The 140,539-nt window shown below is 40.2% G+C and overlaps 11 protein-coding genes and 1 non-coding gene across 14 annotated transcripts; 9 read left to right on the top strand and 3 right to left on the bottom strand.

Annotated features, from left to right (window-relative positions):
- Positions 1-2,058: 2,058 nt before the first annotated feature.
- LOC103367337 (uncharacterized) lies at positions 2,059-7,782 on the bottom strand. Its single transcript, XM_008295339.1, has 6 exons — positions 7,706-7,782; positions 7,213-7,557; positions 6,776-7,120; positions 4,852-4,968; positions 4,193-4,257; positions 2,059-2,561 (listed from the first exon to the last, which is right to left on the bottom strand). The coding sequence occupies exons 1-6, from the start codon at positions 7,737-7,739 to the stop codon at positions 2,433-2,435; spliced, it is 1,035 nt and encodes a 344-aa protein (XP_008293561.1). The 5' UTR covers positions 7,740-7,782; the 3' UTR covers positions 2,059-2,432.
- Positions 7,783-17,613: 9,831 nt separating this feature from the next.
- LOC103367397 (integrin alpha-6-like) lies at positions 17,614-29,781 on the top strand. The gene is made up of 25 exons (XM_008295414.1): positions 17,614-17,789; positions 17,868-17,989; positions 18,553-18,632; positions 18,733-19,003; positions 19,806-19,925; positions 20,955-21,168; positions 21,919-22,115; positions 22,256-22,344; positions 22,426-22,547; positions 23,092-23,181; positions 23,264-23,328; positions 23,656-23,795; positions 24,672-24,818; positions 25,506-25,627; positions 25,706-25,862; positions 26,070-26,153; positions 26,230-26,309; positions 26,404-26,478; positions 26,684-26,786; positions 26,878-27,054; positions 27,148-27,249; positions 27,462-27,572; positions 28,789-28,893; positions 29,109-29,234; positions 29,695-29,781. Exons 1-25 carry the CDS (start codon positions 17,614-17,616, stop codon positions 29,779-29,781), a joined length of 3,162 nt encoding a protein of 1,053 aa, XP_008293636.1.
- A 2,874-nt stretch (positions 29,782-32,655) lies between these two features.
- gpc2 (glypican 2) lies at positions 32,656-46,656 on the bottom strand. Its single transcript, XM_008295327.1, has 11 exons — positions 46,479-46,656; positions 44,538-44,696; positions 42,710-42,844; positions 41,158-41,333; positions 40,979-41,059; positions 40,058-40,223; positions 39,121-39,251; positions 37,345-37,491; positions 35,328-35,464; positions 34,161-34,333; positions 32,656-32,933 (listed from the first exon to the last, which is right to left on the bottom strand). The coding sequence occupies exons 1-11, from the start codon at positions 46,654-46,656 to the stop codon at positions 32,656-32,658; spliced, it is 1,761 nt and encodes a 586-aa protein (XP_008293549.1).
- A 4,816-nt stretch (positions 46,657-51,472) lies between these two features.
- Positions 51,473-73,085, top strand: stag3 (STAG3 cohesin complex component). Its single transcript, XM_008295400.1, has 31 exons — positions 51,473-51,501; positions 51,940-52,033; positions 52,235-52,468; positions 53,292-53,388; positions 53,682-53,758; positions 54,182-54,386; positions 55,042-55,193; positions 56,652-56,849; positions 57,229-57,327; positions 57,877-57,956; positions 58,644-58,751; positions 59,111-59,207; positions 59,491-59,593; positions 59,775-59,878; positions 60,163-60,255; positions 60,350-60,442; positions 60,985-61,185; positions 62,261-62,328; positions 62,422-62,509; positions 62,890-62,970; positions 64,962-65,054; positions 65,803-66,019; positions 66,522-66,655; positions 67,046-67,147; positions 68,650-68,783; positions 69,080-69,202; positions 69,714-69,892; positions 71,987-72,182; positions 72,403-72,504; positions 72,643-72,730; positions 73,035-73,085. The coding sequence occupies exons 1-31, from the start codon at positions 51,473-51,475 to the stop codon at positions 73,083-73,085; spliced, it is 3,720 nt and encodes a 1,239-aa protein (XP_008293622.1).
- A 2,581-nt stretch (positions 73,086-75,666) lies between these two features.
- On the top strand, positions 75,667-84,852 carry mcm7 (minichromosome maintenance complex component 7). The gene is made up of 15 exons (XM_008295315.1): positions 75,667-75,856; positions 78,257-78,336; positions 79,060-79,224; positions 79,358-79,482; positions 79,567-79,747; positions 79,834-79,971; positions 80,076-80,225; positions 80,399-80,513; positions 80,624-80,755; positions 81,121-81,204; positions 81,508-81,719; positions 81,824-82,089; positions 82,290-82,458; positions 83,551-83,660; positions 84,229-84,852. Exons 1-15 carry the CDS (start codon positions 75,826-75,828, stop codon positions 84,452-84,454), a joined length of 2,184 nt encoding a protein of 727 aa, XP_008293537.1. The 5' UTR covers positions 75,667-75,825; the 3' UTR covers positions 84,455-84,852.
- Positions 84,853-86,293: 1,441 nt separating this feature from the next.
- On the top strand, positions 86,294-88,501 carry and4 (actinodin4). The gene is made up of 4 exons (XM_008295389.1): positions 86,294-86,348; positions 86,641-86,685; positions 86,796-86,956; positions 87,698-88,501. The coding sequence occupies exons 1-4, from the start codon at positions 86,294-86,296 to the stop codon at positions 88,499-88,501; spliced, it is 1,065 nt and encodes a 354-aa protein (XP_008293611.1).
- A 694-nt stretch (positions 88,502-89,195) lies between these two features.
- cops6 (COP9 signalosome subunit 6) lies at positions 89,196-94,723 on the bottom strand. Of its 2 annotated transcripts, none has more exons than XM_008295296.1 (10): positions 94,638-94,723; positions 92,957-93,082; positions 92,707-92,838; positions 92,063-92,151; positions 91,710-91,772; positions 91,565-91,630; positions 91,355-91,469; positions 90,615-90,707; positions 90,308-90,408; positions 89,196-89,675 (listed from the first exon to the last, which is right to left on the bottom strand). In XM_008295296.1, exons 1-10 carry the CDS (start codon positions 94,678-94,680, stop codon positions 89,535-89,537), a joined length of 969 nt encoding a protein of 322 aa, XP_008293518.1. In that variant the 5' UTR covers positions 94,681-94,723; the 3' UTR covers positions 89,196-89,534. The 2 variants fall into 2 exon arrangements, with proteins under 2 accessions (XP_008293518.1, XP_008293526.1); XM_008295304.1 differs by having other exon boundaries at positions 91,565-91,612; positions 94,638-94,722.
- Positions 94,724-94,963: 240 nt separating this feature from the next.
- On the top strand, positions 94,964-99,423 carry LOC103367296 (F-box/LRR-repeat protein 12). Its single transcript, XM_008295282.1, has 3 exons — positions 94,964-95,103; positions 95,234-95,309; positions 96,846-99,423. Exons 1-3 carry the CDS (start codon positions 95,003-95,005, stop codon positions 97,893-97,895), a joined length of 1,227 nt encoding a protein of 408 aa, XP_008293504.1. The 5' UTR covers positions 94,964-95,002; the 3' UTR covers positions 97,896-99,423.
- A 634-nt stretch (positions 99,424-100,057) lies between these two features.
- On the top strand, positions 100,058-105,772 carry aurkb (aurora kinase B). 2 transcript variants are annotated; one of them, XM_008295263.1, is made up of 9 exons: positions 100,058-100,153; positions 101,494-101,532; positions 101,800-101,881; positions 101,963-102,008; positions 102,106-102,294; positions 103,590-103,728; positions 103,883-104,031; positions 104,148-104,322; positions 105,045-105,772. In XM_008295263.1, the coding sequence occupies exons 1-9, from the start codon at positions 100,148-100,150 to the stop codon at positions 105,216-105,218; spliced, it is 999 nt and encodes a 332-aa protein (XP_008293485.1). In that variant the 5' UTR covers positions 100,058-100,147; the 3' UTR covers positions 105,219-105,772. The 2 variants fall into 2 exon arrangements, with proteins under 2 accessions (XP_008293485.1, XP_008293493.1); XM_008295271.1 differs by lacking the exon at positions 101,494-101,532.
- A 312-nt stretch (positions 105,773-106,084) lies between these two features.
- On the top strand, positions 106,085-106,166 carry trnal-aag (transfer RNA leucine (anticodon AAG)). The gene has a single exon. It is a non-coding gene; the product is annotated as a tRNA-Leu (tRNA).
- A 1,554-nt stretch (positions 106,167-107,720) lies between these two features.
- Positions 107,721-123,543, top strand: bod1l1 (biorientation of chromosomes in cell division 1-like 1). Its single transcript, XM_008295254.1, has 30 exons — positions 107,721-107,945; positions 108,974-109,098; positions 109,222-109,412; positions 109,748-110,242; positions 110,689-110,838; positions 110,999-111,165; positions 111,326-111,422; positions 111,902-112,028; positions 112,132-112,192; positions 112,297-114,139; positions 114,241-114,311; positions 114,501-114,630; positions 114,763-114,867; positions 114,950-114,993; positions 115,108-115,171; positions 115,251-115,300; positions 115,430-115,505; positions 115,766-115,824; positions 115,936-116,011; positions 116,710-116,759; positions 116,958-117,111; positions 117,906-117,985; positions 118,181-118,277; positions 118,835-118,887; positions 119,029-119,104; positions 119,317-119,396; positions 119,528-119,624; positions 119,795-119,939; positions 120,275-120,346; positions 122,496-123,543. Exons 1-30 carry the CDS (start codon positions 107,829-107,831, stop codon positions 122,620-122,622), a joined length of 5,079 nt encoding a protein of 1,692 aa, XP_008293476.1. The 5' UTR covers positions 107,721-107,828; the 3' UTR covers positions 122,623-123,543.
- Positions 123,544-134,839: 11,296 nt separating this feature from the next.
- On the top strand, positions 134,840-136,387 carry nkx3-2 (NK3 homeobox 2). Its single transcript, XM_008295243.1, has 2 exons — positions 134,840-135,212; positions 135,963-136,387. The coding sequence occupies exons 1-2, from the start codon at positions 134,840-134,842 to the stop codon at positions 136,385-136,387; spliced, it is 798 nt and encodes a 265-aa protein (XP_008293465.1).
- Positions 136,388-140,539: the final 4,152 nt, after the last annotated feature.

Raw genomic sequence — 140,539 nt, 5'->3', positions numbered from 1 at the left:
TTTTGTATTTCTTTGTTTTCTAGCTCTTCACAAACGACATGATCAGAAGTGATGGTACTGGTGATAGCAATAATCTGCTTGACCATTTCTGGGATTGTAACTATTTTAATCTGTTACTGAACTCCAAGAGCAGCACGAGAACAGTTCACAATGAAGTGTTGTTTGAGTTTAGCGTTTAACATTGCTGTAGTTTTAGTGTAAAAGTTTTAACCATTAGGCCTAATTTAATCTTTGTGAATAAATAATATCAATTCTTATGCACATGTTTCTTGTATTTTGTCATACATTGTGCTTGTTCTATGTGCACCCATTTACATTTGGCCTATACCATGTCAGTAATTGAAAGGAAAAATATTAAATTGATATTACGTTTGTTCAGTCAGCTGTGGATCCTAATTGAATGCCAGACTAAGGACATAATCTTGTTTTTAATCATTGTTAGGAATACCATTCACTTCGTCACAAGCAAGACAAGACAACTTAGACCAACTAGTGTTTGATACCAAATTGCATTATTTATGTTTTTTTCATTATTATGATTTCCAGCAGCTCAATATAACTGTATGATCATGTAAATATGCAAATAACGTGTATGCACACAGACACACACCCATACTCTCTTGCACATCATAACAACACACACACACACTCACTCACACTCTTGCACAATGTACACCGCACTTTGGCATCAAAATAATAAATGCTGCCCAGGTACTGTGGATACTTTGAAGCCCAGACTGAGGTGAGCAAATGAGACAAAGCTGGATAATGTAGCTACATTGAATGATGGAAAGGAGGGCTGAAATCCATTATGGAAGGAGTGAAGGGAACACCAGGCGGTCCAGTAGGATGACTGGGTGTGACACTGTTTATGGCAGCTTCGTGGAAGAAGCAGATAAGCTTTGCAATGGTGGGGTTTACATGCGGAAACGTGGCAGAAAATAGAGGCACAAGCATAGGGTCCATCACTGCAAGAGAAGCCAAGGTTCTGTAGTTTTCCAGCTGATGGAAGAAGACTGTTTTCAAGAGTAGCCTTGTACATGACCTGGTTCATTCACCATTCACACAAATGCATTTGCCCTGTTCAACCCCAGATTATCCCTGATCCACCCCCATGTTTTACTGTAAGAACCAGACAATCTGGTCTGTAGGCTTCTCCAGGATTCCTCCTAACCAGTAAGTTGGCTGGAGTGGGCATCAACTGAAAATTGGATCCATCACTGTAGAGAACCTTAGCCCAATCACCAGCAGTCCAATCCTTGTGATCCCCAGCAAAGAATATCGGGGCTTTCCTCTGCCTTTTATTGATGGAGGGCTTCTTCTGTGTCTTATGTGACTTCAGACCAGCTTCAAGAAGTCGGTTTCAAACTGTCCTTACCGAACAAGTCACATTTCTCGACAATGCCCACATTATTATGTAATCAGTTGCATTTTTTGTCGCTTTCATTGTATTATGCAGGTAATATACCTTTATTGGTACCAGGCATTAAAATAAACAAGAAATTGAAAAAACAAGGGTGGTCTAAGAATTTTTTCCATGATTGTATGTCAGTAATCACCCATTGTTGGACTGAATGCTGTCTATTTGAACATTTTATTAGATCACCCAACCCTAAGCACAAGATCTAAATTATTAGCTACGTTTTCCTTGTTGCCACTTAGTTGTCATATAGTTACTGTTTGAGGACACCTCAAACTTGAATTTAGCATCACCTCTTGATCACTGCTAAAATTTAGCTTCACAAACTTGGAACAGGGAAAATAAAAGCAGAACCCATGACTACTGTCACCAACACCCTACCTTAGGTAACCCCACAGGTTACCTGGGCTCCGCTTCCACTGAAGTTCCTGAATAATTCCATCTAGATAAAAATTCAACCGACATGTCATCCAGCTAAAAGTCTTTAGTTTAAATAAAACACTGAAGTCCAGTTATTCTAGCGTACACATGATGAAGCTGAAGTAAAAAGTGTAAATCTTTCACTGGTGCACTGATTGTCCTCATCCTACACATAAATGAATATTCACCAGAGTGCCTAATACAATATGAAGAACAAGGTACATGTATTTTCTCTTTAATGACAGGGAAATATTTTCTTGCATAATATATATGTATTTCAGTTTATGAATGGATAATAAAATCTGATCAGATCAATCAATCCGATAAGATGTAACAGTGGTAAAAATATTTAAACAATAGTAAAATCATACTATTTTTTCATTTCAATTTAAACAACCAGCATGAAAAAATGCATTATGTACTATCTCTATCCAAATCTATGTCATATGGCTATTCACAACAACATCACAGCAAAAATACGTCTATGCAATACATTTTCTATCACGTTTTATCTTATTTTATTTACCTCAATAGGATTAACATGCTGCATGTACATATTATGCTGATGTTCATTCTTCTTGGCGACTGAGCTTCACAGGTATTCTCTCGTGTCAGAGTACATACAGTCCTCTGCTAACTCCCTCGTATTCTTCTTCCATCTTTTAGTTTTTCTTGATGAGAAATCCAGTGCAGCATAGTTCACTCCGACCTCATCACCATCCTTCAAATGAATAATAGTAGAGATTTGAGTTGCAATATTATCACCAATTAATTTAATTTAATTTAATTTAAACATGTTTCCAATATACATTAAATGCTATGTCCTCTAGTGTGCAATAAGTAGGTAAAAGGCAAGAAAAAATTGTAAATGTAAAATGATGGCTATATGTTTGGGAGTAACATAATAAGGACATTAATGCATGTATATGGCAAGTCGTAAAAATGCTAATATCAAAATGACAAAAAGTCCCCTAGCGGCTGGAGTCTTTGTGACTCGTGTCTGCTGTTGTGAAAGAGCAACAAAGTGTGAGGACTAATAGTACACGCATCTAATGCCTGTCTTCAGGGCAAGAAACAAAAGAAATCTGTATCTTTGTGCCCCAAAACATAACAAATCAACATCTTAAGCACGTCAGTAGAAAGAGAATTAGACTTTACTTTTAGGTTGTTGAAGACTTTTCACCACCCCGCTAAGACACTACCTCACATCTAAGTGACTGATGGGGAGTTCCAGATTTGCCTATCGTCACCCCCAAATCACATAACAATGGCTTGTTAATGAGCTACGACTCAAGTGCCTCATGGTGTATATGGCAGTGTAACGGCCAGGTCAGGGCTGACTCATGATGAATGGTGGTGAAACTTTCTGGGGAAAGATCTCAAGAGTGCATTATGAGTGCCTGGTAGGTGGTGTTGTAAACCCTCTTTACTGTTTAGAGGTGGTTGTTCCAGTTTAACATAGATTTCCTCTATCACTTCTCTCTCAAACCATCTGCCTTCTCTGTCCTTAATGTGAACATTGTTGTCTTCAGAAAACTATCCCTTGTGCTTGAGATGCACATAGACAGCTGAGTCTTGTTCTGAGGAAATTGATTTTCTGTGTTTTTCAGTGTTTTGTTGACCCATAGATATACTCCAACCTTCCTTGTGAACGTTTTCTGTTTCTTTCTAACTGACTTCTTCCATTAATCCCGGCAGAAAAAAAAAAAAATCATCATGGCAGTTAGAAGACGTAGTTACTTGAACATGAACAGTGTTGTTTTGTTCTCTGTGCTTAAATCACTGATGGTGTTACAAGACCACTTCCTGTTTCAGACCAACAGTGATTGCGGTTGTTTCTACACCACTTGGTTTTTATTGTAATCTTAATGATGAAGGGCCCTTAACACTAATAAAGTAATGTTTTAACACTAAACAACAATAGTTCCTGAGCCCCAGCAAACCTGTTTTTCTGCCTGGCTCTAGGAAAACCTGTACCGATGTACCACTGTACAGATGTGAACATTTAACTGTGTCGCTATGGAAAGAACTAACAACCTAATTTTAAGGGTGTGTTGGATAGATGACAGCTGTGATTGGTTACAGCACCAGAATCAGTTCAGGGGTCATTCTTTGATTTTCACTCTCTGTTCCTGTACCTCCCTGTATTTTACCAGAAGCTAACTCATCATCCAATTGTTAGGAGATGTGATGCCTCTTACACAAAATGCACAGCATGTCAGTTCTGTGTTTCAATCCAAAAAATCAGCATTCCCTGTGTCATCCACAGTATTTCTCCAATGTATAATAGTCACATATGGTATGGTGATTTAAGTCTAGTCATGCATTTGATCATATTTGAGGTATATTTACCACATTGTTCGGTTGAGCCGAGGCTGATGTGTCCAGTTCAGCATGATTGGAAGCTGGTACTTCTCCTGTTCATAAAAATAAGACGTTAATTTCAATAATCTCAGTGACTGTCATTTTATTTTAACATTTGTGCACTCAGAACTTTCTTAAAAACACTATACTAATACTAACTAGTGCCTCGTATTACTCTTAAAGCCACCTGTTTCTGTTCTCAGCTCTGCCATTGTAGTCTATCCTCCGTAATGCTGAGCATGTTGCGCTTTCTAAGAGGTTCTTCTGCTAAAGAGTTGTAAATGTTGGTGTTTTGAGTTCCTGTAGTGTTTCTGTTAGTTCCAGCCAGTCTGGTTGGTCACTTCTGACCTCTCTCTTCAGCAAGGTATTTCTGTCCTTAAGCTCAATAAACTGATATGACGGAAATCCCATTAGATCAGCAGTTTTATATTCAAATCCGTGTGTTTGACACCAGCAACACGCCACATTCAGTCACTGAACTCATCGTGTGCACTATGCTCTTTGGTGTGAACATTAGCTGAAACCCTTGATGTATATCTGCATGATTTCAAAGATTGCACTGCTGCCACATGACCTACAGATTGGATAAATGCATAAATAAGTGTGCAGGTGATCTTGACTGTGTGTTGTATGCATAATAAACCTACCTTTGCAATGTTTGCAAACTTGCTTTTTTTTTCTGGTGAAAATCAGGGCACAGTTCACAAGCAGTGAGGAGGCCAGTAATGTCCCGGTCACGATGACAAGTGGAAACAGTTCTTGTTCTGTAATTAGAAAACATTCCAAAGAGACACTTAATATCTTCATTGCTTTTAATTCATTACTAACTGTTGTCAGCATCTGCAAAATTGACTGCGAGCCTGGTCATTAAGTAAGTTTTATAAAGATAGTTTTCATTGATTATAGCTGTTCGATCTCTAAAGGCCTATTCTTGCTTTTCGCATCCGTGTGCACAGACTGATGCAGGCTTTGAAAGCAGCTAGGGGATGGTGCATGCAGTTAAAAAAAGTGCAAATCATAGGTACCTTTCAGGAGCCTTAAGAAATAAACTCAGACATTGTTCTAAGAAAATTGTTAAGAGCAAAACCATTTTGGACCGCAAACAACCTTGACTAAGAGTTGTGCTTTTTGAGCCACCGAAGCCGCATGATACTCAGCTGATGGCTGAATCATCAAAAAAGATGCATCCCTTCATGTTTTGTTTAGTAACACCATCATTTTGAAAATTTTAATTTGTCCCTAACTGTGGTTTATGACTAAGAATGACTGAACACAAACACACTAAACACCAGCATGTTAGTATTTAGTTTGAAACATCAGTATGCTACAGCTTCAGAGGCTTGAAGCAGGACGGTTCAGTTTATCCTCCACAGACCTTAGACACTGAAACAAATCTCACACAGTTAATGTGTTTAAACTATTCTTTTCCACCTCAATTTTAAAAGAATACATACATTAAATCAATAATTGAGTCATAATAGGGCTGCAAGGTGGCGCAGTTGGTAGCACTGTTGCCTCGCAGCAACAAGGTCACCGGTTCGCGTCCCGGTGGGGGCACCGGGATCTTTCTGTGTGGAGTTTGCATGTTCTCCCCGTGCAGCGTGGGTTCTCTCCGGGTTCTCCGGCTTCCTCCCACACAGTCCAAAAACATGTTGAGGTTAATTGGTGATTCTAAATTGTCTGTAGGTGTGAACGTGAGTGTGCTTGGTTGTCTGTCTCTAAGTGTAGCCCTGTGATAGACTGGTGACCTGTCCAGGGTGTCCCCTGCCTTCGCCCTAAGTCAGCTGGGATAGACTCCAGCCCCTCCCGCGACCCTTGTGAGGATTAAGCGGTGTATAGATGATGGATGGATGGATTGAGTCATAATTGATCAGGGGATTTTAAAAAACTGTCATTATCAAAAACGTTGCAATTCTGCTGAAGTCAACCTTGCTTTTGTATATTATTTCAAAAATAATATACCACAGAGGTGATACAATAGGAATTCAGGTCTCACTAATGCGTCAAAAGATTGTGGATTCAGTGCTAATTTATTGTTAAAGTATAGTTTGTTTCATATTCCATTTAGATTGTATAGTCCACGAAGGTCACATGTTAACAACATCACACAACAAAAATGATTGTAGAAACTGCACAAGAGAACATGAATAGAAGCAGAGGCCTCGGTGTGACAAAGGGCAGTGCAGGAAATGTCAAGAAAACGAATGCAAAAGAACACAGAAAGAACAAAGAGAGGAAGGATGGCGGAGGCAGCAGAGACGAGACCTCCTTATGTAACCTGCAAACTGCATACACTAGTTCACTGGTTTCCAGCCGTTATGATTTCTGGCCCTTTCAAACAATACAAGGTTGAATTACAGCCTTGATTTACAGGTTATATAGAATACTTGTAACTTTAAACACTTGGCTCAAATCTTAGGAATCCATTTTTGAAGGCCTGAAGAGATTTTTATAAAACGTAGTAAAGGACTGAGATGTTTATACTTGGTGATCATCTTATATCCTCTCATATTTACAGAAGTTAGAAATCAGAATACATCTATTATAGTTTAAAAACTTTTAAAAACATACTTGTCTCCACTTGAGTTCCTTCACCAAACAGGATCTGTCCACACGTGGCCACAGCACAGTAGTAAGTTCCAGCATCTGAGGACTCTCTTATGGTTTTGGACAGACGGTAGTCGCAGCTCCTTCCCTCCTGTCCATCACTGCAGGTACTGTCAGTGTAAATGATGCCCGGATTGGATTCTGATCCAGCTCTGAACCAGTGCACACGGCGTTCACCTGGACACCGACTCTTGTTTTCTTCCTTCTTGTAGACAAGTGAACACCTCAGAGTCACAGAATTTCCCAGCTGGACCGACTCCACATCTGGACTTTGTTTCACGTAGACCGATTTCTTCTGGTTTTTAGGATCTGTGTGATTCACATGAAATGAAAAAAAAGAACTATAGTTGTTTTGTTGATGACACAGATATAGAAAATTAAATAAAATGAATATGGTTTACCATTCACAGCCAAAAGTGTGCCATTGAAAAACACCATTGATATTGAAGATCCTCCTTGACAGAGGTATGTTGCTTCATCTTCTTTTCTTACATTTCTTATGGTCAGAAAATACACATCACGCAGTTTTGTGAAATTGAATCTTGAGCTGTTAAAGGGATATTCAAGTGTTGTTCTGTCCAAATATCCTACAGCAACCCTTTGAAACATATTTCCAAAATTCAGCTTGTGCCAGAACAAAAACCTGGGTTGATCCCCAGAGACTGAACATGTCAGAGTCACGTTATCTCCAAGGTCAGCGACAGTCAACGAGATCCGGTGAGAAAACTCATGGCTTTGAATCAGAGCTGAAGAAACAGACAATAGCAGAAGTTACAACATGACAGAACAAAACATTTTTTTAAAAGTCAAAACTAAATCTAAAAATTGTACACACATAGTTAAAAAACTGTTTACAGCTGTTCTGGTCTTACAATACACAAGAAGTAAACTCACACAGAAAAATCAAACCAACGCATCTTGCGATCATTGTGGCACATCACACTACTGTTGCACAACTGTTGTCTGAAATGGAAGATTTAGTCACAAGGTGCTCAAAGGATTTACAAAGAGGAAACTGTAGCGATTGGCTGAAACACAGAAAATATGCTTCCTGTGCAATTTTTTACACCACTGGCCCATTTTCACTGTATCTGAGCTGTACTGTCATTTTATTTTATTTTTTCACTGATCAATAAGGATTCTGAAGCAACATTTAAACAATATATGACATATGATTTACTTTACTCTATGTATGTAATTACACAGCAAAGTTTTATATTTGTGAAAAAAACACAATTGCATTAAAGAAAATGTGTTTTACAACTTTATGTTTTAGGTTCTTTGTGATGTCTAGAAGCACATGGTGATGAGCAAGTTTTAGATCCAACACCACTCAATCAGTAACAACAGATGTCTGCTTTCATTATGTCTTATCAAGGCAAAACAATTAATTAATTGCATATTTTTGCAACTTTAAAGAACAATTTTATATCAAAGACAGCAAAGGAATAAATTTAAAATCAAGATAGATTGAAATGAAGGTTTGGTTGGTGTTCCTATCAATTTCACCTTCCTATATCAGTGATTATTTAATTTTATGGCCAAAATACCACCTGATTTGGATGTTGTACAATTATCAATTATCAGGTAATGAACAGGCTGATAACGTCTAAATTGGGTAACCCTAACCCTAGATATTTATGTGTTTTGCGAGTTGCATTCACAAATGCAGATGGCCAATAAAGTAGTTTGTCATCTCTTGTCTCTCACAGTTTTGAGGAAGCAGTTTACTTACTCTGCCCCGTATTGGACAGTTGCTTTCTGATGTAGCCACCGTGCTACGCGTGACAGAGGCGTCGCAGAGTTTGTTCGAATAATAAGTTTGCTCTCTGTTTTTTTTTTTTCTTTAATTAACTTGGTATGTTTTGCTGAAGCTGTGTCAGCACAATAATTAGGTATGAAATTAAATAACAAAAGTGCAGACAGTTTTAATTAACAGTTACAACTACCGAGAAAATAAACACAGCTGCAACCAAAACTGGAAAACTACTTATAACTGAGTGAATCAGGTGGATGATGACTGAAAAATGGGGGGGGGGGGTTCATTTTCAGTTTCACACAGAGGAGAATCCACCATATATGTCGGTCTCCATTTAAGTAAATTCATGGAAGTTGGAAAGGTTTTATTAAAATACAATATATATATTTAGTCTTCCATATGCTAAAGCCCTGACCTGTAACCTATGTAGTCTGTGTGTTTATTTTTAGTTAAATAGACTTTATATCTTTATATCAAGATTTTAAACTGCACTCACCCTTACAACCATCCTGTTGGTTTGTGGAGAACTGGTCACCTCTGATCAGCGTCTCTACTCATCAATCTACACTCATCTTATAGAGCGGTGTAGTAAACAGCTCTGCCATCCTGTGTTTTCGTGTCTGTGGGGATCCAAATGATTATAAGCCGAGACTATTCGCATGAATCTGAGCTTTTCTCAGCTTACCCTTCGTGCTTCTGGTCCCCTCCTGTAACTCCATGTCTCATTCACACTGAAAAACTGCTGATCGCTGTCCCACCACGTGCCCCGATAGTGAAAGGATTTTGTATTATTGTTCCAAAACCCCCTGGATGAATAAGGTTTGTTTTTGAATTTCGTCTTGTTGGCCGTTATCTCGGTGTGAATTTGTGAAATTATTTATTATCATTATTACTAGACATGCCAAAATGTCCACTTTGGGGAAAATATAGAAGCTGCATCACATGTTGTCGAAATACCAATTTATGCTTGTAGAATTGTATCACAAAGACGGTTTCTGTTGAGGATTCCTTTTGAAACTGTGAGAAATGAGCACAAGCATGTGTGATACCCGTTCTTCCTCAGACCAAGAAGCACGTCAGGTAGCCGACCGTGTGCTTTGATGATGAAAGCTTGTTGTAAGCATGCCTATCGGTGGGTCTCACCACTTCAGAGCACACATCACTCTTCTCATCTCAGGAACTAAGACAGAGACCAGATGCTGCCTACATGTTACACAACAGAGCTGACTTGAGAAATAAAAATCATAGCACTGGTGTATAGTGTTTAACCTGGTATTTGCAATGTCCTTGTCATGATTTACCGTGGAAGTGCCGATCAGAGAGTTTACTCTGATCTGGAATTCCAAATTACACTTACAATTGAGTGTCTAAAGAAATTGGTAATTAAGTTTTGAGTAGTTAATTTTTAATTTTTAATTAAAAAAAAAAATGCATAAGGCAGCACTTTTAACATGTTGGCACTTGAGTGAAAATAGAACACTCTCTAGTTGTTACTGTGGGTATACAAGCAAAATCTGTTTGGTGACTCTCTGAAACCAGCAAAAAATATGACATACAGACAAGATAAATATGAAGAAGTAGCTTCTTTTATCTATATTCAATATATAAAGAGCACTTGGATGAGGAAGGTAAATGGTAACAGTGCAAGCAGTGCAATGTAAAAGGTCATGCACAATGAATTAGATGGTTTTTGCTGCATAAATGCAGCATAAAAACAAGTCAGAAGCAGGTAGAGGTAGCATCCTTTATGTAAATAAAAACATTTTTAAAAATCTTGTGCAAAGCAGGTAGACTATAACAGTGCAGATGAAATTAGAATGCACAACATACTTACTTTAATACAATGTGTTTGGATGACTTCATATTGTAAATGTTATATGCATTTTATGTGATAAAGCGCTGAAGTGCTTTAGCAGCAGTGGAGGCGTGAGAACTTTTATTATTAACAGCCACTGTATGGGAGGATGTGTGTGTCAGTGTATCCGTCTGGGGGAGGGGGTGGTGGACGCTACAGCTCTGTCTGCCCTTTAATCACACAAACTATTTCTATATTGCTTAAATTGTCAAAGGATCACAAACACTCGTGTGTGGTTCACTTGGAGTGTTCCTTGTAATGTTTGTATGCAATAACAGCACAAACAGCACGCAAAGTGAACCTGCTCATGGACGGAAATTGTTTCTTTCAGACATGAGAACAACACGTAACTCAGATGCAACTGATCGCAGGTCTTTTTTCACAGTGAAGCTCTGTGGTGTTTGTACGTCACTGCCTGCGAAGAGAAGCCACACGTGGTAGCTGAGCCGTGACACGAAGGCTGTGGCTGCCCATTTCTCTGCTTCTGACAAACCGCCAAGCATGCTTACTCAGAATGTACATGACTTTGGGCATCAACAGGATATGTAGCTAGTGCACAAGAAGCATCCGCAGGTTAAATTTAGCAGAAACTGTTAAGATGACAGTCTTCCTGGATATGGACTTGTTTAGTGCAAAACAGTGTACCAAAATAGCCACCGATATTTAACCACTTAGCAACCATATCTGTTTTTAGTAGTGAGTTGTAAACCAGCTCGTTGCCTTGTTCAGTTTTAAAATCCTTTTACTTAAGGTCATGAAGTCATCTCGTACCGTTATATATGTAACACTGAAGGTTTACATGATCAAAGTTGTAAATTTCAAATACAGCTTTGCAGACCGCCACGTTTGACTTGTGCGTAACCGAGTAGATAAAGGAGGAGACATGAAAAACAAACAACCAAAAAACTTTAAAAAAAAACAATCTTCAAACCAATCAACCACACATCTGATTGAAGTGAACACACTTTGACTTCTATTTCTGTAACTCAGGTTTATTTCTATAGTCCAATACCACAAACTTCACTCAAGTGGCTTCAAAGTTTGTACAGAATATAACACCTGCAGCCCATTGACTTTTAGTTCTTATAACGGATGAACTCCATGACACAGGAAAATACCCACAATGCCATGGCTACCCTTTCTGAGACATTAAAATGGGCTCTCATGTTGATACAGGAAAAATGGTGGATGAAAGGAAGCTGGCGTCAAAAGAAAAATGAATTCACTTTCTGACACGTCCAGCTTATCTGTCGTCTTGTCAGCATCTCGGCCCTTTTCTGCGTCAGAGCTCTCTCTTTTGTATTTGTTCTTTCCATGTTTTTGCTTCTCTTTTGCATTTTTGATCATCTCTGTTCTGCTCCTTGTGCTTTTGGTTTTTCTCAATTATTGTATTTTTTAGCAGCTTTGATCAATGCTCACTTTTTTATTTCATTTTATTCCAGTCGTCTGTGTCGGCATTTTTTTTTTTCCACTTATAGAAAAGATTGTAACTTGGCTTGACCTCGGACAAGTCTGACACGAGAACGCCCCAGTTTATTATTTTTAAAGAGCACACCACAGCCACCAAGCAGCAGCTACCACAGCCTGCTATGTGGGGCGTTTAGGGAGCATCAGTGAATCATAGTGTCTATCGATAAGAAAATGTTCAGCAAGTCATATGTTTTGTGTGTGAGCAGGTGGGAGGAGCAACAAAATGAGAAAGTGGGTCGTACTGGTGCTACCAGTGAAAAAGTTAGTCTAGAGCTCTGAATAGTGTTTTGTTTTTTTTTCATTATTCATGTTGTGTGTTTTGAGTTTGTACAGATCCTGTAAATACTGATGAAAGTTTGATGAATGGTTTTGAAATTTAGTTCTGGTAAGTCTTAAAAATGTTAAATTAGATTTTGATTAGCATTCCTGTGAATAGTTGTGCCTGGTGTTACTCTTATTCTCATTTAAATTGAAAGGTCATTTGCAGACTGGAACCCCCCCACCACCACCACCACCACCACCAAAAATTTTCACCAGCCTCCACTGCTTTTTAATCATGTTTAAGAAAGGTGTTACATAAATAAAGTTTATTATTTTCTATTATTAAAAACAGGCCTTTGAGGGACAATTCAATAAGTTCAGCACCTTTTACAAACGTGGTTGGAACCACTCACTAAGCAGCACTTCCCCTTTACAAAGATGAAGAGAACAGCGTCCCCGATTACTGCAACAGAAACCCTCGAAGCACAACTGTGTGTCTGTACGTTGTTACTGCAGAAACAATAATGCAGTTTTATGCCACTCGTTTCACTGGAAAAGGCTGCAAAAGGTGTTAGGACCGCTGCCCTGAAACTAAAACTGACAAACAAGACAGAAAAAAAGGACCCCATGTGGATTCACACCTCATATCGACCACACGACCACACTACTTTTTCCATCCATCACTGTTTGCGTCTCACGCTGCGTGTGAAACGTCAACCGAAGGCTCTAGTGAGAGTTATTACATGTCTTCCATTAAATGACTCAGCCTAAACAGACATATAGATAAAAGCAGCCATGTAGACCTCAAAATCCAGGATTTCGTTAACATCCACTGCAGGTAGACATGAAGCTGAACAGAGTCGATGGGATGCAGCAGAAAGTGTGAGTCAAACTCAAGCTAACAACTAAACCAACTTATGCGTCATAAGTCTGAGCCCACTCACTCCCCTGTGCTAAACCCATTTGTCATTTAGTTTCAATATAAATAACTTAGTTGGGTTGTCTTTTGCGGTGTGACTTTTTTTTTGTACTTTCCAGAATTAAAACACCTGTAAGACCACAACTAGTGTTCTTATAGCTACTACAGATCATGACTGTGGTAACTGGCTGCTTTCTAATAAAGGCACAACTGATTTAATCTAACTAAAATATTCATCTGGTTGTTGTTCAGTTGAGAACAGCCCAGTCCCAACATGTTGAAGCGGCAGTGACACGTACTCTGATGCCACCTAGTGAGAAGTTGTTAATAACCTGTGTTGCAATGTCTCAGTGTTTTTGCATAGAAGTTGCTATTGTTTGCTGTGTTGCATGTAAATTCTCCTTTTTACTGTAACCTTCATGTTTTCTATAAGTGTGCAGCAGCGTTAATGGTTCATTTCAAAGCCTGGTCCACCTTAAATCTGATTAGGCTGAATAGGCAGCAGGTGTGGCTCCTCTGTTTACCAGGTGATAATAAAGATACTGCTGCTCTTCACTTGGGTGTGTCGAGAGGTTTATGTATTTATGGAGAAACTCATGGTAAAAAAAAAAAAAAGAAAACCCTGTGTACACGTGGTGAAAAAGTCAAACTCTGACTACTTGCAACTGCATTTGACACTAGTTATTTGATGTTGTAGATTTGTTTGTGTCTTTGTGGTGGTCTGTTAATTGCACTTACATGTTGGCTAATGGGTCCAAGAAGCATTATAAATGCAAACTGGATGTTGCATGTTTGGAAAAGTGCCCATACAGGTTCACTGCTGATGCCTGAAGAGACGATCTGACAAACTGGCCAGAGAGCAGAGTTCGGTTGTTCCTTTATTAAGAGTACACACTGTTGCCCATAAAGTTGGAATGATTTTTGTTATCAGACACATTCCTCCTTTTATTCCTATTTATACACATCAATAATCACTTTGACCAGGTGCAATGATTACATACTGAATCCCAGTTACCAGGTGAAACTAATTCTGACTTTGGGATCTGACCGAGGAGTAGGACGTCCTGCCCATTGACACCATCAACAAGCTGGTGGACAGTACGCCACCATGTCTTAAAGCATTGATCTGTGTCAGGGGTGGCCATACTTAGTGACTGAGTGGCAATTGAAAGAATAATTTTAGACATTCTAATGCATGAATTTCCCTCGAATGTGTGTTTCCTGTTAAAGGGACCAACGTTGAAAAACTGAAACAAAACCCTTAATCTGTTTGTGAAATACCCCCAATTTTGTTTAAGCCTGAATACACCGTTTGCAAAAGTTAATTGTGGTTTAATTTTTATTGACATGTTTTGTATGTTTATTGTGATATGAATACAGTTTTGCAAAGATATACACTTTATCAAGAATAAATCGCATTGTCACAATCATTCCATAAGAAGAGGTAAAAAAAATATTTTATTCTAACTTTATGGGTGACAGTGTGTGTGTGTGCGTGTGTGTGTGTGTGTGTGTGCGTGTGTATGTGTGTGTGTAATTGCATTGATATACATATATGTGTGTATATATGTATGTTTGTATGTATACATATGTATGTAGTGGGAGCATCTGTGGTATTTCCAGATAGCTCTTGAACTCACCATCCCAGAACTAGGTAGACTCCTCCCATGGCCCCGCCCCTGATTGAGGGTATTGAAAGCACCTGTTACATCATGGCTGCCCTTTTGTCTCTGCTTGAGTGCCACATGGGCTCCTTTGTGACTCTGAGGAAGGTGTTGTAGTCAAGATTGTTTGAAAGGTTTTGACTGTTTCAAAGTTTATGAATTCATATGCACATGATGATAACGTGCATTTGTTTGACAGTCTTGTTGCCTCATATTGGTGTCTGCTTGGCTGAGGTTTGCGATGCCAAGGTGCCTTGGCATAATGTGGATGTTGCCGATTCCCCTCAAGTCTACATAACAAAGACAGTTATACCAAGGCGTGCCTTATTTTGTGCAGCAGTTAACAAGAGTGTGACAGTTAAAGGTAAATTGTTATTGCATGTTATAAACACATTATAACCCTATTATTAACATGTAATGTGTTTTTGTTGTGTTGTAGGGTTTTATCGACTGCTGTTTTACCTTTGTCTTAGTTTTGTCTTAGTTTGGCTGTGTTAGCCTTATTTTGTATTTTAGACCGAGCCAACTGGTTTTGTTACAATCGTTATCTTTAGCGAACTGGGTTGCTGACTGGTAGTGGAGGTTAGTCGTTCTAGTGTGTGTGTTTCTTTTCCTTTACAGGTTGTAGTGGTAAGAGCACTGACTGACTTTCATTCTCTCTGCACCCATTCTTGTACCAACTTCTTTAAATTTCGCTGAGGTTTGCAGTTTCGCTTCCCAGGACATGACCCAGAAGCACACATAAAAGCCTCACACAAACTTGCAGGCCCAAGCTTTTTAGAAAATCACACGCTGGCCCCACCAGGCTCTAGTGTCAGACAATATTTTTCCATTCTAGTTGTTGTATTTTACAATTTTTATGGGTTGTGGTTTACAGGCTTGCACAGGATTATTCCACCTTGTACATGAGTGTAATTTAATCATAATTTTTCCAGTTTTTCATCATTTGTTCAGTTTAAATTCCCACTGCAGTTTCTTTTTAAAATAATTTTATTGTTAAATAGAATTAAATTAATAAAATAAATATTTTTGTGCATTTTCATTGGTTCAATTTGTTTTTTATTGGTTTTAGGTTACTTTTTCTGCAGGCACGCCAGAAATCCAGCAACCAATAAATCATCCCATCAATTATTCAATAAGTATAGTTTCTTCTGATTTGAACTATGTCTGTCTTCTCAGCTAACAAACTCGTATGATTATGGTGGTGGTTTAAATTTAACTTTGGTGTTGTCTGGGTGTTTTTTTAAACTGGTACAGCTCCACCCAGCTCCCTTCTTTTCTCCTACACCCCCTTTGTGTAACCCAGCTGCATGTATACAGGGAGGCAAAATCAAGCTAGGTCTAAGGATTAGCTGTGGAACTTTACTCTAGGCAGGAGAAACTGCCCCACACTGCTCTCCATACAAAACTAAGTGTCCCCCCAGGTGTGGCTGCTGCACTCAGTCATAGACGCCTTTGTTGTGGTGATCTTTTGCATTTTTGCTGCATTTTGGTACCAGTGGCTTCAATCAACTATTTATTAGGCTAATGTATGTAGATGTAAAGGATGCTGCTCATCAGCACACTGGATAAAGCCATCGTCCACCTGTGCTCCAGCGCCAGACGATTGCCTACCCCCCGAGTGCGTCTCCTCCGTCCAGCCATTTGGGTTTCCCACACCAGCCTTCACACCGACCACACGGACCTCACCTCTCCCCTCACGAGCACCTACACGAGACACCACCCTTGCTCCTGGGTTTTCCTGCTGTGCTCTGGACCCTGGATCCCTCACCTGCCTCCTGGTGCCCCTCTCATTCTCCTGGATTCCCAAAGTCACAGGAACATCAAGCTGCTTGGAGATGGTCTTATGGCCTTTACTTTTAACATGCTTGTCTGCAATTTTCTTTCTAATCTCCTGGGACAACTCTCTCCTTCACTTCCTCTGGTCCATGTATAATGTGGAACACACCATATCACCAAACAGCACAGTGACTACTTGTAATCCTATAAATAGGCCCACTGACTGATTACAAGTTTATGGACACCTGTGATGTTAATTAGAGGACACACCTTGATTGAACATGTCCCTATGGTCACATTATTTTCAGTCTTTTCAAGGGGTACCATCATTTTTGTCCAGGCCTGTTTCATACGTGTATTTTTTTTTAATAATTCTGTTAAACCGCAATTCAAAAGCAATGTCTGATTTTCATTGCTTAATTTTCATAGAATTTTTATTTATTATCACTTTTGTCAGATTCAAGTTATTTGTGTGACCACTGTGTTTTTCTTTCATTAACCGAGGGGTACCAACTATTTTGTTCACGTGTGTAGACATGCGGCTGTTACACCAAAGAAATAACGTGACACTTCTGCTTATCTCTGTCTAAACCACTGAGACCTTTTTACTATTTAATGGGCGATGAGAGAAAAATGTCATTTTACAATGAGTCAAGTTATGAGATCACGTGTGCCCAGTAAATCTATCAGAGGAGTAAGAAGCACACATTCTCAGATCTACAGCTACATTTACTCCTTTGAATTGCTTTCTGCAGAGCCAGTGAAAGGAACATGAGCTCCTCTAACAGTTTTTTAATGTTGGCACACTCCCAGCGGACAAGACCATAATTCAGCAGGTGTGTCTCTTGTTTGGCTTTCATGAGGCCCGAAATTGGTTAATATTAACTGAGTTTATCAGCCATAAAGTTGAACAGTGCAGCTTTGTTACTGTCAAGATAAATTTCTTGTAACCACGCCTTGTTTGTCTGAGTCCACAGTGAACCACTCAGCGGCTGCTCAGACAAATCTCTTTTCTATGACGATTTACACTCCCTCTGTGCTCTCTAAGAGCGCACCGTGAGGACAAGCAGGTTATACACTTTTAAGCATAAACCCATGGCAAAGCAACGACTCTTTGTGTGTCTGTGGATTGTCTGGCGTTTTCACAGCCTTCACGTTGCAGCTTTCAACCTGGACATCCAGAATGTACAGCAGAGAAAAGGAGATCCAGGCAGCCTGTTCGGATTTTCTGTTGCTTTCCACCAGCAGCTGAATCCTGCCAGAAGGAACCTGTGAGTGAAAGTGATCGATGTTTAAGTTTGAATTAAAGTTTTGTCTCACTGTGTGTTTTTTTTTTTTTCTTCCATCAGGTTGCTGGTAGGAGCGCCACGTGCCAAACATCAGAGTGGATTGAACGTTACAGGCGTTGTTTACCAGTGTGATCTGGCTTCAACATCTGAACGCTGCCAGCCAATTGAGTTTGATCATGAAGGTTTGTTTACCTACTTGACGTTTTATTAGTCCTCTTTGTGTGTTTAATGGGTGGTAATCATTTAAATACGTTTTAAATTGAGTATATTCCCACTGTCTGAATTTTCCGTTCTCATAGTCTTTTAAATAAGTGTTATTTCACAGAAATGTAAAAGCTTGAGGCAAAAATGAGCACAGATGTGTGCTAAAGCTCTTATTTTTTCTTTCCTTTCCCATTATTCATCTCACAGAACCTCAGATTTATGACTTCCAGTAGTGAGCCCTCTAGAATGGGAATCAGTAGACTGAACTACGAAACTGTTTGTAAAGTAGCTACAATTAGTTTCAACAAGCTACAACAATAAAATGCTGTTTAGGCCCTGATACATTACCAATACTCTAACATGAGCTTTAATAATTATCAGTCACCTGGGATTATTTCACATTTTACAGATTAAGTTCGGTACATTTAGTTTTGGAGGTTTTTAAAGTATTTTTCCAAAGTCATCTGAGTAGAAGTGTTTCTGAATATTATTATACAACTGTTGTAGCAACAGAGTGAGTTCATCTTGTTGATGTTTTTAGAGTTCCTCAATAGTAAAGGAATAAACAACCAGTGGATGGGAGTTAGAGTCGTAAGCCAAGGTCCTGGTAAGAATGTAATGGTGAGGAAAACACTCCATCTTTTAAATAATTTTTTTTTTTTTTTTTAAAGAAAAGAAAAAAGTCCACAGCTTTTGTAAGTCTATCATCCTTCCTTTTTAGTCTTGTGCTCATCGGTACCAGCAGTGGAGCCCGAGTCCCAGCCTTCAGGACCCTCAGCTGCTGACGGGTCAGTGCTACCTCTTAGGGGACGATCTGCAGGTCGGGAAGGAAAACAGGAGGTGGCGAAGGGTTGTTTGTGACAATGAACACTTAATAAGACGACAAAAGGACCACGAGTGGTTTGCGTACTGCCAACAGGGTCACGGAGCATCTTTTGCAAAAGATAACAGATCTCTAATATTTGGAGCACCCGGAGCTTATCAGTGGACAGGTAAAGAAAAAAAAGCTGCCAAAATGAAACATACAGACATATACAATTAATGAATAACTCTTTAGGTTTAGATTTTGGTCTTTTCTGCATTTTGAGGAATAAACAAATTCAACGTTTTAAATGGCATTTTTATTTTGTGAAACTGCTCTTTTACATGTTAAATCTTAAAAGACAATTCTGGCAATGTTATGTCACCAGCATTGTCCCATGACAGGACTAAAGCCCAGCAATGCATCTGTCTGTCTCTTGTTCTCTGACTTTGACATAGAAGATGTATGTGCATCTTTACAGCCAAGTCATAAGTCTGTTTTATGTTTTTTTAAAGCTATAAAATTCCCTTAAACATCTGACTTCTGCAGCTTTGAATAAACAGTATTCAAGCAGGAATATTTATTTGTTTTGTTGTGAGTATTTACAGCTGTGGATGAATGCATACTGTGTCCTACTGTGTGGCTACACAGACAATACTTGTTAGCAGAGTCAATGTATTCATAGTTTTGATATTTTGCCGAATATTTTTAGTTTATTTTGATTTGTTGCCAAATTAAAAGAAAAAAAATCATCAATCTTATTCTTTTACATGTTTGATATGACACGTGATGGTGATAGTAAGTACAATGCTAAATCTGCACTGTTGTAATCAGTCTATAAATTCTTCTAATTCCTGTTTTTGTGCTCATTTTTTCATCACTTTGACATGATGGCATTCATTATCATCCCTTTTAAATGTTAAAACCATAAGTTATGCATGTTTTCCGACCTGATGTGTTTCCTGTTGTTTCTCACATGATGCTGCTCTAAGGAATTGTACGAATGGAGCTCTTGGACAACTTGGACATATTCAGTGAAAGCCCTCGTGAGACCGGAGATATAGACCAGTTTAACCTGAAGCTCATCCCTCTCCAGAGAAACAGCTACCTGGGTCAGTTTCTTGTCTGGTCGGAGTCGGCTATGACTTTTGTTGTTTCATCTTGTTTCAGTAAATCTATTGGCTAATTAACTCTCTTATCCGTGGTGAGAAGCAGAGAGAACTGTGAAATGCCTGTGCAGTATACAAAAGTTGTGCCATAAATGGGGGAGGGGGGGAAGAAGCTAAAAGAAAAGTTTCTCTGATTATTTTACAAACTGAAAAAAAAAAAAAATGCAATCAACAATCTGCAAGTGTCCACAGGGGTTACGACACTGAACAAATACTGTTTCTACATACTGCAGATATTTGAGTTTCTATGTTTTTCTCCTACCTGCTCTGTGTGAACGCTGCCTGCAGTTCATCCAGTTCTGCCATAAAAGTCCCTAAACTTTTATTATGACTGTTGGTTACAACTGACTGAGACAAGCCTCCCTGGTTGTGCTGAGAAGCCCAGATTTTTTTCATATATGGTTTGAGGAAAATAGATTACTTTTTAGCAAATTTTGAAATGACACTTAGAATTAAGTGATTTTAATGTAATATCAGAATTAAAATCTTACATTTTGTTGATTTTTCCTGACGGGAAATCACATCACACATGATTTACTGCAGGGGTCTCGAACTCCGGTCCTCGAGGGCCGCAATCCTGCAAGTTTTAGATGTTTCCCTCTTCCAACACACCTGATTCAAATGATCAGGATCGTTATCAGGCTTCTGCAGAGCTTGATGATGAGCTGATCATTTGAATCAGGTGTGTTGGAAGAAGGAAACTTCTAAAACTTGCAGGATTGCAGCCCTCGAGGACCGGAGTTCGAGACCCCTGGTTTACTGAGTCTTTCTGTTTGTAATTTCTGGCTCTGAGAAACAAAATTTTTTTAAAATGCTGACATTCAAATCCACCAGTGGGTTTTAGGGTTCAGAGGGTTAAGTCATAAATATTCATGATAAACAATAATTAATGAATTAATGAATTAATTAACAATAGGAAGAATTAAAATGAAGATGTGCTTTTCTCATTATGTTTGATATCATGTCGTCCAGGATTCTCTGTCGACTCTGGACTCGCCCTCATCAAGAAAGGGGAGCTGACGATCGTCTCCGGAGCACCTCGAGGAGGCTACAGCGGCCAGGTGGCATTTCTGAAGGCGGACCCAAAGGCTCAGAGAAATCTGTCGGTGGAGCTGGTTCTCTCCGAGCCAGGCCTGGCCTCCTCCTTTGGATACGATGTGGCAGTGGTGGACCTCAACGGTGACGGGTAGGTTCAGTGTAGAGCCATCAAACGTGGCTCAAGTAGGTAAACTTGGGTACATCGGTTAGTCTGTTACTGTTTAGATGATATTTATGGTTGCCAGAGGATGTTTCCTTGTGTGACCTTTTATCAGCACAGACATTAAAAAACTGCCTTCAACAAGGTTTTGCTTCAAGTCAGTAATGCAGAGTCAGATTTCCTAGAAAGTTGCTGTAGATTCAATGATTCTTGTCTGTGTATTTATAAAGTTGTGATGACTTTCTGTTTAGTACATTTATTTGTTTTCATTTGCTCTCGAAAACATCCAAATCCAATGGCAGACTGATGGAAGAATTGCTGACCACATTTATGTCCTCCAAAAAATATCAACATGTTGAGCACTTCAGTTTTGTTCAAGCATCTGAGAGCAAGTTTGTAGTTTGAGCCATGAGCTTTCCTTCTGTGTGATGATTTTAGATTTTTAGCCATATTACTAAAGCCCTAATAACATTAACTCAAACTAAACATAATCTAAGATTAATGATGTCACCGAGTCTTTTTTCATGGACTCTTTTCACATGGAATGAACTTTGCCTCCCTCATGGAGCCACCATGCCCAGTAGCAGGGGTTTGTCATGCTGAATGTGACTTTTACATAAAGGTACACAGCCTGCATTATATAATATGAAGTTATCAGTTGCATCCATGTTTATTATGTTGATATTAACCATTGTTGCTGTTTAGTTTTTAACTTTTGATCTTTTTTTGTATGTGCAGATGGGAGGACCTTGCTGTTGGTGCACCGCAGTACTATGTTAAGGATGGCGTGGTTGGAGGAGCAGTCTATCTTTATATCAACAACGAGGGAAAAAACTGGGACAAGATTGTTCCGATCAAACTTGTTGGACAAAAAGATTCCATGTTTGGTCTCGCAGTGGAAAATATAGGAGACGTTGATCAAGATGGTTACGAAGGTTGTGACATTTTAATATCTTACTTTTAAAAATTTTTAAAAAGGCGTATTTGCATTGTATTTATTTGAATTAGGTCACTGTTTAAAGTGCTAAAGAGCTGCATCTGATTTCTGTGTGAACTTTATCTCATTGATGTGCAGATATTGCTGTGGGTGCTCCATATGACGGCTCCGGTCGGGTTTTCCTTTACTATGGTTCTTCTGGTCGTATTAGCACAAAACCAGCACAGGTGAGTTTCACATCGGTGGTTGGAAATATTTGGGCTGCAAACACAGACCTTGAAATTACATTTTCTTTTTCTTTTCTTCAGGTACTCTCATCCAAAACAGCAAATCTGTTTGGATATTCTCTGAGCGGGAAACTGGACGTGGATGACAATCAGTACCCTGATCTGGCTGTCGGATCTCTCTCAGATTCTGTTTTTGTTTTCAGGTAATCTTATAGTTACAGCATAAACTTTTAAATCTTACAAAAAATACAGATATGGCAGGGGACACCCTGGACAGGTCACCAGTCTATCACAGGGCTACACTTGGAGACAAACAACCAAGCACACTCACATTCACACCTTCGGACAATTTAGAATCACCAATTAACCTCAACATGTTTTTGGACCTTGTGGGAGGAAGCCGGAGAACCAGAGAGAACCCACGCTGCATGAACATGCAAACTCCACGCAGAAAGGTCCCGGGCATTTTAACCGGGACACGAACCAGGGACCTTGATGGTGTTAACCACCGAGCCACCCTAACACAAACTACGTCATGTCAAATATTGACCCCTGTAATCTCTCTTTTTTTTTTTTTTTTTTTAATTACACATTTTTTGGTTTCGTTTTTAAGAATTATTCAGTAACGGCCTTGTTTTCTTGACTTTTTCATTTAATCTTTGTTTTTATATTAGATATACATCACTGCATGTTGTTTGTTGTTACTGTCTCGTGTTTTTACCGGCCATTATATTTCCTGTGTTACAGAGCGAGGCCAGTAGTCAGTGTCAGCGTCTCTTTCAAGATAACACCAAATCAAATAGACTTTACAAAGGAAGAGTGTCATGTACGGACATGGTAAGATGTGCAAAACCACGAAAAAGAAAATGATCTGTCTGCGAGCTTATTGGCTTTTAATCTAACATGTCTTTATGTCAAGTTATTTTTCAGGTAAGGTGTGCTTCAGCTACACGGCACACAGAGCGTCGTTCAACTCTAAACTGAGTAAGTTCAATTCAGTACTCATCATGCTAAGTCTAAATTTATGTTTCTCTCCTTTATATTTAATGTAACGTGTACTTTTAAAAGTATACTTGTGGAGCTGAAAGTGGTCTTTTATAATAGCCTGTGGAGGAGCTAGATTTTCATTGACAAAACAGGATTCTGCCCGACTAGATTATTAAAGATGTCACAGTCAAAACATGCATTAAAATTATAATGAAAACACATGAGGTTAGGTTTTTTTGCAGTCATTTTGCCAGTATATTAATGGCAGCCAGGAGTATTCAGTCTGTTGGTAGTACTGATAAATTTGTACTATGTACTTCACAGTGCTCAACTACAAGTTTGAGGCTGATTCTATGAGCACAAAATCGAGCCCCAGAGTCAGGTTTCTGGGTTCATCTCAAGGGGAACTGGAGCTGCCAGGACAAGGGAGAAAAACCTGTGAAGACACTAAGCTCCGACTTCTGGTACTGTTTCAGTATGTTAGCAGATGTATTGCCCCTTAAAGAGACATACTTATGCACAGCTTTCAGGTCAAGCAGAAGCAGAAAGGGCTGCACAATATATCATCCCAACAGCAACATCACAATGTGACTTAGAAAATCAATTTGTCATGTTGATTTTTTTTTTTTTGTGCCAATCAGTGGACCAATGCCTGAAGTGCCATAACTTGAAAAATAATGTAGTCAGAGAAATTTTATGCTACTGATGTGTACATATGGTCACTGATGGTACAATCCTGCTTTGATAGAACAACACAAACCAGTTATATGATGGTGTAAATTTGCTCAAAAAATGTCCATGTTTCTTTTCTATTCCGATATTCCATCGACTATAAAACCTGAATTTTTCACTATAAGAAACAGATTTTTTTTTTTTCTGTAATTGTCATCAATATGAGTTTTAAAAATGTAGAGTATGGTGCTAGTCAGAGGCATGTTTTATGAGAAAAGAAAAGAAAAAAATGTGGGTTTTTTTGCATTTAGGGCCAATATTTGAACAGGCATTGAGCAGGTATGATGATGAAAACATTCCAAAAGTGTCCCAACTGGAAGAGTTGTGTTTTACTGTTACTGGGCTAAAAGAAAAATCATGTTTTCCAACTTATAGTGCTTCAAATAGTTTTCTGAAAAATGGCACCATACGTAATCACATGTATATAGCAGACATATATATATATTTGTACTTGACTTTGATTTCTTTATCAAGACCTGTTTTTAGTTAATTATAACCTCATTAGCAAATAGTCACATGCAAACATCGTGTTGGGAAAACTGATAGCAATAATACATGCTTTTACGGTTGGTAAAACACTGACCCTTTTTTTTTCTATTGTGTTTTAGCGGGACATCAAGGACAAGTTGCACAGCATCCCCGTCTCTGTCTCTGTGTCTCTGAGGAGCTCCAGTCAGACAACCAGGACGAGTGTAGAGCTGCCCAGCCTTACTCCTGTCCTCAACCTCCACCAGCAGAAAACTACAGTCTCAGAGGTACAAATGTGTGCGTTTATGGTGGAAATCCAAACCCTGCTGAGTTTGTAAGGATTTACAAAATGATTTGCAAAGTAAAATCTAGATCTTTTTGTGACAATGCCCAAACCCTTAAACCCCATTGAACAGTTCTGTTTTTTAATTACTTATCAGTATGTCAATACAGGAAAATACAATCAAACTCTTTGGGAAAGCTAGATTTAAAAATTGAAGGTAATGGAGAGAATATGTAATGTTTTTTCCAAAGCGCATCAAGTTCTAAAAGACATGGTAGCATCAGATATTTGAAAAGAAACTGCTGAAAAATATATTACTGCCAAAGAGCTGTAGTGTACAGAGCATAAGAGGAGCACCAAAAAAGAAGCAAATAAGAAACATGACAACAAACACATAAAAGTTGACTTGAATACGTTAAAAAATGAAAAAGCCTGAAGAGTTCTGGGAATCTGTTTTATTGAGGAAACACTGGAAAAGCTTGGACATGTGGATTCGTGTAATATTTGGCAAAAGAAGGCCTCTGAATGATTTTGATTGCAACTGTAAGGATATGTGACATTAACTGTCTGTATACGGCTCTTATTGAAACTGTGTGAATCAAACACTTTAGAAATCTTTTTGGGACAGACATGATTGAAAATGTTGAGTAAGATTTTCTTCTCTCTCTCTCTTTTTTTTTTTTTTTTACAGATTAAATTAATAAACACGGGCTGTGGCAGCGACAACATTTGCCAAAGTAACCTTCAGTTGCAGTACAGGTTCTGTTCCAAAAAAACACTAAATGGTCAAGATGTTTTCGAATCACTGGCCAGGTAAAGAAAAATCTCTAAGTGGAAACTAACCCCTTAGCCCAAACTGTACACTCATCTGGAGTTCTGTCACATCTCCAGTCAGGATGGAGTTGCAGTCATCACTCCGTCTGATGAAGACATCGCTCTGGAGATCACTGTGACCAACACAGACGGAGATGATGCACACCAGAGTCATGTAGTCATTGTGCTCCCAGATACATTACATTACTCATCTGTTGTCCACGGCGGAGAAGCAGTGAGTACAGAAACACAGCAGGAACAGCAGCATGGTTTCTCTTTTTACGATAAAATATCATCTAATAACAAAACTCTGGTAGTAAAAAGTTCAGATATTAGGACAACAAGTTGTTCAGTGTTCATCAAAACTGCAAGATGTCTCTTTTGGGATTTTTGTGTGTTTATATGTAACACTTGTGTTGTGTGTTTCTGTATGTGTCCACAGGAAATGCAAAAAAGTCACACAGCCAATAACAAAGAAACAATAATAGACCGTGAACTGGGGAATCCGTTTCAAAGAGACGCTAAAGTGAGTATCACGCTTCAGCTTCCTCCACATGGGGGTTCATACTTTCATTGTATGACGATTGTTTTGTTCCCCTCAGGTTACCTTTTATGTCATACTCACAACTTCTGGCATCTCGCTGAGTACAAAAGATGTCAATGTCACCCTGCAGCTTGAAACGTAAGTATGTTGACCAGAGTGGAAAGTGGGACCAGCTGTTAATCTGTGGGCTGTAAATGATTAGGAATAATGACGTTGTGTTATTGTGATGTAGGACAAGTGTGCAGACTATACAGCCAGTTCAGGCATTAGCCAAAGTGGTTTTTGAGCTGGAGTTGCAAGTATATGGGTACGTACTGCTCATTTTTTCCCTTCTTCTGGAATTATTGTTTGTTTTCTTGCCATTTCAACACAGATAACACTTGGTTTTATGGTTTTGTTTTTCTAAAAATACATTACAATAAATCTGACTACTTAAAAATGCATAAAAATATTTTTTTTTAATGATGAAAATGACTAACAATACAATATAATGATCTGTGTTTCTTTATCAGGCTAGCCAGGCCTTCCCAAGTGTCACTTGGTGAAAATGTGTTGGGTGAAAGTGCCATAAAATCGCTGGATCAAATAGGAACTTCAGTTCAATTTGAATTCAGGGTGAGATGATACTTGCTGCTATCGAACTATAAAATGCATTAATTTGCTTAAATGCATTTTTTTTCACCCCTATATATTGTTTCTTGAGCAGATAACAAATTTGGGCAGACCGCTAAAATCTTTCGCAAATGCATCACTGAACATCTATTGGCCAAAGGAGAACTCTGTAGGAAAGTGGCTTCTGTACTTGACTCACATCAGCAGTGAAGGTGTGCAGTCTGTCCCCTGCTCACCTGTGAACGAGGTCAATCCTCTTAAAGATTTAAAGGTAACTAAGAGCTCCACCTTTTTTGTTGCCACTGCTCAAAACTTAAGCTATGAGTGTAGAAGTACTCCTAACCTAATCGTGTCTGATGTGAAGGGTTGGCGCGCTCCAGCAAGGAAAAGACGTGAAGCTGAACACGAAGCTCTCTCTACAGATGAATTCACATTTCTTCCATCAAGAAGAAAATACAAAACACTGGTGAGAAATCATTTTTATTAGGGAGCTGGGGGATTTATTCGTAGAAAAGGCTGTAGAAAAATTTAGTTTTCGTTTACTGATGTGAAGCCGAGCTGTTTCTGATGCACAAATGATATGTCATGGAAGTTAGAAGTGTTAAGTGGAACACATCACCTCCTTGTCTCTCAATTTGTTAGAAGTCAAATCTCTCATTGGTGCGTTGTCTTTGATAGACCTGCTCAGATGGACTCCAGTGTGTGGAGATACGCTGCCCTCTGCTGGGCCTGGACAGCTCTGCACTACTGGTTCTGCATTCCCGCCTGTGGAACGCAACTATGGCGGAGGTTTGTCATTTCTTGTTTTAAAAAAATGCTGTTTTCTCATCTGAAATCCACCTCTTTTCTTGCTTCAAAATTCCCACAGCTTATATTTGTATATTACTGACAACACATGAAATGACACAACTGATCTTTTAAATCTCTGCCTCAGCTTTAAGAAGCTTTACATTGACTTTGAGCTCATGGTTGAGCTGTTCAGCAGCTTTACTGTTTGGGTTCATTCTCACTGCTCTCATAGTTTTGCTCAAAGCTACAGCAGCCGACTGTTTTCAGCAGCAAAGCTCTAGAGACTACACAATCTGTCCAGCACCAAACAGCAGACAGACAAAATTAGCCACCAGCTGAACAAAATGGAGCATTTAGCAGCTATAGGGCCAAATAGTTCCCTCAGGAGGTGGTAGGTCCCAAAGCAGAGTTTTTTTCTATAATTACTTTGCTTGTCTTGCACACACAAGGACACATATGTTCTCCAGTGTTATACACATTGAAGCTAATGTACCAGAAAACCCAACACACCAACAAAACCAGTTAAAAAAACAAAAAAACACGAATAAACAAAGAAAAATCAGCTTTGCAAGTGTGTCATGTGCAAGGATATGGATTTATGTTCTGTCATAGATTTGCAAGTGCAGTAGTGACTTACATTTAAATATAACTTCAAAGTTCACAGGGCACATTTAATCCCTTAAGCCCTTGGTTATTTATTTTATTTTTTTTTAGATTTTCAGTCCATCTAAAAATAAAAACATTCCCAATTCAGTCAGCTGCAGCTGCAAAACCATAAAAATGAACTACCAAAATAAAACATCCTTGGGCTCTATGGTTAAGAGACATTCATCAGCCCCATCACCAGACCCAAGTGGGATTTGAAAAATAAAAATGTACCTTTTTACTTCTGCCTAATCTAAATTGGAGTAAATAACAGCCATAAACCAATGAGTCAGCACACACTGTTACTGAACATGTTCTAAAAATTTCCCACTGCAATTTAATGCAACAGAAATGAAGCGTAACAAATGTTGTATCCAGTTCTGGGTTTCAAGGGGTTTAGAGTTTGTGAGTTCATAAGTCGTTTCTAGCTGCCATCATGTAGCCAAAACATCTGTTGCTGCAGGCTAAGGTTCTTATTTCCAAGAAATCTTTTGAGTTTTAGCTTTGGTTGTGTTGTTTGTGTCAGTAGAGGCCTTCCACCACTCACTCATTTAGTTTTCCTCCTACTTAGGATTACAGCTCTTTGAACTACCTCAATATTGTCGTGGATGCTCATCTGAGTCTGACCAACTCTCCAGAGAATATTGGACTTAAGAATGAGACACCTGGGACAAAGGTAAAGCATCAATGTTGAAAATATATTTAGTTAAATTACTCAATGAAGTATTTCGCTCTAGATTTTGACGATGGTTTTAATTCAGTGTAACATCAGGTACCATCATACTGTATGTTACAGTGTAGCATCAACTAGTCTTCCTAAACTCCTGCATCTGAAAGTATATTGATGATATTGAATCTGCACATGGTTTTTTTGTTTTGTTTTGTCCACAGGTAATACTGACGGTGTTCCTTGAGAGAAAGATAAAATTCTTGGTCAAAGTTGCGTGGTGGATAATCTTCCTGACGGTCATTGCATTGCTGCTGCTGTTGGCGTTTTTTGGCTTCTTGTTGTGGAAGGTAACGACAACAAAAAGGGGGTGTGGGAAGATGTTTGTTTCTAACATGATGCTGCTATTTTCATGTATTTACAGGCCAAAAAGTCCTTCATTTTGCTGATCAAATTTCTGCTAAAATCTTATGCAGTCTTGATATTACATGGCACTGAATAGAACATCCAGCTTCAGAAATATAAAGTTAAAATAGTCAAAAGTTCCAAATTAACCTCCCCTGTATTTTCAACATAATCTTCCTGAAGTATTTGTTTTTGACTGTTCATAAGAAGAAGTACTCTGCTGTTCAACTTAGGAAGTTATTGTGAGGTGATGCAGTTTTGAATCATGTGACATTTAGACATGTATGCTGTATGTATTAAACATGGACTGTGTTTCTGGTAATTTCTTACTATGCTTTCTCAATTTATTTCATGTGCTGCCTCAGTAAATGTAGTTTTGAGTCTCTTTCCTCTTGTCCTTGTCAGCGTGATTGCATCAGCAGCCTCACTCATCTGAACAAGCTTCCACATAATGGACATCCAAACACAGACACGGCTCCCCTTAAAGCCTAAAGGTGGAAACAATGGACATCCTGCTGCCTCAGAGGTTTGAGATGCACATCTTGAACTGGTGATGTTGTGGCTTCAGCTGTAGCCAGCTACTCTCCTGTTTTATTATCCACTATTCGTGCAGACTTACATGATAATACATTGTTTTGAAGATTTGATGCAGAGCTTTAATTATTCTGGTATATTTTAACTCAAGTAAAATCTAAGGCACAACTGAGATGTTGACTTTTCTAGTTACTGTATTTTTTTTGCTACTTTTGTCAAAATAAAAGACACATCAAGATACCTTTCTTCAGTTTTTTAATGAAGCAGAAAATATCACTTGTTTGATACCAAAAAACCATTACAACAACATGAAAAAAGTTGTGCTATACTTTCACCATGAAGGAATGTGTGAGTAGTGGGAATGGATGAGAGGTCGGACTAAATAACAAGTTTCCTGAAATTCAATGGAAGTATTGCAGCCGCCACCGACTCATCTGACTGCTGATCATCGAAAGCGCATATGATTGAAACACTGTTGCTTTTGAAATACTGTGAAACACTTGAATTCATTGGTGTGTGTGCAATATAACACTGTGTGTAGTGAAGTCTTGAACAAGGTTCCTACGGTCTTCAAGGCTTTCATTCCAAACATAACCACGTCTGACTGCTGGCATTAGTCACTAATCGGTAGTAATATCGTAGAAGGTAGTCTTTCACTGAGCATTTGAGCAAAGAGTGCCATTAAAAACTTTTTTTTTTTGGACAAAAATGGATATGTTTTTGAATGAAACCCTCTTCTAGCATTTCTTTGTATTGTGCAGATATATTAGCCCATTTTACAAGAAGTGTCATTCAAAGTGGCATTTAATAATTCCTTATTTAACAGAAGTGTCTTTTCGCAGCATCTATACATTCTTTTATATTCTCAGTGTCTGTTCTCCTATATACTGACCTAAATCGTCTGTTCAACATTTTGGGAAATGTTAACTGTTAACTGTCGAGGAGCTGAAACTAGTCTGAGCAGCTGCTTAGTTTAACCTGAGACTTGAGAAACTACTTGTCTGGTTCTGTTCAGAGGTAACAGCATGACAAAACACAAATGCTATCTCTTAATTAGCACAATTTTTAATAAAATACACCCAAATTTTTCGAGTCATACAGGGGTTATGTGCTAAACTATTTCTTGGCCATAAGAGTTTCAGCTGGTTCACACAACAATTGCTTTCAGCCAAGAAAAAGTGGGACAAAACCTGAGTAAAATGACAAATTGTTGTTTTTACACATCAGTTTTTTTCTACATTTTAAATAAACAAATTAAATCATGTTAATTTGTGCATTCTAAAAGGTGCTGACATGCAAATTGTGTTACCTTCAGACAGAGCCAATCGAGCTAATTCCAGTCTTTGTGCTTTGTGCTAAGCTAATCAGCTGCTGGATGCATCGTTATATTTTCTTTAATCAATCTTCTAATTCTCTGCAGTCCTCAGCAAGGAAGCATGTTTTACAAAATGTTTAATTAATCCTTTAAAGTCAGTCTTTCCCTTTACATGATGACAACTCCTCAAAGCTTGTTCATTTTTTTTTCTTGAATTTTCTTTGATCTCATCTTCATCAAAATGCATTCAGCAAAAGAAACTTAAGGGCCAGTGTCTCCAAGTTCTTAACTTCATTTGTCTTTCTGTAACTATTCAACCCAATGTTTCATCAAATCGTGAGCTCACCCAGTTTCCATCATCTGTTGTGGCTTTTAGAAAAAATTAGTAGAAAAGAGCACAATTAAAAACATCCCAACGTCTTCTCAACATGAACTGTAACTTGAAAGCAGAACATATAACAAACAACATATCACACAAACACACGCATTCACACACAATGCTCATTAACAATCTCTGGTTAAGACGAAAGACACCTGGGGGGAAAACAAAAAACTACTGATAGTATTCTTTTGCTATCGGTGTGACAATAATATTATAAAATGATTGCTTACCAAAAGTAATTATAAATACAACTTGACTTTTTTTCTTCATTTTTTTAACCAGAGAAAGTTAAAGACAAAACTTCTTTTAGAAGATCAAACACTCAACCTTTGCCTTAAAAATATAATAAGAAGAACAAAATATATTACAAATAAATTAACCAACAATATATTACATATAAGCAACCCAAATTTGCTTGAGCTTTTACATTCAAAATCAGTCCCTTGTTTGGTTTCAAGAGTCATACTTTTGTCGTTTTTTAAGATTTCTAAGCCAAAACAGGGAAACTTAATTAAGCAAGTAAATAAAATCTTACTACTTATACAAGAATTAAAAAAAAAAAAAGAACAAAATGAAGCACGTCCAAACCGAAACTGAATCAAACTAATTAACTGAATTTCATGAGAGAGGCAGCAAACAAATGCACTCCGATCAAATCAACTGCTCACTGAAACAACACAGTAATTACTGGCACGACTAATCTCTACCTCGCAGACCACCAAACCACCAGCTCCATCACCCAACAAGCTGCTAGTTCACTTGATGTTAAAAAAAAAACCACGTGGTTCTTTGTTCCCCTCCAGACAGCACATCATTCAGCGTCAGACTCCAATCTGTCAAACATCTCACAAATGGCACTAAAAAAAATGGCAGTTCTTATTAGGTTTTGTTTGTAATTATCAATGCCTGGTGATATCATTTTTTTATTATTACTTGGGGAGTAGGAAAAATAATCACCTATTTATTTAGTGCTGTAAACAGGTTTTTGATTATTGCTAAATTAGCCTGTTTTGTTGTTTTTCTGCTGGTGTAACCAAATGGAATGGTGTTTTGTTTAGTTTTTTCTTCTTCATAATGTGCTTAAGACTCCAGCATGACAGAAAAATTCCCTTCACCTCCAGACTGTAATAACCAGCTATCTCCACATGGGGGCAACAGTGACCAAGAAGGGCAGAGACAACAAAGGAACTAGAGGGAAGGAGAGCAGACTGGCTGCAGATCGGACCCGTCCGTGGCCGTTGTTTCTGTTCCACTTGGACCCGTTTCTGTCTCGGCTTCGAGGAGGCTTTGCGGGGTTGGTTGCGGGGTTTCGTGGGGGTTTGCTGTAGGGTGGAGAGTAAGGCCCATAACCTGGCCAGTCATCATTGTACCTTTCTCCATGATCCCCGCCCCCAGAGCCACTGCCCTCCTCACCTGAAACAAGGAAAAAAAATGTAACTGATGTACGAAGTGAAAATAAGAAAATGCCAATGCTACATATTAATATACACCAATCAGCTGCAACATTAAAACCATCTTAATAAAATTGTCTAGGACCCCCACGTACTGCCAGAGCAGCTCTTACCCCTCAAGACATGAATTCTACAAGACCTCTGAAGGTCTCCCGTGGTATCAGGCACCATGACTTATGCTGCAGATACTTTAATTTCTAGTTTCTAGTTAAGTTGCCAGGTGCAGCCTTCTTGGATTGGACTTGTTTGAAGGCCAGCTCATGGTCATGTTCCTCAAACCATTCCTGTACATTGTTTTTGCAGTGTGTGTTATCCTGCCGAAAGAGGTCAGTGTCATCACTGAGTATTGTTGCCATGAAGGGGCAGCAATATTTAGGTACTGCAGCAGTGTTTAGGTAGTTGCATGCACAAGGTTTCACAGCAGAACATTGCCTCCATCAACTTGCCTTCTTTCCATCCTGCTGACATCTCATATCCAGGTCAACAACACATGTGCAACGAGGGAATCCACTTGATGTCAAAGAAAACATGAATAATCAGACCAGGTCAACTTCTTTCATCGCTCGGTTCCGACACTCACGTGCCCGTTGTAGGTGATATCGGCGGTATACAGGATTCGGTATGGACACTGTTAACAGTCTGCAGCTATTCATCCCCATACACAGGAAGCTGTGATGCACTGTGTTTTTCTGACACCTTTCTCTCACTGCCAGCATTCAGGTTTTCAGCAATTTGTGCTGCAGTAGCTCTTCAGAGAGATCAGACCACACAGGCCAAATTTTTCTCCTTACAACATCAGTGAGGCTTGGGCACACATGAACCTGTCACCAGTTCACCAGTTGTCATTCCTTGGACCACTCTTGGTACGCATTAACCACTGCAAACGGTAAACACCTAACAAGACCTGTCTGGAGATGCTCTGACCCAGTCGTCTAGTCACCACAGTTTGGTCCTTGTCAAAGTCACTCAGATCCTTACGTTGCCCATTTTTCCTGTCTCCAACACATCAGCTGTCTAATATATCTCATCCCTGGACATGAGTCACTGTAAGAAGATAATGTTATTTACTGCACCCGTCAGTGGTTTTACTGTTGTGGCTGATCGATGTGTATTGATAAAAATCACACATGGTCAAAAATTCCCTTTTGGATACACACATGTATACATTTTGACTGTCAGGAATACTCACTGTCCACAAAGTCTGTGTCCTGTCCGCTCTGAGCATGCCTCAGTTTGTTGGTCACCACCCTCAGCTCCATGATCAGCTGCCTGGTCCTCACATCTGGACGGGCGATGTCCACCTCCACCTCAGGGTTGTTGATCTGGCTGACCAGCCCGTCACCTGTCACATCCGGCAGGTACCTGAACGTGCATGTATTGAAGAATTCACATATTTTCATAGCTACCATCATCTCTGCAATAACTGGCTGTGCTCATAAGGGAAAGAAACTTATTGCCTGCTGTGGAATCACAGCAATATAACACAAGGACTGTAGTTTATTAATCTCAAAGCGCACAGTCATAGCTTTCTGTAGTGTAAATAAATCTCTGTATTTAACTGTGTGCTGTTTCCAGGCACGCTTGTTCTAGAGATAGTCGAGTCTGAAATATCTCATGTGCAATCTGATGGATTGCCATGACATTTTGCACACACTCGTGGCCCCCTGAGAAGGAATCCTAATGACTCTAGTGATTGCCTGACTTTTCCTTTAACACCGCCATAGAGTTGGCATTTTGTCTTAGCAGCTATTGGATGGTTTTATCTGAAATTTTGTACCACTTGTAATAGCTTCTGGTAACACCATCAGGTTAAAATGTTCACAATGTTTTCTTAACACTACAAACTGAAACGGCTAGAGGGCATTTTCACGACTCATCTATAATAAACCTAAGGTCTAAAAAGTTGCTTTGGGTTATTCAATTAATGTAAGTCTCTCCATTATATATATATTTTTTAGCAAAGAATAATGATGAGTAATGTGATATGTTATTATTTTTGTTTAATTAAAGCCGGGTACAATTTGATACCTGCACGTGTCTGGCTGCTGTCCCACTTTGTGATTAAAGCTGTTAAGGTGGGTGTACTTTTACATCAGCTGTTGCCAAATGCAGCTGGAACATGCAGGACTTCACGGTGCCTCTAAATACGCTCTGATACGTACACGGTGTTCGGCTGTGTCTGTGTGCATAAAAGCAAGCAGGCCCACGCAGGGAGCATGTGGGTGACTGGTGGTGGCAAAATTAAATAAACTCTGTTCCATCTGTTGCATCCTTCCACCTCTGCACCATCACTCACTCACTCCTCCGCCTATACCGAGCCCCCCTCTCTCCAGCCGTTTGCTCTGATCTTGCTCACCTCCCCCGGGTCTGCCCGTTCCAGCAGCGGTCCTCATTAGTGACGTCAGCCGCCATCTTCTCGTCGTTGCAGATGGTGTGTGGGAGGGACACCCAGAAGCCCCGCATGGGCCGCAGTCGCTCCTTCAGCTCAGTAACCTGCGTGGAGGTGGAAGGAAATTGGTTATGACTCAGACCTGGTTTTAAAGCATCCTTGTTTGGTATGGCTGGCTGGAGGAAGCGTATGGAAGCTTGTAGCACTGATGCTGGGCAAAGCGAAAAACTGACCTGACACTGCTTCGGGGTCGGTTCCTCCACCACACGCCTTTTCTCTCTTAGAAATAGATATAAATACCCACTATCCTCTTCCTCCACTCTTGATTTCATAGATTCTTCAAGCACCTTTATCTTGCAAGACCACTGTGGTCACAGGAGTGCTGTCTGGGATCTGACCTCTGTTCTTCTTCTTATTAGTTGCTTGTATCGAGCTTGGTTTTTATTTTGGTCTTCTTTTTGCTTTCTGCCAAGCTGCTGTCTGAATCCTGATGCCTGCACAGCCCATGTTTGACATTCTTTATTGCAGTTTTAACCCGATATTTTTAAATCCTCGGCTCTAAAAACTAACCGGAACAAAACCATTTTAACTCTGTTTCTATGTGTTTCCTGCTCCTGTCACATTTTCACTCAATGTGGGCTCTTTTTTTTTTTTTTTTACTGCAATAGAAAGTCTTACACCTTTATGGAAACAGCTCAACCATGGGTAGAAGTAAAAGGAAATCAAAAATGTACTCCGTGCAGTATGCCACAATTGTGCCATAAATCATAAGTAACAAAAATTAAAGTTTATTTTTTGTTATTATTTTACAAAAATGTTTTTTAAAAAATCTGGAATCAGCTTGTATAACACGTTCCTTGTGCCCACAGGTGTTAGCAATGCTGGGAATTAATGATGGCTCTACATAGTATAAATATTTTACTTACATTTTAAATTTGTGTCCATTCTTGTCTCCTATCTGCTCTGTGTAAACACAGCCTGCAGTTCAGCCGAAAACTCTCTGAAGTTTGGTTCGGGGACAGTTGGTCAGACTCCTCAGCTGCCCCGACAAGTGCAATTTTTTAAGTTTTTTACAGAATGGTAAGGCGTATACAATCATTTTTTATTAAATTTTTAACGAAACATGTACAATAAGCTGATTTTGATGAAATATTATAATTTTAAACTTCGAATTAGTTAATTTACTTGATGGAACCAAACATCTCAAATGATTAGGGCATTTGGAAAGATGAAAATCCAACAATTCTGTTTGTTTTTGCAGCTTCTGGCTAAAAGGTGTAATTTTGGTGGTGTTTTTTTTAAAAAGGTAACATTCCTTTCACTGTTGCCTCGCAGCAAGAAGGTTGCCGGTTCGCGTGCATGTTCTCCCCGTGCAGCGTGGGTTCTCTCCGGGTTCTCCGGCTTCCTCCCACACAGTCCAAAAACATGTTGAGGTTAATTGGTGATTCTAAATTGTCCGTAGGTGTGAATGTGAGTGTGCTTGGTTGTCTGTCTCTAAGTGTGGCTCTGCGATAGACTGGTGACCTGTCCAGGGTGTCCCCTGCCTTCACCCTGAGTCAGCTGGGATAGACTCCAGCCCCCCCACGACCCTTGTGAGGATTAAGCGGTGTATAGATAATGGATGGATGGAACATTCCTTTCAATTCCACTGGCAGATTTTGGGGTTCATAGGGTTAATTGATTAGTTGTGATTACTTGAAATCTGTGTTCATCAATATTTTTACATCAGCAATGTGTCATACTTCTGATTACGTTACTTGAAAAGTGTCAACAATAATGAACCCACAGAAAATGATTACCTGACACCAGTGAGAAAGAGCTTCGCTTCACTCTTGCTGCTCTCTGGAGTGAAACTTCCAGGGAAAAAGTTCTAAAAGCCCAATTTTTGCTCCCTGACCAGCACCAGACAGCAGCCAGTGAAGTTAGGCATCAGCTGGTGAACCTAGCATTTAGAGCTTCAGTGTTTGTTCAGTTTTTTGCTCACCAGTCGGTCCAGGTTGGTGCCTGCAGCAGTGGTGGGTTTCTCTTCAGGTGTGTAGGTGCGGAAGGGCCTCCTGTTGCCCCCGGACTCTTTGGGTGAACGCTTGGACCTCGCTGGAGCGGGCCGGGGGTTTCCACAACCTTGGAATACCTGTGGTAAACAACACCGCAACACCGTTGTAAAGAGCTGTGTAACCAGCATTTTTAGATCAGCTGACTGATTTTTAAACAGTTCTGTAGTAGTAGTAGTAGTAGTAGTAGTAGTAGTAGTAGTAGTAGTTCTGTCTCTTTTCTAATCAAACCAATGTGCTTTAGCTTCACTATCCTGCTCATACAGTTTTCCTAACATGGTTATATTCATGTTTTTTTGTGTGATTTTTTTTCCCTCTATACACTTATATGCACTGTTGCATGTCATTAACTTTGTGTCTTTTCTCTTCTGTGGTTTTTGCTTTGTCCTCTCTGTCCTCTGTCTCCCTGTTCATCTCTGCAGGTGTATCTGGAGCTGCACATGTCTGGTCTGTAGTTTCTGGTCCCACCAACCTGTCCAGTTTTTGCTCTCTTGTTTGCTGTCTGGTTGTTTCTCCCTGAGCCTGGTTCTGCTGAAGCTTTCTTCCTGTCCACTATCGCTAGTATAGCAAGTACAGTAAATTTGTATAATATATAATAATGTAAGGTCTTAACCTTAATATTTAAACTTTTTGGGTAAATTTGTGACCTTCTTTCTCTATTGGAGAGATATAAATGATGATGACTTGACTTGCATATGTGAGAAATTGGATATTCTTGCACAAATTTCTGCGGGATTCAGGACATATCATGTCTTAAAGAGTTGTAAAATAGCTTTTATTTCACACACTCTCCCTCAATCTGCTGTATAACATTCAGCTTCATCTAGCAATAATGTGGAACATCCCCAAGGCTTAGAGGTTTGAGGCCAAATAGGTTCTTGTATTAATGCCATATCTTTCTCTGTGAAAATCAATAAGACATATGAATAACTCTTCAAAGCATACATTTATAGTTTCTATGGATGGTATCTGCTGTGATTCCAAAAACAAGTGCAGAGAAGGTTTGCTCTTTTCGAAGGAATAAATGGGTTTTAATCATGATGTTGCATTTTTTACGGCAAAAAAACCCACAAAAACTCAAGGGTCGGTGCTGTTTAAGCTACTTCAAATCAAAGCTGAGGGAGTTATTGAGGTTTCTAAATCATACAGAGCAACTACAGAAACCAGAGCCTTAACTCGAAAACATTGCAACAGAATTATAGAGGTAACAATATAATGCTGTTGAAAAGGTTCTCCATAACCTCAATAGTCAGACTTTGTTAGTGAAAGGCTGCAGTCATACAAAGCTGGGCTGTAAAGGAGAAAGCTGCCTGTTCCTTAAAGCACTCCCACCACAAATCAGGAGATTTTCTGTCTCTAAGAAGATGTGGGTGTCTCTCTGGTGGATTCACTGCTGGGATGTCTGCCATGTTTTAATCATACTGTGAGGCTGTCATGCTCTCTGTGTTATAATTCCTGTCATTTTTACTGCATGCTGTCTCATTAAGAAGATTAAAATAAAAAAAATAAAAAAAAATTATAGCTTCGACTTGTAAGAGAGGATTACTGCAGACAGTAGATGATGATTTTTATGCGCTCTCAAAGGTTCAGTAAAACGTTTTTGATGAACAGCTCAATTGCCAAATTCAGGGAAAGCATTAAGAATGCTTCAGTGTTCATTTTATGTTCCTTTTTATGTCCTCATCATACACTGGTGCCTTCTTTCTTACCTTACTAGAGATGCCGACGCTGTTTTCCTGCATGTGCATAATGGCCTCTGACACTTTCACAGAGATGGAGTCGGCTGCGAGCTCCATGTTGAACGGCCCCTCCAACTTCTCTGAAACCTGGTACAGAGCATCTGATATACGACAGAGAGACAGATGGTGGGTTGGTAAAGTTTACTGTGACTCCAATAGCAAGGTTCTGGTTGTCAGGTGAAACAAGCAAAAAGAGGCTCTCTGTTGGTGGCCTATTGTGGACCCTGGTAATTGTGAAGACAGTGGTTCCTGTGCGTGGAATCTGTCACTGGCTAACCAGCTGAAAGGGTTAGATTTACATCTCTTTAGGAGGTGTTCAGCAAGATGAGGAAGAAGCCCTCATCATATAAAGAGAAGTGTGAAAGAGAGAGAGAAGAATGGTGGTTGGGGAAAAAAGGGCATTGTGGGTAAAATGGGTTTGAGTGCGGTGGACATGGATGGAGTGATGAAAGGTAAGAGGAAGCACCGCTCATGAGAAGGAAAAAAAAATGGAAGGAATGTATGGGTTTGATGAAAGGGGAAAGGAAACACAGGGAGACACATCAATTGTGAAGGAGCAGAGAGGCATGAATGATTAATGGAGGAGGAATTCATTAGGGGAAACGGAAGTGAAAGTAAATGAGTGACAGGAGCACAATAAAGGGATTCCACTTTTATGTATGCTCAGTTTAATGATGCCAATAATTCAAAATGCTGTTCAAAGTAATTTGGGTGCTGACATTTCTTAAGCTGCCAGGATCTAAAATCACTGGAAATTAATGCACGAGTCCTTTAGCTGAAATATATAATACACCATAGAGTAAACCATAAAATACATCACGCACCCGACCCTTGTACCACACACATGAACATCGTAGCCAGACGTCTTGTTCTATTTTCTCAAAGCCCACCTCTTCCTCTCACCCACCAATGAAATTGTTCCATTCGGTGTCCAGGTCAGCCTGATTGGCCAAGCAGCCCTTCATCACGTTAAGGCACAGGGAGTGGCAGGGCCGCAGGGAGGGCATGCCTCGACACAGAGGGCAATACCACTGCCGCATCAGGCCACGCACACACTCCGAATCTGCAGTCAGCTGAAAAACAAAGCAGGGGATGAGAAAGACTGAATAACTAAACAGCAGAACTCTACATGTTTGCATCTCCTGTTAAAAGCTCTTAATGCTTGAAAAAGAAGTGGGCAGCAGATAATGTTGAGATTTTTAAAAGTAAAAAAGCAAACTCAAGACCTACCTTTTTAGCCTGGCTTTTAATAGATTTTATTTACTAGTTTTTGTATTTCAGTACAGGTTTTTTTTTTTTTCCTTTCTTTCTTTTTTCAGTACTGCACTTTGTGCTACATTTTATTTGAATGAAGAATGTTTTTTAACATCACTAATCATCACTAATTGGCTGACTGATTAATTAACTGATTGATTGACTGATATCTAGTCATCCAATGTGCGATCAGTTGATACCGTAGGGACAACAAATGAGTCTGGCTTTGTCTGGACTCAGATGCCGCTGGTCATAAGATGCTTTTTGTTTGATTCCAGGTTTAATTTACCATTTGAAATACTGATAATTACACTGAATATGGAAAAACAGGACAAATTTACAGGTTCTCACCAGACCGTAATGCTCTGTGGTTGTGTAGATATACATACACAGTTTATAAAAACAATTATCATTTATACAGACAATCATTGTTTTCTTATTGAGGTTGATAGGAAAGGTGCAGCTTTTTTACAACAAGCTTGCCAATGGGCTTTAGATGGCAGAAGAATACTATCTTGGGTTAATAATGTTCTTCAAAATGAATATGAGGCAAGGCTACATAGGAACCACTCACCTTTGTTGCTTTATTCACAATATCCCGACCAGTAGCCAAACCCTGAGACAGTGCTCTGGCTGCAATAAAGGCCCTCGACACCTGAATATGAATCCAAAGATCAGTCACAAAGTACAACCCAGTGTCATTCCACTGACAAAACTAGGTGCAGTTAAATACTCAGTTTAATATGTACAAACTTGTACGCGTAGTTTGCGCGGCACATCCCCAAACGGCTGCAGCTGCTCGGCGTGTTTGCTGACACATTCCAGGTAGTCTTCGCTGAACTGATACTGAGGGTTGACCAGAGAAAAGACCCGCTCCACCAGTCGGGACCAGAAATCTGAGAGAACCTCAGTCAGACTTACACTGCCGCCTGCAGACAAAACAGTAACCGACTGTTAGGATACAGGTTTTCTCATCGGAAAAAATAAAAAAGTGTTTCTCCATTGATTTCTTAAGTACTTAGATTATTTGTGCTTCTTTCTTTTGCATTCAGCATCTTCTGCCTGACCGCTGAAAGAGTGTGCATGAAATCTGAACATTTGTCAGGAAGGAAAACGCAGAACAATAATTTGGCAAATAACTGACCATTGTAGTTAGTTTTCTTTGCTTGGCTACACACACAGTCCAAGCTGTTGAGAGAAATCTAATGGACACTGTTTCACATAGTCCCAACTACACTGTTAATGCTTTGGAGAAACGGTCCTGTTAAACTGAATAATCTGGGAACAGAATGAAATGTAGTTATCTGTCTACAAATCTAATTAATCTACAAATTGTCTACAGCTTGTGAAAAGATGATACCATGTTTTGGATAAAACTATTTCTTCATCTCAAAGAGTATTGTCTTCGGTGCAATCAAATTAAATTAAATTGGATAAAACATAATAGTCGCACAACACTCATCACAAAGAAAAAACACATTAAAGCCAAAACATAACATGAAATATATGCTGCTTCTTTGATTTCTCAGATCTGTGTATTGACTATTAAACACGACACAACAATATGGCATAATATGTCGTCAGCACCGCACTATTTTTTCCCTCATTTCCTCCTATAAATGTGTTTGGGTGCTTGTCAGTGTCTGTGTGGAGTAAGTGACTCTCCAATCTGTAGTCTACTATACAGCCTCAAATTAGCCATACATGCTGTTTGGCAGACAAAGACAGGTTGACTAAGCAGCAACAGCCCGCAGATGGACTCGCCAGCGAGCGGCTGTCATGCCAAAACAGAGCGATCCGGAACGGAAATAGAAACGGTCTGGCATCCGTGGGAATCCAATTCTCTTTCTCTGTTTTTTTTTCTCTAATTCTTCTTGGCATTTTGCTACTCTTCAAAAAAACAAAAAAAAAACAATGCTGCCTCTTTACTGCTGCCCAGAGCTGCTGCTGCGGATTTACTACGACAGGGAGTGATCGAAACTACACTGAACTGTCAGTGCAGTTCAGCAATTGTTGCAGACTGCTTTACCTCCCCTAACCAGGTTTTTAATCATCACTCTGCAGTCGTTCGTTCCTCCTGATGGCGCTGGAGTCAGGTGGCATAGCTGAATGAATGTGTCCTGAAATTTGCTTTTCCATTTTAACTGAATTGAATAAAACATGTATCTTTTATTTGGATGACCACTAAACCACCAGGACACCTCTACTCTCTCTGTTTTACACGGCACATCCAACCCAGCTGGTAGCACTTTAAAAACACCATCTGAATACATGGCGAGGTGGATAAAGAAGTGTTTAAACCAACCAGAATAATATCTGCGAAGCTCCACGAACAGCTCCTGGAAGACGTGTGCGTTCTGAGTGAAGAGCCGGCCGTAGGTCTTGGTAAACATCTGGTTCATAGACTTCTCCGAGAGGTCTATAAGCTCTCTGAAAAACTCTGCACAGACAGGAAAGGCAGAGATTAGATATGAGTCGGTCAGCCACCTTCTATTCTTCTAATATCTCAGCCAGGTTTCTACGTAGGCGTGCCATCACCCCCTCCCCTCGCTTGAATATTAACAGCTCCTAGGGACAGTTACATCAGATCTGCACGCCGCTAAATGAGTGTAACAACATGCACTCTATTTAAAATCCATCTTTAAGACTCATATGCAGTCTCCCACTCCTTAAGCGTCTTTACATGACTCACCACATGCATTATATAAAAGTATGAGGAGGGGAAAAAAAAGGTGATAGCGGTGCACTGCAGGTAGGAGGAGAAAGTGTAAATTCAGCTCTGTGCTGTGGCTGCTACAAACCTGCAGGCTTCACATACAGAATTCAAGACGAGGGCTAAGTTCTCTCAAATGCAGACAGTGATTAAAGCAGTTCGGGCTTTTCTAACACCAACAGTAAGGGGCTCTCAGCTACTTTCACACAGGATGCTCAGTTTACAGCCCACAGTTGGAAACGCTCAGCCTGTGAAACAAAAAGTCTGTGGCTCGTGGTTAATTCAGCTGGTCCATGGGAGATTACACATCACAGCCAAAAAATATATCTAAAGAAATTACATAAGATATACCATGATAACTGTCAAATCGCCAACTTCATAGACACTGTTGTATCTTGCATCTTTTGTCAACACAAATGAGTTTTCATTTATTCTTTCAATGTGAAATATCCCAAATGTTCTTGACAGATCTGAACTCTCACTTGTTTAAAGCTGCTAAATTCAAATGGTACTGCTGAATATCTGATTTATTTCATCAGTCTAAATGCAACATTTTTATTCCCAAACAGAAATTTGCTAAATCCCTCCACTGAATTAGTTCTGTTTACGAAACAACAAAGAAGTAATAAGCTTCTGGAAAGTTTTTAATTTTTCTTTTCTGAACTTCTGACTCAATATGTTCATGTGTAAGCCTTATTAAAGGTATTTTATGCTCTCCATCTATTTCATTCTCATGTGCTCTTTGTGGATAATATTTTGTCATTTTAAAAGTAATTTAAAATAAAATTACATTTTAGAAAAATAGCAGATTAAACGCTGTTAACATGGAGTCTCCAGTGAAGGTGTGATGTTTAAAAAAATGAGAGTATTCAGTGAGGGTAGTCAGGGTCCAATTAAATGCAATGTTGGGGTGCATTATGGGAAATGTAGTGTTTCTGGAGCTCGACCCAAACCAGAGACAAAGGAGTCAAGATATTTGGGTCTTTGCTGCTATGAATTCTATTTTTATAACCAGCCTCTTGTGACTTTCCAACTTTATGAAATTGCAGTACTGATATTTCTGAAATTAAACTTAAAAAAACAACCATGCTGGGGTATCTGAAATATATATTAACTGCTGCGCTTTCAGTGTCTTGAAGTCAGTTTTGTGGCTCAGATCTCTGACTCATATATTTGAGTGGAACTGTGCAGTCTGAAGTCCTAAATTAGTTTTTAATCAGCTGTCACTCAGTGCTTTTAACTGAGCAGATAGGGCGGGTGAGGCGAGGAGAAGCCGAGTGCAGTTTGTGTTCCTTTTTTTTTTCCCCTCTCAAATGTTCAGACTGTGACTTCAAGAAGAATAATTATTTTTTTAATCAATTTTCAAACCAAATCATGTTCCCTTTAAAAGCATGATTAGTAACGAGTAACAGCCTCTCACCATCAAACCTGCGGTGTCTCTGCGTGAAGGTGGTCAGGAGAAACTGGCTGTTGTCTTCAATGGCTTTGAGAAAGTCCCTCTCGCTCTGGAGGGCCAACGTCTCCTCCATCTGACTGGAGCAGCAGGTGTAGTCCTGAGGACAGAGCCGCAGGTGTTCACCTAAAACCAGGCCAGAGGGGAAAACAAGGTTAGGAGGACTGATCACACATGTTTAGAAACTTGTGTGGAGAAATGACTTTTGTTTTAAGATGTAATCATATGCTTTTGCTTTGAATCTGCACAGTAATCTTGCTTTTTTAAGCTGTTTGGAATTCATTTCTGGCTAAAAGGTTATTATCAACACCTCAACAAAGACCAAGGCCCATCCTCGATCATGTCAGAAGGTCTATTATCAGGTCAAAGCAGATATTTTTAGTGAGAAAGTCAATTTGTCCACTCATCAGTCTGTTCAGCGGGAAAAATCTTATCAAAGATAACGCTGTGATAGAAAATTGTAATTTCCCTGCATGAATTATTCAGCTTCAATCTGCCTTTCTTTGTCAGCTCAGGTTGGGTCTTTGATATGTCTGAGGTAATGATATATGCAAACGACAGCCAGGAGGAGGAGAAGGAGGAGGAGGGGGGGAGTAAACAGGCAGCACTCAAATGTGGAAAGGGTTTGAATTCTTTGTTTCTGTAATTTTACATCCGACATGATTGTTGCACCCCTCATACAGTGGAAAGTCTGGTTCCCAACTCCACCCCGGCCGGTGTTCCTCTCTGCCTCTTTTGTTCTCTCCGTGTCTCTCACTATTAGCCTTCTCTCATCCCTCTATTTCCATTTCTAAACTGCCTCCCTTCATCCTTCACTCTCCCGGCCATCTGCTCCCCTGGCCCACGGGACAGTGAGCCAACACTCAGGCAGCGATAGCCCAACACACACACACACACACACACACACAAAATCAATCAATCCTGCAGTTGTCTCGCACACTGAGCTGGATTGCCGTGAAATAAACGTCTGCAAACATACAATTTACTCCCAATCACTTTTAATAGCAGCTCCGTGGCATCTCTGTCTGGGATAGCGGACACTTTTCTCATCAATTTACATGCAAATCAAGAAGTATAGGCTACCTCTTCACACACTCTGTCATTTGGCTGCCTCATATGGTCAGACATTTTAACAATTTAACAGTTTCATCTAAAAATCTACTCCCCTTAATTCCCCTCCTCCTCCTCATCCTCCTCCTCACCCATCCCACCTCTTCAACAAAACTTCAAATTATCCAAAACCCAACAGTTTGTAATCCGCATGACATCTTTTCATTCTGAAGATAAGATTATCACCAGTGAGCAGAGCCTGTGGGTGTATATATACATGCAGGGATTTACCAGTGGGCCAGTAGGCAAAGACTAATTAGGGGCGAGGTTCTTTGTTGCACCGGTGTTGGCAATTTGCTCATCCCCTTAATCATCCTATTTGAGGCGCACAGAGGGGAGGAGGGGGCGGTGTAATTTGTTTTAAACCACACTGCATTGTTTCTCTTTAGGGAAAAAAAAAAAAAAACTCAGCCTGATGTTCCTCCACTGTCGCTCTGGGGCGTTTTAGTGAGTTTAGAGACACCTTGTACTTTCTCATATCACTTTCCTGCTTTGTTGGTGTGAGATCTGCCTGCTACGCTGCTATAATGTTCCCATCATGATTTATGATGTGCTGCTGATGAGCAGTGAGTTTACACTGACCCTAATGTGCCTAATGTTATTTTTATCCCTGCTGAGGCGAACTGGAGCATGCTGACGCGCCTGCATTTGTGCTGCGACACCTAATCCTCAGTTTTATCCCGAAAATAGCATTTCATAGCATGACGGTGGGACTGTTGTGCACCAGTCCAAAGAGCTGTGTGATGCTTTTTTTCTTTTTAATTCATCCCCGCCGCGGGCTACATGCAGAGGTCTTACCGGAGATTTGAGTCAGCGGAGCGGTGCCGGTGCTGTAGCCCTTCTCCGCGTACACCTGCCGGGTGTCGGAGCAGCTCCTCCCCGCGGCAGCAGCGGGACTCCGGGTCCCCGACAGGGCAGCGACCGCGCAGAGCAGCACCAGCAGCCGGTACCTGGAGAAAGACAGCCGGGCATCCATCCTCACCGCAGAAAGTCAGAAAGCAGTGAAAGAGGGGTGGATGGGTTCAGATTAAAAAGAAAAGCAGACTGGGTGCAGTGGCTTGGAAATGAATGAATGACTGGCCGGTTTAGGTGCGCGCAAAAGTGGAAAAAGAGTAACAGGATCCCAAATCGTCAGTCGTTTGAAACAGTCATAGTTTTCCAGTTTGGTGCAGTGAGCATCCAGGAGGGCTTTTTACATCACACATATGTTTCCATCGGCCGCGTCCACTTAGTGTGTCCTTCCTGGGAGACCCGCTGCTGTGCGTAAACAGAAAGGGAGTGTGAAAGAGGCACTCCCGGCCCTCAGCATCATCCGACACACCGACTGCGTCAAACTCACGGCACGTAGCCATGGTGATACCGGCGCAGGGACGGGGTTCAAAATAAAAGACATCCAGCCACGTTTGTTTGTAATAAGACCAGTCAAAGCGCCACCAGACAGACCCAACAAGCAGGAGCCTTCAGGAAACAGATTTTGTAGATTTTCTATATTTTTTTTAAATCTTTTTTTGGAAGAAATCTGCAGTTTGTTGCCCAGAAAAGGAAACCTTTAAGGAAACGTTCCAGGAACCTTCAATGAACATTCCCTTAACGTCCCGTGAAGGTTCCTGTTCACTGAGATAAAACGTTTATGAAACACAAGGACTTAAATTGAACACAAATATAAATGCATCATGTAATATTTCCCTGAACATCTCCTGAAGGTTCCCTAAAACGTTTTTGTTTGCGTGAATAAGATGTAAATGAAACAGGAGGAAATATCCTGAACAAAAATATACACATAGCATGCAATATTAAACATTCCCTGAAGTTCCTGAATGAAACACAAGGAAGTATTCTGAACAAAAGCATAAACAAAACATGGAATATTTTGTTAAATTCTATCCGTTCTTTTTAACATAAGGGAATAAGTATTTGGTGTCACAACACACAGCATCTCTACAGTACGTCATGTAACCACCGAGTATATTGGAGATGATAATGGAAAGATGGAGAGTGGAGTCATAGACCAGAAGTCACAAGTTAATGAGTTTGTTGATGCTGCTTGTTAAATGTTGTCATGGAAGAAGGATTGTGTTGTCAGACATCCAGAGCATCCCTTAGATGCTTAGTGGCTGATGTGTCTAGAGACCATGACAATTTTTGATGTATATTTATGATTCTTTCCTTCTGTATGCTGCTGAGAGTTGTCATTCGGTGGAAATATGGTTTGTAATTCATGCCTTCATGTAGTAAGTGGGGTATGTTGACTGGACGTGGAGTTAAAGCAACGGCTTGTCTTTGTACTAAACCATTTGCACGATGAAGGTCGAGCACCAAAACATCAGAATACTTGTGTTTTTGAAAGTTAGACAGTGTACACAGTTTATTAGCAACTTTTAGAAGTGCTCATCCGTCTCCTACACACCTGTCTCACCTAAAATAGATGTGCAAAGAGTTCCTTTGTCTTAAGAGCAGTGCATATTTTTTGCGATTTGAGGCCACACATTGTGTTGCTAAGATGTCAAGTCAGGCAAGAACGTCGGCAGTGGATGTAATTTACTGTAGCTGGATGTTGAGATTGCCAGTGATGAAGTGCAGACATGTTGTTGTACCTCTCCATACCATCACTCCTATTTCTTCGTGGGCCTGTCTCTGTATGACACAGACTTCCCCTGTACAATGCCAAACGCAACGTCTGCATTGTGCGCTGTAAAGCTGAAAAGAAGATTCATCAGCAAACAGGACTGTCCTCTAGCTTCCTGGAGTCCAACAAACATGAGTGGAGCTGATCATGCCACTGTTCTGCTGTTTGATCAAGGCCTTGGTGTGGGCGACAACATCACAAGCCAGCTTCGCAGTTTGACCGGAAATGTTGTTTCTGCTCAACAACAGCTTCATCTGAATCTCTGTTGCTGATTTTGCAGATAAATGGATGATCCTGAACTCAGGTGGTGATCAACGGCCGTGTGGCACATTGTCATACTGTGCTGTTTGAAACTATTCATTAGACCACAAATAATGGAGTTGTGGACATTCAGGTGTCTGACTATGGTCCTAACTGACATGTCAGGATGTCAACAGTCTGTTCTCGTCTTTCTCTTGTCACCTGTGGCATTGTGTTGTTCGAAGAAAGCTGCATTTTCTGGTCTTTAAAAGTGATCAAAGGAATGTCTGTGAACTTTAACACTATCTGATCGTTGTCCTTTAAAGCTACACCTCACAAGGTTTTGGATTGACTCCGTGGTTAACAATTAAAACTGTTAAAAAAAATCAAACGGAAACAGGAAAAAAATGGTTAATTCAAAAAATGTGAATAATTAAGGTAGTAAAAGAAATTGCTTCTGTGTCTCCTAAAATCTGTATGCAGTTCATTGTTTTATTTTATTGTGAATTATAGGTTCTTAACCTTAAAACTGTGACGGCTATTAACCTTAATTTTTAAATTCATCAGATAATTTGGTAATGTAAATAATAATGTAGGTTCCTAACTAGTATTTATATTCGCCATGTACATTTCTATAATATTCTAGGTTTTTGACCTTAATATTTATGTTGGCCAGGTACATTTATATTGTTTAAAATATTGTAGGGTCTAAACCGTAACATTGAAACTGGTTAGGTACATTTGTAACACCAGTCTTGTTTCTCTATCGGAAAGCACTTCAGCTCAGTGTCTGTTGTTTTAATGTAATATATAAATAATGTTGAATTCACTGAATTCAAAAACAGAATTCAGAACAGATTCCAACTTTGGTATAACTGATTTTGTGGATAGGAGGACTATTTTCTACAATAGTAGTTACAGCCTATCTGACTGTTTTGTGCTCAAGGAGAGCAGCATCAGATCAATGTCAGTTTTTAGGTTTTCTACAAACAGCTTCCTGTTCAGGACTTCCATTAAACCCAGATAGACAGGTAGTCCTGAACAGTAAGCTGTTTGTAGAAAACCTAAAAACTGCAGCATAGCCAGGTTATGAACAAGGTAACTGGGCTAGACTTTCCTTTTTAGCAGGGGATATGTCCTCGTCAATATTTAGAACACAAAAGAGGACAGAAGACTAAATCCAACCTATATGTTGACTCAGCAGTGAAAATATTAAGTAAAAAAATCCAGTCTACAGGAGAATGAATATTTTAAAGCAATGCTGAATAACTGAGAGCCCTCCTGGATTCTAGATCATATTTTGAATTATTAGCTGGTGCCTGAAATTTGATTTCCTGTGCATAAATTCATTTGCACCACAAACCAATGCAGAAAAGGCACAATGGTGCTTTAAAATTCACCAAAAATCCCCAAATTATAATAAGCCTTTGATGCTCAAAAACTCCTCAGGGAGGTCCCCTAAATCCCACATAATGTAGCCGTCCCAGTCATCAACCTAAACTTAGGGCTATGCCTGAGTGTGACAAGTTCAGAGGCGTCATGCGATGGTTTTAATAGTTTTAAATATGAATCAATATTGAATCTTGATTTGTAAAAATTTAAACTTAAAAAAAGTGAAAGCTGGCAAACTTGTTGGAGCCATATATTCTTTTAATATTAAGTCTATTTAGCAAATTCAGTATAAGGGCACAATGCAAGTTTCAAATGGCATTTACAGGGAAAATAAAAATTGAAAGATTGTTTTGTGTTTTTATCCTAAGAACCTCAGTAGAAGTGGAGGATCTTTAGGAACCAAAAAGCAGTTCAGTTGTTTTTATCACTGGAGCTTTTAGGATTACCACGACCTGAAATCTACACAGACATCAATTTATATAATAGTACACTATTGCCGCTTTGCAGCAGGTGTGTTATTTTGACGGTGCGGACCAGAAGCGGTGTGTTCATCCTGGCTGCTTTGACTCTGGTGGTCAGAGCCTTTCAAACACAGAACAATGGACCGTGCAGAGCAGCAGCACCAGGGGAGAGAGCGATGAGGAGCCTGCGGTGGCGGGGCGGGGAGCAGCTGAGACAACCACCTCAGGCTGCTCTGTACTGGACAGACTGGCACAGAGCAGACAGCCTGGAATATTATACACACATACAGCACCATACCACTCTTAACTTATAGGAAAAAATGTTCCTTAATGAGAGTAATTACCTGCAAAGTGGAAGCAGCCACAACTGAGGTTTAACACTCTTGTTTAACTCGCTGCTGTCTAAAAAGCACAACTTACAAGTAACCACGTGTTGACCAATCACCATCCAGCTACCATTTGGAAGAACCAATGATCTTCTGCTTCGGAGAGGCGCTGGCCAATCAGCAGCCAAGAATCTCGCACTTTTTTTGCGCTTTTTTGGCTCTTCCCGGGTCACGAAAGAGAAGAAAATTAGCAGCATACTGATCGATAGCTATATTATCAGATGGTAAAGTATCGTAGTTGGTTTGTTAATGGTGGTTATTGATTATTTTTCGTTTTAGTAGTTAGCTGGCCACTTGCTTAAAAGCTAATTTTTCATATGTTCTGAGGATGTCGACCAATGAGTTTTGTCTGTTAGCAGCCCATGAGATCCAGTGTGGACAGGATTTTCTCAGCTAACATTTTGTGTTATCCATTTTTGTCTGTTTCGAAGAATTAAAAAGTCAGTTCGTTTTGGAATTATCATTGCAAGTCTGTTAATATGCTTTTTAAATAAGTCAGTGAGTCTTAAGAGTTAGTGATAGCGTTTACTTAAGGGGCTAGCTAGCCAAGGTTAACTAGCCTTGTAGCTAGCTTAATTTTGTCTTTCCTACACAGCTCCTCTCCCCACTGAAAAAAGTGTTAAGAACAACCAGTTAGCCAACAATCCAGACTCATCTTATGATCCGTGGTGCCTTCATCCAGCCAAAATGTCAAGTAGAAGCCCACCTTTGGACAGGTAAGTTAGCCAAGCCCATCTAAGTGTTGAGTTTTCAGAGTGACGGCGTTGTGAGCTAGCTAGCTCTGAATCCTCCCTCCATAAAGTGAACCTGAGCATGTAGAGTTGTAGAACATATTTTATTGTCAGTGAAACATTTATTAAATTTTAACTGTATTACAAAGTTTAAATTGAATTATTTTACAAATCAGATCACAATATCTGTCAGAAAAACTGCAGTTACATATTTTCCCCAAATTGTTCAGCCTTGCTCCACAGTAAAACATTCTGGGTGCTTCTCCCTAACTAACCAATTCATTGAGGTATTAGTAAGATGTGTGCTCAGATCATCAAAATTTTGATCATGATACTGGTCCACCTTTATAGTCTTATTACTCTTGGTAATATTGATTTGCTGATGCTGAGATTTGTCTTGATTAAGTTGTTTTCCTCTGTTAGTCCTGAGGAGCTGGATGACTTCTCAGACTCTGGCAGTGACTATGAGGCCACAATAAAAGGCTCTAGGCGAAGAAAAAAGCCAGTACCCGGACATGTGGTAATTCCCCTATTCTATTTAATTTACTATATAATTTCACTCTTATGTCGATGCTATTCATTTAGTCAGGGAGTAGATCAGAGCTGTGATCTGGTATTTTTAAGGTATTGAGTGAAATTCCATGATTTTTTAATCATCAAACATCAAACTACACATTAATTCACTCTAAATCCCTGAATAAATCTCTTTCATCTCAAGCCACCCAAGAGACCCAGGCGTAATGCTGCATTGAGGGTGACGTCCAGCACCATTAACAGCCCCATCCCCACCCCTCCTCCTGACCCCTCCCAGCAGCAGCAGCAGCAGCCACCATCCCAGGGGACATCCAGGCAGGTCTCTCTTAGACCTGTGAGAAACGTGGATGAGGGGAAGCAGGGTATCACAGCAAAGGATATCTATGATGCTGTCAGCTCTGGAAAGACTGCCATGGTGGTGAGCAAACACTCAGCTCAGGAGCATAAAGAGAAAGGGGAAGGTAACATAGAGATAAACAGGTGAAGGAAGAGAGGTGCTGAAGGAGGCATGTGTAATGAGAAGAGAAACAAGCTGACAATAAGAAAGGTTATCATGTGCTGTCAGTGGGTGAGTGATGTAAACCTACAGGATCACTTTTGATACGCGAAGAGGAAGGAGTGTTTCCATTGGATGATGTAGTCAATGATTGACAGCGCTCGTCCATCCCAAGTATTGTTGTCCTCTAGCCAGTCTTTTCTGGATAAAGGATACAAAAGAAATGCCCCCTAACAAAAGAAAGAAAAAGAAGTGGTCCGCCATAATAAAGAGCCTTTCACTACAGTATAGAGCACCAGAAACAATGCAGATGGTCATTCTGGGTGAAGGCACACCCTAGTACAAGACTTTTAGCAAATCTGCACAAACTGTGATCAAAGAAATGTTACTCTGTTTTGCAAAGGTTTCTTGGTTTTCAGTTAAATTTGACTCCTTTACACTTTACATAAATCACACTGTTATTAACAGCAGAACAGATGCTCGGGAGGAGTGTCTTTGCATGTGTAATAGGGCCATGGTTGCCAAAAATGATTATGCAAAGGAGTTGGTGAATTAAACAGGAACTTAAAGGGGCCTGAAAATATACGGGTAGTAGAAAGATAGGATGAACACACTTACATATGGTACAAAAAAAACATAAAAAGCTGAAACCAGTAATGTTGTTCAAATGATATTCTTATAATATCCATCTTCTCTTTGATCTGTGTGTGTTCTCATTGGCTGCTTTCTCACTGTCAATCCTAAGACCGTGGTGGACGAGTGGCTGGACAGCTACAAGCAGAGCCGAGAGGCGGGACTGCTGGTGCTCATCAACTTCATTGTTCAGTCCTGCGGATGCAAAGGTCAGAGGTTAAGAGGGAGGCAAGGAGATGGACAGTAGGGGGTAGGGGGGGTCAATGTTGTAGAGATTATCTTTCCAATTTCACTCAGAAAATGATAAGCAGTATTGATCTGCTTATATGCTAACTATGAAGTGTCTAGGTGCCGTGTTAATCCTCTATTGACAACAGAATATCAATATTTTGAGGGAGTGGAATTAAAATGAGAAGAAATCATACCGTGTAAAGCCTAAGTAGGAGAGCCAGATGGATATTTCACTTTATTTCCTGATGTAGAGCTTTTCTTGTGTGTCCAGGTGTGGTTAGCCGAGAGATGTTTGACAGCATGCAGAATGCTGAAATTATCAGCACACTAACCAAAGAGTTCAATGAGGTGAGACGAGAAAAACGGTAGTTCAGACATAGGCTGATTTGTTGAAACGCATAATAAAAATAAACGTCGTTCTTGCAGGTATTCAAGCTTGAATCTCGTTCACAGTCTTTGTCAGTCTTCCCATTACAAATAATTCTGCTGGAATTAGTGGAGAAACTCAAATAACCTAAATGTCCTGAAAGATTATGATCTGAAGGATGGAGCGCAGCATGATGAAACACACTAATTATAATCTAATGCTGATAAATGGGCACATTAATGAGGTAATCTCTTTGGTTTTCCACTGATGTAAATGTCATTAGCAGAACAAACCACAGGCTTCAAATATCTACATTATGCACAGTGTATGATGGTAAGCGTGTTTTCTTTGTTTTGTTTTGTTTTTGTCATTGCTGTCGTTTCCTTGTTCCTGTCTGTCTCCAGGATTCTGTGAACTACCCTCTATGTACTCCAGGTCCCCAGCTGAGGCGTTTAAAAGACGGCCTGCGTGAGTTTGCTCGGGTCCTGGTGCGCTCCTGTCAGAATAGCCTCATTTATGACGAATATCTCTTCCCCTCCCTGCTGGCTCTGCTCACCGGCCTGTCAGACTCCCAGGTCCGAGCATTCAGACACACCAGCACTCTGCTAGGTAGGTGCATCAGTGCAATACAGGTGCATAAACACTTTCACTGTGTTTATTGTGGTTGATTTGCTAATCACTGAAATCAGTTTTTAGTTGGGGTGAAAACGTGTAATTCACGCCCATATTTCCTCCTGCTGTTCTTTGAGGCAGTCGATTCAGTAGACATCTCTTAGGTGCTAGTGGCAGTTTTTGTTCTTTAGAATGCACTCCTCTTGTAAAGCTTGCTTTTTGTTGATTTCTTTTAAAACCATGGATTTCTCCTTTTCAGTCAACTAAACCACAAAATGCAGGTCAGAAACATATTCATAATATGACATAGACATACTTTTTACACTTAGATTTAAAAGGTGCAGAAGTCTTCGGCAGGACAATGCTTTTAATGTAACTGTTGGACATTAATGTGTTGAAGACGTCAGTAGCACAGTATTTAACCTACTACATTAAAGTAGACTGTTAGTTTGAAGATGGAGACTGGGGGTAGATTTATCCAAATGCCAGAGGATAAGGACTTACTGAATTTTTAAAGGAATAGTTTTTTGGGTTTTTTTTTTTCAGAAACAGTGGGAAATCACCTGTCTTCCTCTGTCAGATCCGCTCCTGGTTATATATAACACAGTTAGAGCTGCCTAGCTCAGTCTATCTGCATGTTTTTCTCTATTAGCCATGAAGCTGATGACGGGGTTGGTGGAAGTCGCTGTGATAGTGTCTGTTCAGCTGCAGACCACCCAGCGCCGATACGACGTGGAGAACAGCAAGAGGGCGCATGACAGAGCCTCTGACAGACTGGAGGACCTGCAGGCCACCATCAGAGAGGTGGCGTATACGAACACACTCACGAGTGCAGACACACACAAAACCACTTTCACAAACACGTAGGTCATGACATTTAAGCAGTCACATCGGCTTTATAGGAAGCATCTTAAAGGGGAAAGGATAAAAAGGACACCCACATCAAGAGTCTTTGAAGTGCTCAAAGCAATGTAGTTGAAATGCACACATAATTAAGACTTTTTTTTTTTCTTTAAGTTTAACCCTCTGAACCCCAAATCCTGCCAGTGGGTTTAAAACGGTAATTCCTGTTTTTTGTTGTTTTTTTTAAAGCCCAAATTCCGCCATTTATCAGAGCCAGAAACTGAAAAAAACCCCAACAGAATCATACTTTATCAGAATTGCTTTGTTCTGTATGTCTTGTTTAAACTTTCTGCAAAAATAAATCATTTGTTCTAACCAAAATGGCACAACTGTGAAGCCGTTACTCAGCTGCGACCAACAGTCGAATGCCAAAAATTGACTGAAGTCCGGCAAAAAATTATATTATACTTGGCATCTTGGTTGAAAGAGTAGAGGAGGTTCAGCCAGATAGTATTATGTGCTTGATACAGTTTCCTATCTTGCTCACATGCATGGTCAGATGTAGACATACAGAGACAACAATTGAACATTAAGCACACTCTTAATACTACGCCCCAATGTTAAGATTGCATCAATAATCACTGATTGCATTATTTCTCCTGCTCTTCTGTCTTTACTGCTGAATGTGGATAACGTGAATGATCAGATACGAGGTGTGTCAGAAAAGTTCCAGGACTGGTGTCACTGATATATTTCAAACCCAAACTACAAACTACCAGTTTTCCCCTTAAGACCATCAACCAGCACGTCTACAGAGATCCTGCAGCGTTTGTTTCTTTCAGTGCATGAGAAGAGGTGAGAGTTGTGGCAGGACAAGTCGTGGCTGCTTCACCATGACAACGCGCCTGCTCACAACGCCCTGAGCATCCGACAGTTCCTGGCTGAGAAGAACATCGTTGTCACCCGACCTGGCTCCGTGTGATTTTATTTCCTCTTCCCCAAGCTCAAGGGGGTCATCAAGAGGACCCGGTTTGAAGACGTGGACAACATCAAGATGGCTGTGATGAAGAAGCTGCAGTGGATCCTGGAAGAATCCTTCCAGGAGTGCATGGCGGCATGCCAGAGAAGGCTGGGAAAGTGTGTTAGACTCCAGGGGGATTACTTAGAAGGGGAAAACTTGTAGTTTTGATTTGAAATGTATCTTTTCTGACACACCTCTAAGGATGCAGAAATGGTGAAGTGCTTGGTTGCCACAAGCTCTGGGAAATGTGAAAAAACACTTTTCATAATGGTTGCCCTCTCGACCTCAATGTAATCAAAGAATTGGACATGAGATAGAATCTTAGGGTGAATTATTTTATACACAGTCTTGTTTGGGAGTGTTTGACTTGATCTGTTTTCTATATATGTATGTTGTAGTTACAAGAGAACAGAGAGGAACTGTCCTCCATGATGAACGGCACTTTCCGTGGTGTGTTTGTGCACCGATACCGGGACTGTCTGTCTGAGATCCGGGCAGCTTGTATTGAGGAGTTGGGCATTTGGCTGAAAACAGACCCTGAGGACTTCTTAAATGATGGATGTCTTAAGTATCTGGGATGGACCCTGCATGACAAGGTAAACACGCAAACATTGGACAAAACAACAGAAAATGCAACACAGACTGATGTATTGCTACAATGTGGGCAACATCATGTGCCACAGAAGTAGCAGATGTGTGTCTGCAGCCCTCCGCAGGCCAACACTGGGGATAACAAGGACAAGCACTGGATTGTACAGGGAATTGTGCTTTCTAATTTAAGCAGCTTTTTTGTTTTATATTCATGCTTTGACATCTTTCCTCGAGAGACACCATTGTAGAGTATCTGCAGACAGACACAGGAAGAATCACATACACACACTTGCACAAAGAAAAATGTCCAGACTCTGACATTGGTATGTATGCAGGTTATAGAAAGTGTGTTACTGTACTTTTTTTTTTTCTTTTCTCCCTCAGCAAAGTCCGGTGCGTCTGCAGTGTGCGCGTACCCTGCAGGGTCTGTACCAAGAGAAGGAATTCATTGGCCGCCTGGAGCTTTTCACCAGCAGATTTAAAGTGAGGCATCCCTCTGGATTGGACTCACGCCTCATTTAATGCCTCTTTCTCCCTCTTCTTCCCCCTGTCTGTGTGTCTGTCTGCGTGTCTCAACATCTGTCTTTAATCTTTTGTTTCGGGCCCTTTGTATTGTTTCTGTTTTGTTGCCTGCCTGTCTCTCCTGAATATTTTGTGCCCCCTCCTCCTATTTTCTTGTCTTTTTAGTTGATTTTTTTTTTTCACCATTCCTGTTTGTTGTCATGCTCTCATCCTTTGTCTGGGCATGTGTCTGGCTGCATTAATTGCTGCCAATTACTGATGGTTAATAAGCTCTTCTCAAACACATAAAAACCATCCTAAGCCACATGTGCTGCAGCAGATAAATGGCGTTTATGCCGTGGCTTAGTGCCTAATCAGTGGGCCCGTGTGTATGAATGCATGTCTGTGGATGTGGGTGCATTTCTGCATGTCTGAGTGTAATATTTTTTGTGCCTGTTTGTTTGCTGGCGTGATTGTACATTGGTCTGTGTGTGTGTGCCACCGTTTATCTGAGTGTCTGTGTGTGTTTAGGAAAGGATTCTCAGCATGGTGCTGGACAAGAACCCAGACGTGGCAATGGAAGCGGTCAATCTGTGTCTGCTGATCCAACAGTGAGGGGGTTTTCTGTCTCTAATGGTTTCTTTGTGCCACTATCTGAAACATGCAGTACAGGAATTTCATTTTAAAGGATCAAAACCCAGCGAATATATCACATTTTACTAAAAGATAGATTTTTAATGTTTTTCTAGGTGTAATGTTTTGAGCTTTATTTTGGCATAAAAATCAAATTACATTAAACTGCTGCCCAGTTCTTTGATATAGATAGATGTCGCTTCATGTGGGCAGTGTTTAACACTGAATGAGAAGCTCCTCAAAACTCCAGAGTAAAACTATTCTTATCTAAAAAAAAAAAAGAAGTCACGCCCAGTCAACCAAACGAAGTTTTCCCCTGAAATGAAAAGCGAAAATAATCATGAACTGCATATATCTTCATCCGCAAGTCTAGCCTCTCAAGAATAGAAGTGTGATGGTCCCTCGAAACTGAGATAACATTCTTTGTCATGATTGCTGATGATTCATAGCACGAGTCGTGAGCTTACATTTGCCAACATCTCACACCACTGACTGTAAATTAGATGGTTTTGTTAATAGCCAAAAAGAAAGATGAGATTCAAATTTTTGGTTAATAATATAATTCTATATGACATCTAGCCAATATACAGTTTTAAAAATACATAATTTAATAGAATGCATATCTAAACAAACCAGTAAATGCTTGTGTGTGTGCACACATGCAGGAATACAGAGGACGGTCTGACTGAGGAGGAGTGCGGCCACATCTATCCTTTGGTTTATGCTGCACATCGAGCCCTGGCGTCTGCAGCCGGCGTCTTCCTCTACAGCAAGTACGCTCTCGCTCTCGCACTGTACAGTCGTCTTGTCAGACGACTGTACAGTGCTGTCTCTCTGGTTATGAGGTGTCACTCATTATGTACTTCACTGCTGTCTTGCTATTTGTTGTATGTTTACTTCCACATAGTCTATCCACCAAGAACCGAGCAGTGAATCCTCACTGTCATGAAAATGTGTTCCTAGTCTTTATAATGTGGTACATCATAGTTCCCACAAAAGCACAGATGAAAAACAACAACTACTACTACTACTTTTTCATTTACAAGCAGATAAAATTGTGTGTTATGCACCTCTTTTTGTAATCTATCACCTCAGTGTTTTATTCTCTGTGTTTTTAATGTATGTGTGCCAGGCTGAAAAATGTGACTGCCAGTGACAACCAGGAGGAAGATAAAAGCAACAATGCCGCCTTTTTGCAAATCCTCATCTCCTTCTACATCCAGAGTGAGGTAGTATTTCTTTCCTTCAGTGTCTCCTCTCTGTTTCAGTCCATCTATTTACTCTCTAAGTAAATTCATCTTTTCTCATAGATCATTTATTTTGCATTATGTTTTCATGATTAGAAGTAGTGTTCAAATCTTTCCTATAAAAAGCCACATTAACCAAAAGGCATAGCAGTAAACCTTTTTGAATATAGACCCTGCTTTATAGGTGAAATAAGCGATGGTCACTGTAGTAGACAAGACAACGGTGTTCGACTGCTGAAGTAAATCTAAAACACTGCATCAACAGTTCCATGAGCATGGGGCGTACCTGGTGGACAGTCTGTGGGGTGTGGCGGGATCTGAGCTCAGAGACTGGGAGACTATGACAGCATTTCTGCTACAGGAGGCTGGTGAGGACTACGTTAATTTAAGTCATTATTATAAAAAAAAAAAATGCTGCAAATAAAGATACCAAGTAAATGGTTTGTGCTGTTTTTTGTTTTTTTTTCAGCTGGTGATTTTCTTTATGTGTTATTGCTTTGTGTCGTCTCAACTGTCTGTCTGCTGCTGTCTCTGCCTTTGTGCTGTCAGGTCTGATGTATGAGGAGGAGGGGGCCCTCATAGAGCTGATGATGTGTGCCATCAAACAGGCAGCACAGGCAACCCCACCTGTTGGGAGAACTCAGGGCAAAAAGGTGGTGACAAATGCATGCATAATCATCTGTAGTTTATGTTTTATGGAACAGTGGAGCTTGAGGGCGAGATAAATTCTTATTTTTATTTGTTTCAAATTTTCCCATGATGCAGAAAGTTGATTTTTAAAACTTCACTATGCACATTTGCGGCACTAAACATGAATATATGAGATACAAGTCACCAGTCTTGGTTCTCATCCATTTGTATCGGAACTCTTTTGTCTGCTTATGTACACTGCTGAACTGCTTGCCTGTGACTGCTTACTGGATGTCCATATGGGAAGATCCTGAGTATGAAGGATAAGAAGATCCAGGAACAAGACAGAAGACGCATCACCGCACACTTCATCCCCTTAGTGCCACAGCTGCTGGCCAAGGTACAAAGCCAAGGTTCTAAAAAGTACACATATGCTGTGTTTTTTATTGCCATGTTTCATTTTTAATGCTGACATGTTTTTTTCTGAGCTGCAGTACTCAGCAGATGCAGGCAAGGTGAGCCTCCTTCTCAAAGCTCCCCTCTACTTCGAGCTGGAGATGTACAGTAGCGCTCAGTGGCTGGAAAAGGTAGGAGGGCCAGAAATCTGGAGGGACCAACATGATTAATTACCCTGAAAAGATAAAAAATCTCCTCAGAAATGATGCCACGGTCCAGTGTGCTCTAAGGTTGTGGGCATAATCCTGTAGTGGTAGCTTAGAATATTAAAAAAGGGAAATTAAGGACAGAATGGTTAGGGAGAAGGGACTTGGCTGTGGGTTCTCAGGGAAAGACACTTAATGATTTCTGTCCTTTTAGGGCTTCGCTGCTGCTGTTGTTTGAGGATTAATAAAGTAGTAATATAACATGACACAGGAAGGGATAATGGTTGTGCTGACAACTTTAGAGAAAAATAAACTGAACAAAAATGGACAAATGAATGTTTATAAATAAGTGCTAGCCAAGGTGAACAATGACTAACCTGGCTCAGCGGTTCAATTCAGCGTTCTTGAGTGAGCGAGCAAACCAGTTCCCTTACACAAAACTGACCTCAGGAATACTGCACATGTTTCTGTTCTGTCCTCTCTTTTACCTCCTTTATGTCTTCTTCACTCACCCCTCTTTCTTTCAGCATCTGGACCTGCTGCTGTCCCAGATATGTGGCATTGTGGAGAAGCACACAGAGGTCACTGTGTTGGAGGCTTGTGCCCACCTGGCGAACACTCTCTGCTCCGAGAGCTACACCTTCTCCTCCCGTGCACACCTGGCATTCAGCCAGCTGCTGGACGGCCTGACTGAGTGTTTCAGCAGCTACTTAAGTGACCTGCTGCAGGTTAGAGAGTGTGTTGGTGAAGTTTACATACTGGCAAATATGGCATGTTCTAAATTAAAACACCTACTCATTTGCTAGTTTATTAAGATTGCCTAAGTCTAATATAACAGTCCTGTAATAATCTCTGCTTTCATGTAGGTTCTGTTAAACTGGGTGTAACAGGTGTTTCTGTTATTTTGTCCTCCCCATTTATCGTCACCGGGTGTAAACTACACATGTACATTTCAAGGGCTTCTGCTATCTGCTTGCTACACCTTTGAGAATCCCCTTCACTACAGGAAACAAATGCAGCAAACTCAGAGCAGCAACCTACGATGTTGAAAATGTTAAGTTTTGCAGAGGATTGGGATCGCAGCAGTGGCAGCTCTGCTAGGTTTTTCAATGAATTAGGCAGTTTAATGATGATGCTCACTTGCAAACTAAAGCAGTTCCCCCCATCGCTATTTAAAGGGGACATATTCTCTGCATCTTTTGTTTAGCTTAAGCTTGGTTTAAAGAAATGCAAACAAGCCAGAGCATTTCACTCCCCTATAGCAGAATGATAATCAAGTGCAGCCAGATCGTGCTTTGACAATGATGGTAGGTGAAATAACAAACAGTTCTCTATACAGTTTGACAGCAACTGAAACAGCAGCCTTAAACAACACAGAGTTGAATCAACATATTTCTTCAACAGTAAAACAAAACATGAGAAGAGTTATTGCAGGATTTGCGTAGTAATTGCAGTCATTTTAGCTCAGTGTACCAAACTGATATAATAATAATAGTGTATGATAAAATGGTGACAGCTGTAGAAGTTTGACTTCAACAAACTACTTACCACATTAATGACTTGGTAATTTGTGGAGCTACTAGTTTTAGACATGCATACAAACTGTACTTAATTCAAGTATGAGAAAACTTGATGCCTCACAACACAAAAACAATTTTGAAAACTCTAAACACTTATAAGTAATTATGAATCACAACAGGTTTCTAGTGGGCCTGCTGTTTGTAAAAATTAAAACCCCTTAATTGGGGTTTGGAAAGCATGTTTGTGTCTGGAGTTTGTGTTAGTGTGTGATTGTCTACCTAGGGTACTGCTGATGATGACGACACATACAATGCAGCCACTGCCTTGAAAAGGATTGCTGTCTTAAGCAGGTAGGTTCTTATAATATACATGACATTGGTACGGGCCACTTCTTACACAGATGTGTATGACTGAGTTGTTGTGTGTGTGCGTCTGTTTTCCAGTGCAAAGGACCCGACTGGCTTGAAGCTGTTTGACTCTTGTCTCGAGCTGCTAAAGATCAGGATGGAGTCGACAGAGCTTGACAAAGAGGTTTACAACAACGTTTAATGTTGGAAGCAGTGTTAAGGATTGTATTTAGATTATTATGGTGTCAAATAATAAGAAAGGAGGGGAATGTTTAAAAAAATATATTACAGTATGATTTATCATAATACAAAAAAGCCACAGGATGAATTGTTAAGCAAAAAAATTAATGATGCAAATAATAATTACCTACCAAACAAGGCTTGTTCAAACTGTCCTAATTTGCCTACTTGTTGACTATGCATTCACTATGCCATCTGAAAAAAACAGTATTTTTGTCTTTGTAGGTATGGATCTGGTTGGAAAAGTTAGGGAAAATAGTTTTTTGCATATAATACCAAAATCTCTACAGAAATTCATTTTTACTTCTCTTTGTGTAATTTCAGCTCATGGTTTCAGCTCTGAAGTGTGCAGGCTTTCACCTGATGTGGGCCAAAGTCAATGTGGTCAACTCTAAGCCAGCTGAGGTACCTATTTCACATTATAACATTGTTTTGTTTTTTTTCTCCATTACTTAAAGGCCCTCTCGGGCCTTGATGAAACTTGTAATTAAATCTCTGTGTACCAAAGTTACACATTTAAATGTTTTTTCAGTCACATCATCTGTTCATGCCTTAAAATGGTTAGATGTAAATCCACAGTGTTGCTTCCTCTAAAATAGAAACATCTATAGGCGCCTTTTTTATCTCCATCCAACCCGCCCAACTCAGCGCCTCTCAGCATGATTCTGAAGAAAAACCATGATTTGGAAAGCCCCACGATGCAGGTTGACAGCATTGGTCCTTTAGGTTTTCTACGTATGAAACCTCAGAAGTCTGAATCTGTTTTTTAAGCTGTCATCAGTACACTGCCGTTTGATAGGTGGGAATGCTCAGCCATGTTGTTGACTGTTTCTACCACATGATCACGTCTTCTAGCATATTAAAAAAAACCACCATATCAGCATGTTAACGAGATTTTAAAAAGGCAGAGTTTTACCAGAGGGCGTCTTTGGAAGTTTTGAACTAGTTTGACCTTCTCTGTCTTTTATGCACTAACTTGGATCCACAGTGTCAGCCGACCTGCATGAGATAAGCCAATCTACATGATTAGTGCTTTCATAATGGGTATCACATCACAGCCAACCCATGGTGACCGTGTTGGTGGCCTTCCTGTGTGTTTGTGGAGCTCTTTTGTCTGTGTGGTTATACAATTCACCAGCTGCGCAGACAGCAGGCAATTAACACAGCAGTCTGTTAGAGTTCATCTGAGCCCACAGTGATGCTCAGATTTTTATTTCTCTCTGGTTCACACATTTCCCTGCTGTTTGTCTTTATGTATTTGTTGTCTTATTCTTGTGTGAAATATTTATTCACTCTTTCCTTCTTGCCTCTTTTCAAATCGATCAATCAAATCAAGTTTATTGTCATTTTGCTGTACATACAACAGTAGTACAAACAAGATGAGAGAGCGTGTCTTCAGGATCCAAATACTAAAAGCAATTAAATAAAGAAGTGTTTGCACATCTGGATCAGCAGTTCAGCATTCTGACAGCTTGTGGAATGAAGCTCTTGATCAGTCTGGAGGTTCTTCCTTCAGTGCTCCGGAAACGTTTGCCTGATGGCAGCAGTTCAGTTTATGGAGAGGGTGTGAGGCGTCCCTGACAATGTTAAGTGTCCTGCTCCTGCAGCGGCTCTAGAAAAGTTCAGAGCTAGCTGTCTGTCTGTCCATCCAGAATGATGTCATCTCCTTCAGCTGTATGGCTGTCTGGCATGCTGTCATGGAGCCATGTTTCTGTAAAAGCTCTTGAAGCTCATTGTCATGTTTTTGTTTTTTTTTTTTGGTTTTTTTCTGTCTTTCTCTGCATACAGGTCACATGCGTCATTACTAGTCATGCATCCATTTTTGTGTTTTCCTTAACAGGGTTCCAGAGACAACACATACAAATCCCTCCCTCGTGTTTAGTTATTTTCATTCCTTGTCTGTTTTCATGTTTTGTTGCATCACCCAAATGGCCATGTTTCAATGTCTATTTAAAGACATTAATTGCAAACAAATGCTGCCAAATCTTATCGCCTGCAGATCATTTTGTGTACGTCACTATCTGCTTTGACAACAACATGTTCCCTTTAAAGAGAAACAGAGTGAATTTATAGGAAACATAAGACTGCAACTTTAACTTTATAACTCAAATTAAAGGGCATCTCTTGACAGCAATGGAGGAACTGCTCTTTCTTACTTCGCCTGTAGTTTAGATAAATGTATATTCTTTTAATGAATACTGAAGAAAGTTGTGTTTAATTGGGTTTGCTATTGTTGGTGTTTGTAGGGAGCTTAATTTATATGAATATTTTCAGGGGAGTAAAGGTAACTTGCCTTGTACCTTGTTGCTGTCCCACACACCCAGATATACACAGTAATAAGATGATCATTTATTTCTGTACCTCTGTTTTTGTCCCTCTATCACCTTCTCTCCCAGGTGGAACTGATAGGCCTGAAGAAGGATGTGCGTTCATTCTGCAGAGTCTGTCAGACGTGTTTGTCTCTGAACCAAGCTGAGATTAGAGATGAGGTGAGGCGACTCTACGCTGTTGGAACAAATTGGCAGTCACGACGAAAATGTGCTGAAATGTTCTGTCGTCAATCCAAAACGGTGGTCTTGAGATCCTGCTGTGAGAAACATTCACAGACAGAAGATCTGGAACACGGGGAGCCTGTGGCAAAATTCAGACAGCGTAAGAAATTTAGGACCAAATTCTCACAGGGGGACAGCTGCTGCGTCCAATGTCCACAAACCACCAAAGAATACAACATGAAATAATGTAGAATATGCTGGTCAATAGAAGAACACCAGTGTGGTGCTGTAATTTAAAGCAGGACATGCTGACATGAGCTTCTGTTTGCATATTTACGTTCTCGTGCTTCCATTCACCAGCTTTTCGTCACACAATCTGAAATACCTCCACATGGCATCGTACAGTTTGACACAGGTTGAGGCTAAGATTGTATTAGAGCCACCTTGCACAGCGTGACGTTTAATAGTATTATACAGTCTTATTGTCGCACAGTGTGAATCCACTTTTAGACAATAGACTGTTTTTAATTTGAATTGATTTCTCAGCTTGTCTGACACCTTTCAGAAATGATCAATGCCGCAATATCTCTGTGATCCCATGGCACAAAACACACTTTCTACACACTAATCTTCTGAGGTGAAGCTGATAAACTATTAGTCAGTCTTGACATCCTAATACCAGTGTTGTAGATCTGAATTTTAATACTTGGAGAAAATAAGTTCTTGTTTGTCCTTTCATTCACAGGCTTTTGTGCTGCTGTGTGACTTGCTGCTGCTCTACAGTGTGAGTTCAGTCCGCTCTGAACCTGCCCTCCAAACGCTGGTCCACCTGCCGTCTGATTCTCTGCGCTCTGAGTTGGCTGCTTTCCTTCTGGACTACGTCTTCACCGACACCGAAGATGTCGAGCTCAATGGTATTTTGACACCAAATGAAAAAAAGTCACACCTACTCTTAATTAAATGTTTGCATGAACTGTGGTGCTTTCTGGAAGCAGTTTCAGGCCGTGTTGACAAAGTGACATCACCATTAACAGATGTCATCCTCTTTTTTTTCTTTCTTTCTTTCTTTCTTTTTTTTTTTATAACCACTGAATTATAATGGAGAGGATTTAGTTTTTCTTGTGGATGTGTAATGTTTTGGAAACTACTCAGTTGTAGCACTGCCAGAACTCTCCCAGAGGACTCTACCCTCTTCTATGCCTGCGGACATAGTTTTTGATGTCTTGTTTTGAGGGTTTTCTTCTGTAACTAATCTTTTTTTTTTCCTCCATATTTCATGATGTTCTGCCAATTCCCAAGAGAAATACCAGTTTACTCAGAAGCTGTATATCTTTCATCACATACCCTGTTTTGCTTGTGCCTTATAAACATCTAAATTATGTCTCCTTGCCATGACATTTTTCAAACTAACTATCGGCCTGTTGTTCCTCCATCTGATTATTTTCTGTCCTTCGGTCACTGTAGCCAAAAATGAGGAGGAGACAGAGATAAGTCTTCTACAGAGGAAGCGCAACCAGCTGGCTGGCTACTGTAAGCTGATCATCTACAGGGTGCTGGACCTCACTGCTGCCACCGATGTCTTCAAGCACTACAGCAAGGTGGAAGGATGGTTTAGTTTTAATTAGCCCAGTATATTATATATACATTAAACATATTGAAATTTATAATTTCTGACTGTCAGCATGTGACAATTGTGTACACATAGGAAAATGTGTTAATAGTGAGTTTAGCAATCTTTAAATTGAGAGAGAAATTAATTGGGTTTGGAATACGGGAAACAAGTTTATACAAAAGTAATAATGATGACAGTGTGTTAGACAGTGGAGGAGGGTGAGAAAATCCTTGTAGAATCAGTGAAAAGCTGAGAATGAGTCAGAACAGTGGCTAAAATGAGTGGATTATTTTTACATTTCCAGACATTTAGCCAGTGCTGTTAATTAAACAGATTAGTACTTTTTTTTTCTTGTGTGTGTGCTTTTTTCCTCCAGTACTTTAAAGACTTTGGGGACATCATTAAAGAGACTGTGAGCAAGAGCAAGCTCATCAACCCCATACAGAGCGCCAAGACGGTCTGTCTGAGTCTGCAGCAGGTGTGCACTCACATGTCACTGTAATAATTTCTTTATGGCAGCTTGTATTGTTTAGTGTAGAGTGTTGTTTAGTGGCACAGTGTGGGAGGGTTGCAGTGGGGGTGCTGAAGGAGAGAGGTCAGGCAGAGATTCTGTGTGGCATAAAAGGCGCACACTGGTGTTCTGCAAACAACAGGAAGTCAGTTATTAATGTGCCAATCAGACGCTGGAGCAGCAGTAGCTGTGACACACAGCTCATGCAGGTTAAGTACTTTAAAACTCTTTGAAAAGCACCCAATGAGGAGTTATAAATGAGTCAAATCTGAACACACACACACAATACACATATTCAGTGTGACTTACACTTTGCAAGGTTGTTATGACTGCTGATGTTCATCGTGAGCAGACGTCCATAAATCCACTTACACACCACTTAGACATTCCCTGTAGCTGCGAAACTTGACAATCATAATGTTTTAGTAATAATGGCTAATTCAATATACTTTGAACCATTAACATGACACCGATCGGCCCCAACTTTAAAACCACGGGCTTGTTCCAGTGAATCCCACAGGTGCTCGATTGGTTTGGTGTGTGGAGAGCTGGGAGGCCAGGTCAACACCTCGGACTCTTTGTTGTGTTCTTCAGGCTGTTCCTGAGCAGTTTTTGCAGTGTGACTTGTGCATTGTCCTGCTGGGGGAGGCCACTGCTGTCGGATAGTGCTGTTACCATGAGGGGGGGGGGGGGGGTGTGCTTGTTCTTTATGTATTTTCTACATGTGAAAGCTGCATCCACATGATTCCCAGGGCATGTCATTTACTTCACCTGTGTTCACCTGGGTTTTAATGTTGTGGTTGATCGCTGTATACTTTTTTTTAAGTCATTGTGTCCTCCGTACCATATCTCTTGATAGTGAAGTCATTTTGCTGTGGTCAGCGAGGTTTTTAATAACAGCAATTTTTGTAGTTTCTTCAGTTACTTTAGCATCCCCCAAACATCATCACAATCAACAAGAAGAATCAGTTTAAGTACTGTTTCCATGTGTGAACAATCTTTGCACTAAAAAAATACCAGCTGCTTCAACCTGACAGATCAACGTGGATGTGTCTAAAAGGCATTCCATATTCTTTTCTATAGAGTTGGTTTTTTACTACCTGCTGAAACTGTCCACATGTAGGATATGCTATCATGACTGTGCACGTATGTGTTATATATAGAGATGCACTCACATCCTGAGTTACTCGCCCCATGAAATGCATCTATTCACAGTGTCAATTTCATTAGATAGTGTCCAGCAGCTAGCACTTGTTTATATTGTTTTGACACACAATCAAAATTCACTTGATCTCTGTGTTTTATGTGGCAGGTCTGTTGTTTTTTGTGTGTGCAAACAATGCGTGAATTGCTCAGAGGTAATTTGTAACCATAACTAACCAAGTTAACACTGTCCCTATTTCTAGAAATGCTTGAATATCATGCCTTTTACACAACATGGTTCTGTGAAGTCATGTCTGTGTGTGTAGCTGTTTTCAGAGATGCTTACAGACAACCGCAGCAGGCAGGATCTCTCTGAGATTAGAGACTTGGCCAAAAGGCTTGCCATGAGCTTTGGCATTGATCTTCATCGTGTCCGCAAGCCACTGTTGGCCCTACACAAGTCAGTAACACACGATGCTCTTGACAAACACATGTAGACCACTCCTGTCATGACCTAGTTTATGCAGTTTTGATTCTATTTTTTACTTTCTAACAGCTGTATTTGCATTTTTACTGGCAGCTGCAGCTCTGTGAATGTAAAAGAAACAATGTGAATGTAACCTCAACCTCCAACACTGATGTCTTATGTCACACTTGAGCGGTGCAAATTAAACATTAAGTATTTTCTGCACTGTTGCAGTTCATTTTTTGTTTATAATTGTTTTATGTTCAAGCTTTTTTCTGTTGTGTTATCAGGGGCGGTATATGTTTCGCATTTCGAGACTCACAGGAGGACGGGGAGCGGCATCCAAATGTGGCCTTCTTAGAGATCCTCAGCGAGTTCAGTTTCAAGTTGCTGCAACCGGACCGCACCCAACTGTGAGAAACAAGAACACACAAACTCCACTGCATGCACATAAACATGTTTACTCCCACACTGGAACTCTTATGCTACAGTAAGCTTTTAGTTGCTCATTCATTCATACAGTAAATGCTGTTGCCACAACAAAAGAATCACATTTTCTCTTTCTCTTCTTTAAATGTGATGTCAGTGTCAGGGGGTCACTCTGTTATCATTCAGTTACGCTGTATGGATAATTATTACATCATAATTTAAACTGTCAAATATTGTTTAGTTCATGGAAGAAGTATTTTGACAATGATGTAAAATCAAGGATTTGGGATTCTAATTTTTTTGTTTTTAAACTGTGGCTAGTATTTATGTATTGATTATCGTCACTTTGTGGGTGTAGTAACCCTGGTACTTGTTTGAATTTGAGTCATCATAAAGCCAATGTTGATCAAAGTCAATAAAACTGAACATGAAATATAGACAAAGGTTCCCTTGCTCTTTGTCCTCATCCCCTGTCATTCTGTCGTCCGCTCCCAGAGCTGATTTTCTGAAGTCAGAGTGTCCCAGTGCTGCCCTCTCCTGGCCCTCAGTCAGACTGTATCAGCGTTCTTTGGCAACTCACTCCACCTCCAAATCCAGAGAGCAGGAGGAGGGAACTGATGCCTTCTCCTCACACCATTCTCCTGTAGCCAAACGGAAGAGGACCACTGCACAGGGTAACACACACATATCACAAAACACTCTATGGATCCACTGTGCACTTTAACTGTCATACTCAACAGGTGCGGCTTAAATGATGAAGGAAATATGCTGCAAAATTCTGTTTTTGATTCCTAGACATAGTTAGAGGTGAGGGTCAACAAAGTGTTATTGGAAATGGGAAGAATTTGAAATTGTATTATTGATTATTTCTATTTTTTCACATACATCACAAAGGAAAGCTCATATCATGTGTTCCTCCAAGCTTAAGGTGATGTCCTCATGTTCCCTTTTGTGTCCAACGAACAGTCCCAAGACAAAGATGTTTAATTTGCAGTCATATAAAAAAAAAAACTGCAGATTTTTAAAGCTTCAGCCAATATATACACTCTTGATCAACATCTTAAGACCAGTTTTTAAAAATTGCATGAATTTGCATTTTGCACTGTTGGATCTTAGGAAGGTTCTAAGTAGAACTTCAAAATGCAAAAAGAAGAAATGGGAACAAGAGACCAAAAGTTGTGAGAAGGCAATTTATTGAAAACAACAATTTAACTTAAATAGACTGTTCATCAGCTGATCAAAAGTTTAAGACCACACCCTTTAAAAGTCAAAATCTGTGCAAAAATTTGGATTCCATGTCATTTCCTGTCAAGTCATCACACTGTGAAGATCTCTTGATGGCAAAGGCAAAAAAACTCACCGTCTTTGAACATGGTAGGATTGCTGAGCTGCATAAACATGACTTCTCACAACGTGCCATCGCTGCTTAGGTTGGACGCAGTGAGACAGTCATTTTGCATTTCTTAAAAGATCCTCAGGGTAATAGAACAAAAAAATCAAGTGGGAGACCCAAAAAAATCTCACCAACACTGAGCCGGAGGAGCCGAATGGCTATCCGTCAAGACACGGGACGATCCTCGTCCCAAATTAAGGCCATTACTGGTGCTGACTGCAGCCCAATAACCATCAGAAAACATCTGCAAAGGAAGGGCTTCAAAAACAAGAACGTCTTCAAAGGCCACGTCTTCTTCAGTGCCACAAAACTGCCCGTTTGGACTTTGCAAGGGAGCACCAAACATGGTGCATTCAAAAGTGGAAAAAAGTTTTATTCTCTGATGAGAAAAAATGTGACTTTGATGGTCCTGATGGCTTCCAACGTTACTGGCATGACAAGGAGATGCCACCTGTTTTCTACACAGCACAGTGGAGGGGGCTCCATGATGATTTGGGGTGCTTTTTCCTTCAGTGGAACAATGGAGCTCCAGGTTGTGCAGGGGTGGCAAACAGCAGCTGGCTATGTGGAGATGTTGCAGCGGGCATCCCTCATGACTGAGGACCCTCGGCTGTGTGGTAATGACTGGGTTTTTCAGCAGGACAACGCTCCAATTCACAATGCCCGTCTGACCAAGACTTTTCCAAGAGAATAACATCACTCTTTTGGACCATCCTGCATGTTCCCCTGATCTTAATCCAATTGAGAACATTTGGAGATGGATAGCAAGGGAAGTTTACAAAAATGGACATCAGTTCCAGACAGTGGATGCCCTTCACAAAGTCATCTTCACCACTTGGAGCAACATTCCCACTAGCCTTTTGGAAACACTTGCATCACAAAATGAATTTTTGAAGTGATCCACAATATTGGTGGAGCTACTCATTACTGAGTCAGTTTTTGACACTTTAATTTCTGTTTTAAGGAAGTTTTGGGTTTTTTTTTGAGCTGTGATCTTAAACTTTTGATCAGCTGATGAACAGCCTATTGGAGTTAAATTGTTGTTTTCAATAAATTGCTTGCTCACAACTTTTGGTCTCTTGTTCCCATTTCTTCTTTTTGCATTTTGAAGTTCTACTTAGAACCTTCCTAAGATCCAACAGTGCAAAATGCAAATTCATGCAGTTTTTTTTAACTGGTTTTAAGATTTTGATCAGGAGTGTATATATGTGATAGCATAATGATAGCAATAATGACTTGATGATTGAGCTTGAAATGATTAATCATTCATCAAAAGTGTCAGTTTTGTTAGTTGACTAACTGCAGAAAGTGCTGTTGTGACAGTTTCTTCTCTGTGTTTTGTAAAACTCAGAAAATTAACACCTGTCTCCTCCAGGTTCAGTGTCCAGCACTGCCAGAGGCTCCTGGCTGAACAGCAGCAGTATCCACAGCAGCCTGCCCACACCGGCCCTCACCTCCACTGTCCAGAGACAGCCAGCCAAGCAACTGGTCTCCAGGAACCCCAGAGCACCAGAGTCAGATATCGATACTGGCATACGCGAGATGGAATCAGAGGATGAGTTCTCCTCAGTGTAAGTTGGGTTTTATCATCACTACATCTGTAGTATCTTACATCTCTATTTCAGAGGTTTGGAAAGTACTGCCAGGCACCTGCCAAATGCTGAAAATTGCCAGGGTTTGCTTTGTGTTGTTAAAATAAAGTTGTGGAAAGTCAGTTTTCCTCATATGTGAACTCAGATACAGTAAACGGACAGACAGGTTGAGGATATTTTACTCTCTGTGCCTCACCAGGCCACAGATGCGAAAGGTAAACCCCACCAAGCGACGCCTGCCTTCCGTCACCCACACTGCCCCGACTCTGGAGCCACAAGACCTGAACTCCCACCTCAGCTTGTAAATAGAGAAGACAAACTTTTTCACAACATGTTTTTACTGATTACAAAATGTGACAACAGTATTTGTCTCATTTCATGAACACTATTTTCAGCCAGGGATAATCTTAAAGAATTGATTTGTGTTTGTGTTGCCTAGGCTTTCTCTGATGGAGGAGGACAACGCAGAAAGAGAGGAGCCTGAGATTGATGATTATGAAAGTGACTCTGACTCAGCATATACACTGGTAAAGACAAAACACTCCGGAATGTGTTGATCCCCCCATTTTTAAAACCACTTACACACTCACTTGCATCAGATATACTGTACTCACAATTGAGTATTTGGCTACAGTCAAATTAATGCCCAAAAAGAACATAGTACTTGTGGTATGTGGAGCCTTCTACAAGCTAATTTATGTCACACCATTCCAGTACCGCTTGGGGTTTGTATGCATTTTCTTTACTTGACAGATATTGTTACAAAAACATAAAGACACACTAAGGACTCAATTCTTGGCACACTTTCTTTACCCTGTTTTTGATTTGCAGCCTTCCACACGTCACACCTCAGCCAGCATCCTTGACGAGCTCTTTGACTGAGGTCAGCTCTGCATCATCTCCTCAACACTTGCGCATTTCAGGGGTTTCAGTGTTCAAGTGTGACAAATATAAGAGCCGTCTGTTCCTCTGAATGACCTTGTACTGCGTTCACTTATCAGGTCTGTTTCAGTTTGTTATTTTGTTGGATGATTATAAAATCTGGGCACAAAAGCTGTTCGAATGCAACATGAGGAGCGTTCATGTTTTGTTGATGTTTAAATTGCCAAATGTTTAAAACATATGTTAAGGTTTAGCTAGATCCCTCTTAGCTAACGTAAGCTGAAAGTCTCGTGTGTTGAATGTTGAATTTCATGTGATGAACTATTGTTGACGCCATCTTTTGTTTTTGATGAACATTTGTTAATTAAGTGTTTATTAAAAGATGCTAAATTGGGCAAAGTTAAAGCGTCTTTAATAAGATTACAATGTGTTTATTAATGACTGTGAGTAATGCCCCATTTATTCCCAAATAAACACAAATCCAAACTAAATGCTATTCAGAGACAATAGCAGTTCTCTTATTCATCTTTAATGTCTTTTACTGATTTCTTGCTTTTTCCCAGGCAGACATGACCGTGCTATTTCACCCAACAATGCCTAGTAAATGAATGAAAGTTAAAAATCCCCAAAAGGAATACATTTTTGAGCATTTCCTGCATTATGTTGATTTTTTTTAATGTATCAGTGTGTACCTATTCTGCAACAACAACACAACACCAACACAACATTATTAATAATAATAATAGTAATAGTAGTAAGATAAGTAGTAATATAAGATGCCATTATTTTCCTATTTTCGCTATTATTGTCCTGATCTCTTGAAAGGGGAAAATCCCACAACAAACTTATTAACCCTGGCTTCTGTAGAGGCAGGTTAATGAAAAACAAGGAAGTTCAGTCTGTAGTTTGAAGTGGGGACTGGATCCTGTAATACTAGAATTTTGCACCCAAATGAATAAGAAGTAAAATGTACTGTACTTCCTGTTTTATAAAGACGGCCGGCCTGTTGAAATGTATAAAACTGTCCTTTAGCGGTTTTCAAGCATGGTTAAGATTTTTTTTTAATGGAAATTAGAAACCTATCTGATAATTGCACGTGGTGTTTGATTGTTTTTCATTAGTTCTGCTACAATTTTAAAACCCAGACAGTACGGATTTATAATTACATTCTAAATCACCTATGAAGAGGTAGGAGACAAGGATGAGCTAGAACGTTACTAATCGTGACAGTATGTTTTATTACATGAGGTAGGTGCGTCGGAGAGGGACGAGCACATCTAACAGGTGTGCAAAAACAGATTCCTGCACACTGTCTAACTTGCAGTCATAAATTTATGAGTGCAAAGTTTTGGTCCTAGACCTTCATCAGGCAAATAGAATGATTATTTTCCTGATGAAGGTGTGTGATGAGCCCAAACCCAAGACATCTTTTAAGTGGCCTCTGGTTCTGTCAACTGCTGCTGTGGGCTTTGCTGCCTACGTTAACAGGAACAACCTTCCAGCTTTCCTATGGGATCCAGCTGGACAGGATTAAAAAGCACCCGCCTGCAATGGGGCAAAATACATTAAAAAAATCAGTTTCGTCTGTGATTACTCTTTAGTGCTTGTTAAGCAAATGTTTGCACTAAACTACACGAATGTCTGAAATGGACAATATACTGATATAGTTAATGATGTAATTGCATGTTGCACTGTTGATTTTGTTTTGAGTGTATCATGACTACGTACAATGCATTTTTTTTCCCACATCAGGCAAATAGTCATTCTATTTGCTTCATGAAGGTCTAGAACCGAAACGTTGCACCAATAAATTTATGATTGCAAGTTAGACAGTGTGCATGATTCTGTTTTGTACCAGTATAATAACTACCAAATAGATAAGATAAGATATGCCTTTATTTATCTCAAAGTGGAGAAATTCACAGTGCTGCCAGCAGCAGTACACAGAGATACACACATACTAAAAAGAAAAATGTACATATAAGAAATAGTGCAAACATAAGTATAAAAATACACATAAAAAGGTGCAAGCACAGAATATAAACATGAGAATATAAAATATTTAAAAATGTCATGGAATAGTTCAAATAACCAATGTAATATAAAGAAATACTTCTAAATATGAATGGGTATTGTTTATTGTTACATTAAACATTGTTGGTCTACTGGGAGCAAAGCTGGTTGTAGAATCTATACTAATCATTTTTTATTCTTTTCCCATTAAGTTTTACAGGATAAAACTGTGTGTAGATTTACATAGTACCTTTATCTTAAAACCTACAACACCATACTAACTGTTAGAAAAACACCTTTACTTTCCTGTTAGTATCATGTCCGCCACAAATCAGCAGCCTGAAGCTTCACTATAGGAGTTCCGGTGGGGTAACTTTCACCCTGTTGACAGTTGTGGATGAAATCCAATCATCTCATTTCGCGCCATTCCTGACAAACAGGGCGGAAGTTCGCCGGGTCACGTGACAAGCCGTCGCCCGCAACTTTCGCGCCACCACCAAATCCCGCCTCTCCGCGCGGAACGAAGCGACGCGATTGGCTGCTGGGGACGTCAGACTCGCGCCACTTCGAGCACCGGGAGAGAGACTGCAGGCTGCGAGTGAATGAATACTCGTCTCCGGTGACCGTAAATACCCCAAACCGTGAGTTTAAGCTGCGTTTTCGGTTCACTGGGACCTCAGAAGTTTAAAAACTAAGTCATCTCACCTGAAGCTCAACGCGTGCAGCCATGGCTCGTAAGGATTATGCGGCAGAGAAAGGTAAGGAGTTGTCTTTCACAGTAACGGCATGGCAGCAACAGGTTGGCCCTGGAACTTTTTACTAGAAGTGTCTCTGCGATGCTGTTTTAAATTGGTGAATGTGCTCCCTGGATCATCAGCATCGTGTCGAAAGCCGGATAATGTATTTGTTTAATCTTTATTCAGTATGTTCACTCTTACCTAATAACGTTATGAACTCCTAATTTTCCTTTTAACTTACTTTCCTTAAACACAATCTTTTGTAAAATATGCATGTTAGTGTGTGACTAAACAGACGTGCTGCAGCATGGTGGACTGCTGCTAACTCACAACTTGCACTAACTTGTGTAACTAACCTGCTGCTGAGGAGTGGAGCATTGTCTGTGGGCTGCTGACTGACTGCGCGGTGACCCGGATGGATCCTTAAACAAAGGAGCAGGCGCCACTCAGCAAGCACATGTCCACCAATAAACCCAGCAAACGGGACCCTTAACGAATCGTTACCCTAACGTCTCTCTTTCGGGTTTTAGGGGGTTTGTTTACAAAACAAATGCGATTTTCTTGTCAAATTCTATAATCTTACAATCAGGAAACGTTAGTGTTTATTGAGAAGTGAACGGTTGATGAAGGCACACCGGGTTTTATTATCAACAAATAAAGCTACAAAGTTGACCGCATGTGCTTGTTTTGTTCCCTAATGTGTAAAAATGTTCAAACTACTTTACGAGTAACGTCCTTGTGGAGACATGACGTTTGGCATCTTCCTGCACAGATAACGTTATGAATGTGACAAGTTCAACAAACCGATGTTGAGTTTGAAGGTTTTTGCTAGTTGCATGATTGCCTTGCAGCATAAACATTTTCACACAAAACGTCAATAAGTTAACCGGCACCTTCTTTTTAAACTATCCAGGTGTTCGTTTAGCACTTGTTTCGGGTGTCTGAAGCGTCCACAAAGTGCTGCACCAACTGTTAGCCTGTTAGCCACTGCGTTAGCTCTCATTAGCATCACTGTCAGTTAAAGTTACCTCGCTGCTTTGCCTTTTTAAAATAAAATAATTTTAAAACATGAATAAAATAACAGCTATAGAATGGGCTGCTGGCTCTGTGTCTGGCTACTTGGCAAGGCTGGTTTGTTTTCATGACATTTTTTTTTGTCTTTACGCTTTATGTTACCCAATCTCTAAACTAGCATTTACCATAACGTTACCTGCTGCTGATATCCACTATGATAATATGGACGTATTTCGAAAGCACGGTAGTTAAAGTTTATATTAGTGCTTGAGTTTGCAACTCTAATAGATGTTGCAAAACCAGTACGTAAAAAAATCGTTCGTTTTAATATTCTCTTTCCCCCTTTTTTCTTTTTGTTTTTTGCTTCTCAGCTAAAACCGAAACTTTACGAGGACCTGAGTCACCGTCTAATCTGTGAATTCGACAGCCGCATCAAACCGACCGTTAAACGTTCCAAGTTTTAGTCGGAGTCAGTGAGCCGTCAGAAACCAGACGTGTTACACATTAAATCAGCCACTTCTGCTTACCGCTCAGTGATTATGTTAAGACCAGTGTCTGTTACTGGCGGAGGCTGCCTGTGCTCAACACGGCGGCTAACCTGAGCTAACGTTAGAAGATGGCTGGCCGTGGTCTGAAAACAACAGTCGGGACTCTTTTCAAGAGCGGAGGAATCGCGGAGGGATATCGGAGTGACGGGGCACAAAAGCCATGTGCTGCTTTGTTTACAATAACATCCTCGAAGAGAGAAATAATAAAGCAGAGCCGCAGATTTCCTGCTACGGCGTCAAAGTAAGTGGAGTGTTGCGATTATCACGCGAGGGCTAGTTTCGTTCCCCGTAACGTGGAATTGAATATTGTTTGTAGTTGTGTCTCTTTCGAGAAGTGGGGGATATTTTCCTCAAAAAAAAAATGGACACTGAACTGAGCGCGCCTGTTGTTGTTGTTGTTGTATTTACATTTTCACCCTGAAGCTATCTGCGGCGCAGCGCCACTTATTTCGCTGTAAAACTGTGATAGTAGCTACATCCGAGCGGAATTCGCTTTATGTTTTTGCACCAGTGGCAGTTTGCGCTTTACTGTAGGCAGTAGTGACTCATCGAGATTACAGGATGCCATGTTACTCAACAAAGGGGGTCGTCGCAGGACAACAAATTAGCTCCCAGTGTGTAGGCCCGCTGCTGGTGCTCTTAATCAACATTTTCAACAGCTTTAAACTTAGAAAACCGCTGTAATATTGAAACAAATCAAAAGGTAACTTCAGTAAACAATTGTTTCTTTGTGTGTGTGTGTACAGCTAACAATCTCCACCTAGTGTCTGCTGGATGTGGCCTGTGTTTTTTTTCCCCTTTTTTTTCCTCCCTGCTGTGAAATAATGCTGAAGGTGTTTTTGTTTTTGTGTTTTTGCAGAGAAATGCAAAAGGTTCCTGCAGGAGTTTTACACAGAGGATGACAATGGGAAGAAGGTGTTCAAATACGGAGCTCAACTTGTAAGTAAAGATGCAATAAAAATGGGTTTAGCTGTCAGAGTTGACTGTTGTGGGCCTGACTGCTGATGATGGATTGTATTGACATTATCACTCTAACCTGAATAAATGTGGTGGGGGGTGCTAATGAGCGCTGATAGATTTGGGAGGGAAGTGAAAAGACCAATTTTCTTTTGTGCTTTAAAATTGTGTTTCGCTGAACTTTTAACCCTTGGACATAATTTTTCATCAGTTATTTTACATTGGCTAAAATCTAGAAACATAAATATTGTTGTTATCCATCTCTGAAGACTGAGCTAAGTATGATTTCAGTGCCGTTTGTCTTTTAGGACAGATGCACTAAAATTATCTGGTCAGATTTTGTGAAGGAACCTGTAACATTTTAATGCCAGTCTAGATTACTTTGTATAAATTGGAGATGGGGCATTGGTCTTGGTTGACCAACGCTTATCAGCTGCACAACTGCTTTGTCATCTGGATTTGAGAGTGGTGCAGTAGTTCCTAATGTAGCTACTGTATGAAAGATGGAAAATGTCTGTATATGTTAGCCAAAAGTGTAGGTCATTGTAATGACATTAGACATACATTTGTAACTGAATTCAGTGCCAAAGCCTTTTTATGTTTGAGGAAGTGCAGAGGTGTCATTGTCACGTTATTGAGCAGTACCTGCAGTCAAAGTCATGTCACTGTTTAGCAGCTTGTCTAATTACTTGTCTGTGTGTCCAGGTGGCCCTGGCCCACAGGGAGCAGGTGTCTCTCTTTGTGGAGCTGGACGATGTGGCAGAAGAAGACCCTGAGCTGGTCGAGAGCATCTGCGAAAATGCCAAACGCTACACAGGCTTGTTGGCTGATGCCGTCCACGAGCTGCTGCCTGAATACAAAGAAAGAGATGTATGTAGATCCTCACCTTGAATAACATGGTTTCCTAGAGTACAGTATGTCATGTGGGTTTTCTAAAACTAATTAAATTTCCTGGCATTATTACCAGCTTTACATATCGGTTTATTCAATGTTTCATGTTAAGGTTGTGGCCAAAGATTCTCTGGATGTCTACATTGAGCACAGGCTGATGATGGAACAAAGGGGTCGTGACCCTGCGGATACTCGAGACCCTCGTAACCAGTACCCACCTGAGCTCATGAGGAGATTGTAAGTTGACTCAGGTTTTGTGTTGAATTTGATTACGTGTTTTTAATGCATGTGTGAATACCTAATTTCCCGTCCTATCCACAGCGAGCTGTACTTTAAACCACCGAGTACCTCTAAACCCAAAGTGGTGCGTGATGTTCGAGCTGACAGCATTGGTCATCTGGTGACGGTTCGAGGCATCGTGACCCGTGCCACTGAGGTGAAACCAATGATGGCTGTGGCAACGTACACGTGTGATCAGTGTGGCGCTGAGACCTATCAACCAGTAAGATTGGATTTAGTCATCTTATCATTTAGATCCTGTGACAAGATCTATATTTTTCATCGTAATGTCTTCTCCTTGTCCTTCAGATCCAGTCTCCCTCCTTCATGCCCCTCATCATGTGTCCCAGCCAAGAATGCGTTACCAACAAATCAGGAGGTCGACTCTACCTGCAAACCAGAGGCTCCAAATTTGTCAAGTTCCAGGAGCTGCGTATTCAGGAACATGTAAGGAACCACATACAGTGAAATCCTCACTTGTTGTCATCACTTGTATTCAGTTAATTCAGTCAGTTCCTATTTACTTATGAGTTCTGTCTGATGTCCCACAGAGTGACCAGGTCCCTGTTGGTAATATTCCAAGGAGCATGACCATTTATGCACGAGGTGAAAATACTCGTCTTGCCCAACCAGGAGACCATGTAGCCGTCACAGGAATCTTCCTCCCTCTGCTGCGCACGGGCTTCAGTCAGGCTGTTCAGGTAGTCTCCAGTTTCAGATCACATGGTTCACAACTCTGAACTCAATCCTGTCTGTAGAGAAATTCACATAATAGAAACTTTTCTTCATTGTTGGTAGGATGTGTGGTTTAACACACAAATTTAAAATACATCTCTATCTTATTTTAATTTGGTTTTGGTCTTTTTTTTTTTAGGGACTCCTGTCAGAAACATATCTGGAGGGTCACTGCATCACACTCATGAACAAGACGGAGGACGACGTGCTCGGTAACGAAGAGCTGAGCGAAGAGGAGCTGCGCAGCATCACAGGTCAGGATCTGTGTGTTGCACATGAGTAAAATGGGAATAAATTAAAAGAATGGCAAAGCAAATACTTGTCAGCCTTGTTTAGCAGCTAAAGTAACTCTCATCTGTTGCAGATGAAGGATTCTATGACAAACTTGCGGGTTCGATAGCACCAGAAATCTATGGACATGAAGATGTAAAGAAGGCTCTGCTCCTGTTGCTGGTTGGAGGAGTCGAACAGGCTCCCAAAGGCATGAAAATCAGAGGTGAGCACAAACACATGCCCCTTAAGCGCTGACTAAACACACAATCAGTAAGATCATATGGTTTTCTGAAGGAAATAAAAGTTGTTTGAAATTCTCTGTGGCTACTCTTTGACAAAATATTGTGTTGTTTTAGGTAATAAAATTTTAAGTTACATTTTACCAAAAGCACTTGTACAATGATCAAGGCTTTTGAAAGATAGTTTGATTAGACGTTTGATTCAGTAAGAGTTTCACTATGTTTTCTACATATCTTTCTCCCTGTTAGTATGTGTGGTTGTATTTATAGAAGGATTCACCCTCATGAAATGTTGTCAGAAGTGCAACACTCTTCAATCTTCGCTCTGTTTTGGTTCTTGTCACTCAAGGCAACATAAATATCTGCCTGATGGGAGACCCAGGAGTCGCCAAGTCCCAGCTGCTGTCCTACATTGACCGTCTGGCCCCTCGAAGTGAGTCATGTTTGCTGGAGTAAAAGTCCTGTATCTGGTTTAATATTTTATCTAGTAAGGCATTTCTTTTCCATTAGGCCTTGCTCTGTCAAATTTTAACTTTTGCCGTTCTGGCTAGACGAGAGCTATTGTCTGGTTTTATGCCAAGTTTTGAACAATTCATTATGTGGAGAAAGCATCCTGTGAATTACAGTGTTGTACACTATTGAATGTCTGGGGTTATAGAAAAACCTTTAGAAATAGTGATTTATTCTGCCAGTGTTTGATCCACATTAATTTAATCTCCTCCGCTCTGGTATTCAGGTCAGTACACGACAGGTCGTGGGTCGTCTGGTGTCGGTCTGACTGCAGCGGTGATGCGTGACCCCCTAACTGGTGAGATGACCCTTGAAGGTGGAGCCTTGGTGCTGGCTGACCTGGGCATCTGCTGCATTGATGAGTTTGACAAGATGGCGGACGCCGACCGAACAGCCATCCACGAGGTGATGGAACAGCAGACCATCTCCATCGCTAAGGTAATGTTAATAACTGGCAGAACCCTAATTGGATTACCTGTCTGAGACTTTTAAACCTAATGCCTGTGTAACATCCCAACTAATGCCGTTCCTCTCCCCTCCAGGCTGGCATAATGACTTCCCTGAACGCCCGTTGTTCTATTCTGGCGGCAGCTAACCCTGCCTACGGCCGCTACAATCCCCGGAAGAGCATTGAACAGAACATTCAGCTGCCGGCTGCTTTGCTCTCCCGTTTTGACCTGCTCTGGCTCATCCAGGACAAGCCAGATGCTGATGCTGACCTGCGCCTCGCCCAGCACATCACCTATGTCCACCAGCACTGCCGCCAGCCTCCCACTCACTTCACTCCCATTGACATGAAGCTGATGAGGTGATGATTTGCATTATTTCAAACATTTTTACTGCTCTGTCAAAGTATTTTTATCACTTTTCAGAAGACTTTTGTTCCTCATAGTTCCAATAAATAAATAACAAAAGGGACAGCGAGGTTTCTCAATATTATTTCAAACCTACAGCTGTGTACTAGACAATATTGCCTTTAACTAAATCATAAAATTAATTTCCCTTCAGGCGTTACATCGCTCTGTGTAAGAAGCGGCAGCCTGTGGTGCCCGAGTCACTGGCCGATTACATCACTGCAGCTTATGTGGAAATGAGAAAAGAGGCTCGAGTCAGCAAAGACACCACCTTCACCTCCGCTCGTACCCTCCTCTCCATCCTCCGTCTGTCCACTGCCCTGGTGAGAATCATGCATCCAGTCAAGTCAAATGGCTTTCACAACCACGTGCACCAGTTCAAACTCCATAACATGTCTAGAATTTTTATCAGACATCTGTTTTCTGTAGCAATGGAGCACTATTATGCATAGACTCCAATTATATATATTTAAATGGTACAAAAATATATTGAATATGAAAGTGTTTGCATCGATGTATGTCAGTTCAGTGTGCGATAAAGTGCTTACAGTGCAGGTAGTGATGATAACCTGGCCTACTGCAGTGTGAGCACTTCTTTCCTACGCTGGACAAAAGCTCTTCAGTCGGCCAAACCAGCATGAAGTCATCCTCACCAGTGACTTTGTAACAGCAAATGCATGTACTCGTAATAACTCAAGTGCTGTGAAGAAGGCAGTGTCGTGAACTTGGTCGTTTATGGTCTTGCCTCGTCTCTGCCTCTGGTTGTCAAAAGTGCTGTTTGTGCAGGTAGCAGTCATCCACCTACTGCAAAACCAGCACTTCAGGTGAACAGGTAGGCAATGTGCTGCACGCAGACGTCCACAAGAGGGCAAAACGCTGCTACGACCGCACCTGTGTCGAGAGAAAACTGCTGTAGTTGTAGTGTCGACAATACAGTAGCGCCACAGCTGCACATCAGCCTAATTCTATAAATGTTCTGATGACTCATTTGATAATTTATATCTTCATGACCACGAGGGAGCTGTGTTCTTAATGTTTTTCCTGATCCTGGCCAGCTTTGCAGGGTGGGCAGTCAGCCTGTGTGCGTTAGGAGCAGCTGTGCAAACCCATGCAAAACTGACCGTGGCCAGGGCTGTCATCAGTGTTTCCTATATAGAAACTTGAAGTATTGAAGTTTTTTTTTTTTATTTAGCTGTTGTGTGTGTGTGGTGTTGTAATTTCAACCCCTGTAGAGAGACTAGCTGGTGTTGAGAGGCGGAGACTTGGGCAATTGCCGGCCATCCCAGAGGGCATTGCACTTGTCTCGGTCTGACAGTGCCGGCACAGCGCAGCCTACGTCGAGATGGGTGTAGTAGGATATTTGTTTACTTGATCAAACTTAAAGCTCAACACTGCATCCACTTTCCTTCCTATAGGCTCGACTTCGCGTGATGGACACTGTGGAGAAGGAAGACGTCAACGAGGCCATGAGACTGATGGAGATGTCAAAGGATTCGCTACAAGCTGACAAGTCCAGCACCACAAGGTTGGTGTTAAAACTCGAACCCTTCATAATGATGGCACTCGGTCGGCTCAAACTTCATGTAACACGAGTGACCGGATGTGGTCCGACCCAGAATCCGCTTTATGGGTTTCTCGTAGAGCTGTAACAGTAGCTGGAGGAAGCTGTAAAACTTCTCTGGGTTTTTATGGAGCTCTGTTCACATGGCAGCATGTTCACTAAAACAGGCGTCGAGAATAGTGGCGCATTAACACCCCGACCATGAACTGTTCTCTCATCGGTGCCTTGAAGCCTCTTGCAGGGTTTTTTTTTTAATTACTTTGGAATCTTAAGCGATTAATTTTTTCAAAAAGGAGTTTAACCTTGTAAGACATTGCCATTATTTCCTTTTTTTTCCCTAAGAACTGAAGATCCAGACCACTATTGTGTATTATACCGTTGGAGCCAGTAAACTGCTCAGAAGTGGTGTATTTCCCCCCACCTCCCTTCATGTGAAGCAGACTGTGTCTACAGATTCCAATTTAGGCGTTTTGTATCCAGTGTTCCTCTAAGGCTTAGAAGTCTCACATCATTTCCAACTCCTTCTGTGCAGGACCCAGCGCCCGTCCGACGTCATCTTCTCCCTGGTGCGTGAGCTCGCCACAGAGGGCGTGGTGGGCCGCGGTGGAGCCGGCGGAGTTGTTCGCATGGCTGAAGCGGAGCAGCGTTGTGTCTCTCGTGGCTTCACGCCCGCACAGTTCCAGGAAGCCTTGGAGGAGTACGAGGAGCTGAACGTGTGGCAGGTCAACCAGGCCCGAACCCGTGTCACCTTCGTCTGAACAACCCAGAACACTTCTTCATGCACGCTTTGTTTCAGCCACCTGAGGGGAGAACTCTTTATTGTCGGCTTTCTACAGACTTATAATGGGCCTCTTTATTTTTTTCTCCTCCAGCCATTTCTCGCGCAAGTCAAGAAACGTGGGCTTCTTTTAAGCGAGACTTCCTGCTGTTGGAGATCCGTAGCTTTTTATGTTTAAGATTCCTGTTAACCAGTAAAGCACTTGTAAATATGTATGTCAGAAGTTGGTATTGTGTAGTATTATCTGCAGTTTAGTGCTTAAAGCAGTTGACATTGAGCATTTCTGTACATTTTATACCCTTGAAATGCAAGAACAGGCAAGATACACTGTTGAGCTTTGTAATGTCACAGATATAATAAATTGTTGGTTCACTGCTATACTTGTCGTTCATTTTGACGTGTGCGCTCATGAAATGGGATGAAGTGTGCTGCAGTCACATTGGCACACCTGGTTTGGTCGTGGAGCGGCCTTGCAAACGGTGCAACTAACAATTATTTTCTGTCTATAAAAAGGGGAAAATCACAGCTTCTGTTTTCAAATAGCCTGTTTTGACTGTCCAACCCAAAGATACTGAGTCATGTTTTTTTTTGTTTTTTTTTTTTTTGGAGCAGCAAAATTTAGATTGTTGGTATCTAACAGTTCAAGTTGTATTAAAACCACCTAAGTAAAAACTAGGGTTTGTGTCAGATGAGTAAAAAGCAACTAAATTCACTTGAAAATTGTTGTGGATTAGAGATTTTTTTTATTAAAAATGGAAGGAAATTGGAACTTGAGTATTTGACGGATTGAACTGACAAACCAGCATTAAGTTTCTGGCATGTTTAGTGTGACAGCATCCTTTAAGAATGAAGAATGTTAATAGAGAACTGATAACATCCTCTCAGACACAGACGTGTTAGAAAAGCAGGTGTTCTTCAGGAAAAAATAACCACCTTTAGGAACTGACTGCTTTAGAAATCTGTAAAAAGTCATTATAAATGTACGTTTAGGGCCATGTGGGTTATCATCTAGGATTTTTTACTGCTTTTTTTTGGCAGAGATATTGTGTTAGTAGGCAGCATTTTCCCCACAGTTGCAGTTGTCCCAGCAGGTGATGCTTTCCTCCCAGACTTAATGGGGAGTTTCCATTTGAAGTCTGTTCTCTTTATGGCTTTGCTGCTAAAGTCCAGGGGCTTTTTATTCCTAATTGGCGCCAAAGGGCCTACATTAAACCTTATTAAAAGGGAGGCGGGGATGTAGATTTTGGGCTTAAAGTTGGTGGAATCCGATTGGACAGGATATAATGTTACAGGGTGACTGACACGGAGATTAGTATTTAGCCCCCCTCAGTCCTGCTGGTGCGGTGAAGAGACCCTCCTGAACCAGGTGAGTACAACGTGGTCGGACAGTGTTAGGTCGCAATGTTGCAGCTAGAAACAAAACTTTATCATTTTGACTGTTGTTAAGCTAATTTTTTGTTGCTGCTTTTTTTATTCTATTTCATTGGGATGGTGTGTATTTACAGCTAAATTTTATAGATTCGATTTTCTTGGAGGAAAAATGTCATTCTTAACTTCTATACATGGTGTTATTTTTAACTCTGTTTTTTTTGCAAATCCACAAATTTTGGGAAGTCATCAAAGAGGACAAAGAAGTGACCTACATGCCTTTTTAAATGTTTTTCTTTATGGAAATTAAATAGTACATTTCACAAATAAGTAGGCCTACACTATTGCTCTTTTAACACCTACTTTTGTGACATTTGTCCCCTTCCTCCTCAAATGAAACAAATGCATTCTTGTCATAAAACACTTCTTCTCTGGATTTCAGGGGTTCAAGATGATTTCTTCATTATGTTTGGTTGGGGCGCTCTGCTGCCTCACGCTTATTCCAGGTCAGTTCTGCTTCTTTTTTTATTTTATTTTTTTTATTTGCCTTTATTTCGAACCAAAAAGTTAAAACAAAAGTCAACATTTGATGCACAAAATCAAAGTTTCAAAGTTCGAAAAGGGTTTTGGAAGAACACTTAAATATATACCAAAACCCCCCTATGTCAATAAGAACTTAAATATTGACACTTTCACAGTGTCTCATCAGAATATTTACATTAACCCAACTTTAACATTTACAGGTGTGTTAAAATCATGAAAATCACCATTCACTGAATATGTTATCTCCTCTTTCAGACCTGCTGGAGGCCAAATCTCTTTTGAATGCCATTAAACAGGAAGGTAACTACAAATCTAGAACATCTTTTTGGTGCAAAATCTGATCCTCTGTGCAGCAGTTGTGTGTTTTAGGGGCTTTTTGAGTGAATGAGCTTTGTCTCTTCTTCTCACAGAGATGGTCCCTGTCGGCCACGTTAGCATCGACTCAGACAAAGCCAACGACTTTCTAACTCACTCCAGACCAAAGCGCAACGCGGACCCCCGGTGGTACAGAGGAAACCCAGACTTCCAGGCTTACTACAGATACTACAGCAGCATCGGACACACTGAGGGGGTAAGATAGACTGTGGGCTTCCTGCTGTGAGCAAAAAAACACAGTTTCACATTTTTTTTCTCTCTGATACTCAACCTGTAGAACCTCTACCTAGTTTTATCTCTGTACTATGTAACTCCACCAACACCCTGAAAGAAAACTAACCCTTGCAGATTACAAAATCAAACCAGCACAGTGCACTCAGATTTCAGGAGATAACCGTGCTGTTTTAGTTTAGTTTCACTAATTATGACTAAAATAGCCTCTGACTTGGCTGGAGCTCATTTGGAATGAAGGTTTTGACCATCATTGGTTCAAAAAAGATCAGCAGTGCATCATGACTTAGGTGGTCAAGTCACACTGTGTTTCTGGTTTAAAGACTTGTTCAAATTCACATATGAAACTGAGCTGCACAATATAGAAACAACATCCCCCAACTAACTTATATTGATTTGACAAATTAGCATTGGACATTTTTTGTCATTGTGTGCTGAATGAGAATCATAATCAAATTTTTGAAAGTAGGTTTTCACATACCAAGAATGTGATGTGGTGTTTTGGTGCATAGTAATAAACATGTATAAAGTTTTAAAGAAGGATAAAAAGATTTTAAAAAGCGAGTGTTGTGAGTCAGAAGACAGTAAGTGTTACGAGACAAATCAACAGCAAATCCATGAAGGTGTAGAAAGTAACAGAAATGCTGTAAAGATCCTTGAAATGATCTTGAGTGTGTCTTTCTCTGTTCTGTTTTTTTCCTCTCAGCTCTATGAGATCGACAAGCTGCGGATGCTCTACCAGCAGATGCGCTACCTGGAGCACACCTACGGCCCCAACGCCTCCTATTTCCAGAGCAAACTGGGAGTGCCGATGCTCATGTGCGACCCGGTCACAGACAAGAAGTGCAAATTCGCTCCTCCTCCTCCTCCTCCAATGAAGGGGGTCCCAAAGGCCACAGACCCCCCAGCCACCCCTCCTCCTCCCCCCATTGCTCCAGCAATTTCCCAGGCAGATGTGCTCTACCTGTGTAACAGGAAGGACCCCCTCTGCAAGCCCCACATTGTCTACCTGCCCAGCGGCGCTGTGCCTGTGCTCTGCGACCCCCGCTACCACCCCCACTGCACACCCCAGAAGGCCCCACCAGCCCCCGTGGCAGTTCCCCAGCCTCCTCCTCCTCCGCCAAAGAAGTCTGCCCCACCTCCACCTCCCCCAATCCTCGTCAAGAAGTCTCCTCCAGTCCAGATCCGCACCTTCAAGGGCATGGAGTACGACTGTGACCCCTACTGGGACCCAGACTGCCTGATTGACCACCCACCCAGGCCCGTCAAGGGGAAGATCTTGGTTCCCCCACCACCACCGCCTCCGCCTGTGGAGGAAGAAGAGAAGGAGGTACCTGTGGAGGAGTCGGCACCTCCGGCACTCAAAGAGAAGAAGATGACCTACCCTTTCCCTTACCCTTACTACCAACCCCTCCCCTACGACCCAAGGGATGATCTGTACGACCCGGTCCGCTTCCAGTACCCCCAGCCCGCTGATCCTGCCGACGAACCCGCAGAGGACAGCCAGTAAAACATCCAGGATGCACCAGAGGAAAGGTGTCTCTCTTGAAATGAAACTGACTTTGATTGAAAAGTTGCACAATTTCTTACTCACTGTCATGGAAAGCAGCATGTACCAGAGTTTTGATAGGTTGTAGTGTTATTCAACTGATAGCTTATGTATTTATCATCACTGTCAGCATGTAAACAAAAGAAGTGTTCAATCAGGACAAGCATTTAATGCAAATGATTTTTGAATGACAATAAAATGTGACAAATCGCTTTTTTTCATCAGTGAATGAGCAGCATTTTGACGTAGCAAGAACATGTTGGCTCCTCCTGGCGCCACATGGCAGGTACAAACAGACTTGTAAAGTACCAACTTGCAGGTTGGGGGTCATTATGTCGAGTTCTGCAGCACATTTAATACCCAAATAAATGCTGACTCCTGTTAGACACCTCAGAGTCTGGAGCTATAACTTGCCCTCCCCCTCTTTTTCTACAGTGTATTCCTGTCTGTCCAAAAACCTCCAGAGGCAATCAAACAGCAGGATCACGGCTTCAAAAGACGAGCTCACTCTCAGCTGCTCGCAATAAACCTGCAGCTCCACGTACAACACTTTCATCGGCTCATTTAAAAGCGCAGGTCTTACATTTTTCCATAGACTTCCTCTGATGTGTACCTCATTATAATCACTGACTGTTAGAAAGCAGACGAGTCAAAGTCCCATGAAAAAAATTAGCAGATCATTTATTACATACAGAAACATGGAACAATAAAACAAACTGGGTAAAATAATATAACGTTCATGTACAGTGGATTCATCGCTGTGCATACCCACAAAAGAGTCGAGTGATTTTGTACACATCTCCTACTGATTGGTGTTTTTAGGTGCCTTTAGACACACTTGTGGTTGAAAATGGTAAACTGGTTGGAAAAGCTACTGTTGGCTTAAGGATTTCTTTTTAGCAAATCAAAATACAAACAAACCCAAAATAAAGACAGAACAGAGAAAAAGAAACTGCAGTGCTTGTTTGTCTCTCTGCTTCGGCTTTCTGCCAGCTCAAAAGAAGAGTCCTCTCATCCTCCGGCCGATGCCCTGTCTGTCGTACAGGACGTTGAACTTGTTGATGAACTGGTTCATACTGTTGCAAGTCTTGGTGATGGTGCCTAAGTAGGCCATGAGGCCGACGTCATTACATTGCTGCGGGGAAGCAAGAGGCACAGTTGCAGAAAGCCCTCATTTGGCAGGACAACATGGAGATTTACTATAAACAGCAACATCATCACAGCATAACAGTGATCTTAATTTATCTACAATTAATCTTTTGTTTTTAAATAAAACAATTAGAAATAACACTGTGGCGCATATTCTATCGTGTTAATACGAAGAATATTTTTTTTCACTTTTACAAATATCAACAAAACAGATACAGAATTATTTGTATTAATGTGTACTGCCTGTGTATCCAAAGCCTGATAAATCTGATTTCTTTGTGTGCCATAGACCTACAAAAATGCATATTAATAATCACCAAAAACAATTAAAGACAATTTATTAGACTAACTGTGTACTTCACTTTCTGTTTTTAGTATCATCCCTGTACCCCTTCCAGCCTGTGCACTGTTATGATTACATCAACACTGATGAATTTAAAAACCACGTGGAAGGAAATTAGATTGTCGCTTTAATCCTTTTCACGGGATTTGCAGTGTCTTATCCTTTAAGTGATGAAAACATCAGCATGCATTAAGGGTATATATTTGTGTGTGTGTGTGAGTGAGTGAGTGAGTGAGTGAGTGAGTGAGTGAGTAGGTACAACAAAGTTTACTTACATCATAGAAGTCAGTTTTGAATTTTGTGGTGCTAAGGACTGGCAGTCTGTGGCACAGGGCGTTTGCTTCTCGAAGGATCTCGTGGTTAAATGGCACCTCTCCTGTGACAGAGAAATAAACGGGGTGCAAAAAACGATGAGATAAGACAATGCTGTCAGATTACTGTTAAACAGGAGCTTGTAATCATGGGGGCATGTTCGAACACTGTAAAAACAGGAGGAACATCTCATGTAGGAACAGCTGCTTTCTTGATTTATTTTCAGTCTTTGCTCTCACTGCCTCCTTAAACGGCCCCTCGTCATCTCACCTGCTTCCACGGCTTTGACGTACTCTAGAATGATCTTCACTCGGCTGTGGAGCATCTTTATCGCGCTGTGCTGGGCTATGAGATGTTCAGCAACTATCACAAAAGACAGACATAAAAAAAAATAAATAAATCAAAGTTAAAACTTAATGACAATTTCTACTATCAGGCAGGTCACAGACAAAAAACTGACTGTAGTTTGTGCCTAAACCACCTTGTAGGATAAAGGAAATACACTTTAACATATGACTCTCTTATCCATGTGTTTATTTTCTTGTTTTATCACTGCATAAAGAACTGAACTAGTTTTGTGACGCTGTGCTCTACAAAACAGGGAACCTGTTAGATGTTAACTTAAGACATTTTGATGTATTTCTCGTATCAATGTTAGGTTTGGTGTCTCAGTATGTGTACATCTACCTCATGATGCTAGAGATGGAGTTTGGACTAAAGAATCCAACCACCCAGAATCACAGGTAAGACACACCAGTCTCCTTCACTGCTCCTCCAGAAAGAAATTCATTTACCACTAAACAGCCTGCAGAGACGATGTTTGTGTGCTGTGGCTTTTGTAATGAACTGATTCTCTACCAAGTCTGTCTTTTATTTAGTTTTCAAAACTGAGCCTTCTTATTTTCTACCTTCAGATATACAGTGCAGTTCAGTCAGAACAATTACAGTCAAACTGTACTATCCTAACAGAAAACATTTTTCAGCACAGCATCAGTGGCAGCCTCTCCTACCTGTTGAGTTTTCTCCGGTGCCGGTGGCCGTCATTCGAGCTACGTGATCGACACCAATTCTCTCTGCTTCCTCTGTGGCCAGTGTGTACGTCAGTTCAGCAAACAACATGGTAGCCTGGAGGAAATATTTATAATAAAACAATTATTCATGGGAAATTAGGCTACTGCTGCAGGAAATAATAGGTCATCAAAATTAGATGTGAACGCTACCTCGCCATTGATGATGTCAATCACAGATTCATAAACGCTAACAGGAAGCTGAGGGAGATGAGGACACTTTGATTAGAGCAGCTTTATTTGAAAATATCCCTGCATCACCGTCACATTCTTGGAGTGAAAATGTGGGCAAACTCACGTCGGTGTGTTTGGTCATTGGGTTGAGTTTGAGGAACAGAGGACTCTCAATGATCTCGCACACCTGGCAGGTAAGAAATGACAGTAAGCAAATGTACACAATCTAAAATAACCGTCATGCTGTGTTGTTCTATCGCATTTGCACACAGGATTTTAAGATGACATATAAAGTGTTTCAAATCAGTAAATGTAATCTCTCTGACCATTAATAATGTACAAAACATGTGCTATATTACAGCTACTTTCTGTTATTTGCTTTTGTTAGTCATTTTTGGAGCTTGTGTATATCGAGCCGACTGAGATCGCAGAGATAAGCTGCTACTTGTCACTGGGTGGTCTTCAGTGTTGGCATACCTGCTTGTGAATGTGGATATCTGACTGGTCTGGGGGACCACCTGTTGTGTACCAGCCCAAGAACTCCATGTCTTTGAAGACCTGTTTGACTGAGAGACAAGAGGACATTTCAAAGATAAACTGCAACAGGGACATGACCTTATTTACTACAAATAAACAAACACATCATTGATTACTAAATGCAGCTTGACAGTTCATCTGTACTCTTTGGGAACTCAATGTGAAAAGTCTCAGAGTCAAATAATACAGCAGACAGCTCTGACCTGACCTGACTCTCAAGAGTTCATGTTTCCATGTTCATTCACATTTTTACTTTAAACTGTATAAGTTGATAATAAATCAGTGATAAACAAGATGCAAAATGTAAAAATAAAAAATACAATAAAGCAAGCTAGGACAAAGCAAAAGTATAGTCAAATTGTAAAAAGCTAATCTATGAACAAATCTCCCAGTTGATGGTTTTTTGCCAGTATTACTAAAATATATCCTTTCCTGAAATTGCATTCTTTCAACTGGCCAGAACTGGAAAAAGCTAGGACTGTCATTGTCACATACTGGACAACATCTCAATAAACTGAGTCATTTTAGAAAAATACACACAAATAGAGGTATAGTGTGGTGCTTGACACTTGAAAAGTGCTTACACTGTTCCTCCTTCGTGTAGTAGTACTCCTTATCAATGTGCACTCTGTCGTCTATGGTGTGGGACAGCAGTTCAAAGGAGTTCATCACCTCAATGTTTCTGCCCTCCTGTTTCCCGATCAGAGCACCAATCACTGGGCAGGGAAAACACAAACATAAACAACATCCTCTAAAGAAAAAAAGCATCTGAGCCTAACATGATATAAAGCAACATTACACTATCAGTTACATGTCTGGTGTTGTTCTACATACCCTGCATTGGCCGCCCCTCCTGCGAGCGGATGCGTATCCAGTGGTCAGATATGTTGAGGATAACCAGAGGGTGTAAGGCAACAGAGACGCTCCCAGTGACCCCCGAGGCCATGACACTGGGGCTGGCTACAGTCATACAGAGACACAAACAAGATGGGCTTTAATACAACAACAACCAAATAAGGCTGCAACTTGTGTCATATAGTCAGACCATTCTTTAGTGCTGACACAGCACTGTGTGAAATAGTGTGGCTGCACCTTGTTATGATTCTGCTACAGAGGAATAAAAAAAAAAAAGCTCTGCTGTGTTTTTATTTCTTTAGGCGCATTACAGTCGTCTTGGGTGGCGCTAAGAACAGGATGCTGCGATGGAGTTCACCCAAAATTGTAACAGAAGTATTGTTCTGGTGGACCATGTGTATGTATGGGAGATAAGCACCATCTTTAAAATAGATAATTCGCCAAAAAAAAAAAAAAAGAAAACTTGCAGGACTGCTCTATTTCACGATCCAAACCTTCGATAAAACTTGTTTTAGCGTGTGGGTTGCTGCCCTGAGGTGCTGCCGTTGCTGTTCCCTGTAGTGAATGTGATGATGAAAATAGTAACATGCAGACAGTAGACAGGGAGAAGAATTGAAAACTTATGTTGACTAGTATGACTAGTCTGCACCTAACAATGATTTACATAGTGTGGATTAGTCCGTTGATTATTTACTTGATAAATAAAGCGTTTAATTTATATAATGTCCAAAAATTGGAAAGAATTTTCAAGTGCTTCGTAAAGCCCAAGATGACACACCCTCAAATGTCTTCTTTGTCCACAACTCAAAAATATTTAGGTTACAGTCATAATGGAGGAAACAAAGAGAGAAAATATTCACATTATGCTGGTGCAACTAGAGAATGTAGACCTTTTCTTTTTTTTGAAAATGTCTCATACCGATTAATTGATTATCAAAACAGTGATTATCCTAAGAGCTGAAAACATTTTTTTTTAATCATTAGAGTCCTAAATGGCAATGTGCAATTATTGCTAATTAATGGATTATTTAGCAACAATTTATCAAACAATTACTGACTGCAAACCAAACAAAAACAAGACGTGAACAAGAACAGCACTCAGATATCAATCTTACTTGTAATACTAATATATTAAAAAAAAAAAAAAGATTCCCCTTGATCTGAATTCATTTCCTATAATCTGACAGTTGTTTCAAGGCATCCTACTAGAAAAATGGTTACAAAAACAAAACCCATCATAATCGTACATAAAGATGTTTATTTTGATTGTGCACGTTGAGACTCAGTTAGGCCGATACATCGCTTCATCTCGTGGATAAGACCAGCCCCAATTTGAGCGTTGCCTGTTGTTATAAACAAATAATAGGGTTGCCATCTTTGCTGGTAGATTTAAGTTAACATTGCTGATTTAATCTCCATTTAGAGAGCAGAGGAGAAAACCGGCTCCAACATCCAAAGTAATGAATGTACTGACAGCTTTACAGCAGAGCCGTGAACGTTAACCCGCTTATGTCAGCACGCGCGCTACCTTCTGTCTTTAACACCACAAAGTCGTCACCTACGACCACTCATAGCACAAATACACAACACATGCGGCAAACTGCACAAAGGTCCATGTCGATGTGAGGCAGAAATTACGAGATAAGTGAGAAATACTCGCCTGCCCCATCCACTTCCATTCCTCCACCATTGCTGGTCGCCATCTTGTCCGGTAAACCGCGCAGGCGCAGTGGGCTGTACACTTAACCAACGTTAGGTGGCAACATCTCTTTGTTGGGATGTTTCGAAATAAACTCTACCCCACAGTTATCCTCGTAGATTTTACAAGTGTTAACAGAAATAAATATTATTTTTTGACAGAGACACACTACACTCGGCATGATGAAGTTAATTTGACTGAAGCTTAATTCTGCCGCTCGGTCCCTGAGTCACTGCGCGGCTGTTTCCTGGGGATCGTTCATTTGGGCGCAACCGGTGCGCCCGGAAATTAGTCCGTGTCCGAGGTTTGAGAGTTTTGTTTACAAAATGGATGAATTCAGAGCCTGTAATCTGGACTACTTTCCCGAAAACATTTTAATTGATGTGTTGTCGTACCTGAGCGTACGAGAGCTCGTCAGAGCCGGGAGGTAAGGAGGATGTGACTTCACTGTCAGCATTATTCGCCTTGTACAACTAAACTCAGTGCCTCAGTCCCCCTTTGTTGTGTCTCTCGTCACACGGTTAAGTTATATTGTGTTTGTTGCGGTGTTTCTTTAGAGTGTGTAAGAGATGGAAACGCCTTGTTAAAGACCAAAGACTGTGGAGAACTGTCGACCTGACTGCATGGAAAGGGGTAAGAATGTTATCAGCACTGTGGCTTTACACTTCTTCCTTTCAGTTGTCCTGTCTTACTGAGCTGTGGTGTGTTTGATTCAGTGACTACAGGGATATCACATGTACACAATAAAACTACACATTCTGATAAAACATCCATACAACATGTATACTGCTAATATATGAAAGTCATGTACCGTCAACACCTGTAACGATAGCAAAAGCTTTCTAAATGTATTTGGTGATAAAGACTGACTGTCAGCGCTCAGATAGACCACAACACAAGTCAGAAAACTTGTGTAACTATGGACTTGGTTTGATGTTTTCAGTCACATCAAATGAGGTCACTGTCTTGACCCAGAGTGCGCTGTAAAGGCTCACACTGCAGGCCAACCTTAAATATATCTGTGACAGGGAAATGTATTTGTTAAAGTGTTAATATTTTAGTTAAAAACAATCTCAGGGTCCTAGTCATCCCAAAAGTGGATAATCATATACTCCACTGTACTCCACCAGTTGGAACTGATAACCTAAAAGAGCCAGGAGTAGCAAATGTTTACCCCCCACACAATTCGCTCATAGATATAACCCAACAAACAAGTCAGGTCCCACAACTACTCGGGATTAAGACTATTAATTGGCCACAGCAGAAATAAATGGATTTGAGACGCACTCCCAGGTCTTCTCTTCCACAAGTCTTACAATGCCTGGCGGACAAACTAAAGCAAGAAAATCTTATAAACAAAACCAAAAGAAGGACAGCGGATGACAGTGTTGGCATGCTGAGCAATTTCTGCAAAAAACACAGACAACAAAAATACCAACTGAACTATCAGACATGTGACATTTTCAACAAAAAACAAGAACTGTTTCATTGAGCACCATTTACAACCACAATGAGCCTATAGTTTAACATTTTTATGACTGCTGTGTTGATGTCTCTAACAAAGAGCAGCAAAGTAAGCTTCTCATAAAGAGCTGCATGACCCGAATGCAATGTCCAGACATACAGCTGTTAAAAATGCACATCCACATAAAATTCCATGAAACATACTATCACCACTTACCCACTTTTCTTATCGACTCCTTTCCCAGTTAAAGAGCAGACGGCAGAAAACACAGTGGACACTACTTAAAGTGTCCTAAAGTTAAAAAAAAAAAAAGTCTTTCAGTCACTGAATAGTTGCAGCCTCTCCACTCAAGTTTCTAGCTGCTCTTAGCACTCAGGTTAAGTTTAGGTTCAGTTAAGTCACTAGGCACTCATCATTATCCGCCTTGTATTTACATCTTTTCCTGGCAAGCATTAGGCATTTCACTGTTGTTTGCATTTAGTTTCTACATATTATGCTGTATTTCTGTTAATACATTTTTATGTAAACCAGCACTTTGAAATGCATTTGTGTATGAAATATGCTCTGCAAATAAACTGTATGCATCTTTTGATAACATACGAGTTGTGTGGCTGTGCAATTATTGACAAAAGAATGTTATTCTGTTGCCTCCCATCTCCCACCCTTGAAACGCACGTATTCATGAACTGTCCTCTGTGTGTTAGGTGACATCCCGCATCCTTTGGGTCCTGCTGCGTCAGTACCTGGGTTGTGGACTAAGGTGCCTTCGATTGCGTGGTTTGCTGCTCTCTGCCCGTGGCGGCACCTTTCTCTCTGAGTCTTGGCTCAAAGCTTTGTCCACAAAATGCCCTCGCCTGAGTAAGCTCTATCTTCTGCATGCAGACCTGAGAAGCCTTCCCAATTGCCAGATCCTACCTCCATCTTTACAGGTGCTGGAGCTGCGTGGTTGTGAGCTGCCTCGTGGTTTTTTTAACCACAGCCTGCCAGCTTCAGCTGCTGAACCTCAAGAAAGAGCAGAAGCCACATCTAGTGTTGGTGCTCAGCAGCAAGAAAGGGACCAGAAAAGAAAAGGGCCTAGTTCTCCTGCAGGCATTGGTATTGAAAGGTTGGTCCTTAACAATGTGCCCTCTTTTACAGACCAACACCTGCAGAGTCTGACATCATGGGAGAAGCTCCGTCGATTGGAGCTGCGTGACACCTTTCGTATAACAGCTAACGGGATTAGAAGTTGTGCTGCCAAAGATGGTGTCTGTGGGGTGGAGGGGCTTTCCAGGCTCAAGTTTTTGGAAATAGGCATTACAGGGCGGCAGGGCTACCAGTTACAAATGGCCTCTCTTGGGCTGGGGGCAGGATGGCTCGGACTAGAGGAACTGAGTCTTGGCGGAAAGGAGGTGGGGCCTGGCCTGCTCTGCGCCAGTCGTCTGAGGGACCTGAAACAACTGTGCCTGTGGGCCTGCACACTCAGCGAGTTGCAGATAGTCCGCAGCTGCAGGATGCTCCGAGGACTCCGCCAGCTGGAGTTTTTGGATGTGATCTTCCAGCCTCGACAGAGTCCACCTGAGGTAGAGGGGGAGGGTGGTGGCGAAGAAGAGCAGGTCGGTGAGGAAGCTGCAGGCGCAGATGGCAGCAGTGACGAGAATAAGACACTGGATATGAATGATCCTATTCCAAGTCTACGTCGCTCACTCGCTGTCCTGCTGCCATCCTGCACACTAGTTTTCACCAACTGCTCTGTTCAGAGTAATGCAGAATAAATGAGGCCTCCACTGCTGCTGCATACCAGTGGCCAACACGAATAAACCTCTCTTTCAGACAGGGTTAATTAGTTATATGTAGTGTTACTGATACAATATTGGATGAATTTTTCAGCATTGTCTAATGCATACACCTATCTCAAGCACACATAGGCCTATGACACCACAAATTCATATTGAATGGAATCAGAATGCTACATTAAAATTGTCAGACATTACTACAAAAAGTCCAGACGGAAAGAAAAATAGTTTGAAAAACAGATAATCTGATGTTTCTGTCAACAAAACTCTAAAAGCACAGAGAGAACACACTGCTTCGTATTGGCAAAAGTTTTCTAGTTTTAAATCACCATTTCATTTTTGATCATTTGTACACAGAAGTACTGTATTTCAGGATTTTCTGGAACCATTCAATGCAAAACTGACACTCTAGTAATTTTGTTAATGACAGTATACACAATGTGAAAGAAAATAGGACTCACTTTTAATTTTCCTCTAATCACACACATTGAGTTATCCTCCTGCGCACTTTTGGCAGTTTTAGTTGGTAGAGTAGCAATACCACTTCTCCACAGAGCACAAACTTCTGGCCTCTACAGCAGCAAAATGGAACAGAGCAATGCTATTGCTAAATTTGCATATATGACATTTATTTTGTTTTTGATGGGATACTTTCAAGCCGTTATTTTTCTTGAAAAAAATTCTTAAAAGTTTGCTTTTATTTAGTTATATATGGAGTTATATTTTGATACATTTTCTGTAAAATTGAATTAGAAACAGTTTATAGGTAAACTATCCAAACAGGACTGTGCATTGTTGACACTTCATCACATTGATGCAAACATCACTGATAAATAATCTTGTCACCAAGTAGTCTTTTTGATTATTTTTTTAAAGATTGCCTCATAGACTGAGAAGACAAAGAGATTGTATGGACCCACAGCATATATATCATCATATCCTACAACGACACTGCTTTAACCAGTGTTGTCAAGGTAAATCAGTGGGAGGTCTCACTTCCAAATCGCTTATTCGCATGGAAAAAAAAAAAAAGTCTGTGTGAACCAAAAATCTGTCTTCAGCATACCCTTTTTAAATTCTTTTACAGTAGAAAAAAAAATGCAAAGGCCACTGCTAGACTGTAAACAGATCAGCATCTGTCACTTACAAAGGCAAGGGAACTGAAGCACACTGTGGGTGATGATCCACCTGTTTCCTGTTTTGTGCTTTGTTTTTTGTTTTGTTTTTTTACCACTTTTTTACAATACACACAGTTAGAGATCATATATATTACAAACAGGTGTTTGGTTTTGGTGAAGCACAACATTACACAATTTATTTCCTATTTTACTTTGCCATTGTGATTTTGTTTTTTTTTTAAATGCAATTTTACATGTATGTTTGATTGTATTAAAGAGGAAAAACATCGAAGGTCTGTGTCATTACAGTGAGTTTAAACCAACCATTTAAGGGTGGGTAATATTGTGTAAGTGGGATTGTTTTGAATAAACTTATTTTGATCAAAAAATTCCTTAAGTATTATTTGTCTTTCACAGTTCTCTAAAAAACATTTTTAAAGACTTGTTTTGACTGATTCATCATGTATTTAAATTTATTACACAGTAAATCCTGACCCAAAGCTTAACTTTAAGAAATTACATGTTAATTACAATCACAACATTCGAACAAATGCAATTAGATATTTTATACATATATACACACACATCACATATTGGTTGTAGATGATCTAAGATAGGTGATATTCTTCCTTTCCATATTTTATATAACTTTAGTAAAATATATTTGGGTTTTTGACTGAAGAAATTTTTAAGAAGCACATTTCATTGGATAGACCACAGAATATTTTAGGTATTTGTTTAGTTTCAGCCCTAGACAGTTTCAGAAGTTATTACATCGAATTTCACAAAGAAACGGCATGTTTTTGTAATTATGTTCGTCACACAGCCAGATTTAAGAAGCCGGCTTTAACATAACAAGAAGACTCTGTCGCTCCTACAAGTTAAAACAACGGGACAAAGGCGGGTCGACAGTCGGCGCCCACCAATCACACGCTTCTTCCTGCAACTATTCTGACCAATGGGAGCTCTCTGTTGCTCTCGGTTCGCAGTACACGGACCAATCACGTTGGCGGAGCCTGGCTTTTTGAAAACGTTGGCGGCTGAGGAGGTTCTAACTATAAAGACTAGACGACTTTCCACGCTGTAAAGTTACCACAAATTCCCCTTACTACGATGCAGGTAATTGAAGTTTATTATTTATCTGCGAGATAGAACTTGGCAATAATTGAAAACACCAAACTGCTGATAACAGCGCAGAATACATTGCAGAGGTTGACGCAGATTGTAGCTAACGTAGGCTAACCTTGGATTTGCTAGCTACTTCAGCTAACTAACATGTAACGCTAGCTTGAGGTAAAAGTGACAACAAGTAGTATGGTGTATGTTCCCGGCTAAATATAAATACATACACGGGTTTTATTTAAAGTAGACCAACCTATAGAATTCCAACATAGTTTTGAAACATTTATTTTAATCTCAATTCTTCAACTGTGGCCTATACAACCGTTGTCATTGTTGAACCATGTTCACTTGTTTAACTGAACGTTTTAATTGAACTCAGACATGTAACACGTCCTCAACAGATGGCCCGATGTGTTTACTGTATCTATAGAGAGCGCCTGCACCAAGCATATCATGTAAACTTGACAATAATGTCGTGTTAAGCAAGTTTTATATACCTCAAAATATCAGATTGTATTAATTTAGGTGAGTGTGGTAGAACATCAACCATTGAGGAGATAAACATTCAACTTTATATGTCCCCCATTCTGTTAACAATGACATTAAAAATGTCACACAAAAGGGATAACCTGTACAGTCTATTGCAATCCAGTACAGAAAATTGTTATGTACACTATTTTGTTCAAAGTAAAGAAAATATTCGAAGATTAAAATGTTGTACCTCTACTTTTACTAGAAGCAGATGTAGATGAAAGTCGTGAGTTAATGTTGACACCACATTTCTTTATGTAGGAAAAATCCAGTGAATGTTTGCCGTCTCTGGTCTTTTCATTCAAGCTGGAGCAATAAATCGATTTGTCAACTATTACATTGATTGTCAACTATTTTGATAATCAGCCTGGGTAATTTTTAGGAAAAGGGGGCCAAAATTTGTGATTCTAGATTTTCAAAATACTTTCCTCTATGACAGTAAACTGAACATCTTTAGATTGTGGGCAAAACAAGACTTTTTAGGATGTCATCTTGGGCTTTGAAAAAAACGCTGATCAACTTTTTTCACCATTTTCTGACATTTGTATAGGCCAAACAACCAATCGATTATTTGTGAAAAGGAACAATCTATTATTTGACAATGAAAGTAATTGTTAGGTGCAGCCATACTTTTCAGAACTAGTGAGTGGAAGCTATTTGTTCAACTTCCTGTTTGCTATACATACCTCAGCTATTGTCTATGATAAACAACTTGAAGCTAAAAAATAAAAATAAATGAATGACAAAGAGACATAGTGGCTCAAATGTACTATAGGTTTAAGTAAGTGATGTTTATTTCTTTACAGAATAAGGAAAATTACGAGCCCAGAGGTCTCCAGAGACCGGTAAGTAATAGCAGTTGTAGTTGCATAGATTTGCCATAAAAGTAATTGAAAAGTGATCACGAGTTGGACTTACTCCTAGAGGACATGTCAGATTGAGCATGGGTTGAAGTGGTGTGAAAATATGGGAAACTGGTGTTCAATCAAAATACCATTCAATGCTCTTGTCATTTTATGGTATGGAGTTAGTTGCTTTTTTTTGTTTCTTTTTCTTTTTTTGGCCAATAAAACGCTCACTAACTGTGTGTTTGTGTTTCCTCTGAACATCAGTTTGCAACCCCAAGTATGGTGGCAGGCCCCCAGCGTGTTCTGGTGAAGCCACGAGTAGAGACAATCAGAAATGCTGTCACAGGTAACTTCTTCCTCCTCACATACCGATGCCTTTCAGACACTTCAGGAAATGTGTGTATTTTGATTGTGTTGTCATTTATAGGCCCCGGAAGAGAATGTGTTAGCGCAGCCTCCAGCTCAGTTTCAAAGTAAGTGAACTCAATAGTGTTTCTCCATTTGTATATTGGTTGTTTAAAAAAAAATAATAAATTCAAACATCAAAGTAACCGTTTACATGTTATACAGGAAAATTTCCATTGACGACTTCGACATCGGTCGACCACTTGGAAAGGGCAAATTTGGCAACGTGTACCTTGCAAGAGTGAAGGAGCTGCAAGCTATTGTGGCGCTGAAGGTGCTGTTCAAGTCACAGATGGAGAAGGAAGGTGTGGAGCATCAACTCAGGAGGGAGATTGAGATTCAGGCCCATCTCAAGTTAGTATCCTGAAAACATTTTTCTCTTGTGTGTTAATGTTGATTTATATTTTCTACAAAGTTACTGTACGTGTCGCTTGGGTATCTTGAGCACCCTGTATAGGTTTTCAAAAGGGGTCGATCGAGATGGTTTGGTTGTTGTTTTGTTTTTTTCAGGGATGAGGAGACTGATTACCAATACTATGAAATGACAGACATTGGCAGAAAAAATTAAAATGTTGGTGTCAAATTTTAGAACAACACAAACATTAACACAACACTTTGTTCACATACCTTAGTTCATTTATTTTATTTATATGTAAAATATAAGAATAATCGTTTATCCTTTGGTGTTGATAGGCTATTACTCATGGTGACTACAGATAAAGAAGAGGAGAACTGTATCAAAGCGAAAATAGTGCATTATTAGGTTCATTTACTTTTGTGGTAATTGGTTAAAATAAATTAAAAAATACATAGTGATACCAGTAATATGAATATCAGATTTGATAGTCAGTCAACCCCTAGTTTTCTGTAAGATATAAGTATTAGTTGTAGTTAACACAAATTAAACCAATCCCCACTGTGTTTTTAATACTTTGCAGTTCTTTTTTTCTCACAGTTTTTGTGCACTTCAAATTAGCAGAGCGATGGTACCATTTTCCTATTTGCCATACAAACTGACCTTTTTTGGAATTCCTGGCTCCTATTTTAGGGCAGTTCTGTGCATCTCTTAGTACACACATTTCCTGACAGCATACCTGCTGCCATCTGCTGTCTGTTACAGGAACATTCATCATCGCTTGCATTCACCCACCTAATGTAATGGGTACACAAGCTTGTTTACTTAAATGCTTCACAAGTTTACTGTGAATTTAATTCCTTTTTTTGTAATAGGTTTAAAGATTTTTTTTAAATACACTTTAATTATAGGTTGAACTGTAACATGCCAGGTTAGATGCACCTAAAGCTTTGCTGGATCTTTTCTATTCTTTCTGTATTTTATATCAAAAAGGATCATTCGTGTTTTCATAAATGCTAAATTCAGTTTATCACAGAAAAACTAAAGCAACACAATAATGTTGGGACTGCTTGAGCCGAAAAACTGATGATACAGATCTAAAAAAAACTAAACGTGATATCTTTGCGACAGCAACAGGAGTGAACAATGACAATGGTAGCTCAAGATAAACAGTTTGTTTCTGGATACTACATAAATACATTATTTTACTTCTTATTCATGCAGTTTGCTCAGATCAGTTTGTTTTAGGAAAGACTGTCAACAAACTACCTCACAATTGCTCTTTATTTCTTAGGCACCCCAACATCCTTCGCTTCTACAATTATTTCCACGACCGCAAGAGGGTGTTCTTGGTGCTTGAGTACGCCCCCCGTGGTGAAATGTACAAAGAGCTACAGAGATGTGGAAGGTTTGATGACCGGCGTACTGCCACGGTGAGAACTGAACTAAATTTGCTCATTTGTGGAGAGTAATTCAGGAATATTTACTGTAGTCTGATCAGCATAACATTTGATTTGATTGTCTTACATTGCTAGTCCTATTTGGGAGTGGATGTAATTTAATCCTGACATCTTTAATCTTTTCCAGTACATGGAGGAGATATCTGACGCTCTAATGTATTGCCATGAGAAGAAAGTGATTCATCGTGACATCAAGCCAGAGAATCTGCTCCTCGGTTATCGTGGAGAGCTGAAGATCGCTGATTTTGGCTGGTCCGTTCATGCACCTTCTCTCAGGTGAGGAACCACAATGTCCCCACATCACTGTGGTTTGTTACAAAACCTCCTCTATGCTGCTACACCTACACACTGCCTTGGCTGCTCAACTCACCTCTTGCTTTATGCTTTTCCAGACGTCGCACCATGTGCGGGACACTTGACTACCTTCCTCCAGAGATGATTGAGGGCCACACTCACAGTGAGAAGGTGGACTTGTGGTGCATTGGAGTCCTTTGCTACGAATGCTTAGTCGGCAACCCACCTTTCGAAACTGCCAGCCATTCAGAGACCTACAAAAGAATTATGAAGGTTGGTGTTTGTCTCTGGGTGTGTAATGCACTCGGTCAGCTAAATCTAATAGCTTTCGTATAGTAAAAACTAAGATCCACATCTGCCAAAAGCCACCTTCATTCTGTGGTATGCAAGAGGAACTTTTCAGGTATCTTGAATTTCTGACACCGGTTGGGGTAGTCGAGGGTTGGTGCTCATGTTGGAAGTGTTCGACACTGCTTTCACTCTCCCCTCTGACCTCTGTAACTTTTGTTGAACATTTTTGTGTCTGGGGAAAAAAAAATAAATTGGTTGATGCACATTTGCGATAATATCAAGCATTAAAGTAATATGATGCCAGTTTACATCATCCTGTACAGTGAAGTACAAGCATTTAAGATAAATAATTATGGCCAAAACACATTTTAAATGCAAAGTAACATTAACTATGATTGATCAATTGCACATTTGAGAATCTTTTAAACTCTTATTTAAGAAGAAAAAAAGAAACTGATTAGAGAATGTCGACATTTAATCTTTGCCATAGGTTGTCCACATGAGTTTTTCCCAAACCATAACTTGCCTGAAAATATTAATTTCAGCACAAATTTAAAGGAAGCCTTACTGGAGTGTGCCTTGCATCTCCATTATAGGTCGCATACAATATTTTGCTGAGAGTCAGTTGAAATCTTAAAGAATGTCATCTTTTTTTCTGTAGTAGTCACTGTACTGATGAACAAGTGCCATCTTGCCATTCGTAGGTGGATTTGAAGTTCCCTAAAGTCATCTCTGATGGTGCACGGGACCTGATCTCCAAGCTGCTTCGCCACAACCCCATCGATCGCCTCTCTCTACAGAGTGTCATCGACCACCCGTGGGTGCGCTCCAACTCTCACCGGCTCTTGCCTCCAACCTGCCCAGCTAAGAAATCCTGAGACCACCCTAGAAGCCTGCTGACTTTCCTCTGAGGGGTGTTTTATCTGTCCACCACAAGAAACTATATATATATATATATACTATGTACACACAAGGATAAGTACAAAAGGTCTGTCATTTGAAAAGCTGGAACTTGAGAATATGAAGAATATTTTGCTTCTCTTGCTTAAAAATGACTCCAAATAATAGATCATCAAATAGTTGCAGTTTTTTTTTCTTCTAATTCTCTACTGCTCCAACTCTAGTATGCATGTGTACCCACTTTTGTTTTTTAAATGTTGTAAAGTGTGATGTCAGTATCTATGTCTAGTACTTTCACATTGAGTTGTTTGTATTTTTATTGTTATTTCTTTACTGAAAGGTTTTTAATTGGAGATGGCTCTGTTTTGGATTTCTCTTTTGGATGGTGTAGACACCAAAGTACTACTGTTTGACTGCCTCAATCTGAGTATATTCTCAAATAGTTTAAGATGTGTTTGGGCTTTGGGTTGGGAGGCATGTTTTATTCTCCCTCAAGCTATACTTTCAATTTCTAATAAATATTCTGAAAAGATTTGTGGCCATGTAATGAGTAGTTCAATTTGAAGGAGTTGTGTAATGATTGTGTTTAGTTTTTGTCACTCTTCCTTTTCAAAGTTGCTGTTTGCCAGGCTTTTACTTTACGATTAGATGGAGTTTATATTTCACCTATTCTTTGGATTAGTGAAGGTGGAATGAGCATTAGGTTTCAGTTAAAGATGATGATTAACTCATCAAGATATGTTGCAAAACAATAGATAGTGGTCCCAAAGGAAGGAGGGGCAGTGTAAATCTACATTCTTATGTCCGCACAGTATATTCTTCAATATTGCCGTCATATGCACACGGTAGCGTGGCCGAGCGGTCTAAGGCGCTGGATTAAGGCTCCAGTCTCTTCGGGGGCGTGGGTTCGAATCCCACCGCTGCCAATACTTTTGTTCTCTTTCAGTCGCTGCGGCTGTGTCATCGGTCTGTCATTCTCTCCCTGAACACGGTTTATAATCCCCCGTCTTTACTGAATTTACATTGTTTGTGGAAATTTTGACGAAGTTACGTGAGGAACCACTAAACGTACTGCGACGTAGCACATGGCAGAAGCGTGGCACGTTGGGTAACCTTTACCGTCTACAGAAATATATAGGCGTGAGTAAGCTAAGTCAGAATAATTGAGTTTGAAATATCATCCGTTTCGTTACTAATTAAATTAATCAAAAACACGAATTACACACAATCACAGTATAAAACGTCAAGAAGTGGAGATATATTCGTCGCATATCATGCTGCTAGGGGGCGCTACTCCATGATGCTTTATCTTACTGATCTCATGGTGATCTCTTGAATTGCAGATTTTACTAATCGTTGCCTCTCTCTTATATGTTATTCCTTATTTTTTATTTTACTTTTGCTTTTCTGAATGGCATTCCCTATCAGACCGCTTTTTTTGGGTAAATGTTCCTTTCAAATTTAGTCCATTTTTACAGCAGGGAAGTTTTTCTTTGAAAAAATAAATCATTTAGTCAAATAAGTTTTTAATAAAAATGCACAGGCAAGTGGAATAAAGTGCAGATTTGATAGGATACTTGTAACTGATTTGTTCATCCTCAATATCTGTTCGTCACTTCTGTACAATACCATATTTAATGTTGGTACCTATTACAGGCTAACTCAGATGCAATATTACAATATGGTGCAATATTGCAGATGAGCCTGGGCAATCCATTCATGTTACCTACAGTGCTTTATCTCTGCTGTTAGCTTTATATTTAGTGTTTATATATATATATGTATGTATGTAAATTATTATTGTAATAGTTGAGTTTCCCCTACATTGTAAATAATAAATAAGTAAATATTTTTCTGACATATAACTGAAAGAATAACAAAAAATTGAGTTAACATAAATACAGGCCAAAACTGAACAATGTCCACATAAAAACAGGAATTTTATAAATGGAAATAATAAAATAAATGCATTTAAAAAACTAAACAAAAAACGTTGAAACATAAAATGACGCTTTTTTTGTGCTGTGTTTAAATAAGTAAAAACAACATTATTTATCCTAATTTCAGTAATTTATACTGTTTTTTTTATTAAGTTTTTTAACGTGACAGTATTCCACTTTTTAAAAACATATTTTTAAAAATCTACCTTACTGCCAGATTTGCACGTATTTACAGATTTTTATTTTTATTTATTTTTTATTTACAGTGTGCACTACGAGGGGTATCAAACCTAATTTCATTGTATGCAGAGCTTGCTGTGACAATAAATACATTCAGAATTGGATTTCTAAAATAAAACTGACGATTCAAAGCCACATGAGCCGGAACACACATAAATGCGACTTATATGTTTATGTTGTGAATATGAGTAATGTTTAACTTTATGTTTTGTCTTCAAGTTGGAAGCTTTTATTTTGATGAGACTCCCTCTCTTTAAAACCGCTTCCTGTTCAGAGCGAACATTATTTCCGGGTCAGACCTGCTTCGAACTTCACAGATCACAACAGAAGACCGCTGCGCCTAATTTGGACTCAACCTGATGTTTTATCGCTTCTAATCTGTGAAATCTCTTCAGACTACAGTGGGACATGGCCGGTTTACCACCGGGAGACCCGCAGCTGGTCTCCATGATCGTCAGCCATTTAAAAACTCAGGGTCTGTTCGACCAGTTCAGGAGAGACTGTCTGGCAGACGTTGACACAAAGGTAAGCATCTTCACTACTATCGTCAGCTAAAATATCATATTTAACCACAGTTAACGTGTAAATAAAACCACTGTGTGATATTAATGTGTACAGTTTAGCTGAGGGAACTAGCTGCTCTACTTTGTCTGTATTTTTGTAGAAGTTTTGACGGTGGTGTTTCATTTTGGCCACTGAAGCTAAACCCAACATAAACACATCCAGTAATTAACTGGTTCGTTATTTTACTGCGTGGCTCCAAAATGTCGTCCACTCTGAGTGAACATGTTAGTCAGTTTCTCTCGCTTTTAGCGACTAAAGCATAACGCCAAAATGTAACTTTTCGTTCAGATAAATACGGATAAGTGATGTTGAAGTTAGTTGCACTATTACTTTTTAGTTGGTTGCATTAAAGCTGAACCGTTAATTGTCGACTGTTAAACATAACGACTTAATTGGTTTGAGTAATAATTAAATATAAAAAAGGCAAAACTGTCGTAGCTCTCTTATCTTTTATATTTTCTGGTTTCTTTACTCCTCTACGGCAGTGAACTGAATATCTGTTGGGTTGTGCACAAACAAGACGTGAGATCTATAAAATATCCAGACTCTAAGATCTTAAATGTAACATCCCTAAACATGCAAATATCCTGTTTTTGTAATAAATGATTGGCTTATTAACCTTCCTGTTACCTTCAAATTTACTGACATCTTTTATCCTTGGGTTCAGTTTGACCCCAGCTATTTAAACCTCCTGGAAATACCATAATTAAAATTGATTACCCAAGTTTATGTGTAAATAGCCCTTTAAATAAAACTGAAAAAATATGTCAGTGACTTGTTCAGAGATGTCAAACATTGAATGTGGTCAAATTGACCCCAACGATAATAGGAGGGTTAACTGAAAATATCAAGGTAGGCTGTGGTTTCTGGCATAACACCAATGTAGACCTTTACTTTTTCTCTCTCTTTTTTTTTTTTTTACTTTTCATAGTGTTGTTTTTATGAGCATGGCTATTTGTAATGGAAACATTTTTTAAAATCTTTTTCAGCCAGCTTACTTGAACCTAAAACAACGAGTGGACAACTTTGTCTCCAATCACCTCTCTAATCACACATGGAGCCCTCATTTGAACAAAAACCAGCTGAGGAACAACATCAGGCAGCTCGTCCTGCAGTAAGGGAGAAGCACTATCTTTCCTCCGCCTTCTGTACCTCTTCCTCTCCTCTCATCTCTTTTCTTTCTATAACCAGCTGTATGTGAACGTTACCCAGTCTTACGACAAACTGCGTCTCTTAGGTCTGGGATGCTGGAGCAGGGAGTGGACAGGATTGTGGCCCAGGTGGTGGATCCCAAAATCAACCATATCTTCAGGCCACAGGTGGAGAGGGTGGTCCGTGAGTTTCTGTCCCCTGGCAGCTGCTCCGAGGAGCCACCGGTCCCTCTTCCTCCAATGGAGATGAAACCAGACAGCAGCATTCCTGAGCCAGGTACACAACATTCACATTTGTTTGCTTTTTTTAGACTTTGACTTATGAAGGAGAGAATTTTTTTCCCTGTTCATAACGAGGTCATGATACAGGTGACAGCTTGTGGCTGATGTCTGAACTGCAGATTACAGCCACGCCTTGTTTAGGTGTCTCCAAAATGAAAACTGTGTACAATACAGTATAGCTATTCCAAGTTCATGGAATTGTTTCACATTTTGAGAGCCATATTTATTTGCTGTCTCATCTAACTGTCAGAACCAAAGTGAATACTCATGTCTTCCAAGTGGTTGAACATAGCTTTATTCACGCTTCATCACATGTTCATATGTTCATAGCTTCATCGTCAACTCCAACTACCGCTACGGCCAGCGATGCCATGTCCATCCTGGACACTATAACGTCTCTCAACCAGGAGGCTAGCGTCAGAGCCAGCTCAGCAACCGAAAAAGGACGTAAAAACCAAGCTTCAGATGACCCAATGCAGCTGATGGAAGACAGCGAGCAGGACATGAGTCTTGTTGAGGACGATGACAGTCACCATGACGGAAAGCCACCAGAAGAGACGGAGGAAGCAAAACTGGCAACAGAAGTTCAGGCCTTAGAGTTAAAGACAGAGGATGCACAGGAGCAAGTGGATCTGGGCAAAGAGGGGTTAATAGAGGAGGTGAAAATGGAGGAGGAAGAGTTGGGAGCTCAAGAGCCGACTGAGGAGGAGAAAGACAAACCTGCAAGTAAAATCACTGGAAAACCCTCAGAAGAGAAGCAGGATGATGACATGCTGAAATCTACAAGCCAGGCCAGGCAGAAAGCCAGAGAGAGGATAAAAGAAGGTGAGCTGCTGTATCCTCTGTGTGTGTTTTTATGGTTAGAGCAGCATTGCTCGCCGGTTCGCGTCCCGGTGAGGGTACCGGGATCTTTCTGCGTGGAGTCTGCATGTTGTCCCCGTGCAGCGTGGGTTCTCTCCAGGTTCTCCGGCTTCCTCCCACAAGGTCCAAAAACATGTTGAGGTTAATTGGTGATTCTAAATTGTCCTCACTGTTTCTGTAGTCTTGCCTTTTCTTAAATAACAATTTATATGAATTATTTTAACACAAAACCAGAGTATATGTATAAAAGACATAAACAGGGTTGTGTTTGTGTGAGAACGGTGGTTGTAATGGGATGGGTAGCAGCACCTTTTACTTCCTCCCCCACCCCCCTCCTCATCCTCCCAGTGCTAAATTTCATACATTTGTTTTATAAATAATTTATAACCTCATATGCCTTTGCCCTGCAGAATACTCTTTGGAGGACTCTGACCTGGAAGGCCTGAGCGACATCACAGTGAGCTCTGTCCACACCAGCGACCTGTCGTCGTTTGGGGAGGAGAGTGAAGATGAGGAGCTGCTGTCTGATTCTTCTGAGGAGGGGGAACTTCCAACAGATGGTCTCTGAAAACGTCAACTTTCTATTCCTGCATATGTTTTTGACAGCCATTTGTAATTTTAAAACTAACCACAGATATGTTGGGAGTAGTTTTAAAATGTACACTGGATATTGAAGTTTATTTGGGATTTTGTTGTGTGTACTTGTTTTTTTCCCCCCAGATGAAGGTGACAGAGCAGAAAAGAAGCACACCGGTGGAGACACAGGGGATGAAGATAAAGAGCGCAAACCTCGCCGCAAGGCCTACGTTCACAAACCCTTCCTCTATTCCCGTTACTATAGCGACTCGGATGATGAGATCACTGTGGAGGAACGTCGCAGATCCGCGGTGAGTGTGATCATATTGTATCTATAGCATCAGCAGAGATTTGAATCTGTTTTGAGCAAAATCAAAATATTATGAACTTTAAAAATACATAGATATTGATCTTAATAGATGATATGTGTCATCCTGCACATTAAAATAACCTAACAAACTGTTGTCATAGGCAAAGGACAAAGAGGAACGGCTTCTCAAGAGACAACAGAACAGAGAGCGAATGGAAGAGAAGCGCAAACAGAAAGCAGTGCAGGCTGAAGAACAAGGTTTTTTTCTGTCTATCATGTGTCTGCTACCAAGTGCTTTTACAGTTGTGGCTTGAATTTAGCTTCAGTATTTCTTTATTTTTGGCTCCTCTACTGTTTATCTTCATGTTCCTTGCCCCGCTGGATACTACATGTTATGTGATATTTTGGCAGAATCCAGCCACCAATAATGATTACACTAATGCAAATTTACATATAATCATGTAATATAGGGATTTTGTGTTTAGTCTTTGTACTTGATCTGTTTAGGAACATCACAATTATTTAAAATCTGTAGATATTTTAGCATAATAGAGTACTTACAACATTTCTGGGTTGCATGATGTAAAAACTATAGGAATGAGTATATAATATGCAGATGCTTCACATCACAAAACTGTTGCAGTGTGTCATGTCCAGTTTGTTTTGTTGTGCTTTATGTTCTCATTGTTCCATCTTCTATGTACTGCATCACTGACCAGCCCTAATGTCCCACACAGATCACAAAAAACAAAAGAGCGGTGACTCTGCAGGCCTGGAGGGCCCAAGAGCTAAAGAGGCCCGCAAAGAAAGGAAAGTTCTGGAGAAAAAAATGGCTCTCAGCAGGAAGAGGAAACTAGACTCGAGGTGTGCCGTCAAAAGCTGAGACACAACTTCATGCAGCAATTTCTGACCAAATGTTTAGATATTTTTGTACACTGTATAAAATCGTGTCAACTTCATCTTTCAGGAAAGAGGGAGATGTTTCAAGCAAGAGGAAAGGAGATACAGGAGACATGTTCAAGAAAGCAGTATGTGAAAGCCACCAAGAATATAACAGATTTGAGATTTGCCCACGTTTTGTTGAGTTGTAACACATTTTTTTGTTTGTTTATTTTTGTTACTTTGAAATCAGGAAATGAAATCTGCCACATCAAAGACCCTCCAACCTAAACTGATGAGAAATTTGTCAGAATCTGCATCTTCTGATGAGAGACACAGAAGAATGAGTGGAAGCATCTCAGAAGATTCCAGCGACACAAAGAAGTTGATTGACAAAAGTCGGACACACTCCTTTATCCTGGAGCTGGAGCAAGGCTCCCAAGAGGCTCTCAGACAACGATCGGTTGGGAAATTTGATCGTCTCTCCCGAAAAGAACTTCATTCTAAAGAACGCAAAGAGAAAGAACGCAGCTTGTCTGATGAGCGTGCCAAACTCAAACAAAAGCAGGAAAAAAAATCTGAACATCAGTCGGATGAATCTCAGCAGAGGGAAGGCACTGCTGGTAAAGTATCCTCTGAAGAGAAAGGTGAGAAGAAGCCAAAGATCAAAAGCGAGAAGAAGATCCCAGGAAGCACAAGAGAAACAAAGATGTCTGTGTCTGAAGGTGTTGCTGAAGAGGGAGGTTCTAAAGATGCCAAGAAGGCGAAGGCTGCATCTGTGGAGACTGTCAAAGCAGACAAGGACAAAAATAGGGAAAAAGACAAAGAAAAAATCAAAGAAAAGGAAAAGTCCAAAGGTGAGAAAACTTCAGTCAAAAGTGATTTTAAGCCGCTGCTTCGCCCAGAAACTGCAGGCTCCTCTGAAGATCGGTCTGACATGGAGCCTGGGTCAGACAGCAGCAAGAAGAAAGATAAACACTCCAAGGAAGTCTTAAAAAGGTCAAAGAGTCACACTGAGGACAGGCCAGGAGACAAACCAAAGTCTAAAACAGATAGTAAAGACAGTGAGAAGGAAAAGACTAAAGCAGATCAAGACAGCCAGAAGTTGAACAAGTCAAACTCCGAAAGTGACAAAGATCCAAAACGGATTAAGGTGACCGAAAAAGGAAAAGTCATCGAGAAATCAAAATCAAAATCCAAAGAGGAGGTAAAGACACCTGTGCTAGCAAAGATAGATAAGAAAGGTCAGAGTCTAGAAGTGAAAAGTGCAGGTGGTGTATGTACCAGTAAACCAGAAACAACAAAGGAGAAGAAAAAAGAGGGAAATGTAAAAGAACAGCGAAAGGTCTCTGAAGAACTCCCACATGAAAAATCAGATGGTAAAAGTGCAAAGAAAAAACTGGAAAAGAAGGACAAATTTTCAGAAAAGAAAGATGATAGCCAAGAAGAGAAGAAAGCACCAAGAGAAGACAAAATGGATAAGTCAGATAAATCTTCAAAGTCTTCAGTTTCCCCTATGAGTGTTGAGACAGAAGAGCCGCTAAAGAAACAACCTCTTCTCCAAGACGTGAGCACCGACTCTGAACCTGTCACCACCACCGTCACCACCTCATTCTCAGATGACACCTGCGACGCTTTAAGTGACATTACCCCTGAGCCACCCGAAGGTGAGACAGAGTCCCGGCTCAGCGAGATGCCGGCTGTGCCGGCTGATGCCGACGCCCTGCTGACTCTAATGGACGTCTGTACGTCAGCAGAGGCTCGACTTCCAGCTGAGAGCATTCCAGAGGATACGGCACCTGAGATGGCGATTCAGGATGCTGATATGAAGATGAAAGAGGCAGCTCTGACACTGCTCTCCATGGATCCTGACAGCACGGTGTCCTCTAGCTTAGTCTGCCAAGACACACGAGAAGAATCAGTGGTGAATCTGCCCACTCCACAGCCGATGGAAACCACTACAGCTGAGGAGGAGGAGGAGGTGCAGCTTCCTCCAGTGGAAGCGCAAATAGAAACGGAGCTCACTGCCACAGAGCCAGAACCAGATGCATCTCTACAAATGGTTGAGCTTTCTGATGAAAATCCAATCACGGCAGGTTTGTGAAAACTTAGAAGAATGTTTGTTAATGTCTCTGTAAGTTTGTCAGAATTTATTTATATCTAAAAACAAGACAACACAATATTCATCTTCTTATAGAAAAGCCTGATGACTCGGAGAGACAAACGGACACATCAGAGGTTGAAGCTTCTGAGACGCTTGCTCCACAGGTAAATACGTTTTACAAGGAAATAATGCCCATATTTAGATTTTGTTTTGTCATTTTAGGCTGTTTACCAATCCCTAGTCTTCTTGTATATTAAAATGTGTTTAAATGGAGAATCAACCTATTCCTTTAGAGTGACATTTTCTGAGGTGGTATTCTTCAGCTGAAAATTATTGTTCTGCCGCCATCACAGGAGGACGATGCTACAACAACAACAACAACAACAACTAATTGTCAGACTCCTTCAAATGAGGAGGAAGCTACAAGTGCAGAAATTCGTCTTGAACTACTGTCAGATGAGAAAGCGGCAACATCAGCTGACGGTAGAAGCTTCCTAAACTTTTCACATATGATAAATTCCAAATGCTCTTGTTTTGTAATGTTTACTACTTTTGCTTTATGATTTATCTTGTGCTTAAACTTGGCTACTTTTCTGCTTCACATGTTTTTTTCAGCTGCTGTTGCTGTTGTGTCTGAAACAGAAGAGATCAACAGAACCACAGAGGTGGATGTCGTTCCTGACACCACTCAGGAAGTTTCAGAATGCACCGGGGAGCAAGGTGAGCTCTGAAAAGTGTTGTTGCTGAAAGGAGTGCTGCAGTTTTCTTTTACTGGCCACTAACTCTGCCTTTTGTCATTAAGAGCAAACAGAGCCAGATGATGAAGTCACAAAGACAAGCCTCGAGGTGAGTTGTGATTCATGGTGCACTGAAAGAAGTTTTAACTATTCTGTTTCTTTCATTTTTGTTTCTTTTTGTGTGTTTATCTCTGAAACTCAGTCATCTCATTTTGAATAACAGGCAGAGGAGGGAGTAGAGGAGGCAGCAGCGGAGGAGGACCAAGCAAAGACGAACATCAATAACAGTAAGTCTTTCGGCTTTACAAACACAGACAGTAAAATTACACTGAATCTGCTTTTAACCTTGCCCTTTCTCACCACTAGGTGAAGCTGAGAGTAACACAGTGGAGGAAGAAACTGGTGATCCACAGACTGTAAGCGTTCAGCCTTTCGTCATGCTCACCAACAAGCCACTGCTCTTTAGCCATTTATTCTGATCTGCCTCTCTGGTTTACATACTGAACATGTGGTCATTTGTTGATCTGTGTATCCATTTTGTTTAGATGGAAACTAATGTTCCAGAAAAGACGGAGGACGTCGGAGAAATTAAACCAGAGTCTAAACTGATCAAACAAATCAGTGAGTCAGGTGCTTTTTGTTTTTAATTATTAACATTTCTTGATTTTGGGCTTTCCTGTCAGAGTCAGGAGTGATGTGTATAGAGGATTGTTTTCACAGTTTGTTGCGTAATCGTATCAAGTTTCCTTGATGCACGTGTCATAAAGAGCTTCCTACAAATTCAAGAAGTTGAAACCAAAACTGAATACTGATTTTAATGTTGCCAGTATACGTTGACGTTGGTATTTTTGCAGTTAATTTCAGTTATTGCTACTTTTCAGGTAACGTCTCCAGCACAGACAGCCAAGAAGATGAGAAGGGCTCAGACATGTCAGAAAAGGTAACTCCCAACTGTTTGTTTGAAACGGGAAAAAGAAATTAATAAAATATGCAACAAGAAAAGCATGTCTGTTGATATTGTCCTGTATGCTAACACTTTATCGTTTTGTAGGAAGAGAAAACGGACAGAAGAGGACGACGGAAACGAAAGCTGTCCAGCCAGAAAGTAGCAGCAGTGAAAGAATCTGGTACAGTAGCTGGGATTTATTTATGCACCCAATTTAAAGATTCAAAGAAATGTGTCTGTCCAACTTTGTAGCAGTCATCCATCCATCCATCCATTATCTATACACCGCTTAATCCTCACTAGGGTCGCGGGGGGCTGAAGCCTATCCCAGCTGACATAGAGCGAAGGCAGGGGACACCCTGGACAGGTCACCAGTCTATCACAGGGCTACACTTAGAGACAGACAACCAAGCACACTCACATTCACACCTACGGACAATTTAGAATCACCAATTAACCTCAACATGTTTTTGGACCTTGTGGGAGGAAGCCGGAGAACCCAGAGAAAACCCACGCTGCACGGGGCAGAACATGCAAACTCCACGCAGAACTGGCGACCTTCTTGTTGCGAGGCGACGGTGCTAACCACCGAGCCACCTTGCATCCCTTGTAACAGTCAGATTTAGAAAAAGTTTAAAATCAGTATTAATCAGTTAGCTGAGGTGTTGGGTAACTACTGATTGTGTTGAAAGTGTTAATAGTAACTCGATGCAATTTGTAAACAACATATAAACCATTTAGCTGAAGTGTTTACTGAAGAGTTTTCCTCCTGCAGCCTATGAATAACTGCTTTGGTGTGGGTTTTGATAGGTCCTAGCAATCTAATCAAATCATGTGCTAATTTATATTTTAACACAAGTTTCATATTTAACACATCAGGTGATGAGGAGGAGGATGAAAAGGAAAGTAAAGAGCAGCTGTCTGCTGAGGTAAATAAAGTCTTTATCACAAATTATTCATGTCACTTGAAATTTGGTGTCACCTGCGTTCTTGTTTTGTCTTTTGAAACTTGTGAGAACAGTGGGAATGTAACAGTTCTTGGAAAACACATATTTTGCAAGTGCATGTTTCTATTTTGGTATCAGTTTAAGTCAACAGAGATTTGCTTATTGACTTTTTACGTTCAGGAGGTTGTGGAAGCCAAAACACCTCGCAGGGGACGATCATCCAGAACCACAGACGAGCCAGAAAAGGACCAAGGAAAAGAACCAGAGAAGACAGAGGAGACTTCGAGCTGCAGGGGAAGACCTTCAGGAGCTGCAGCCAAAGAAGCCGCAGCTGGTAGGTTGTCCATTTTAAATTTACTAAATGTTTGTTGTTAATATGTTAAAAGATTGTGAGTTCAATCAGTTCAATTACTTCATGAAAATCATTTGAATTGCCTGGTTCTATAATGTAGAGGTGGGTAATAGTTTTGTTCTCAAATACCTGCTGTGTACTCGGTTTTCTGAATAGTTTACAAATACTTTTTGTCATGGTTAGTGCCGTTCGTCAACCAGTTCATTATTAGGAATTTTATCAGGGCAGGAATGAAATTGTCTTCATTTTCAAACATTTCCAGATATCTTGCTACACTGTTTGTATTTTGTCCAACTGAAATCTAACCTATTAGCCCAAATTCATTTTGAACATTAAAGCCTAGCATTTGCAGAATGTTAAATTATTTGAACTTATTTTATACTGAAATGATAAGAACAGACCAGCTTGCTCTTGGCCATATTCATGTGATTTTTGAAAACAAATTATATCCTCCAGTGATCAAGGAACAAGAACTGTTAAGGAATATAATTCAGACAGGTTTGCCTACTGTTTATACATAATATACCATGTTGGTTGTTGAGGTTGTCTGCAAAGAACACCCAATTTTTTGGTAATCTGTTTGAACACAGTGCTACAACGTCAAAGACCTGGATGCTACAGCAATACTAAAAAGTTCAAATAGAATATTTTTTCACAATGTTACGGTGTTGGTGAATTTGCCACGTTAACAAATGCTGCTGAGTACAGACCAAGGCGCTGCAGAAGAATTAAGTCTCTTTTCTTTGATGTTGTTATTATTTTGTTTTTAACATCAGATAATCAGAACAAAGATGAGAATAAGGTCGAGGACAGCACTGATGAACCATCATCACTGAACCTAGTGGAGAAAGAAGAGGTATGTTAAGAAGACTGCATCATATCCTGCAGTTGTTTTTCTGGTTGTGACATTGTTAGCACCAAAGCTTTTACTTCATGATGACTGACTGAATCTGCCACCTGACAATCGTGAACAATCTGGTCTACATAACTATGGAGTACATTTACTAATGCCATATATTTAGAGTTTTCTCACCATGCTTTCCATTTTTAGAATACTGAAGAGGAAAGTGAACCAAAGACAAGTGAGGTAAACCTTGCTCCAGAGGTCAGTGAAGGTCCAGGAAGCCCCAAAGAGACGACTGACACACGTGAGTATACAGAACAAGAATCCCAGTATCTTTGTATTTGTGTACAGATGCACTAGAAATGAAAAATACGCTCAATTGAACTGTAAATAAAGGTGGGGCTGCATGTCTACTGCAGCATGCATTACCAGCTCGAAGAATAAGTGAGCCAAACCTCAAGTGCTAATTTGTGCATTTCATAGCAAGATGTTGTGAGTCAAACAAGTTTTATTTTGCTGTCATCGCTGTTAACAACCTGTAAAATAGGATGAATTAGTAATTTGTTGGCTTAATGGAAGTCTGGCTGCTTTGGTCTGAGTTAAGCTGACTAAACATTTCCTCTCTGATCTGTGTATAAAAAAAAAAAAAAACAGATGATGGAATAAATATATTTATTTATTTTATTATCATTTTTTAAAACAGTATTTTTATTGATTTTTTTCACATATGTATAAAAATGACAAAATAAAAGAGGAGAAGAAAAAAACAAAACAAGGAAACAGACAAACAGATAAACAGAAATCACAAAAACACAAACAAAACTATGATGGAATACATTTTAAACTGGATTTAAATTCCAGGTAAACCAGCAGTGAAGAGAAAGAGGTCAGAGGAAAATGAAGAATCTGTGGAGGTGAGATGTGTTGTCTTTGTAGATCAAATGCTACTTTACTGTCATGGTCTGCAGTTGTTCCTCACCAGTTTATATTCACTTTGCTTTAGCTGCCTTCATCTAAACTGTTATTTGTGTGTTTTGATGTGTTTTATCCTGCAGGAAACCCAGGCTCAGGAGGAGATGAAAGACAACAGTGGGGAGGATCAAAGCGAGCAACAGCCTGACAAAGACAGCGGTAAGAAAGCACAGACACTTGAGACATTTTATCTGAAAAGAAAAAAATCATCTGTGTAAGTGTGTAATTCCCACAGAGGTGTCGCATCTTAGAAACATGAGGCCTGCTTAAATACTTGCAAATGTAGAGAGAAAACTTTACAATAACATTTTCTGAATTGAGAGGAGTTCCCTTAATCATTGTAGTCTCGCTATCTCTTGATCTATTTTCAGACTGTTCCCCCTCTGTGAGCCAGCCAGATGCTCATGATGATGTAAAAGAGGACAGCAGCAGCGAGATGAAGCCAGATGATGTATGTTGGGAAATTAAATTAATAAATCACTGTTGTAAATAACTGCATACATTCCTTTATCCTACCATCGCTATTGTCTGGGTAGTTTCTAGCAGACTTAAAGACTTAAATAGTCATCGTTGTCTCTCCAGGCTGAGGAAGAACAACAGCAAGACGACCAGGAGACCACTCCAAAGAGACCAGGTCGGAGGGGACGACCATCAAAGGCAGCAGCTGGAGACGATTCAGGCAAGAAAACCTAAAACTTGATTTTAATTGTACTTCTAAGATTTTTCTTTTAAGAGTTTTTTTTTACATCAAAGAATTGCACATCTCCGACTGAGCATTTTTAGGAAAACAGCCTGATAGACTTTAGGTTTTAAACCTTTGGTGCCTGCAACCTTATATCTTACCTGTAGATAAAAAAGACAAAAAAGCAGACGAGAAAGAAAGTGAGCAGAATGATGATGAAGAGGAGGAGGAGGATGGTGAGAAGGAAGAGGAGGGAAAAGAAACTGCAACCAGAGCTACGACACGGTCAGCATCTCGCCTGGAGGCTGAAAGGTATTAATTCTTATCTAATGGTTTAAGTGTGAACAAGTGCTATTGTTAGTTGATAAGATTTACAACAAAACATGATGAGACACATTTCAAAAAAACCTCCAGAGAGGATCAAACAATTCATATTTGAAACCCAGCAATAAAATGTAACAGATTTATGAATTTGTTGAATTATTATCCTTTTTTATTGGTGATGAATGATTGTGTTAGTGCTGAATGTTTGCACTCTGAAGCGCCCACAAGGCATCGTCGCTGTCACATCATATTAAATGAGAGCCGGGAGGATTTAGTACTACAGCAACAACTGTTGTTTCATATTTGTTTTTACTGCTCCTCAGGAATAAGCCAAGTAAACCATCCACCCGGGCAAGTCGACAGAACGGTAAAGAGGAGACCACAGCTGGCACACGGTGAGTTTGTCTCATTGAGTTTCAGCAGAAATAGCGAGCTTAAAGGGGAATCCGACCAAAACTGACTGCTGGGTCGCTGCTCTGTGAAAGAAAACATTTGACCAAAAGTTTTCCCGGAATTTCAAGATGTTTTTCAATTATTAGTTCTCAAAATAAAAATAAATCTTTTGCACAGCCTCAGCTGTTTTAAAAGGAAAGTATATTAAACAGTTGCTTTAGGACTGCAACATATAATCGATTTATAATGTCATATTCATCCTGAATTTAAGGAGTTCACTGCATCTAATGTTCAGTGTATTTTATAGGAAACAGAAGTATCTGGTCCTTAGATAGGCAGAAAAATTCAAAGCAAGTTTAAATGATGATAAATTATTATATTTTTCTACATTAAAAATAAATTTGGCATTTAAAGCATTTTTGCTGGAGAAATAAATAACAGCAATTAATTACTATTAATAATTTTCTGAATTGTGTAATAGATTGTTTTCAGGTGATTAAAAAATCCATTAGGCAACTTATTGTTACAGTTCTGGACCATACAGTTGTGAACAAAAGCTTATGTACACTCGTAAAGACCATGTATAACATGACAGTCTTGAGTTTCCAATGACTCCTATAAGCCCTCTTTCTATGATGGAATCAATTAAACACGTGCCTTTGTCACAAAAAACAATCGTGCATTTTGGTTCTTTAATAGATTTATTATAGATCTTCTGGAAATATGACAAAATCTGCTGGGTCACAAATATACATACAGCCGTGCTAATATATGGTTAAATGTCTTTTGGCCATTTTAGAAGCTGTCCTCAAGCTTTAGGTTGTATCTTTGACGACTCCTCTTGACAGAATTGGTGCAGTCCAACTAAATCTGTTTTCTTTCTGGCACTGACTATTCTGTGGCAAAGGCCACAGGTTCTTGATTGTCTAAGTTCTTGTTAGGACTTTGGGGAGGCCCCATTTTTGATGTGTTTAGGCTCATCATCTTGTTGGAACACCTGACTGTGTCCAAGACCCAACCTCCTGGCTGATGATTTTATTTTTTTCTGAATGTGGCGATAATCCTCCTTCTTCATTATCAATTTCCACTGGCAACAAAAAAGCCCCCGAGCATAATACTGCCACTCCCATGCTTGACAGTAAGTTGGGTGTTCTTAGGGTTAAAGTCCTCATTGACTCTCCTCTGAACATATTTCTGGTCATTGTGGCCAAATAGACAAATTTTTGTTTCATCTGACTACAAAAATTGTCCTCCAGAAGGTTTTTTCTTTGTCCATGTGATCTTCAGCAAACTTTAGTGAGGCCCAGAAGACCTGTAATAAATTTATAAAGGAACCAAAATGTTTGATTGTTTTTAGTGACAAAGATCCATGTGTTCAATGATTCCATCACAGAATAATAAGTCTTTCGCAACTCAAGACTGTCAACTGTGTGTAAACCTTTGTTTACATCTTTAAGCATAACATTACAACCAGCTTTTAAAATATATAATACAGATGATGCCTCAATACAAAGTAGCTAATTGTGTGCTTTTTTTAAAAACACATTTTTAACACAACAAACTCAAAAATCACCTGTCTCTTATTCACTGATGTCGTAACCAATTGGTGGCAAATAGATTGAAATGAAGGATTATTTACTAACTTCCACAGAAGTCTATGATAAATCTTAATTCACATCTTTTAAACTTCAACATCATGCTGTTTAAAAGTGAATTAAAGTTGTTTGAGAATGGCTTCTTGTCAAGTCCCTCAAATACAAACATACCTCCTCAGTTTGTACATTTTAAAGAAAAGAGACCGATTAATTCATTGCGACTATTATGTGAAAATACTGTTGTTTTTGTTATTGTTGTGTGTGAGATATTTGTTTTAAGGTCTACAATTCCTGAAGTCTTTTTTTTTTTTTATGTCGTTTTTGTCTCTGGCACAGTTTTTGTTTTTGTGTTTGTGTGTGTGTGTGTGTGTGTGTGTGTTTTTAATCTAAGGGTTCCTTAGACCAGCTCCAGTCTTGGTGCATGTACGGGTTATTGCAACACTTTTCACAAATAACTTTACTCAAATTACTTTACTTCACAAATAACTAACTAACGAGCGTTAACATGACACATAGACAAACGGACCGACACTTGCGCCTTGTTTCCCTCCTGCAGCGGGACGAGGAGCCAGGCGGCAGCAGCAGTGAAGGGGGGCCGTAAACGGGAGGCCAGCCCTCCTGCGGTGCGAACGCGGGGAGGACAGAAATCAGAGGAGCCCCCTTCCAAGAGAGCCAAACGCTAAGATCTCTGACAGCGGTGGAACGGTTCGCTCCTGCAGTGTTGTTTTTACACTCCATATTCAAAGAGCCACTACACTCAGTTAGCACGTAAAGCTGTTTCTGCTTCATTGACTGTAGATACTGAAAAGCTCTGGATAGTATTATACGCTCTCCTCTGATGGTTGAGTGTAAACCTGAGGATCTGTGTAAGAATCCCCCAGAATACCTTCTACCGCTCTACGCCCATATGGTTTGGATCAGCCTTCATCATTCCATCGTTTATTCAGTAATGCCCACTGAGTATTTCAGGCCAATCAAAGGCCTAATGTGCAGCCGAGTCGTGCTTCAAGATAAAGAGGCTGAATTGAAATGAACTCAGCAGAGGCCAGATTGTGTGTCAGGTATCACTGTTACACATATACACACTTGTACATTAATCAGTGCGAGGCGTCTGGCCTTCATTGTGAATTTTATTATTTAATATTCATTCTGTGAATGAAAGGGGACGTTTTCCTCCCACGTTTTTCTTTTTATATTTAACATTCAGAAGGTAAGGGAAGATTTTCTTTGTATTTCTCCATTGAACTAACAGCAGTATTATTCACAGACAGGAAGAACATGCCAGAACTCAAGTTTCTCAATAACATCAATATTCTTCATGACATGTTTGTGACACCACCTGCTGCTGACTAGGTACCGTTTCTGACAAACTAAATGGAGGTCATGTAGTTATTTTTTATGTCCTAGATTTAGCAGTAAGTGTAAAGACATTTGTTTCATGAATGTAGACATGTTGAATATTTCTCCCTTTTTCACTGTTTCAAGCAAACAACTCACTTCAGGTTGTTGGGTTGTTTATCATAAATTTCTGGGTTTGCATTCTTTCTGTGAATGTTAAGGAGATGTTTAATTTTTTGTTTTTTATACTAAATACTTAGAAGGAACATTCTTTGTGCATCTCTTCATTCTTCGCTGCCTTGTCACCGTCCTGGAAGCACTGCAAGCTGATATTTTATTATTTGACATTTAGTACAAATCTTCAGACTTGACGGTAATCCAAATACCTGCTGGTTAAAACATACACATCTTTTGTGTTTAGAATATGCTCACCTGTTAGATGAATATTAGTTCAACAGATGTTCCTTTTTCTAAGAAACAAGCTGACCTTCAGCTGATCTGCCAAAGGAAACCCAAACCATGTTGCTTCTGTTCTTTTGAACTTTTCCTATGTCGAAATCTGTGTTTATGAAAAGATTACACACAGCAGAATATAGAGATTTGCATTAATTCACCCTTATTATGTCTCAAACGTTATCTCCTCTGTTTCCTAAATGGATGTGCTGTCTGTAATGTGTAAATAGCCGCAGACATTAGCCAATCACCTCGGAGCGGGGAAGAGGAGAGGACATTCCTGCCTGCTAATGGGGGATAAAACTGACAAACTCAGAGTGAAATATTCCACCATCATTAACACGTTAGGAGGCTTTAATCGCTGCACCTGAACCTTCGGGATCCAAACATCACGGAGAGGTTGCAGAAAGCCGGAGTTCTCTGGTTGAAGTTTTCCAACCATTCCTGCGGATTGCTAAATTTGATTCCTTAAAGGTGTACCTCTCTCAGGTATTTCCTGGTGCTGCAATCCAAGCCTTAAAATATTAGCCCAAAAGCTCTTATTTAAAGGTTTGGATCAGCTTTCATTTATCCACCAGGTCTGGCAGACGAACAGCGCTCCTTTCACTCCCTGATGCTATTGGAGCCACTTGAGACGTCATTTTATTATAGTCATTTGCATTGTAGTCCAAAATGATTTCTGAATTTGCCAAGCGGGTTCTTTTTTTTTTTTTTAACTTTATATCAACTGAATATTTGAGGCACATTAGACAGATTTATAGGCGGCGGGTTTTATGGATGAGAGGGAGGGCTGTGTTCAGCTGTGCGGGGACCTCACATTATGAATAAGACACTCGAAAGGTGTCGAAAGAAGCAACAGAATGCGACTGCTGCTGCAGAAATCTGAGCAAATGCTTAATCGCTGTTAGATGTTTTCAGTCCGCTGTACCTGGCAGGACTTTTCCACATAGTTTGAAAAACTAAGTGTTGGATCTCAATCATAAGTCAAGACGTAATCTATAAAGTAACACATACTTCATGCTTGTTCCAGTTTCTGACTGTGGATGTGGCAGCCGGTGTAAGTCTGAGTACATCATCCAGCTCCAGGACACCACACTTAATCCACTAAACATTTTCTGCCACATCGGCTTCATCTGGGTGGTGTGAGGGGTAGATAGTTTAATTATTTACAATCCACTGACCAATCAGTTACCAACAGATCAAGTAAACAAAGAACATTTCCGTCATATTTTTGTAGTTTTTTTTATTATCCTTACAAAATACTACATTTATTCAGAGGGACTTGGAAATTGTCATACTTGAGCTGAAAATTATTATTCCTTTTACTCTGTTTTTTTCTTTCTTTCTTTTTTAAGGCAAAAATGTCAGATATTAATGTGAAAGTAACATAAGAATTGGGTGGTTTTGGACTGCTGGTTACCAAAAGAGAAAGGAATGAATTCTTAGAATGAAAACAAAACCCTAATTGAAGCTCTATATATTTGAATAAACCTTTCACAACATTCTATGAAACTTACAATTTTTATCATCAATTCACAAATAGTTAAAAAGATCAAATCTCCATTTTGACAACACAAAGCAGCCTTTTTCTGTAACCTGATAACTTACATTTTTCCCAAACATTTAGAGAAGAAAAGTTTTTCTTTAAGATTTAAATCCTAAAAAGTACGATTTAATGGAGTGCAACATTTGTACTCAATAATTTTATCCTTTAATTAGAAATTACATTTTTTTCTCTCCACTAACAGGAGCATATTTAAAAGATGTTTTTAAACGAGGATAGTTGTGGTGTTTTATGAACTTGTGGTTGCTGTTCAGCTGTAAGTAACTGATCAACAGACCGGGGCCCGAGGTCTTCAGAGCTTTTCATGAAGTAAAAGAAGAAATAAAAGATTAAAAATAATTTATCACTAATCCTGCGTTTTAAAAAAATGCATAAAAGTATGTAAGTATTAGCAGCAACATATACTTCAAGTAGTAAAATTGCAGAATAACTCATAATTTGCTAGTTAATAGTAGTCTGCATTCATGGTAAGAATTTTAAAGTTGCATTTATCTGAAGTTGTGCAGTGGAGTAAGAAGTGCAGTATTTGTCTCCAGACTGTGGAGCAGAAGACGCAGACTGAACCACTGATGGACTGTATAAGAAGAAAAAGGAAACAACTTGTGACATCACGCTGAAGAAGGTAAAACTGTTTGCTGCTGGAACAGAGTTGTGCAACATGTTTTGACTCACTTTAAAGCAGTTTGAGACTCTTCACACTGGGTGGTTCGGGTTTTTCTGGACTCTGGCAGGACACACTGCACCGCCTTCACTCCGACCGGCATCTAAACATGAAGGCCAGAAGAGAAAAAAAACCCCTGACAGAGGACAGCGACAACACGCTCCTCTCCCTCCTGTCCCTCCTCAGCAGCTCGGCCGGCGGGTAGCTGTGCAGTTTATGCAGCAGAGAGCTGTGGAAAGATGGCGGTTTCACACAGCTGTCAACTGGAATAGAGGTGACTGTTGGTTTTGAGCGGAGGGGATCCTCGCAGGCAGGGGCGAGGGGGCTCACTCACTCCTGCTGCTGCTGCCTCTCTGCACTGGGAGTGGTCTTTCCTCTACTGGGGATTTGGCCAGGCCGACTGGCACTGAATATAATGCTCTCCCATTCAGCCACTCCTCTCACAAGACATAAAAGTTAACAGGTGTTTAACGTCAGAAGTGTTTCATACAAGAGTCACAGAAATAGCCAGCGACAGGCAGCAGGGAGGGGTGGTGGCTCAGAGTCTTATAGATTTTTCTTTTTTTTTCATGCTTTAGCAGCATTGAAATAGTTGTGCGGCTGAGTTGAGATTTGGATGGACTTGTGCCATCTAAAGCCAAAACAGATAAACCCCAGAGCGCAGAAATATTTGTAGAATACTTGTTTACTTACCAACATTTGGAGGTTATAATTTACTGTATGTCAGTGCTGTGTGCAGTTTTAAAAACATGCTAGAAAACAACCTTTTAAATCTGGATTCTTAGCTTTTCACTGCAAACTCCCTTATTCATAGGCTGTTTTGTGCAAGTGGGATGAATTGGAGCATTTTGTTTTTGCTTTTTTTTACACTTATTTGCTAAAAGTTTGCTTCCAAAATGCAACGTTAAGAAAAGAAAAATCTGCAAAGTTTAACCAACTTTGTAGTTGTTGTAGTTTTTAATTAAGTTCTTCTGTTCTGCTCAGATGCTACTCTTTAAACACGGGCCATTTAAATCCCTGAAATTACTCTACGTTTAATATTTGTGAGTCAAACTTTAAGTTCAAGAAACAAACTTCATTTGCTGTCATTTGTTAAAAGTTCAAAACTCAGCTTCAGCCTCAACAAATTGCCAATTAAGTAATTAGTCAATCAACAGAAAAGTAACCAGTTTCCTAATAAATGCCCCATTTTTCATATTTTCTCACCAAAATACGATGATTTTGATCATATATGACAGTAAATTGAATATCTTTGGATTTTAAACAAGAGTTAATGGAGCAACAACACCTTTAGAAATTATATATTGAAAAAAAATCATTAATTAACAGAGAAATAAACCTGCTGATTCTGTGAAAGTGTGAGAGTACTTTTTAATCATACTTGACTGTAAACTAAACGATTGAGCCGAACGTTGCTAAGCTGTAATCTGTCTGCGGACAGGAAAAACAAAGTGAAATCTCTCCTCTGGCTTGAACCAGCATGTTTATGTCCCCTAGGACACAAGAGGCTGAGACTACAAAGCTGGTTGAAAAATAAGAAGTTTTTTTTCTGGGCCTTTAAACAATAAGGCATGTTGATGTTCTGCATTTGTCCGACTGTCAACAAATCAGTGGATTTTTCCTACAAATCAGTAACTGCTGCATATCATCTGCCTGATTGATCTTATTCAGCTGTTGTTTCTCTAAAACATATCAGCGAGCTGCTCCGTTGCGCTGGGTGATGCTTTTTATGACTCCAAATCTGTATCAGTCTGCCAGGATTAAACCTACAGCGCTCTCTTAATGGGTTCAAGATTAAATTTGTGGCTGGTTTGATAAAATGTGGTTACTATTACACTAATCAGCCACAACATTAAAACCACCCAGCTGATCGTCATGCTCTAACTTCTGACTCCTCTGTGGCCCTGTGCTGTCTGGCACTGGGAGGCTGGCAGTGGGTCTTCTGGGTTCTGTAGCTGGTTGGTTGGCTCGTCTATGGATCAGGCTTGTTCTGGTGCATTCCCTGAATGCTCCATCAGATTGGGATCTGTGGAGTCAAGTCATTGAGCTCTTAGTTGTGTTCCTCAAGCCGTTTTTGAGCAGTTTTTGCAGCGTGCATGTCCTGCTGGGGGAGTTCAGTTGTTATGGGAGGAGTCCGGTTGCTATGGGAAGGGGAATAGATGTGCATCCACATGAATGCCAGAACAGAAAGATTCCCAACAAAAGATTGTGACATTGTTCACTTCACCTGTCAGTGTTTTTTATGCTGTGGCTGTTTGTTTCCTGTGAATGTGTTTTAAGGCTCATGTAGTTTGCTAAAACTGAAAGAACACAGAGCTAAAACAATTAGTTGATAGACCGATTAGTAACAAACAAGGAATTAATCAACAGCAAATTTCATCAAGCAGGGGGTTGTTTCGATCATTTCTCAAACAAAAGTCCAAACATTGTGTGGTTCCAGCTTCTCATAAGGCTTTCTTCTGGTATTTATCTTTAGAATGGTTTGTAATGTGAACTACTGGTCAGATAAAACAAGACATTTGAAGTTCTGACATTTCAGCAGTATTTTGAAATTTCATAGAACCAATAATGAATCAGTTCATTGGAGGAAAAATCAGCACATGACTAGATAACAATCCAGCGCTATGAGATGACCTACGTTGTGAACTTCCCTGTATAAATCAAATAAAATGGAATTGAATTGAACAAGCTCCTAAACTCTGACCTGTAAACACCTCTGAGAAGTGAATGCAGAGCTGGTATAGAAGCTGCAGCTGCAGCCTGTAACGCCCACTTCACTGTCTGAGAAGAAAAGGCCCATAATATCCCAAGAATTTCTAAATGGTCCTTGAAGTTTTCATAACTACATCAACTCCTCTGTTCCAAAGTGGTATTTTGCACGTGACGTGAAACCTCTGAAAGGGGTCCGCTGCTTTGAGGGACGTCTTTATTTAGGCGTGAGCCGAGGAGAATAGAGCCGGTCACAGAGCCCTGAGTAGGCAGCGAAAGGCCCTTCAGACCTGAGAAGCCTTTCATGATGTGCTTGAGCTGCATGCATTATCTGTTGCGTGCCAGAGGCGGATGGAAGCTCGTTTGTCAGCAGAGCAGAGCTGAAAATAAACTATAAATCACGTCTGTGCTATCTACACACATTAATTGGACTGTAACAGCGGGCTGTCCCCCCACTTCTGCTCCTGTGTCTGCAGTAATGTAGCCATCGCTGAGATGTTTTGAATAGCTTCCAAGAGACGGAGGAACTTCTCCCTGCTTGTCTCTTGGTTCCATTTACTGTATTAAGTGTTCTGTCCCAAGGGCTCTTCCATTTAGTGCTCCATCGCATGCAAGGATAATTTTTCTTTGGTAAAAGAGGGTTCAGTTGTAACTTGGGTGACTAAAAGCATACTTAAAGCTGGCAGTAACCCCCCCTTCTGTCCCGTCCCTTCCCTTTCCTTCCACTTTCCAATGCTGAGGTTGATTAAGGGTGCTATCATAGTGGATCTGATATTTGGTGAGAAATCTAGAGGGCGTTTGGGAGCATTTACTGCAAATGACTCTTGGCAGTGCCCTCTCATGTATTGCTCCATCTGAACACAATTTGGCAGCTCTAAGAGGAGGGGGGTGGGGGGGATGGCGTGCTGCGAGCCTCCTTCTTCATACCAGCACGCAAGAAAAAAAAAGAAAAAGAAAAAGAAAAATTCAAGACCTGTCATAAACACACCCTGGAGAGGAGGGGAAACAGAGCTGTTACCACGGCAACTGGCATGTTGCTGCATCAGGCGAGATTTCTGTTTAAAACACGAGATTAAAGTTACAAGAAGAGGCAGGAAAAGAGGAGGCCGGAGGGCGGAGGCAAACGTAATAGCCTAATATGCCATTAAAGTTTATTTCTTTACTGGAAGGGGGCAATTTCACCGCGGTGTTACACTGGAGGGGAGCAGACAAAGAGTCTGGGGGTATTAGGGAATCATGTCATTGTAGATAGAAAAAGAAGACAAAATATACCTTTTCCCGGCACAGCCATTATACAGTGATCATCTCATCTTTCCACTTTCCACCTTTTTGCTGTGGCAGCAGGTTGCGGTCCTCCCCAGCAGAGGGAGCCAAGCTGTGCAGAAAGAGAAAACCTTACTCCCAGGTTTATGTTGACAATAAACAGACTTTTTTTTTTTTAAAGGTGTACTTAAACAGTGAATTGTCTTTTTCATGTTAATGCAACATATTTGGTTTAATTTCTGTTCACATATTATTCAAAAATATCAAATGCTTTCATAATCTATTAATCATTTAAGTAATTTATCCCAAAAATCCCCCAAATTCACAGATTCCAGCTCCTTGAATGTGAGGATTTGCTGCCTCTTATGTTTTATTAATGGAACATCTTTGGGTTTTGGATCGTTGGCAAGACAAAAGAAGCAACATGCAGATGCTATTTTGGGCTCTGGGAGCATTTAATGGCCATCTTTTTCTCTTTTTTCCTCTATTATAGTCACACCTATAATCAAAAGATTTAAGGATAAGTAGCCAAATTTGGAATTTTCTAAGAGATTTTGCTTTCTGTAATATCAGGAAGTTAACACGAGACTTCAGTAGTCTGAGTGAGACGACTCTAGTGTCTGTCTGCAAAAGTCTTTTAGTTAAAAAAAGAAAAAAGAAAAACTTTGCAGCCTTCAATATCCACTGATCAGTTATGAAAATGTTCATTGTTTGCAGCACTACACATAATGCACAGCTGTCTTGGCAGAGATGTCAGGATACTGTTTAGATTTGTCTCAATATGATCAAAACAAAGCAGACAATTAGAAGGAAGGGAATCAAGCATCACAATTAGAAAAAATGGTTTGTGGTAATACTATTACATTTTCTTCTTTTAATTGACTCCTTCTCCTCTTCTTGCTGCTACTACTACTACTTATAATAATAATTATTATTGTTATTGTTATCATAATAATATTGTACAATATCCAGGACAAAATGTATCTGGCATCTTGACCAACTAGTTCATTTAGTTACATTTGTAATACTTTACACACACCCAAAAAAAAAAAAAAGATAATTATAAAATATGAAGCGTCATCACAGATCAAACTGTCTAATCACATCTGAAGTAGTTTATATTAAAGTATTGATCATAAATAATCCAATAGTCAATCTAATAATCCCATAATGGAGCTTCTGACTCTGAGCTGCTTGTTGGTTCTGAACCCATCACCAGCTATGACTTCTATTTCTATATAAACTGAACTGCTGATGCCGGTATGCATTTTTAGAATTGTAATCTTTTCAGTCTTGTCAGTGATTCTTATAAATGACAGCAATAACTGTGATGAAACGGGCGGAATGTTGGCCACAAGGATGTCAAAGATTGATTCACTGCAGCGTTAATACGCACAATTTAATTGGCATTTGATTTTTGAATACCTCTCCAGCTGCTAGGATGATCAGTCTAACAGTCCAGCTGTGCATCTTCTTTAAATTCCCCCGCAGATGTCTGAATGAGCACCACGCAGCTGTTTACACGTCCCGCCACTTGCAGCTACTTACTTCTTATTGCTCTTCCTCGCAGTGTGGTTACTAAAACAGTGCGTAACCCGCGGAGCTCTGCTCGGCATCACACTGACCCACTCACACTGACTCACTTTGTTGGAGAACTGGCAGACACTTTTATTTATTTTCCACTTTTTTTTCCCAGGATAAAGCCCGGTGTGTGTGTGTGTGTGTGTGTGTGGGTCAGCGAGGCTGCTTTTAGGACAAAAGACAACAGTGTGGTATGAAAAAATGCACGAAGGACACAGAGGAGGAAAAAAAATCCACAATACAAGAGAATTAAAAAAAAAAAAAAAAAAGTGTGTGTGATGTACCACTCGTGTATTGGCCTTGGGTGGAATGAGCAGTTTCCAAAAGAACAAGGGCAGGGTGTGTGAAACTGTCCAGATGTGTCAGTGGTTTGTGCTTTTCCTTTTTCCAGTTGTGTTTTCATTTCTTGCGGTGATGCAGACTTTCATCCCCGAGGTCACATCAAGCGCGGAGACAATGCCACATAATTTCATTCAACAACATTTACATTTATTTTCACAGTACAGTTAAACCGACTTATAGGGTTTAGGTGGAGGGAAAAAATGAAGCGGATCGAGTTAGGAGGAGAATATTTTTTGAGGTATATTTAATTTATTTTTTAAAAAGAGGCCACTACAGGAAGCAGAGGCTTTGTTACGCAGCGTAAAGCTCCCTCTGACCCCAAAGGTGCGAGATGTCAAAGAGTCAAGAGGTATTTTCAGTGGCCACTAGATGGTATAATATATGCACGCAACGGGGTTTGCGCAAGATGACAGAAGCACTGATTAATGATTTTCTAAATCAGTATTATAGAACGACTTACGGCATGTTTTACTCATGTAGTTATTTATTTTTATGAATATGATGTTGTCTCCTTTTAGTAGAGCTATGTGTATATATCATAGCTGCACAGGTGAGTTTTTTTAAAATGACATTTGCTTTAAAAAAAAAAAAAAAAAAAAAGAATTGTGACACGAAAGAGTGAAATTTTAATTTGTTTTACGCGTCAATATACAAAACAAGCACCAGTTTATTTCCCCCACAAACAGTCTCCAATAGATTCCAAACAGGCACCTGCAGAAGAACACTCACATCTTGACAGATCCATTTTGTCTTTTTGATTTCATTTCAGCTGAACTTCATATCGTCTCTTAAAATCATCTGTTTTACGCGCAGCACATGAGAGGTCGCAAGATTCATGTGCAAATAAATAAATAATAATAATAAAAAAAACAAGAAAAAAAAGAAAAAAAAAAAAAAAAAAAAAAAACAACATGTTGAAAAAAAACAGCATGCTGACAACATCATCATCATCATCATCGTCAGCACTGACAGTCTTAAAACTTTGCTTCTGAATTTATAAAATACAACAACAATATTATTAATTATGATTAGGTGCTTAATCAGGCCTATTTAGCGCCTCACTGCATTGACAGTTACACATTTATTGATGCAACACTAAAGTCATTTTACCAATTATTTCATTTGGATTATTACAAACTAACCGATTCGTTCTTCATGCCTTTAATCAAGGAGTTTTAGATTTCGGGGCCACTTGTTAAAGCTGGTTAAATAAATAACATTAATGAACCACGTTTAACAACAACAATTACTTTAAAGCAAAAGCACAGTTTATTGCCCAGCGGGATGTTATAAAATATAGCTTGTATCCTAACATGAAGATATGCAAGAGCTCAGTACTTTAAAAAGAATAAACCCTGAAAGAAAGCAAAACCAAGTTTGTAATAATCCTCACAGGTCTGTCATCTCAATGTTAAATCATTCTCTTCTCAGTTCAGACAACGAAAAGCTATTTGTTTGTGCTATTTACAAAAAAAAAGATGTATTTTGGGGCACATTTTAATGTAATTTTGTGGTTTATGAAAACCTGTGCTGTGAGAAAAAGCTGTGAGAGCTGCTCTGTGGAGGTCACGATCTGCAGCACAGATGTTTGTCCACTTCAGCTCTGCTGCTTCACTAAAAATACTACAACTTAACAGCACTCATGCATGCTCGTTCTGTGGTGTTTACAGCTATATAAACAGAAGATAGCAGAAATCAAACTGCATTTGCTTTTACGCAGTACGAGAATTTATTCTGACGAAGAAATCGACGTTTAAAGAGACAAATATTCTGCTGGACGGAGATACTTTCAGTTTCCTGCGTTTCTCATTTTTCTTCAGTATGCGTCAGTGTTTATGGCAGCTGACTGCTGTAAGATAAGAAGCCTGGGATCTATTTTGCCTCGTTTCATTGAATCCCAGATGGCAAGTTCCTCGTTTTTTTCTAATTCTATTTACACAATGTAAGAACTTGGTTTGCGCACAAGCCGAGGCCTACCTGGTCGTGGAGATTTAGATGCAGACTGCCGAGAAAGTGACAAAAAAGAGCCCTTCGATGCAGGTGAAACTGAAGGTGGACAGAGTGGATCGGTAACGACCTGTCGGTCTAATGTCAGCGCAGAACATGTTACCAAAGAAACAAAGCGACACACTACGCGTTACGCACTGGACTCCCAACAGACCTGTTTGGATGATGAAGAGTTAAATACGAAAAAGATGACATTTCCTACAAATTCATTGTCCTGGTGTTGCATTCAAGTGATGCAAGGAAAATAGGGCATACCACACTCTAGTTATTTGCAACTGATGCTGCTACAAAAATCTGTCTTATGAGATCTCAGCCTTTTACGCACAGACTTTGTTTTTCCTGAGTGCACCAATTCTGAACTTCAGCGACACAGAATCTTCTGCAGTTTCGCTAAATTAATCACAAAATTAATCAAACACAATCAACAAGCATTTTTGTTGCCACAAGCCCTGCTGAGATGCAGTTTGTTCTCCAGTTTTATAGATAAGGCTTCGGTTGAAATGAATGTGTGTGGTTGCAACCTGTACGCCTTTTCAGGCTCCTGCAGGAAGCTCCGACCAAACTTGTCCTTAACTTTTTCCCACCCCGCTGAAAGCAACATGACGTCGTTTACAGTGGCCAATCGTGAAACGGCGTTCCTCCTCTCTGGGCCAATAGGAGGCGACGAGGAGTGCCTGTCAGTCACAGGTGAGGGTGTTCGGTGAAAAAAAATTGGGTGAAAAGGGCCGGAGACTGGAGGGAGCCCGTGCTGATGGCAGAGCTATGCGGTGGAGCAGCATCGCGCCCGCGGATGTAGCAGAAACTTTCAGGGCTTCTCCCGCGAGGATGCGACCAGGAACCAACACTGGAGGGAAGCAGTTAAGCGCCAGCAGTGCTCCACGGAGGGAGTAGCTTAAAATGTGGATGAACTGACATTTACTCCACTATCCGGGCCGGTTAATTACTCAAGTTGAAGACCGAGAAAACTTCTGCTTTTTTGAAAATGGCCGTTCGTGGCAACTCGCTGATGCCCTTCTCGATCCAAGCTATCCTAAACAAAAAGGACGACAGCCGACACTTGCCAGATTTGGACATGTGCTTCTCCAAGACGACGTGCTGGAAAATATTTGGGGAGATGAACGGCGGGTCGAGGAGAAATGATGGGGAGGCTTGCGAGCCGACCGACCAGAAAAGCTACGATTCGGACTCAGGACTCAGCGACGACAACGACAGCAAGACTCCGGCCGTGTGCAAGTCGGAGAAAGACGGAGACCCTGCGTCCGATGTGCCGGAGGAAAGTCTTCAGGAGGAGACAGACCAAGAGTCTGCAGCTGCGGAAAACGCAAAGAGTGACAGTGAGCCCAATAACGCCACGGGTAAGTAGGCCAGAGTGGTTAACATGCCACCGTGAAAAGAAAAAAAAAAAACTCCAATAAATTGCGACTCTTTAATTTGCGTAAAACCAAAGCAAGTATATGAAACTTCTGACTTTGACGCGGACAGTTCTGACTGAATGTGCATAGAAGCATTTTAACGCAGATGTTTTATGCTGCTGTTCCAGCTGTGCAGAATCAGAACGAATCCAGTGATTGTGTTACTGTAGGATATCAGGCCTTTTGCAAAACTTCCTGCTCGCTTTTACGCACGAATTGTCCTACACGGTTACGCACGATTATTAACAGATACCCGTTCTCATCCTGAACCTTTGTTACTATACTGCTAAAGTGTGCTGCACCGACACGATTTAATGTTTGACTGAAGTAACAAACTATAAGAAACACACACTTGATTCAAGACTGTTTTCCAAAATAATCTCCAAATTGTTTACAGAAGTTCTGATCCTGAGGCCGAAATGAAACTCTTCAAACATTTGTCACGTTTCAGTTTAAACAGCTTCCATTGACTTTATAGAAAATCCCACGCAGTTTATTTCTACCAATGTGCCAAAACAGAAAATAAAAACACGCTCTTACATGTGTGCACACACGTTTAAATTTAGATATTTGTTGTTTCAATGATCCACAACCCCAAACCATCATGTCATCAACAGACACGAGTCTAGCTGCACTGGAATGACAAATACGGAAATTCACATGCAATGCTCCATCTGTGTCTCCCTCTCTCAGACTCCAGCAACCTGGACGAGAAGAGCCTGGACCAGCCCAAGCAGCGGAAAAAGCGCTCCAGAGCCGCCTTCTCTCATGCGCAGGTCTTCGAGCTGGAGCGCCGCTTCAACCACCAGCGGTACCTCTCCGGGCCGGAGCGGGCGGACCTGGCGGCCTCCCTGAAGCTCACAGAGACTCAGGTCAAGATTTGGTTCCAGAACCGCCGGTACAAGACGAAACGCCGCCAGATGGCCGCTGACCTGATGGCGTCCACCCCGGCGGCCAAGAAGGTGGCGGTGAAAGTTCTGGTGCGGGACGACCAGAGACAGTACAGCCCGGGAGAGATCCTGCGGCCCCCGCTGCTCTCCCTGCAGCCGTCCTACTATTACCCGTACGCCTACTGCCTCCCTGCCTGGACACTCTCTGCGTGTGCGGGGAATCAGTGAGAACTCGGTGCCTGTATTTATTCATTTTTTAAAAATATTTTTTGCTCCCAGGAAACCAAACTAACTTTCCTTTTTTTCTGACAAGAGGAGGAGACCTGAGGAGACTGTGAATCAGCTCTCTGAACTTCCTCATCGTGTTGTCCAGGGGTTCCTAAAAATGTTTTGTGGGTTTTCACATCCTCAAATACTTTAAAACGACACCTTCGTTCATTTAGTAAGAGTCTGTCTTGTGGCACCCAGGAGGAGAAGCTGCTTCTCATGATTTAGGCTCCAAAATCATAAAGGTCTGAACTGCAGGTGAGCGAAGACTCTGGACTTCCTTATAAAATGTCAGTGTGTTCACCTGTGAGGAGGGACAGTAATAACACTAAAAGTATTCCTCTGTGTGCTGGGATCCCCTCAAGGACCTCTGAAGCCCCCCGGACCCTTCCGTGGGATCCGGCGGCCTAAAACATGACTGAAAATGTCACCTGATGTTGGTTTATATTTTACATGCGCCTTCCTACCTCTGCAGTGATTTGGAAATAGGCATATTCCATTGACTTTTCAAATATATGTCTCTGTTACAGGTTGTGTTTTATTTTTATTTTTTTTTTCTTGCTGTGTTTGTAAAGGTAAGATATTTCAGCACTTTTGAGCATATACGTTACATTATTTCAATGTCAAATGCATTATAGTTTGGGCATGTTCGGTGTGAGGCTGAAAAAAGAGGCGGTTTGTGGCCTGAAAGTGACGGTGTGAGCAGGCTGACACAAACCCAGCTGAAATGTAACATGTGTTGTTTGTGTTCAATGACTTTTTAGATGGGAAAACATTAAAACATATCAGGCATTACTTTCATTTGGATGCAATTTTATTTTATTCATGCTTATTTTACAAATTTAAATCTCGATTTTTCTCCGCTCCCTCATTAATTATTACATTTTGCTTTTACTTTACGCAGCGCTGGATGCTAATTATCTTTTTCTGTAGCGGACTGGCTGGAATAATGAACGAAATCATGTGAATTACAGTTAGAAATAAGCACTGCGTATTTGTGAGATTTCAGCCTCTAATCCTACGGATACAAACGTTTTGTGCTGCGACCATTTTCTCACCAAAAGTCAAACATTAAATGAAACTGGTCAGTAAATTAAGATTACCACAGCTTGAAAATGCCTCGTTTATCATTCCATCCTTGGCACAGATTAATTTCTGACGGTTTTCTGTGTTTGGAGAGAACAATAACCTACTCATGCAGCACCGAGAAACAAACAAAACCATAATGTGCATTACAATATTTTCTGTTCCTTTGTAAAAGCGACTGTGCTTCAGCTGTGTTTTCCAGTCCACTCTCCTCCTCCTCCTCCTCCTTCTCCTCACCGTGATGTTGCACACTGAGACCTTGTAGATGTCATCCGGGCCACCATAGCTTTCTTCCCAAACACACCTGTCAGCCGGTGATGAATAGCTGTGCGATTCCCGGACAGGGCAAACTGACAGCTACCTTTTGGGCTGTATGTCAACACAAGGAGAGGAGTATTCCGGGGTTAAGGAGGCCCATGTCACTGCGCCTGTATTTAAGTCAGAGTAGGAAAAGGTGGTTCTCATTCCGGGCTGCTACCAGAAGGGCTATAAAACATTTCTTGTCGTAATTTAAGGTCTAATAGTGGAATTGAAATATTGCGGGAGTCGTATTATAGCGGTTGTTCTGTATCCAGCAACAGGCTGAGTGTTAAGTCGGGGTCAGCAGGGAGCTGCCGCACCTCAGCCATCCATCTCTGGCCTTGTAAAATACTTAGACACTCAGCCTCCCGTGTATCAGGAGGCTACTGGACAGAAGAGCAAAAATACGCTCCAGGACATTGTCCCTTGTGTCTACTCTTTAAAGCGAACACTTGGACACTAAGGCACACAAGATCTACAAACCCGGAAGTGTCATTTATTGGGACACAAATGGGGAAATTCTGTTTTCCAGAGATGACGGCACGGCTCAGTGCCACTGCGCTTTTACGCACAAACAGCTGGATGGTGTTGGGGGCTGATCGGTGTCCCATAATAATTTTTTTTAAACCCTATAAAGCAAGTCCTCTTACTCAGGAACGGCGCCTATATGTCCTAAAATCTGATCTCCTTGATGCAGGTATCCGCGCCACCGGAGGCCATCACCAGCGGCAGTGATGCTGCTCATTGGCTGCTCCGGAGCGCAGAGGACAGAGCGGATACCGAGGAGTGGACCGTCCCACATGGCTTCCTTTCATACCTGCATGTGGAGATATCTGATATAGTGAGACATATCGCGGCTGTTCTTCCTTTCAACTCTGACTACTTGAAATGCAAACACCCCCATCGGTGTGCATTAACCCCATTCCAGCGCCTCCCCGTTATTTCTTCATAGTTAAAGCTTCGGTCGTGGGAATACAGTTATTATATTTCTTGATTAGGTTGCGGCCGTAAAGCGTATGTTGGTTAACGTTTCCTCAAGAAAAAAAAAAACATTGTTGTGGGAAAATGTGTGTTTTATTTGGATTTTACGCACGTATGTTTACGCACAAGCAGGCCAAACGTATTTTTTTCAAAGATTACGCATCAAAAAAGATTCTCGCTATCTAGATTTAATAAATGTTCTATTTCTGTGGGAAACCTGCATTTGTGGGGAATTTTTAACACCACTAGACGCTGGAATTCGGATTTTACTCAACAGAAGTTCAAACACACCTCTTGAGTTCAGATGATTTCTTTGTTATTTGGTTTATTTTATTGAAATGATTCTCGTCTATTCGGTTGGCCTTCACTGGTCTCTTTTAATTCACATACAATTCAGCGGCTTGACCCTGACTTTTCTATTGAGCAGTAATTATTTTAATTTGCACAGAGATGCTCCAGTGGAGTTACAGCACCGATTAGAAATAAATGTCACTTAACGGACAAAATTTGGCGCATTTTACAGAGAAGTGAGTCAATATTGGACTCGATTCCAGGAAAGTTCACGGCAAATCTTTGCCCATAATCGGGCGCATTTGCATCTTTTTATATATCTGTATACTCTTAATAAAAACCACAGAACAACGCCAAGTGAATTGTAAAATGCACAGATGCCTCGTTTATAATCAAAACAGAAGTGAAAGCTTTAACACACCGCGAAAAATGTCCACTTTACAAATTGTTGGACAAAACGTTTAAATCTGATTTTTCTTTGGTTTTGATGGGCTACAGGACAACTTGTATCGTGCTGAATTTTAAGAGTAACGCTCAAAAGAACCTCACAAGCTTTAAAAAACAGTAATAGGTTTATTCACTTTAAGTTTTATTTTATTTTTTTCAGCCTAAATGAAGAATGTAATATTTCTCTCTGCAGTCTTACATCATTTAAACTAACACGTAGGCCTCAAAGGTAAAGGTTCATCAGCCTGGTTGTATTTAATAACTGAAACAAGATTTTAGAGTTTAAATAGAAACTTAAAGTGTTCGTAAATTCGTGCTCACAGCTCGGTTTCAAAATGTCTGAATGATTTTTTATTTTGCCACCTCAACGTACAAATATCGCTTCACAATACTGTTCTGTCGACATTTAGTAAGACTGTAATCCCTTTATTTTCATAAATTTAATTAATCGATTTTACATTTAAGTCAAGGGCAATCTGCAAAATTGGACTTTTCATTGAGGTCTTTAACATTTATAATTTGACCATACAATAATCACCAGTAACTATAAAACCATCACGTGAAATTACAAAATACAGCTGATTTTATTTTTATTTTTTGTATTTTTCTCACTTTCTGTGTATTTGCTTGCAATAATTGAGCTTGAATATAGGGTAAAAATAACTATGACATGGCAAAACACTTGCCTCTTTCCCTCTTTATTAATTCTTTAAGTTGTGTTAAATCTATTTGACCATGTAAGTTTCACATTCCTAAACTCTGCTATGAGGCAATTTGGCTTCAGATCTTATTCATACCACTGAAATGAACAGAAAAACTAATGGGCCGCAGCTTCTTTTCTCCACAAATATATTCAGAGTACTCAATTCTTTTTCCAACAACCTTAAAAAAAAAAAAACAATTAGGAGTCATTTTTCCTCCAAAGCTCAGCTGTCAATCACACCCTTATAAGCATTTGGGACTCAGTGAGCTGACACTCACTGACACCTGCTTCAAAGTGAACCAGGT

This window comes from Stegastes partitus, unplaced genomic scaffold (assembly GCF_000690725.1).
Source record: "Stegastes partitus isolate 25-593 unplaced genomic scaffold, Stegastes_partitus-1.0.2 Scaffold22, whole genome shotgun sequence".
In the NCBI taxonomy this organism is placed as follows: domain Eukaryota; kingdom Metazoa; phylum Chordata; class Actinopteri; family Pomacentridae; genus Stegastes; species Stegastes partitus.
The sequence above is the reverse complement of the archived record's forward strand: the minus strand, read 5'-3'. Positions and strand labels throughout refer to the sequence as shown.

Coding starts and splice junctions, on each gene's coding strand:
- mcm7 (XM_008295315.1), top strand. CDS start 75,826: ATGGCTCGTAAGGATTATGCGGCAGAGAAAG. Junction 80,756..81,120: donor CAAAGGCATGAAAATCAGAG/GTGAGCACAAAC, acceptor TTGTCACTCAAG/GCAACATAAATATCTGCCTG. Junction 81,720..81,823: donor AGACCATCTCCATCGCTAAG/GTAATGTTAATA, acceptor TCTCCCCTCCAG/GCTGGCATAATGACTTCCCT.
- gpc2 (XM_008295327.1), bottom strand. CDS start 46,656: ATGGATGCCCGGCTGTCTTTCTCCAGGTACCGGCTGCTGGTGCTGCTC. Junction 41,334..42,709: donor GCTTCGCAGATATTATTCTG/GTTGGTTTAAAC, acceptor TTTTGTCTGCAG/GCGGCAGTGTAAGTCTGACT. Junction 39,252..40,057: donor CGAATGGAACAATTTCATTG/GTGGGTGAGAGG, acceptor GTCGTATATCAG/ATGCTCTGTACCAGGTTTCA.
- LOC103367337 (XM_008295339.1), bottom strand. CDS start 7,739: ATGATCGCAAGATGCGTTGGTTTGATTTTTCTGT. Junction 7,121..7,212: donor CACACTTTTGGCTGTGAATG/GTAAACCATATT, acceptor TGAATCACACAG/ATCCTAAAAACCAGAAGAAA. Junction 2,562..4,192: donor CGGCTCAACCGAACAATGTG/GTAAATATACCT, acceptor ATTCATTTGAAG/GATGGTGATGAGGTCGGAGT.
- LOC103367397 (XM_008295414.1), top strand. CDS start 17,614: ATGGCAAAGCAACGACTCTTTGTGTGTCTGTGGATTGTCTGGCGTTTT. Junction 25,863..26,069: donor TTGTCCACGGCGGAGAAGCA/GTGAGTACAGAA, acceptor ATGTGTCCACAG/GAAATGCAAAAAAGTCACAC. Junction 29,235..29,694: donor TTGGCTTCTTGTTGTGGAAG/GTAACGACAACA, acceptor TGTCCTTGTCAG/CGTGATTGCATCAGCAGCCT.
- bod1l1 (XM_008295254.1), top strand. CDS start 107,829: ATGGCCGGTTTACCACCGGGAGACCCGCAGCTGGTCTCCATGATCGTC. Junction 115,825..115,935: donor GCTCAGACATGTCAGAAAAG/GTAACTCCCAAC, acceptor ATCGTTTTGTAG/GAAGAGAAAACGGACAGAAG. Junction 118,888..119,028: donor AAAATGAAGAATCTGTGGAG/GTGAGATGTGTT, acceptor TTTATCCTGCAG/GAAACCCAGGCTCAGGAGGA.
- aurkb (XM_008295263.1), top strand. Junction 101,882..101,962: donor AATCAGAAATGCTGTCACAG/GTAACTTCTTCC, acceptor TGTCATTTATAG/GCCCCGGAAGAGAATGTGTT. Junction 102,295..103,589: donor GAGATTCAGGCCCATCTCAA/GTTAGTATCCTG, acceptor TTTATTTCTTAG/GCACCCCAACATCCTTCGCT.
- cops6 (XM_008295296.1), bottom strand. CDS start 94,680: ATGGCGACCAGCAATGGTGGAGGAATGGAAGTGGATGGGGCAG. Junction 91,773..92,062: donor ATATCCACATTCACAAGCAG/GTATGCCAACAC, acceptor CTTACCTGCCAG/GTGTGCGAGATCATTGAGAG. Junction 91,631..91,709: donor CAATGACCAAACACACCGAC/GTGAGTTTGCCC, acceptor CTCTAATCAAAG/TGTCCTCATCTCCCTCAGCT.
- stag3 (XM_008295400.1), top strand. CDS start 51,473: ATGTCAAGTAGAAGCCCACCTTTGGACAG. Junction 51,502..51,939: donor AGAAGCCCACCTTTGGACAG/GTAAGTTAGCCA, acceptor TTCCTCTGTTAG/TCCTGAGGAGCTGGATGACT. Junction 56,850..57,228: donor GATGGACCCTGCATGACAAG/GTAAACACGCAA, acceptor TTTCTCCCTCAG/CAAAGTCCGGTGCGTCTGCA.
- LOC103367296 (XM_008295282.1), top strand. CDS start 95,003: ATGGATGAATTCAGAGCCTGTAATCTGGACTACTTTCCCGAAAACATT. Junction 95,104..95,233: donor GAGCTCGTCAGAGCCGGGAG/GTAAGGAGGATG, acceptor GTGTTTCTTTAG/AGTGTGTAAGAGATGGAAAC. Junction 95,310..96,845: donor ACCTGACTGCATGGAAAGGG/GTAAGAATGTTA, acceptor TCTGTGTGTTAG/GTGACATCCCGCATCCTTTG.
- and4 (XM_008295389.1), top strand. CDS start 86,294: ATGATTTCTTCATTATGTTTGGTTGGGGCGCTCTGCTGCCTCACGCTT. Junction 86,349..86,640: donor CTGCCTCACGCTTATTCCAG/GTCAGTTCTGCT, acceptor CTCCTCTTTCAG/ACCTGCTGGAGGCCAAATCT. Junction 86,957..87,697: donor GCATCGGACACACTGAGGGG/GTAAGATAGACT, acceptor TTTTCCTCTCAG/CTCTATGAGATCGACAAGCT.
- nkx3-2 (XM_008295243.1), top strand. CDS start 134,840: ATGGCCGTTCGTGGCAACTCGCTGATGCCCTTCTCGATCCAAGCTATC. Junction 135,213..135,962: donor TGAGCCCAATAACGCCACGG/GTAAGTAGGCCA, acceptor TCCCTCTCTCAG/ACTCCAGCAACCTGGACGAG.